Here is a 117,162-nt window from a genome sequence, read left to right as displayed (position 1 = left end):
GGGGCAATAGACTATTGGGGAAATAGACGTCTATTGCCCCTCTATTAGGGAACAATAGATGTCTATTAGGGGCAAAAAAACTTTCCGGTGAGATTTTCAGCAATTTCCGGTGGGCGGCGAAAGTTGGCCGGAATCCGACGACCGGTGACCGGATTCCGGCGGCCGGTGACCGGAATCCGGCGGCCGGTGACCGGATTCCGGCGGCCGGTGACGGGCTCCGGCGAAGTCTCATATAGTTTCTCTCTCTTCCATTTTCTCTCTCTCTCTCTAAGTAACAAAGGGGTGAGGGGTAAAATGGTATTAAAAAAAAATTAAAAACAAAAAAAAAATCTTAATGGGGTATTAGGGAAGACTCCCTTAGAGTGTATTGGGTAAGAGGGAATTAAAAAAACTTAATGGGGTGAGGGAGAAAAAAATCCCTAGAAATGGGGTAAATGGACAAAACCCCAAATTGGAATTTATGAAATATTTTCCTAAAAAATCCTATTTATACTAAAATGGAAACTTTTTCCGACGACCATAACTTTCTCGTACGAACTCTGATTTTCACATTCCACATATCCATGAACTCGTATCGACATGCTTTACGACTTTCGTGAAGGAATTTTTCAGAGAAACCCAACATATAAAAAGACAAACTTCGAGACCCCCCTAAAACTTTGTGTTTCGAATAAACGTTCGACAATAATTCAACTCCATTCCCGAACCACGAAGTCGTCCCAACAATCACTAAATAAATTCTGAAAAATCCTTGAAAAATAATAACGAATTTCTGGGGTATTACACATGGAGACTTACTTTGAGATGATCATATGTGCTGAGATTGAGAAGAGAAAGATAATTGCGTTTCTTCTTCAAGGTGAGGCACGAGTGTGGTGGAGCGGCACACAGAGGGTTGGAGATATGTCCACCTTGACTTGGGAGGGTTTAGTGGAACTCTTTCAGGATAAGTACTTTCCGGCTTCAGTGAGAGAGCAGTTGGAGATTGAGTTCATTGCTCTAGCTCAAGAGTCTATGAACGTCAGAGAGTATGAGGCACGGTTCTCACAATTATACCGGTTCGAAGCCTGAATTTTATTGAAATGAGGGAAGGAAAGGAAATGTGTAATTCTAGAGATATGAAATGAAAAGATTTGCCAAGATCAAATTGTGTGTGAATGAAGTGCTACATCTTTCTCTATTTATTGGCATTTTTCACATCAAACGTGATCAGTTGATAAGGACACGTGTCGACACCTAGTTCTACGTAATTTGATCCAAAATCTTAGATAAGATTACATTGACAATAACCGTTAGATTGAATAGTATGCAAATGATCTGGTTCGTTCAAAGTTGTCGGTGGTTGTTTCAATCTTTTCAAAAAAATTATCGGTGATTGCTTCACTCATTTCAAGAAAAATTGTCGGTAAATGTAGGTGGCTCATAATTTGTCCACCGAAAAGATCAAAAAAATAGTAAATTACAGTTTTGAAGCCCAAAACAATCCTGAAAGCCCGAAAAAACCCACACGTTGTGGCAAAGCAACGAGTTCTGTTCCTAACGTCCTTCCCTTTTTGAAAAGTTATAGCAATCACAATTCTGACACCGAATGCCAAATTTGCAGCAAACCGAATTTTCCCTTGACACAATCAAGTTACTCTTCGATCTTTGTTGTCATCCGTTCTACATCAATTATCCATAAATATCCATATATTATTACTATCTATTTACATTAAATTATTTAAATTTTACAATAAACAAATTAATAAAAAATTCAATAAACAGTAACTGACCGGTCAAGAAACAGAACGGATGGAAACACATGTCCAGTGACAGTGAACAGTGTCTTGACCGAGTGACTCAGTGACCGAGTGATCCTGACCCGACCCGAAACGACCCGAAACGACCCGTGACGCAAGAGTTCAGCTCAAAATTAACCCGCAATTTGTTGACACGTTGACACGAGGACTGTTAGGTTCGGTTACTCTCTTCCCAGAACAAAAACCCAAAATTCACAGCGTCCAAATTCTCTTTTTCTCAATCCCAATTCGTCTGTCCCAAAACTCCCAATGCTCACTTTACCAGGTAACTCTCTCGCTTCTTCTTCTCTATCATCTGATACTATAATCAGGATTATAAATTTTTTTATTCTGTAATCTTTCTTCTGATTCTCCAATTGGACCGAATTGTAGCTAGGATTTAATCGAGGTTTTTCAATTGTTTCTTAATTGTTTTTAGTTGCCATCGTTAACTGTTCTTGTGAATTTTTGAATGCTACTTTGTTCTTGCTGAGAATTGTGTTGATTCATTGTGCTGTTTGTTTCACAGTTGGGACATGAAAGACAAGAAATCCGCGTCCAAGCTTCAGCGAATTCTATTGACCTGTGCAGCTCAGGTCAGTCCATTTCCCTCCTTTTTTTTTGGCAATCATCGAGTCAATTGCAAGAAAATGTTGGCATACAAGGTGTGAATTGAGGGTTGAATTGTTAGTCTTAAGTTTATATGACAATTGTTACCTGTAATGTTATAATTTCGGGTTGAGAAATGCCTGACTTTAGATTTTTGATGCGCGGCGAAGTTTCTGCTTATGGTGAACTTAGAAGATTTGCTGAAACATAGAGTATGATCTATGTTTAAAATGTTGCAGTGTAGAATATGCATCTGAGTGGAGTATAAGGAGGAATGGTGCTGGTAATGGAATGTTATGTTTTCATGCTGAATAGATTTATTACTATCATGAGGGAGATGTTGCTGAAGGGGAGAACTGGGTTCCTGATTAAGTATGTCATAGATTTTAACGTCATGTTCATGTAAAAGAAGAGTATTCATGCGGAAAAGAAAAACTATATTACCTTCTAAAATTAATGTGTAACTTTTTTTGGGAAGTGACTTCCTCTATTTTGAATGACTTTGATGTTTTTATGATTTGAAATCAGAAATTTACCTTTAAAATCCATAGTATCTTAGTTCAATGCGTAAATTTTGGACATACTAAGATAAAAAGGAAAAAAAAGAAGAAAAAATATGAAAGCACAAAAGAAAATGGAGGAGCACAAGCAGAGAAAATTAGACTGTGGAAATCACTCACTTTTTTTTTTTGTTATATTATACAGACTGTACTCATGGTGCAGTAGCTTAAGTATATCTCTTCCTTGTAGGCAAGAGAATACGGAGGTTGTGTTGCAGCAAAGGTTCCGCAAGTTGAACGTGATATGTGCTTGAAGGAATTTCTTGCATTGAAGAGTTGCATGCAAAACGTGGTACCGATTCATACTTTATTAGTTTTGTTGAAGTCTTGGGGAGTTTTATTCTGTCATCTTCTAGCACAAATTGTATTTGACTCCTCATTCTGCTTGAAAATAGCTGCGAGGAAAAGCTTGAGTCTGGAGTGCGGTCTGCAGCTCTTGACGCAGTAGTTAGAAGGACACTGGTAGAAGTTTTCATGTACTTTTCAAAAGTATTATTCACTTTCATACCATTCCATTAAAATATTGATAAAGTCAATGACCCTGAGTTGGGATTATCTGCAGAAGTATTTGCAAATGAGCTGGGTTTAGGATTATGTGCAGCACTACTTGTGAAATCTTCCGTTACTATTTAAAAGTCTGAATACCGATTAATACTATGTCTGGAAAAGCATCAAGTTCACAGCTTAGTAGTGGTTTGAGTGGGTCTGGTGCTCTATCACATGTTTATATTCCATATCTTCCCCTAAGATGCAATGTACCTGGATCTAGGGGTTTATTTTACGATGATGGAAATAAGTTGCTGCTTTCCCCAACATCAGATCAGGTATGATTGTGGTTAAAGACTTACAGTTCATGAACCCTTTTGTTTTCATTTTTTTTTTCAAGAAAATGAGAAATATGTATTAATCTTTGTATAAAATACATAAAAGTTTGTAATTCCATTCCAATTGATCCTAATCTTTTTCTATTTTCCTTATCGTGCCTTTAATTTTATTTATTTATTTATTTTTTTTATAGGTCTTCTGTTGGAAAACTGTTCCTTTTGATCCTACGGTTGCTCCTACCTCTGATTCACTTACTGAAGGGCCCATCGTATCTATTCGATATTCCTTAGACTCGAAGTTTATAGCAGTCCAAAGATCTGATCAGGAGATACAATTTTGGGATAGAGGAAGTGGAGAAACATTTAGTCAGAGGTGCAAGTCTGAGTCGGAGAGTATACTGGGGTTCTTTTGGACAGATTGTCCCTTGTGTGATATTGTTTTTGTAAAGACCAGGTAACGAGATCCTGTTGAACATGTTTCATCACTTCATGTAAATATTATGATTACATTACTAGAAATCTGTATTTATTAGTGTGTTCAATATCTATTTGATGTTTGAGCGAAATTATGACTTCTCTTTTTTTTTGGGAAGCATATTGGGCAGGGGTCTCACACACAGACCCTGCATGGTTAGGAAAACTTTTATTCGTTGTGACCTCATGCCATGGACTTTAGGGCGGAAGGTGGGGTTGGGGCTGGGTGTTATCTCAAGCTTGGGATTAAATGGACAGGATATCGAGCATGTTAAAAACCTCTCTAGTGCAATCATCTTTAGGATAACTTTAAACACTTCATTTTTTTTCCTACCTTTTCTCTTTTATATTTTCTTTTGTGCCAAATAAGCTCACATTACTAATCTGGAGTTCAATCTCAGTGGGCTGGACTTATTTGCTTACAATTCGGAGTCAAAATCACTTCAATTGGTTGAGACAAGAAAATTGAATGTCAGTTGGTATGTTTATACACATGAAAGTCGCCTGGTTCTTCTTGCTTCTGGAATGCAGTGCAAAACCTTTACCGGTTTTCAGGTATGTGTACAGCTGTTCTCACGGTTAATCTTTTTCAAATACTTTAAGTTGCTCTTTTTCTTGGTGTTTTAAAAAAATGTGGAACTAATTCCTATTGTCTCCTGGGAAATTGATTTAAAAGGGTTTGGCATAGCCATCTTATGTTCTTGGAAGCATATGTTAAAGAACAGTAGAAGATTTTCCTCTTTTTTTTTTTCTTTTCTTTTCTTTTCACATATTGGATTTTAGATAGCTTCAGTTTTATATTTAAAAGTACTGCCCTTGTCTGCTCCACTTGTGGAAATCTTTGAGAAATACAAAAGCAATTCCCTAAATCTATTTTCCTTAAATATACACCAGATTATATCAAATCTCACACACTTTGTACTTTCTTTTAAGCTTTATATCTAATATAATATAATGTCTTGACGAATGACCAAGTCAATGAATAGTAGCTTCGTTGGAGGAAAAAGACAATACACAGTACTTGTATTCCTCCAAAGCATCTGGTATAATAATGAAACGCAAATACACAGTTTAAGGAATGGTGTCTCATACCGTTTTACCGCTTTCTAACTTACATCTACATGGCAGTTATTTATATATATTTTTTTGGTCTTTCTTAATCAGCACTCTTCAATTTGTAATATTCACTTAATTCAAGTCTATTGCTCTAGCTGTCTTATTTTAGTTTTCTCTGTGGACTTCTTGTCTGCTTCTTTGCATTGTGCTTTCTGTTTCTTCAATAAAAAGCTGTTTCTTCTTGAAAGAAAAGAAAAAAACCACGAGTGATCAAAGAGATGCTTTTTCGATTCTTTTTAGTTGACAGTATTTATAATTTATGTGCAAGCAATTATACATCATTATGAACTTTTAAGTCTCCATACATCATACAGTTGAGAAATGTTGCATATAGGTTTCATTTTTTTTCCTAGAGCAAAAGGTTTTATTCTTTCCCTCTTAGTGTATATTCTCTGGTGTTATACGACGTAATTGTTTTGTTGAACTTGGTTATTGATTTTGGTTGCTTGTAATGGCATCCTGTGCATTTTGTTAACATAGTCTGACACATTTACTACTTCTTGTCTTAGCTTTCATCTGCAGGGATTATTCGTTTGCCAAAGTTTGAGATGGCAATGGCTAAATCCGAGGCTAACAATAAGCCCGTCCTAGCTGCTGAAGATATTTTCATTGTCACTGTGTATGCTTTTATCATATTCTTTCCCTTGCTCTATTTTATTTTGCAAATTATAATCAAAATTTAGTCTGGCTTTCCTTTTTCAGCTATGGTAGAATATATTGCCTGCAAGTTGATAGGATTGCAATGCTCCTCCATTCTTATAGGTTTTACCGCGATGTGGTGGTACAACAGGTAACTTTTGTGTTCATTCTGACTTTAAAATCTTTCGGTTCACTGGTTTGAATTTTTTTTCAAACAATTGGTTGTAGCATGGTTTTGTTATAGTGAGCTGTATCTATATTGCACCTGATGACTGATGTACCTTAGATATTCCATGTATCCATTACACCTTAGACATTCATTTGTTGTTGCTTTTTGATAAGTATTTTGTATATATCCGTTTTATTGATATTTGGATTAAGGATGCTAGCAAGTGTAAATTACTAGAGGAATACTCCTGATGTGTATAGTTTTGAACTGATTAAGAGATGAATTGCAAGTGTAAACTAAAAGGGGGTTTCTTTTATATTATTTCCCATTAGTTGTCTTGTTTCTGCTACTCCGCAACTTGAGCTGGCCTTCTTGTCAATCTATTGCTTTCATTACAAGTGTTCTCATTTACTAAAACTCAAAAATGTCACACACCCTATGGTTCTGGAAGTGGGTAATTTGAGTGAGTTTTGGTGTAGCTTTTCTTTTGTTATAGCACTTCTGTTTTGACGTTTCCGTCCTGATGAGTAAACTGTTTTTAAAAGTGTTTTACTCTGAGGTTATTAATGTTCATGTTCTCGGTTATGATTGAGGACAGCTGTTCTTTTGATAGTATTACAGATAAATAAAGATCCCAAAAGCTCCCAGGTTGAAGGATTTGCAAAAGAAAAGAAAATTCTTTGTGACTGGATCTCATTGTTGGAACTCTTTTGATATAACTACTGTTAGGTCTGGATTGAGTGATATTTGTGAGAGATGGTTTCAGTGCATTTATGAGTAAACCTAGGTTCATATGATTTCTATTCAATTTTTATTTATAATACAAAGTGTATAATTCTTCTGCATAATTATGTCCTACATTGCAGGGTTCTTTGCCTATTTATTCAAGCAAGGTTGCTGTGAGTGTGGTTGATAATGTACTGCTTGTGCATCAAGTTGATGCGAAGGTTGTTATACTGTATGATATTTATGCTGATTCTCGAGCTCCCATATCTGCACCACTGCCTTTACTATTCAGGGGTTTCCCCAGGTCCAATTCTTCTTCGCTGCGATCAAATAGGGAAGATACTGAAAGTTCAGAAGTGAATATAAGTGATCATGAAGCAATCATCTATGGAGATGACTGGACATTTCTTGTACCTGACCTCATATTTTCTGTTTCTAATAAACTCTTATGGAAGATCCATTTAGATCTTGAGGCAAGTTTCCTTTCATTCTCTGCTGCATCATTTATTAACAAGAATGTTCTTCGTGCATTACATCTTAATAAGAAAGAAAAGAAACAAAGGAAAATTGTTTTTCTTGCACTAATCTCTCTCTCTGTGTTTATGCTTGCAGGCAATTTCTGCCAGTAGCTCAGAAGTACCATCAGTTCTAGAATTCTTGCAGCGGCGAAAGTTGGAGGCCAGTAAGGTAGAACTCTCTATTTGCTTCAGTATGATTATTATTTTACTTGATTCTTTTAGTATTTTTCTTTTTGCGGGCTCATTCATGATTACAAAACCAGTTTTTTAAAGTATATACTGTTACTGATGTCAAAAGGAAAGTTCTTTTGGTTTGAATTTTCAGTGGAATGGTATCATTTTCTTGTGGTGTCCTCTGGCCTTGTCTAATTATTTACTTATGATGATGCGTTATCCACTTCCTTTTCAGGCTAAGCAGTTGTGCTTGTCAATAGCACGCACTGTTATTCTAGAACGGAGACCTGTGTCCACAGTTGCTAGGGCAATAGATGTTTTAGTTTCCTCTTATTCTCACTCTATTAAGACAGGAAATTATCTTAAGGGAACCAAAGCTGGGAAGACATTACCTACTGGCATGCCACACACAACTGGTCCTAAGTTAATTGCTGATTCATCTGCCAGTAGAGTAGATGCAATTGGAAAATCCATCAAGTATGAATCTTCTGCTGGAGTGGACAGTGAATCGCCTAATAGATTTTTAACCTTTTCAAATTCGGACTCTGAGGAGGATGCTAGCTTCTTTGATAGTAAAATAGACAGAGGGAAGTTAACCGGTGCTGAAACTTCTGTATCTGAAGCTCGGTCTTCATTGGTTAACAACCCATTGGATGCTAATCTTTCTGAGCAGCAAGAGTCTCAACTTACCTCTCCAGCAATTTCACCTGATGAAATGTACAGTTTTGTGTTTGCTCCTGTAGAGGAAGAGATGGTTGGAGAACCTTCTTACTTGGTTGCTATCATTGTTGAGTTTCTTCGCAGGTATGCCATACTTTTATACCCTGTTATATGATTCTGGGCCTTGAATCGCGATACTGGGCCTGGGCAAAGAGTCTTGGCCTTATATGCATTGTTTGTTGGTCTAAACAGTTTTAATGAGTTCAGGGGTTAGGCTTTGTTCATGGAAAGGTGATTGATTTAAATTGAGGGGTAAAGCACCTAGAGTTTGATCAGCTGGCTAAGTGTTCCTACTAAGGCAGGTTAATTTTGTATTACAGTAAAATGGTGCAGAAAGGTGCAACTCTTTTTCATATGTATATTAAGTTTGTGATGGATAGTAGAGGACCCAAGAACAATTATCCTTTATTTCTTTGATATTTTATGGTGATTTTAGTGGATTATTGGGTGTAACTCAGTTGATCAGCGATATAATTAGTGATTTGATTTTGACTTTTCTCTAAAAAATGGTCATGGTGCCAACTATTTTGGCATACATGAATAGGGAATATTGAATTTGAAACCATAGTTTCTCTCCCCCTCTCGTTAATCTCAATGAGAGCATCAAATCCTTGTGAATCATGTTCATGTCAAGTTTTAACAGTTGCTGGCTTTGTAACCATGGGGAACAAGACCTTTTTTATTTTTTCTTTTCCAATCATAAGAGGGGAGGGGAGGGGAGGGGGGAGGAACAAGACTGGTTTGTGACGGCTAAGGAATTAAAGTCTTTATATCTGAAAAGAATAGGGAATGCTCACAGTTCTTTTCTTTATTTATTTGTTTTGCTGTTGCAGCGCTAATTTGGAAAAGGTTGAAGTCCGTCCTAATCTTTATGTCCTGACCATCCAATTGCTAGCGCGCAGTGAGCGATATGCAGAACTTGGGCTGTTTGTCTTAAACAAGGTGTCCGCATACATTTCTTTTATAATTACGTGCTTGGAATATTGTGCTGTTTTTGCTTGATTTGGTGTTGACAGTGAAAATTCTTTCATAGCAGATTCTTGAACCTTCTAAAGAAGTAGCGATGCAGCTCCTAGAGTCTGGCCGTCAGAATTCCCGGACAAGGAAGTTGGGTTTGGATATGCTAAGGCAGCTCTCTTTACATGAGGACTATGTACTGTTTCTAGTGCAAGAGGGATATTACCTTGAAGCATTACGGTATGCACGGAAGTATAAGGTAATTCCCACATTGGAATTTGAGGAAAAAATTTTCTTTTCTTCCTTTTTCCTTTTTTTTTAGATCTTTGCATCTTCTTCTTTTTTTCCTGGATCTTGCTGTGTTTCTCTTCCAACCACCCCTGATGCTTGATGTTATGACTGGTAAACCCTTTAAGTTGCTTTTAGTGATTGATGCTACAAAGTGTTCCTTTTTGTAGTAGTAAAAGCTGCCTTTCTTGAAAATATGGGAAGATGATTCTCATTATTGGTGCATCCTTTTCCATGCTGTATACCTGTTTCTTCTTTCTTCTTTTTATCAATTAGATTTCCCCCGCCAAATCAATTTCCTCACTAATTTTGCTGAAAGGAGAAGTTCTTCGTTTTCACACACGTTTTCAGAATTCTTGACTCTTTATCTTTAAAATATTCAGGTCAATACCGTCAGAGCTTCACTGTTTCTTGAGGCAGCATTTATCTCCAATGATTCGCAGCATTTAGCTGCTGTCCTTAGATTCTTTACAGACTTCATTCCTGGCTTCAGAGACACATCCGATCACAACACTTACTACCGCATTCTCAGTGAGATGAACTCATACATTGCTGCTTAAAGTTTGTCATAACAAGATGGTTAGGACGGTAGAATTGTGGTATATCAGGTAAAAGTTACTAAAATAAGGTGTACAAAATTACAACCGCAATTATCGAAAGGACTTACTGTTTTCTTTCTTTCTTTCACACAAGAATAGGAAATACGGGTGCGCATGCTTTTGATTGCTTGCTTTTCCGTTTTAATCAAACTGTTCAAGAACATGCAACATGTTGGATGGTCTTAAATATTTTTATTTTTAAGTCATTTAAGGTGGGCTTTGCCAAGACATTACTTGGCAACACACATGTTTGGTTGTGACTTACTGAGAGGTGTTCTACTTCTTATGTTTTCTTTCAAGCAAATTGCAATGTAACATGTGTCCACTTTCTGTACGCATAAGGAGCAAAGCACTTCTAGTACACAATACACCAGGGAGGGTGTCACTTTAGGAGTCACTGTTAAATTATTTCGGTTGGTAAATAACTAAACATTTGATCTTAACTAGCATTTGTGCTGTACTATAGTACTATAATACATAATGCGGTAGTCTAGACATTTTTGATTCATAATAGGGTAGACATTTTTGATTCATAATAGGGAACCATTAGCCCATCTCCCAACAGCAGAGATGTCTGAAACCCAGAAGTGCTACTATCGGGAACTAATTATTAGGGGCATAGTGTTTGTGTTTCTATAACGAGTTATCTTTGTGTACTAGATTTGATTAAAAGTTGGATCTTTTGGCCGGTTATAAGTTTTTGGGTAGGAAAGCTCTCCATCAAGGGCCCTAGTGTCCTACCACACTAGTTCATAATATTGGAGAGAAAAAGTCGAGCAGGTTTATGTGTGGAGGAAGTGGTGCTAAAGAAGATAAAAACTCAAGACCTATTCCTATATTGTATGTTTAGGACCACTAGATGAGAATGCCAGAGAGAGGAGAGCATTGCAATTGGTAATGAAACATGAATGATCAATTTTTAAGCCACGTACTATGGCCTACTAAATGCATGGACCTAAACTTCTCTCCCATCCGTATGTGGGGTTGCGCAAATAAGTATACCATTCACCAACAAATGCACAAACATGATGGGAAAGTCAAGTTCCCTAAGAAAGAGAGTTCTCCTGATATTATTTCAACACGTTCTCTTAATGATTATTGTAATGCAGTATATAAACACGATGATCTCTTTGTATTTCACAGTTTTATTAATAGGCAAGGCTTGAGGGTACCTTTATTGGTCATTTCTAAAAGACACAATTTTTTTATATTTTTTTAAAAGAAAAAATGAGTCTATATATTGAATGAAACCGAGAGGTACAATAAGTAGATGCAAAAAAGCAAAGCAAAGCAAGATGTATAGGCACATCTACATTTAAAAGTGACAAGAAAATGATCCATATACCAAAAATGCATCGAATAATGTATTGTGTAAGTAAATCGAGTAGTGGACATTATAGTGAAACCACAATTGTAATTAGGACACCTAACAAATTGAGTGCAAAAAGAGACTTTCCAACACCAATAAGAGATGATTCTGTTGAAGGTAGCCAAGGTGTCAAGAACTTGGCCATTAACAGACGTTGCGAACCTAAGTCTCAAATTGAAAACAGTAGTAGGCCAACCCAGATCCACCTTGAGACGATCACGCACCAGTGGGCGACACCAAAATCTCGTGATGAACGCGCCAGTAGGAGACATCTCCTTTGCCTATTTGGTTTGAAAAATGGAAATAAACCCTATAGCAAATAACACCCATTTGGGTCAGAGAGTAGAGAAAGTCTTGCGTGGGGTAGCCGCACCACCGTCCAATCAGTGTCCAGCAAGAGGGTATTTTGGATATTTCACTTTTAAAAAGTAGGGGTAGTTTTGAAATAAAGCGAAAAATTTCTGGTGTCTGGTACGCCTGACGTACGCAAGAATTTTTCTAGAGAGTAATATACTTATTGAAAGAAATACAATATCCTTAACTACTAGACTAGGAGGACCTTTTGATCATTACCCACACAAATATGATGCCCACCATCTTCAAGACACTCAATTCTGGTACGAGAAGCAAACATGAATCTGTACATCCTTCCATTGAAATAAATTACCAAAAATCCAGCCGAACCCTAGTTCCCAGCCCTATTGGACTGTCACATTCAATCCAAGTTGTTGCAGACATGCCCAACAACATCACCGTCCCAATACCTGTCGCAAAAGGAACCATGTTGATGCCTCATGACCATGCATAGTCACCAATATTCAACCTAAGGCTGCCATTTGGTTTGGTAATTATCAAGTCGACCGAATACCAACTGATATTTTAAGTTTGGTAAATCGACTTTTTGGTAGTAGAAACCGATAAAACAGAAATGAATATTACAAAAAAAAAAAAAAAGTTTGTTTGGTTCTGGTAAATTTTGAATCGATCGATTATCTAAATACTAGGTATATATACTCTAGTTTTCAACACATATACATGTATATTCAGAAATATAAACATAATCATTTTCATAACAGTATTAACATTATTACTGATACTAGATTAATTAACAGTACATGTATTTTAAGACTTGGTAAAAGATTATTATATAATTAGTTTTGTTGAAAATGACTAAAACTTGATGTCATACATAAGAGAGCTATAATCAAATAAGTAGATGAATACAAAGGTTTCGACAATTTATCAAATTAAAAAATCTAATATTGTTCATTTTAATTTATATTACAAAGAGATACTTATTATAAAGTTTGTAATACCGAAAACGAAATACTGAATTTGGTAGCTATGATTAAATACCAAAAATTTTGGTTGGTAATTGGTAGCTCCATTTTGAAAGCGAAAGCTTTGGTTTTAAAGCCGGTAAGACCTATAACCAATTCGAACTGATCGAGTGACAACTCTAATATACCACAGCCTACATGGAACTAACCACGATAAATTGTCAATAAAAGCCAGCATTGATCGTGATATACACTGAAGAACCCAGCAAAGTTGCCTCACTTAGCCAAAACCCATACAGACACAACTAGAGACCACATCGCCACCTAAGATATCAGACTCGCAACGAACCTGACTAAAGCATGTTCATCTCACTGTGACCTATCCCTGATCCATTGAAAAAGTAGATTGCATTCCTCGTCCACCATCATCAGTACAGAAACGCAACCCACTAGAGGTTGCACCAACATCATTGTTCACACGAATGATAGACATGAACAGAAGGCTAAAAGCTATTGGTGCTAGAGACAGCCAACGAACAGGTTCATCGATGCTGCCCTTTGAAAGACTAGAGAGAAATATGCCTTTTCTACTATCATATATCGGTGAACCATCACTAAGAAAACCTAGAGGCAACCACCCAGATTGAACTGGGAGGTGTTTCATTATTTTTAGGATCATGCATTTGCAATCAAGATTTTTTTTGTTTTGTTTTTTTCATTTTTGTATGGGCGGATGCTACAGGCAATGGCAGTATACTTTGTATACTACATTCCACATTGCCTTGGTGAGGGAATGTGGTGAATTGTTTTATAATTGCAGACTCACATAATCATATTATGACTGGTTTTCAGGTGGAAGCCCAAAAATAAATTCTTACTGGCGGGGTCTAAAGTCGACAATATCTCACTATGCAGATTGGACTATCACAACAAAAAAATCAAAAATTCACATTGCGATGTGTGTGTATACACCTATATGAAGTTATGAACAAATATCTTGTTGTAATCAAATTAAAAGTACAAAAATACTTCTCCTTTGTTCCTATAATAAAAAATATGTTGATGGCACTTCCTTTGTTCATTACATGTACCTAAGGGTCATCATTGGCCAAGGCTGCACAAAATCAATGGGCTTCGGCGGGCCGGACATGGCCACAACATTTTTGTTCATATTTTCAAGCCGGGGCGGGGAGGGCAGAGTTTTCTCTTAAAACTCAAAGCCCAGGCCCATCCATAGGCCCAGGGCCTTACGAGCTTTTTCTGGCCGGGCAAGTTTGAGCTATTTGGGTGGACAAGGCTGGGCCCATTTATATATATGTATATGAGATTTTGTCCATTTACCCCATTTTTAGGGATTTTTTTCCCACTTACCCCATTAAGTTTTTTTAATTCTCTCTTACCCAAAACACTCTAAGGAAGTCTTCCCTAATACCCCATTAAGTTTTTTGTTTTTTTGTTTTTTTGAGACCATTTTACCCTCACCCCTTTGTTACTTAGAGAGAGAGAGAGAGAAACCATAGGAGACGTCGCTGGAGCCCCATCACCGGTCGCCGGATTCCGGTCACCGATCGCCGGATTCCAGCCAACTTTCGCCGGATTCCAACCAACTTTCGCCGGATTCCACTCACCGGCCGCCGCCCACAGGACTTTTTTGAAAACCTCGCCGGAGGTCCCCAAAGAGGTCGTCAGAGATATCATAGGTCACCGGAAAAGTTTATTGCCCCCGTAATCTATTGCCCCCCAATAGACGTTTCTATCATTGAAATAGGAACTAATCTTCCTAAAATTAGACAAATAAAACTTTGATTAAAGAAAAAAAAACGAGGAGATTACATCAATTCAAAAAATCTATTGCCCCCCAATAGCCATTTATTGCCCCCCCCCCCCTCCCCGATAAAACTTTAATTTTTTCTTCCCCCATTTAAAAAAAAAAAAAATGATTTGGGCACCCAAGTCTTCTCCCTCTTCTCCCTTTCGCCGGTTGCAGACCTGGACTGTGAGACGTGAAGAGATGGATGCCTCAATTTCTCGATTCTGTACCGGGTGAGGATCGCCGACGATGCCGTGCTTGTAGATCGACCAGGTTTTTCTCAAAGGGCGTGAACTTCAACTCGACCTTAGTAGCGCAATTAGGCTTTCCGGTGGGTCCAATAATCTCATACCAGCATGAAATTTTCGAAGGCGATTTCAGCAGCGGGGATCAAGGCGATGCCGATAATCTTAGCGCTGAAGAGGTCTTTATCTTTAACCTGAAACTCAACCTTAGCGGCGGAGGCTCTTGGAGACGATGTCCATAACCGGCGTTGCCTCTATCCAGAACCGGCTCCAACGAAACCTGCTGGCCTCCGCCGTTTCTGTGTCTTCTGCACGACGACCCGAACCCGGACTTCTACAGCTTCAGCGACGTGGCGAGCTTGGTAAGAGCGGCGGTGGAATCTGCATTTGACGGCGGCGTTAAGAGAGAGAGAGAGAGAGAGGAGAGAGAGATTGATGGCATGGAAGTAATTCAGTAATTAAGTCGAGAGTAAAGTTGTCATTTTACTTTAAATGGGGTAAGAGGGAATGAAAATCTCTTGATGGGTTAAGTGGGATAATTTCCCCTTATTTTGGTGCTTTGGGTCAAGGACCCTATGTATATATATTTTTTTCTTTTCTTTTTTATATTCAAAGAAGTATAAAAAGCAATAATCTTTTGTGGTTAATGATAGAACAAGATGGAATACAAAATTAGAGAAAAATATGGTGTAATGCAATAATTGATCCATATGATCAACTAATAACTACATAAAAAATAATAATATTTCAAAAGAAAAATGTTGGCACCAGTCCTACATTTTGTCTCTGTGGACCGAGGATAAAGGGGGGGGGGGGGGGGGGGGCTCAGCACTCTCATGTTGATCCGAATGAATTATCCTTTCCACGGACGTAAATCTTTGCCTACTAAGCAAGGGGATAGCAAGTTCCAAATTCTGTCTCGATAAGACATGTATTTCTATTACTATGAAATTCATAAATCATAAATGAAGTAGTTAACTCTTCTTCTTTCTTTTATCACTTTGGAGCCGTGCGAGATGAAAGTCTCATGCACGGTTTTGAATGAGAGAAAGAAGTGAGGAATCCTCTTTTCGACTTGTAATAAAGTTGATCCCCTAAGGTATTGAGCAGCGGTGTAGCATCATATCCCAAAGATAGTAAGTCTCTTCCTTCTTATGAAGGAAGGTTCCATTTTTTTTTTTTCGGTTTATCATAACCTTTATTCGTTTTACCATTTACTCGTATAAATGCAGTAATTCGAGACAATAAAGTATACTTTATATTAATAGTAATATTGACTGGCCTTTCGGGCTGGGCTTATAAAGCATGGTCGGGCGGGCCTTAATGAGCATATATTGAGCCAGAATTGGGCTATGCACCCTGTCATGTCCCGAATTTTGAATAAAGAAAATCAAATCCGAAATGCGAAACTCAACAATAACTCACCCAAAATACTTAGAATTTTTTTTCATTTAATCTAAGCAACAAAACACACTGAGCCCACAAATGTCAATACCGACTCGTTCTCTAGAGTCACATATTGCATTACAAAGAGTTTACACAGTAATTTGAAAACAGCAAACTAATATGTAAACGTTCACAACGAGCATACTACAAACAACAGTAATAAGCAAAATATGTTCTAAACCTAACATTGCTACAACAATAAGTCGCAGTCTCAACCCTAGTTGTCCTGACCTGCAGTATCAACCTCTACACCATCGAATAGTGCACCGAATTGCAACAACAAACCTGGTAAGCTTTTTAAGCTTGTATGAGTAAACTCAAATGAAATAACTCAATCAACACATGCTTATAATTTTCTCTACTTAAGATTAAATTAAAATAACAACATTTAACTCCACAAAATCACCCTTTCAACTCAAGTAAAACAATCACAATAATGATTCATTTCAAAACTCGACATCCTTATCTCTTAAAGATAACACACATCACACCACAGTGACAAAATCATAATAATTGTAACTCACAATTTAAATATGAAAACCACTTCCCTCTTGGACAATAAAAGAAAGAATACATTCAAAACTCTTTTTTAAAAACGTGTACTCATGAGTCGCAATAACACACAGTTATCCCCATAATAGTACAATAGTAGATAGACTAGAGCTTTGACTAATCGTAACCATTCACTCGGCCAAAGGCATGATTCCCGATATACTTGCCCTCGGTCACTACTGTGACCCTCTGTCCTCAGACCCTCTATAGAGATTATACAAGACTCAAAAATGTTACACAACACTCAAAGTACTATTTCAAAACAATACAAATCAACATTCTCATAATATATTGTTTCCCGCAAAAAGTAGAGTCTCAAAACAATATCATGAATAAAATCACAAATATTGTCCTCACCACAATACCACACCACCATTGGTGAACTAGCTAGGGGCAAGAAGAGGCTTATGCGCCTACTCAAATTTTGTCTACAATGTACTTAATTGATGATCAATAAAGCTAGGAGACAAAATGTAAACATATGCCCCCACTTAGCCTAATAGTTTAATAATATCTATAATTGATATCTCATATAGATTAAAAATGTAAAACGTGCAACAACTTTTTATGGGATAATGTGCAATTAAATAAAAAAAAAACAGAAACATTTAATAAAAGAAAAAGGCATATGACTTCATAATAACTAAAATAATAATAGACTCTCAAACAGTAGATCACCGTGTCCTTGCAAAGTGGAGAGCAGAGCCCTAGGGTTTCTGAGCAGAGGGTGGCGGCGGCGTGGCAGTCTTCACCGGCGAGCCCGCGTCGTTGGTAGTGCGTGGCAGATCTCAGGGTCTGTTTTGGTGGTGGTCGAGGTTTTCGAAAGGATCCGCTTGTTCTAGGATTTTGGTGGACGGGTCTTGGTGCTGTGAATCAAGGCAGATCAGTCGTAGGTTCGTCGGACTGGTATCACCGTGCCTGGGGTTTGGGTGAAGGGCTAACACGGCGGCGTTGGACAATTGCTGGCGGGTTAGCAGATCGGATACTCATCTAGTCTGGGTGCAGTCGAGGTCGAGGTAATCGACAATCGGAGTTGGAGGTCTACCGATCGGTAGGCACTGGTGTGGTAGTGCAGTGATGCTTCTGAGGATGGCTGTCTGGGGTGGACGACCCCCAGACAGGGCGGAGACGGCAGCGGCGACAGGCTGGCGGCGACATGCTCAGGCCAACATCTCTGCTTGGGTTTGGGCCTCTGGGCCTGGGCCTGGATCAAATGGGCCTAATCTCTCTTGGGCCTGGTTCAGTAGGTTTGAGAAGTGGGCTTGGGTCATTGGGCCACTCCAACTTAGGCTGGTTGAGTCTGCTACAGTTGCTTTGGACAAGAAGAGCAAGACCAATCTGTTGCCGAGGTTGTTGGCTCCTGAAGAGGCTAAGGATGGTGCTGGCTCCAACCCTAAGGGGGAGGAGCTAGTATTTTCCTAAATCTCTGCTGTTAGACATCTGGTTACAAGCCTTGTAGAGTTAGAGTAATCTCTATGTGTTGTTCTAAGATGTTTCTAGTTGTTATTTGTACCACAATGGCGTGCTGGCAAATTAGACTAAATGAATGATTTTGCCTTAGAATAGCGAGGTTGTTCTTGCTCGTTGTAGGCTTGCTTTCCGGCGAGCGTCCCTTTAGACTCTAATGAGTTTAGTATTGGCTTAGATAGGTTCTCCGGATTTCACCGGATTCTTATGTAAGTGCATGTTAGACTCTGGCCTGTATTCATGGCTTTGATATCTAATAAAATCAAATCCTTTCAAAAAAAAAAAAACTAAAATAATAATAATATATGACCAACATGACAATGTGATTAAACCAGGCTCCCAAATCTCAAATTCTCAAAACATGTCCGATGTATTGTAGTGGTTTTTTGCTAAATACTTACTCAAATTGTTATGATATTGAATGTTTACAATTTGTGCTAAACAAAGATTTTTCTCTAATTTTAGTGTTAAAATTTTATTTTATCTATTTTTTACTACGTTCCCATATAAATAAATCCTGGGTCCGCCACAGCACAGCACACCACCAAGATATATATTTCACGTAAATATATATATATATATATCGTAGTCATCTTCTTAGGACTGATACTAATACCAACTATCGTTCACAAATCACAAAACCCGATAAAATCATTTTTATAACAAAATTTCTTTTAACTTATCTATGAACCTCATTGACGATCAAGTTCATATAATTCAAAACAAATATTTATTTTCAAAAATGATTTCACAATTTAGCACATAAATCCAAAACAATAAAGTAAGTATGTTCATTAATGAACCTCGTGAGATTTACTCATCTCAAAATCTCGCTGCTTCTTCTCTCACAGATGAGATAATGTACAGAACACACTCCATCACGCACTTAAGTAAATTGAAGTCTCAACTTAGTATACAACTAAAAACATAAGCGTTTACAGTTTGAATCATGCACTTGAACCAAAAACCGAAGATTTCGTCAATCAAGACAAAACTTCTTGCGGAACCTCCCAAGGTCTCTGGAACACTTCAAGGATCAATTTGTCAAAATTATATGACGATCCAACAGTCAGATCCTCATGAATTGAAAACCGAATAAACCGAAACTACGTTAAACCTAACATGCTTTAAATTATCACAACAAGACACAATAGTATATCAACATGCTCGTATTGACGAGTAGAAGACAACAGCTCCAAAAGTGGGCAGACGCGTCGCCACATCAGCTGTCAAACCAGCAAGATCCAACCGTTCAGAATGTAGAGTACAACAAGAGGAGCAACTTTTATACCTGGAGCTAAGGTTGAATTGGCCTGGATCGGCCTAGATTGCAACCAAAAGCTAAAAACTTCAAATCGAAATCGGAGCTCCACACTTCAAGTTGAGTTGCAAAGCTAGTATGGATGGAAAGAGTAAGAGGAGATCTTCGAAACTCGGGTGATTTTGAGCCTAGCAACCACCGTCGTGGGTAATCCTGGGTCCGCCACAGCACAGCACACCACCAAGATATATATTTCACGTAAATATATATATATATATCGTAGTCATCTTCTTAGGACTGATACTAATACCAACTATCGTTCACAAATCACAAAACCCGATAAAATCATTTTTATAACAAAATTTCTTTTAACTTATCTATGAACCTCATTGACGATCAAGTTCATATAATTCAAAACAAATATTTATTTTCAAAAATGATTTCACAATTTAGCACATAAATCCAAAACAATAAAGTAAGTATGTTCATTAATGAACCTCGTGAGATTTACTCATCTCAAAATCTCGCTGCTTCTTCTCTCACAGATGAGATAATGTACAGAACACACTCCATCACGCACTTAAGTAAATTGAAGTCTCAACTTAGTATACAACTAAAAACATAAGCGTTTACAGTTTGAATCATGCACTTGAACCAAAAACCGAAGATTTCGTCAATCAAGACAAAACTTCTTGCGGAACCTCCCAAGGTCTCTGGAACACTTCAAGGATCAATTTGTCAAAATTATATGACGATCCAACAGTCGGATCCTCATGAATTGAAAACCGAATAAACCGAAACTACGTTAAACCTAACATGCTTTAAATTATCACAACAAGACACAATAGTATATCAACATGCTCGTATTGACGAGTAGAAGACAACAGCTCCAAAAGTGGGCAGACGCGTCGCCACATCAGCTGTCAAACCAGCAAGATCCAACCGTTCAGAATGTAGAGTACAACAAGAGGAGCAACTTTTATACCTGGAGCTAAGGTTGAATTGGCCTGGATCGGCCTAGATTGCAACCAAAAGCTAAAAACTTCAAATCGAAATCGGAGCTCCACACTTCAAGTTGAGTTGCAAAGCTAGTATGGATGGAAAGAGTAAGAGGAGATCTTCGAAACTCGGGTGATTTCGAGCCTAGCAACCACCGTCGTGGGTTTCGGCCCTCGATCCGCCACTTACGATTTGAATTGACGGAAACCGGCTCGGTGAAGACGATGCGAGTCGGTCTATGGTGGTGGCGTGGCCAGAAGACGCCAGACAACAGACATACAGTTGATTTGGGTCAGGCGGGTTCGGGTCAGGTCTAGGGTTTCCGGTTTTGGAAACTTTCCAATTTCTGAATTTTTTTTCAGATTTTTTCTATATATAGGAAATTTCCAAAAATAGACGATTTTTCCATTGACCATAACTTTTCCACACGATCTCCAATTTTCGCGTGCCGCATGTGCACGAACTCGTATTGACGTGCTTTACGATTTCCTTGAAGGAAGTTTTCACAAAATCATAATGAATAAAAAGTCAACCTTTGAGCTCCCGAAAACAAAGCATTCCGAGCAATTATTCATCTGAAATAATTTTCATTTCACAATTAACATACGAACAAGGCACAAGAACAAGAATTTGTACCAATTGAGACTTTATTAATTTCAAGAAAATTACAAGAAATTGATAACGAAAATCCAGGTCATTACAAACCCTTCGCCTTAGCCCTGTCTTATGCCCAATTGGCCGGGCTGATTCCGGCCACAACTTGGGCCGGGCTTTTGCTCATTTTACTGGGCGAGCGCTCATGAAGTTTTCGACACGCGGGCTAAATGATGACCCCTACATGTACCATAATATATTTGTTAGTTTGTGATTGTCTTATGCCCAATTGGCCGGGCTGATTCCGGCCACAACTCGGGCCGGGCTTTTGCTCATTTTACTGGGCGAGCGCTCATGAAGTTTTCGACACGCGGGCTAAATGATGACCCCTACATGTACCATAATCTTTTGGTCAATCGAGAAAAGATTTTCTTGTCGAATGCAATATTTGATGTTTTGACTCTACAATCACAAACTAACAAATATATTTTGCAAGTAGAATCATGTTACTCGACAAAAACTGAAGGAGAATACATATATATATATATATATATTGTAATCGGTACGGGAGTTTTTTTTTTTTTTTTTTTGAATTACATATCAGAAAAATTGTAGTATTGCACACACTTGTGTGTTGCCTTCAAACCCAAAAAAATAAAAATAAATAAAACTTGTGTGCTGCCTCGCATGGTTTCATGAATTAATGATTTCAGTTTCATGACACTCAGCTAGCTTCTATATCATTCTGCTTTGCTTGAATAAATACTTGATTAAAACGGTGGTTAAAATGAAAACTTAAAAAGGAAAAGATGGTCGAAGTATGTCAACATCTTAATTTAAAGACGTGGACCAATTTTCCAGTGATTGAAGTAAATAGGGGGAACATTATTCATGTGATCGTCGTTAACTTGCAACTACCAAATTCAGATGTCGAGGCTGTGACAAATCAATGTCAAACTCATACAACATAGAAATGTGAATTTATAGTCTATCTCTCATTGTTATGAATTTATGATGAGTCATGTTTTCAAACAACCAAACACATTGATAAATATGTATGTCTGTGTATTTAAGTGACGTAAAATTTTGAATCCAAATGTCTTGATAAGTCGTAAGTTCATGTGGGCTATCTGCAACCAATTCTTAAGTTGAGGTCAATTTGGTTACCAAATTCAAGGGTGATAATCAAGCATGTCGTCATCGAGTTCCTGTCAATCAATTTGATGGTGAGTATTCGTTAGTTCTAATGCGATTTGTTTAGATGATGTGTATTACTTCATGGTACACGATTGTATTCATAAATTTTGTGACATTGATGAACCAAAAATCCGAGACTAGAATCCATAACTACAAATCAAACTAGCTTCTTATACATGCTCATAAAATGAAAAATAGAACTAGATATACATAAATGTTTGTCAAAACCAAATGAAGAAATACATGTTTTTTTGAACAATAACTAAACATGCATGGTTTTATTTTAAAATATAATAATTTTTATTTTATTTATGAAAAGACGAGAATATATTAAGAATTAAAATTATAAAAGATGTCCTACACTTTTTGAGCTATGACAGAATTGTGAATAAAATATATAATTTAAGCTATTAGTATTGAGTTGTTTGACTAGCTAACAGTCTCTTTTCTGATGTGCGTAGCGTGCCAGCACCTTGGGGTGCGAATCGTCTGGGGCTGGCTATCCTAGATCTGACTTCTCTTCAAGCTTGTGGACGAGGAGAGCACCAACCTCGTCACAAGGTTCTTTCCTATGCCTTACAGATAAGGACTTTGGGTGTGATCTTCTGCGTCACAGTATCGATACTCAACGTTGTAGGTTGAGCAGAGCAATCACTGGGAAGGAGGAGAAAGCATGAAAGTTGCTAAAGCGTCACTTTAGCTTCGCTGGATGTTTGCTAAGGCGTAACCCTAGCTTCGCTGCGTCAAGGCGTCACCTTGACTATCGCTAGTTTCAACTAGGTTAAAGGTTGCTCCGGGGACGGCTTGATAATCTGTGCGATTAGTTGATTGAGGGGTTGTGTGTAGTTTCCCTTAAAACTTGGCATATCTACTTAGGGTTTTGGTAGTTCCTTGCTGTAGAATGTTTAATTGAATGATAGATTCCTAATTGGTCTTCGCTATTTGAATTGCATAAGGGCTCGTTTTCCTTATGAATTCTGGCTTGGGCGAAGATGTAACCCAACACCATAGTAGACTTATTTTTGGGCCACAGGTATCGCCCCGATAATACTGAATACTCCTAAGGATCCAACCAAAATTACTTTTGGGCTCAAACAGCAGTAAAAGCACCTAGAATTGAGAATAAATTGCTGAACTCAAGACCCTTATACTACTGTTACCACTTTACTCATCTTAAACCTCTAAGGTCATAGACCTAGGAGGTTTCTTTCTTGGATAACCAGTTTGACTTGGTCCAGTTGTTTCCAAGAATAAAGACTAATGCTTGAACTGTTTAGGTGGGAATTAGCTGAGGAGCTGAACGTTATGACCGAGCCACTAAGGCTGACTGAGGCTTTGCTATCCGCTAAACACTGCAAGAAAATACAATGCCATTAAGAGAAAGACCAGGATGATCCGGTCTTTGCTCCTCTGATGCTCAAGTTAGATCTCATTTTGGCGGGAAAGAGAGGAGAGTAGAGCTCGAGAAAAGATTACCTCGCAAATGAGGAGTGAGCCCCTATTTTAGACACCAGTGGCAGACCTAGAAAATTAGTTATGCAGGGGGCGAATTTAAACCATAATAGCTAATGAAAATTGAAAATCCTTGTCCACCATTTTCCGAAAAACAATTTATGCATAAAACATATGAAAATAAGGAGAAATTTTTACGATATTAGATTAAACATGCATGAAATCATCAAAATCATGACACTTGTGGGGGCAAAAGCTGCATAATACACTTTCAAATGCATAAAATTGTCCAGAGCTTCTATATATATATCAGTGTGTATATGATGATGTAGCGTGGGCGGCAGCCCCCACTAGCCCTATGCTAGGTCCGCCAGTGTTAGACACCAATGATCAATGAGATTCGGTGCTAGCTGTTGCACTGACTCTCGCTCAGAGGATCGTTCCTGCACACGGGTACGACCACACGCTGATTTTCTAGAAGCTAATAGCTAGCGAGCACACATAAGAAGAGAGATGCACGCTAGGATCACTCGCTTTGTATTAGCATAGTTCTCATGCTCAGTACGTGGACATGCTTACATGTACCATAAGCCCAAGAGCATAGTATTTTCCAATGACAAGGATTGATGCTGGTAATTAAGCCCAAAATCAATGTTTCCTCTTAGGGCAAGAATTGACGTGCAGTGGTTAGAACCTTGGCCACCGGCATCATCGAAACCATCAATGAAACACCTTGGTTAAGTTATTCATGGCCAAATTATTCATTCCAACAACTTTGAAACCTTTTTCTATGAAACCTGCCAAGTTCAGATAACTATCAAGATGTTGTTCTAGCCTCAAAACACCTAGAACACACCACATCAAACAATCTTTCACCACCAAAGCCACCATAAAACACCCAAGCCAAGGCATAGACCACCAAAACCATGAAGCCGGGCCATAAAACAAGAAGAAGAAAAAATGACTAATCCTCATTTCCATGACAACCACTATCACCAATGAATTAATCAGATCAAATAGGACAATGGAATCGAACACAAAACATAGACTCAAAAGACTCCAAGACAGATCCAAAGTAGTTGAGAAACATATCTCTCTCTCTAAAAAAAAAAAACACTGGAGAAGACACGGATAAGTCCTCCATGCTAACCCTACACTACACCAATTTTTCAATCAGACGACACATATCAGACGACAGCAAACATTTTAACTGTCGTCTGAAATAATCAGACGACAGCAAGAAATATTCTGTCGTCTAAGTTTTCGAATCCAACAACAGTTTTTTCTTGGCTCTTGTGCAAAATCATTTCAGACAATGGTTGATTTTTTTGATGTTGTCTGAATGAGTCGATTCAGACAACAGTTATTACGTGATGTTGTCCAAGGTTCATTTATACAATGGTTGATTTTTGCTGTTGTCTGATTATTTTCAGTCACACAACTGTTATTAGGTGTCTGTTGTTTGATATCTTGTAAGCCAATGGCTACTGAAAGATGTTGTCTGATTTAAGTGGTTCAGACAATGGTTTTTAATTTGTCTATTGTCACATGAGTTTCAGACAATGCACCTTATTTGATGTCGTTTGAGTTTTTTTTTTTTTTTTTTTTTTTTTTTTTTTTTTTTTCCGATACAATCAATAGCTGACTTTAGTTAGGGTTTGACTTATACTTTAACACTTAACACTTTCCTCCATTCCATCGAGCAAAATACCCACTCCGGCCTCCAGCTGAAAATCACCTTCTCTCTCTCATCCCTCGGTCCTGCCCTCAGCCCTCCCTCAGTCCCACTCTCAGCCCCGCCCTCAGCCCGCTCTCAGACCACGAACCCGTCTCTACTAAGCAGTTTGAAGGCAGATCCTCTCAAACTTAGCTGGAGTTCGTCATATTTAGAGTAAGGATTGCACAGAGGACCAAAGCCCCAAAACTCCGACCATAGATCGGAACTCAGAGAGCTCCGCCATCCCTACAAAACTAGGCACACCTCCTTGCTTCACCGCCATCACGCCAAAACCTCTGCCACGCCAAAACCTCCGCCATCCATGAGGAGCTCCAGCGCCGCCATCGCACCGATGTTGCGTGTGCCTCGCAGCACCACCAGCCCAGCGACCACGCGAACGACCTTCATCAATGGTAGAGCCTCCGGTATGCTCGCTACTTGCGTCATTCAACCCATCGATATCATCAAGACTGTAATTTTTGTGAGATTTGGATGCCATCGTTTTGTAATATTTCGTTCGTGGTTTCTAGAGGAAGTACAGTCGAAACAGAGAGAGCGAGAAAGAGACCGAGAGAGAGAAAGAGACCGAGAGAGAGTGGTGATTTCATTTTGCTGCGAGGGGAAAGAAGATCTGTGTCGAATCTGTCTGCAAGATTCAGATCGGTGGAGAGAAAGCGTTTTGTATCGAAGGTATTGTTTCCCAGATTTCTATGTTTTTTTCGTTTTTGTTGGGGTTTTTGTTTTCTCTTTTGATTCATGTTATTGACTCTGGGTTTCGGAAATTGGGAATTGAGTTTTATTGTGTTGAGTTTGATTAGCTTTTACGGTTAGGGTTACTGAATTGGGGTTTTTTTTTTGTGATTGAATTTGATTCTGTAATTTCAGAGTTTTGATTCAGAGTTTGTTATGTTTATGCTTAATTGAAGAGTTGGCTAAGATTTAGTATCTGCCGAGGCCTTTAAGTATTGTAATAGCAATATAATTTTTTTTCCAAATGTGGTTCAGTGGTGTGTTCAAATGGTAGAGGAAGAAGAGGAGTAATAGATATGAGTTTGGTTTGGAGAGTAGGGATTGCAGGTTCGGAAATTTGTGTTTTTTGCTGTTGTGTTCTTCTTCTTTTAGTTTTGTTTGTGCTGGGGTTAGAGATATAGGTATTTGAGTGGAATGGTTTTATCAACTAGATAAATTAATCCTCTTTGCTCTGTTTATATGTTTGTGAAGTAAAATGGGTTGAAAGGAAATCCATATTTTCTGGTTGAAGTTGCCTTTTTTTATGATCTGTACTGGACTATGTATTGGAATTACTGTTAACTGAGGCAAATATATATTGTTGGTAGTAATTTCTGTAATTTTTGGTGATTTTTTTTTTCGTGACAGGATTTGCTTAGTTTTGAACTTTGTATGTGGTAATATCTGGGGACTGGGATCTCTTTCATTGCATGTTATGGGGTCTTGGTTTGAATTGAAATTCGTTTTTCGTTTAAGTTTTTATTGTTGAGTGCCATTAAGGCTTCTGTAATTCCAACTGGTTGTTTTCGAGTTTGGAAATTTACCCAAAGACACTTTGAAGTTTGGGGCATAGAGCATAATCACTCTACCTCTCTAAGAAAAAAAAAATTTCTTTCAGGTTCGAAAGGTTAAGCATCATGTTTTTTTTTTTAACTCAATCTTATTTGGTGGTACATTCAAGTGGTATGGTGCTTGTTCTGCTGGAAGGATCTGTTATATGATGTTTTGAACTGAAATTTGATTATCTTATACTGTGAGAAATTGATGAGTGGTAGTTAATGTGGGTTGGAGTACTTGACTTATGGGTCTTTGTTATTCAGGGAAATGCTTCCTCTGGCATGGGTGTTGCTGAGGACTGCCGCAACACATTCTTGGAACTGCAGAGAAAGAAGGCCTTTCGCTATGTGATTTTTAAGATTGATGAGAAGAAGAAAGAGGTTGTGGTAGAAAAGACTGGAGGCCCAGCTGAAAGTTATGATGATTTCACTGGTTCGTTGCCTGAAAATGATTGCCGATATGCAATCAGAGAATTGCCAGAAGAGCAAGATCTTCTTCATTGCATGGTTTGTTTCTTTTGGTTATTATGTTTGACTGAAGTGATGGTGTGTTTGACTGAATTTTTCTCTTGGGCACTATGTTTTATTGAAGATGATGGCATGCTTTGACTTTTTATTATCAGAAAAGATCAGCCAGAGGATGAAAATTCTTCAGGATTTGGTTCCTGGATGTAATAAGGTATTTATGTTATCTCTACTTGGTTTTAGGTCAGTCAAATTACTTAGCACATGTAGGTAGTATTTCCTACAGAATGAAGTATAGGGAATTGAAGATGAATTTGGTATCTTTGGTACTACTTCTGATTACTAGACAACTTTAAAAACATCTCAGTAAATTATCTAGGCCAGGGCTCTGTATTCTGAGTTTAATTTTGTTTCACTTAGTATGTTTCCTTACATATCCTGGTGTACTTTTTTTCTGAGAAGGTTATTGGGAAAGCACTTGTTGTTGATGAGATTATTAATTACATCCAGTCACTGCAGCGCCAAGTCGAGGTATCTATCCCCATCAGGCTCTATCTATTGCTAACTGGTACATGGTTTTGCTTTAAACTGTTAAACCTGAATCTCTCTGTTAATTTGGATTCTTTAGTTCCTTTCGTTGAACCTTGAAGCAGTCAATTCAAGGGTGAACATGAATCCCGCCATTGAAGCGTTTCCTTCAAAAGATGTAAGTCTACTGCACCTTAATACTTACATAGAGGCCACTGACTTGTGAAGTTTGAAACCATTTTCTGTCTGGAAATGTAGATCATCACCATGTTGGTTCGCACTATAATTCTCAAAAATGCTTTCCTTTCTATTAACACCTTGACATTTACCCATCTCTATATCCTCGAACCTTCTAGTCTTATTTGGTGGACGTGACATGTTGAGTAATCTTGTTACTGTGAATATTTTTACGTTCTATATGCTGTAAAATTTTCTTACCTTAAAGGTGTTTTTCCTGGTGCACAGCAATTTGATGCAGCTGCGTTGTTATTTGGACCACACACACCAAGGGAGTATGTGACGGGCTCGCAAGCCGAATGGCTGCATATGCAGGTTGGTGGTAGCTTTGAAAGAACAACATAAACTCGGAATATAAACTCTTCAAGTCCCAATTGGTTCGGAATGTGCTTAATTAGTTTTGCATCTGGTGTAATAGAAATCTATTTTCTGAATGTACTAATGTAGTGTGAACCTGGTAGTATATCATATTAGCAGTTACAAGACGGCTGCCAGTGGATTCTCTACTAAGCTCACTCAACAGCGAAAGTAAAGGTTGTTGTTGATGCGAAAGTAAAGGTTGTTGTTGATGCAACTTCTGCTGGCATCTTCATTGTCATCATAAGGTGTGTTCTTCAAGACTTGGTTGGTTTCAACATTTTACTAAATTTTGTTAGAAAACTAGTTCTGTTGATGTAATGACTTTGTTGGATATATGGATGAATGTATTGGATTTTAACATAAATGAATGTGTTTTGGATGTGATGTCATTTTGAATGTCTATCATACCGTTCAATCCAGCTAAAAACTATTGTCCAATAATTGATCATCACAAAATGCCTAACAAAAACTGTTGTATGAGCCATCTAACTATAATACGATAAGGACTAAAAGAACGAGAAAGTCATTGTCCAGCAAAACAACAAACAACAGTTTTTTTGGAGAAATCTATAGTATCAGTAATGGATGGACAATGGGATTTGCAAGTACATATTGTCTGACTAAGCCTTCAGACAACAGCAAGCATATAAGCCCCTGTTGTCTGGCATAGCCTTCAGACAACAGCAAGCATATAAGCCCCTGTTGTGTGGCACAACATTCAGACAACAGTAAGTATATAAGCCGCTGTTGTTTTTCTTGGTGTTCAGACAACAAACAGCATAGTAGTCGCTGTTGTAGTAAACTTTATCAGACGACAGTTTTTTGGTATTGTCTGATCCATGTATCAGACGGCATTGAGATAGACAACAGCAAAGTCTATAATCAGACGACAGTGAAAAACTGTTTCACTGTCGTCTGATTGAAAAATTGGTGTAGTGCTAACCAAGTATGTAGGATCTAAAGTAAGAGGTAAGTACATTGTCAAAGATCCTAGTGGGGAGGGGGGGGGGGGGGGGAGGAGAGAGAGAGGACTTTATTTATTTTTGACTAAATTTGTACTTGTATAAGATAACAGGCAAGAAAGTCCCGAACACCTATCAAGCAAATGTAACTCATTACGAATCTAGTTGAACTCGCTTTTTTAGCGAACTTACAAATAAAGAACAATTTTGTGCCTTCTAGGGAAAAAATTATCGACTAGCCCTCCGTTCGCCTAATTGTGATACCAACAGAACGTCACTTCCTAGCAAACAAATATGAGCAACTTCTTATTCATAAGCCATTTAGAATGTTCCAATCAAAATTTGAGATAATTACCAACTACACCAGAAGAATCATGACCCGAACTTATATAGGCTGGTTGTTGAAGACCATTGGTCATCCTAAATGCCAAAGTAGGTCCAACTCTCGGGCCAGGCCTTCCCAAGATGCTAAGTAATGAGTGAGCATGACAAGCCAATCTCCTTACTAGCCTAAATCACAATTGATCTAGGCCCAACTCAGTCTTGAAACTTGGCCCAAAATACTAACTCCAAGCCTAAGCCATCGTCGTCGCTTCCACTACCGCTGCTGCTGCAACTAGACAAGTTGAAGAATCCCAGCTTTTAAGCCCGGGTAACAAGATCATGACCACAATACATTCATGCGGTCTGGTTCTCCACCACAACCATATCGAATTCGGTGGTTGCTAGCCCAGACAAACCATTTGATCCATCTGATCCACCAAGAATCAACCTAGAGGACCAATTAGACCACCAGCCAAAGGCCACTCGCTCTAGATCCAAATTGAATCATTAAAAGGCATTCATAACTGCGATTTACAATTATAAACATGAACGGTTCATGTTGAACAGATTCAGTTCATCTATTGATTTAATTTAGTTCGATACCTTAACAACGTCCATCAATTTGAATGAAAATTTACAGGAGTGATTTATATATTATGACCTAAAAACTGAATCGTTGAGGTGCTGAAATGCAATCAAAAAGTGGGTCTCACAAGGTATCCCTTAAAATGGCAAAAAAAAAAAAAAAAAATCCCTTAATGAAAGGGCTACATCTATACTATTATTAGAGCAAGTCCACCGGTTCCTCTTTAACCGGGCAAAGCATGGATTTGCTGAGGTGGTGACCGGGCAAGAAAAAAAACTCTCTTCCACCAACAGAAGCTTGACCGGGCAAATGATGAACTTTCTTGACTTCAGTCAAGAAAAAAGGCAAGAGGATGACATTTTCCTTGCCCAGCCTTTTCCTTGCCCAGCCAAGGCCTGTGCCAGCTCGGCCCACACCCAAACGTGGGTGACGTCTGCGGAGAGAGAAGAGGTGAGGCGACCTCGGGGGCAGCAGCAAGGAGAAACTGAAGCAGCAACAGCAAGCATACCCGCCTGGGGTTGCTTCGATCTCGGCCTGGGGGCAGCGTCTGGGCGGGCTGACGCGACGGAGCGGCCGGACGAGGTGAGGCGACCTCGGGGGGGGGGGGGGGGGCGGGTCCTTGGCCGGAGGACGGAGAAAAATCTAGGTCGAGTCGGACGAAACCCGCCAGGTCTGGTGCAGCTGCAAGAGAGAGAACCGGAGGGGGGGGGGGGAAATGAAAAAAAAGAAAAATTTTCGTCCTTTGAAACAAAATAGAATTTGTTTTTTTTTTTGCTATTTATAGAAAATTTTCAGATTTCAAAAATTCATAATAAATTCATACGAACTCCGAATATTGAGTTCCATGTATGCACGAGATCGTATCGACGACTCTACAACTTTTATGAAGGAAGTTTTCCCAAATTCCTAATGTATAAAAGTCAATTTTCACGACCCTAAATAACGTAAAAGTGGATGAACAGTAAAAGTGTGTGAACAGTGAAAGATGAACAGTTTTGACCGGTCAAGAAAAAAACGGGTGTAAACCCATGTCCAGTGATAGTGAATAGTAACTTGACTGGTCGAATTCTTGACTTCTCGACTTTGCCTTTTCTTGACTACGGGTGAACTTGCTCTTAAGAGCAGAGAGCTTGCTCTCCAAAACTGAAATTTTTTACCAATTTAACCTTTATTTATTAAAAAACTATGAATTATAATGAATCAATAGGGATAATATGATAAATTATATAATAGAAAACAAAAGAATAAAAAAAAGCAGAAAATACGGTAGTTGTACGAGAAATTTCTCCACTATCTTAATATCTTTAACTTCTCTCCACACACATAGTGAGTGGGCCCTGCTAGTATATATATATACACACACAGTCACACACATTACATACACACACACACTTTCTGTTGTCGAGAAAAGCCTTTACTGAGAAATATCAATTGGGATGAAATTCAAATGATTGGTTTTCAATTAGGATGAGGATGTCCTACTTACATTTCAGGTAATCATGGGAGCTCTCAAACCAATCAAGATGGATCCTTCCTTCACATGTACGTCCTCCTTTTAGCTTAATGTTATGGTGCATTTTTATCTGATAAAGGAGTCGAGTCATGTTGAAGAATTGAGCAATGTCGTACTTGTAGTTAAAGTTATACATCTCTAGCATTACCTACCATAAACGGATAAACCCTAGACCCCAGATAGACCGAAACCTTAGCGTTTTCGTTCGTGGGTACAGCGGACTCCAATTATTGGATTATGGATTTTCGCTCTGCATGAGTGATCGAGTTTTGCTACAGATGGGCAACTAGTTGAAGAAGTAGAGTGTGTGTGTGTGTATATTGTCGATTAAGTTGCCCTGGAAAAAATGAGGCACATTCCTGGGTTTTACCTCATTTACAGATTGATTGCACTGTCAACCCTTATTATTTATCAATTGACATGTAATTTCACCTCACTTTTTATCTTCATTGATTTGATTGGAAGTGTCATTGTCTCACTAGCTAAGCCTTGTCTAGCTAGATTAATCAACATCAGAGAGGACGTAGATGGGATGTAGGGTTCTGATTTATGAAGTTAATTCCTAAAAATCAGTGCTCCAGCCTACCGAATCATATATATTTTTAGCCAAAGAAACACGCATATATGACATAATTAGGACATATCAATTTACAAATAAGAAGGGAAAGTGACCAAGGATATCACATAATGAAGAGATGCCCCCACAAGTTGTTAATGCAACATCTGAAAAGATGCCCTTTCGGTGGTCCAAACCCCCCTCCCATCTAGTTTCAGAGACAACAATGATATCATACCCATCAAGCTTTTAATTGAAGGAGAGTTCAAATGAGCCATCCTTATAATGACAGTTATGGTTCTTACAAGTTGAAAAGGAAAAGAAAAAGGAAAAAGAATTAAAGCCCACCATCCATCATATTCATGGTCTTAGCCAGACTTAGTTCCAATGCATGTTATATACATTTTGTTATATATGTGTATGATATATTTGTTTTTGTTTTACAATATCCTTCAAATTTAAAGTGGGGCTTCTGAAATCATGTTCTGATTGCCACTTGCACTGGTTTTTTGGCCCCTTAAATTTTTGCAACCACATTCCTGGCATCTGTTTCTTCTGCATTTCAATTTGAAACATCTCTCTTTCCAAAACATTAAATTTGGTTTTGGTTTGAAGCTTAGAATGTGAAGTCACATGTGATGAAGAAAGCAAACAGGAATGTTTTGTTCCCCTTCCCTTTTCCATTTGCACTTCATCGTCATTATCCAGCAGCTGCTAGCTCGAATCCTCTGGACTCGACTGCATAAATTTTTGATCAACAACTAATTAATAATCATGCAAACACGTACATGTTTCTTAGAGATGCATTTATATGACATGGAACATATGTAAACATGACTTATAAATGATTGAGTACAGTACATGATAATCTACCAAAACCTGTGCTTATCCAAAGACAGAAGTATGAGTTAGAGACATAGAGTTACAGACTTACAGTTGAACAGCGAATACAAAAAAGTACATGGTACTTGAAGTTAAAAAGTCCTCCAGTCAAATTCTAAAGTACAGCCAACTTATACAATGCAACAATACTAATAAGGGTGCGGCTATTGCCACCATATTAACTACTTTGTGCACCCATTATGCAGGTTTTTGTTCTCCTTCTAATTGCTTCCATTAAAGCTCGGAGCTTGAATTGCCTCCTTTTGTTGTCAAATTTTGTTGTGCTTTTCTTAGTTATCTATGACTACTTTGGGTTTTGTTGATAAAGATGTTTTACTTGAAAGTTGGAACCAAATTGTTGATTTAGAGTGGTGAACTCACTTGGTAATATTGAAGGAAAATGAGTTTCTTTAATTATGAGTCGTGATGGAAATTTCTGCTAGGAAATGTGCATTAAGGCTGTTTGATATAATGCTTCTATGAATGAGTTGATACAACTGAAGGTTGTTTTTTTTTTTTTTTTGAGGCATACAACTAAAGGTTGTTGTTTGCTCTCAGTTTGAGTTTTTTAGATGCCCAGTTGAATATTTCAATGAAATAGTGTTGGAAAGTTTAAGCTTTAATTTTCGATACTTTCTCCAATACCTGAGTGAATGTATCAGGTGAAAATTAGCTCAGCTAGGTAAAGTCGTAAAGAGCTAGGTAGAGTTTGGGCCCTTTGGTCTTATGGTCCCTGTAACCGCGGTTTCTTGGGGTTTTGGTTCATGTCCCCCCCAATGTAAGCTTTGTTGTTTAAATGGTTATTTTCTTTTCTAAAAAAATATATATTTAGGATCGACTGTTTTGTTATAAATTTGTAAGAGCATTTACTTACGGTTTAATTCTCTGAACTAAGATCTAAACGTGAAGGATTATTATTATTATCATCATCATCATCATCATCATCATCATCATTACTATTTAACAAATTCCTAATTAATAATTTTCGTATTTATTATCTCAAACTTTCTTGTTGTCGGCAGGATTTCCTAAAAGTTTCATATGAATATGAACCCTTTTTTTTCAATATATGAACCCTTTCTTGATCTGAATTGACCGAAATGGTCTCGAATACCATTAAAACCTACACAGACATCATAGATGACATAATGAAAAATTTGTTGAATGTAAGCATCAAAGTTGAAGAATGACAAAGACAAAAATAACCGAGTGTCGCATCCAAACAAGCCTTGCTTAAAGGGACACATGACCTCTCTACGTATCTGTCTATCCATTTGGTCCATACATACATACATGGCAAGACATAGGTTGCAGAAGGATGGAGAATTGAAAGATGGAGAGGAGCGAAGTGGGGATGAGGCCCAAGACATATGAGTTCTCAGGCGACGTCGCATTCCAGCCACCTAATGGGAAAGAGAGATAAGGAACAAGAAGATAGTGACCTTTCTCTCTTAGTGTCACAACAGACAATCAACAACGCGGTTAGCTGCTGCTGTAGAGATACAGAAAAAGAGAGACATCCTTATTTACTATTTAAAAGAGAACTAGGGTTTTTCTCAGGATGGTGACCCATTTGTTGGTGTCTTTCATGGTCATCACATGTAGTTCGTTTGGTTCCCTGCTAATTATATCATTGCCTCAAGGGATACATGGGAAAACTTTTTGTTGGACTTGCATTAGTATATATGGGAATGAGCACTGTGGCTGAGTGGTTCATCTAAAGAATAATGGAATGGACAGTCTCAAAGTTAAAATGTAAAGGATGTTTCTTTTATCTTCACATTTCACTTGACCCCGACCCCATAATAAGAGATTGAACCCAAGACCACTACCGCTAGTACTCAAACTCGGGACATTGGGACTAGGAATGTAAATCCTAGAACGGGAAACTAAAAATTAGAGATCAAAGTTGTAATCCCTGAACTTGGGACAATTAATGGGACTAGGACTACTGGTTCTCGAACTTGGGACTCAAGACCCGGGACACATATCCCAAACTCAAGTCCCGCCAGGCATACCCTTTGACTCGGATTACGGACTTGAAAACAAAGATGGGAAAAAAAGTTTATCGGGTACTCACTATCTATCAATCATTTATTTAATTTTCACTCTCCTTGTAGGAAACGATGAGATTGACAAGAGTTGGATGATCGTGGATTTCCAGGGAATTAGTTAACTTAGGTTTGGGTTCTTAACGGTATTTATGTCAATTAATATAGGGAGTGTATTCCATGCACCGTATGGGTACTTGCAATATGAATGGATGTAATTTTTTTGATATTAACGGTATTTATAGCCAAAACTGAAACAACATTTCCCTCTCATTGTAGTTAACGTACTAAAAAAAATGTGTTATCTAAATTAAATTCAGCTCTGGTCTTTTTCAAAGTCCAAAATGACAAGCTTCTAATAGAAGGGTTTCACCAAACTGCAATCTATCAAACTAATAAAGGCGTCTCTCCTTTAGAGTTATGAGACGTCGCCATGCGACGTTGCCACTTCATGAGGCAAAGGAAAAGGCAAAGGCCTAGCTAGCTTAGCTCGGGTTCGCATCAGATCGATAATACATATCAAATTTTACTTGCTTTATAATTGCAGGGTCCAATATATCCGTCCATACGTATGTACAAGTAGCTAGTGGTGCAGTTGCATTTAACCCAATTAACATGGTCCCCTACCCAAAGTCTTGTATGACTATGACTTTAATGGCAAAGACGAAGCTTATGTGAATGAAGGGTTGCTGTTACTGGCCATTTTATCGTTGTTAGGGTTAGGACTTGAGAGAGAAGAAGATCACATTGGCATGGCATGCATGTTAAAACTAGGGGATAAAAGGAGGGTCCACCTTGAGATGGGTGCAAATATATACATGCTAATCTATCGTGCAGGTTGCAGGTACCTTCATTCCATATATTCGAACAAACAAAAATAAACCAAAACCATAGAAATATATCATATATGTGAGCCAAAGAAAGAAACAAGGGAAGATAGATAGTGATTTGTCATGGGATTGAAAAGCGAGGTAGAATAATGAAGGAAGAGAGAGGCAGTTGGAGTTGGGGCTACGGGAAATAATTGCAAAGCGAGTCAAGCACGCTGCATGCACGAATATGATAGCAGAGGCAACTGGGTTTTTGCCAGAGAGAGAGAGTACTGTCAATAAAAAATTATCAGGTCAGGAAATTACTATTTCTGAGTAAAACTCTGTAATCCAGTCACAGACATTCATCGGAACCCCCCTTAAAACCCTATATATAACAACAACGAAGTAAGGTCACCCACCCTCTTTGAGTCAGTTCAAAAAGAAAAACAGGTACGTCTTATGTGATATTGCTGAACGTACTGGGTAAAACAAAAAGATAGGAGTTATTGAAGAAAGCGAGCTTAATTAGAGAAAAAAAAGTATACTGAAACTTTCAACACCAGTAACCAAATTTATAAAAGAATTAACCAATTAATTTACCTATGCCCTGAAACTCATCGCCTATAATTTGTACTCCTCAACTTGCCCTTTTTTTTTCTCCAATGGGAAACAAGAAACTTCATAGATTAATTCACTGTAGGAACATTAAGAGGTTTGTAGGTGGTTGGTTATAAACCTTACCCAATCAAGGCCAGTTAAAAAAATTACCCCCAATCATCTCTATGTATATAACATTAGTTCGGCATCTTAATCATCTAATCATGTTTTCATGCAAACTTTATCAATGTTTTATATGTTTATAGTTATTAGATGATTAAATAATTTTTACTTTGGCTAATTATGAATTGTCAGAGATCAGTTTGTGATGTACCTAAAGATAGTGCTTTGTTAACTAATTTGCAGCAGCTTAGTAAGAGTTTCCTCACATGCTTTAAGAACTTAAACATACCATCTGGTGATCAGAATTGTCCATTTTTAGGTCTTTGGTCATCTAAAAGTTGACTTTACTAAAAAATAAATAAAAAATAACTGCAATTCGTTTAATCATTTGATTTCATCACTATAAAAGAAAGTTAATCATTTTAGCTAGCTTGTCCAAAATCTTCCAAATTTGAATTATATAATGAATCACAGTCTCTTTCATACAACTAAAAATCGGAACCGTCCACCATATATAATTACATGCTTTGCTTTTGTGTAATCGATCTGCTAAATACCATTGTTCATAGGACCACTTTTTACAGAATCCCTGCAACAGATATAAAACAGCCAACAAAGCTATAAAGAACCAACACCAACTACTAGTACGCACCCTGGTCCTGGAGAGAGAGAGAGAGAGAGAGTTACCAACAAAGCTACGAGGGTACGTAGGGTCAATTCTTTCTCTTGCAGACTTTTACAAAGCAAGCTTACTAAGGAGGTGCCATGGTGACTGATGGGTACACGTACATGCAAATGAGAGGAAGAGACAGATCGCACAGAAACAAAGAAAAGAAAAGTGCCTTCTGAAACTTTGGTATACTAAACTGTTCTTGGACTGCATTATAAGCAGCAGATAAAGCTGATTATTAACTTTTATTCGGCAAACATTATCGGATAATATATAATGGACTTGGATCTACTTTTCGTTTACAGCAAAATTTGTCAGCAAAGCAGGCTGATAATCTAAATCCTAGTTACTTGGGTTAACGAGCGCAATATTTTTTTAAGAAAAATGACCCAAACAGTGTCCTACCTGTTTGCCATTCTAAACTTTCGTACCTCAGCTTCCAAAACTATCAGAGTGGTATCTGAGGTTTTCACCCCGACCCAATTGAACAATTCTTAGGTTCACCCCTAGGGTGAATGAGCAAATTCACCATCTCTTGCGATTAATGCATAATAACTTTATAATTTTCTAATCCAACCATTCATGTTGTATAACGTAATATAAATATTAGCTCTGTAAAAAATCAATCAAATTGAAGACCTTTTAGTTATTCATTACTATGAAATACATGGACTGTTCATTAAAGTAGTAGTAAGTGTTGTTAGAACCATCCATTTGTTTGATTCAATTAGATAATTAAACGATTTCCGATTCGATTGATTTTTTACAGAGATGATCTTTAAAGGATAATTTAAGATATGGACCGTTGAGTTATAAATTTATTAAGTAAAAATATATATGTTAATCGACAATGTGGGTGAATATGCTCATTCACCCTAGGGGTGAACCTAAGAATTGTTCAACCCAATTTTAGTATATGGAGCCGTTAGCTCCGTTACGGTGCCATCCAAAATTCAAATGTGCAAGGACAATCTTGACAGAACCCGACCCAAGTTTCACCCCGAAACCCGGCCTCGAGCCTGCGGGGTCCACGTTAGGTGAAATCCTACCGAAAAATCGGCAGAACCTCCCCTAAAATGGACTACCCAAGAGTTTACAAAACCTGGACATGCTTTAAACTAACTCACACTCATAGATACATTCCAATATTTACATTCCAAGCGTATATATTACATTCAGGAAGTACGAATTCCACGTTAACCTCCATAAGATAACATATTCTCAAGCATTAATACTCTCTAAATTTAAAAGGGTTATCAGAGCAATTCTACATAACTAAGCCGATATCATACAAGGTAGGTTAAGTAATAACCTACGAACAAAACGGAAGCGCTGATTTCCAAGCCTCTAGTTCCTGGACGCGATCTCGGCCAATCTGAAATGGTGAGTCTCGCAGCTAACCCTGCTGCCTGCCCGTGTCCTCCTCGCTTGAGGGATCAGTACGTCCTGCAACAACAACCAAATTCAAGTAGAAATGTCCGGAAAAAAAATCAAACAAGAACCCAAGAATTCGACAGTTACTGTTCACAGTCTCAAACACCTTCAAATCTTCCTCCACCGATCAAAACGAGATAACTAGGTAGAGAAGGAGGAGAGGATCACGCCATGCCAAGCGGTTCGTCCTGGGGTGGCCGGACGGCGACGAAATCGCCGGAAAACCAGAAATGACGCAAAGGAGAAGAAAGGAGGAGGGGAAGGTCGGGTATGTCCTTCCGTGGGCTGCTTTTGACTTCTCTCTCCTCTATCCCAAAATAAAAACTTATTTAAAAACCTTTACCAAGAATAGTAGTTTCCATTTTGGTAATAACTTTCCCGTAGAAAATCCGATTTAAACAAACTACGTGTCCACGAACTCGATTTTTCGTATACTACGGCATTCTCAAGGAAATTTCCTAATTTACCGGACTAAAGAAAAAGTTACTCTTCGATCAATAATGGTAAAATGTAACTAGTAAAAATTCCAAGGTACGGGGCATTACAATCTCCCTTCCTTATAAAATTTCGTCCTCGAAATTGTACCTGTCAAGGAAATAGATGTGGATACTGTCGCCTCATATGCTCCTCCGGTTCCCATGTGGCTTCCTCAATGAGATGATTCCTCCACAGTACCTTAACCAAAGGTATAACCTTATTTCGGAGTACTTGCTCACGGCGATCAAGAATCTGCACTGGTTCTTCTTCATATGATAAATCTTCTCTAAGTGTAATGGGTTGAGCTGGTAATACATGAGAAGGATCAGCTATGTACTTGCGAAGCATGGATACGTGGAAGACATCATGTAATCTAGATAGTTGTGGGGGTAAGGCCAAGCGATAAGCAACAAGACCAATTCGTTCCACAATTTCATAGGGACCAATATACCTTGGACTAAGTTTCCCACGTTTACCAAACCTTACCACACCCTTCCAAGGAGATAACTTCAAAAATACCCAATCACCAATTTGAAATTCAAGATGCTTCCTGCGGTTATCAGCGTAGCTCTTATATCTGCTTTGAGCCGTCTTGAGCCTCTCTCTAATCACCTTAATTTTATCTGTTGTGATTTCAATAATTTCAGGACCAATAAGTTGTCTTTCTCCTACTTCATCCCAACACAAGGGAGTCCTACACTGTTTCCCATATAAAGCTTCGTAGGGAGCCATACCAATACTCGAGTGATAACTATTGTTATAAGCAAACTCCATCAAAGCCAAGTGCTTATCCCAACTTCCTTTAAATTGTAGAGCACACGCCCTCAGCATGTCTTCCAAAGTCTGTATAGTTCGCTCAGATTGCCCATCAGTTTGAGGGTGGAAAGCAGTGCTAAATTGTAGTTCTGTTCCCATAAACTTGTGAACCTTCCTCCAAAACTTTGATGTGAAGCGGGCATCGCGATCGGAAACAATGGACTCGGGCACACCATGAAGCCTCACAATCTCATCCACATATAATCTTGCCAGCTTGTCTACACTAAAAGTTTCTTTAACCGCCAGAAAATGAGCTGATTTGGTGAGTCGATCCACAATCACCCAAATACCATCATTACCATCCTGGGTACGAGGTAACTTATACAGAAAGTCCATGGTGAGATGTTCCCATTTCCATTTCGGAATTGGCAAAGGTTGTAACAAACCCGACGGCTTCTGCCTTTCTGCCTTCACTTGTTGGCACACAAAGCATTTACTCACAAAGGCTGCAATTTCTCTTTTCATGTTTGGCCACCAATAGTATTCCTTGAGAGTCCGGTACATTTTTGTACCACCAGGATGCAAAGCATATGCGGAATTATGAGCTTCATTAAGTATTTCTTGTTTAAGTGCTTCATCGTTAGGAACACAAAGTCTTTTTCCAAATACTAAAGTCACATCTCTTCGAATAGAGAAATCAGGTTGCCAACCGCCACGAACACCTTCTTTAATCCCCTCAATTCTTGGGTCAAGAGGTTGTGCTTCCCGTACTTTATCAATGAACACTGGTCTCACATGAAAACTAGCCACCAAAGCGCCAACCTCATCCACCGATAACACAACCCCAGTAGACCTCAACTCTGACAATAGCGGTACACGAGTGGCCCTTAAATATGACAAAGTCACAGAGGGGTTTCTACTGAGTGCATCCGCCACCACATTCGCCTTACCGGGGTGGTACTCAATGGTACAATCATAGTCTTCGATCAATTCCATCCATCTTCGTTGTCTTAAATTTAAATTTGGCTGTGTAAACACATACTTGAGGCTTTTATGGTCTGTGAAAATCTGACACTTAGCTCCATACAGATAATGCCTCCACAACTTAAGAGCAAACAAAATAGCTGCCAACTCTAAATCATGTGTCGGATAATTCAACTCATGCGGTTTCAACTGTCTAGAAGCATAAGCAATCACGTTACCATGCTGCATTAAGACACAACCCAAACCTAGTCTAGAGGCATCACTGTAAATTACATACTCCCCACTATCATCTGGCAAGGCTAGAATTGGAGCACGAGTCAAACGATTCTTGAGTTCTTGAAAGCTCCGCTCACAATTTTCAGACCAAATAAATCTGACACCCTTCCTAGTTAACTTGGTAAGAGGAGCGGCGATTCTAGAAAAATTTTGCACAAAACATCGATAATAACCAGCAAGACCCAAGAAACTACGAATTTCCGTCACACTGGTAGGTCTTTCCCAATTCAACACCGCCTCAACTTTTTGTGGATCAACGCTAATACCTGCAGCTGAAATAACATGACCCAAGAATGTCACATGGTCGAGCCAAAACTCACACTTACTAAATTTAGCATACAATTGATTTATCCTTAGGGTCTCCAACACAATACTCAAATGTTCAGCATGTAACTCCTCATTCTTAGAGTACACCAAAATGTCGTCAATGAACACAATTACAAAGCGGTCAAGGTACGGGCGAAACACCCTGTTCATGAGGTCCATAAAAGCAGCAGGTGCATTTGTCAACCCAAAAGGCATAACAAGGAACTCATAATGACCATAACGTGATCGAAAAGCAGTTTTGGCTACATCCTCCTCCTTAATCTGTAACTGATGATATCCAGACCTCAAATCAATCTTTGAGAATACTTTAGCACCCCTCAACTGGTCAAACAAATCATCAATGCGGGGCAAGGGATATTTATTCCTTATAGTCACCCTATTTAGTTTCCGATAATCAATACAAAGCCTTAAGGTACCATCTTTCTTCTTCACAAACAACACAGGTGCACCCCAGGGGGATACACTAGGTCGTATAAACCCTTTATCAGTTAACTCCTGCAACTGTATATACAACTCCTTCAATTCCGCCGGTGCCATTCTATAAGGTGCTTGAGAGATGGGTGTTGTACCAGGAAGTAAATCAATGGTAAAGTCTATCTCTCGCACCGGGGGCAAACCAGGCAATTCATCTGGAAATACATCTGGATAATTACCAACAATCGGAATCTGGCTAAGGTCCATAACTTCTGCATTTGTATTCACCACATGTGCCAAATAAGCTTGGCAACCCTTACTCAACATCTTCTTAGCAGTTAAAGCTGAGATTATGCAAGATGGGAGAACCTCCCGTTCACCATAAAAGGTGACATTTGGCTTACCCGGACTCCGAAACAACACCGTACTACAAAAAAATCCACTAAGGCATGATGCATCCGAAGAAAATCCATCCCCAGGATTACATCAAACTCCACTAACTCAAATGGAATCAAATCCGCCTCTAAACAAACTCCTTCTACAAACACTCCACAAAAACGATATACCCATTCAATTCTATGCATTTCTCCTGATGGTAAAACAACATGCCATTCTCCAAGAAGGAGAGATGAAGGCACATTAGCAAAGAAAGAAAACCTCCTAGACATAAAGGAATGAGAGGCTCCAGGATCAATTAAAATGAAAGCCGGTTGGCCAAAAACAATTAACGTACCCATAATGACGTTCGGTGCAGTGCGACCCTCCTGCTGGGTCATAGCATGAAGACGGGCCTGGGTCACTGGACGCCCTCTCTGTCCTCGACCCGGCTGAGTGCTGCTCCTGCCTGACAAACTGCCACGAGAACCTGAACTAGCAGCACCCACAGTGGTCTGTCCCACAGTCTGATCAGATGTAGTAAGGACTCCCTGGGTCAACTGAGGGCAATCCCTCCTGTAGTGGCCCCACTGGCCACACTGGTAACAAGTCCCCACACCTGCCTGACACTGGCCCGTATGGTGCCAAGTATCACACAAGGGATAGTCTCTCTGAACCGGCTGTTTACTAAAAACTCCACTGGAACCAGCAGTGCCACCTCTGGTCTGCCTTCTACCAAACTGTCCAGACCTCCTAAAGCGTCCCCTGAAGTGCTGACGATAGCTAGAGTCTGAACTACTCGGTCTACTACTCGGTCTACTGCCTGATGATGATGCAGAACCCGAACTAGATGCAATTCTCTTAGATGGCCCCTGACTGGGACCGCCACTCTCCAAAGGTCGGGAACCATCTAGGTATCTGGCCTCACATCTCATAGCAGCCTCCACAGCTAATTCAAAAGTCGGGTAATCGTGAGGCGCCAACCAATCTCGATAAATAGGTAGGAGACCATTAATAAACTAATCAACCTTCAATTTTTCTGTCGCCACCAACTCAGGGGCATACCGAGATAAAGCAATGAAACGCTCCTGATACTGCAACACAGTCATCTTTTCAGTTTGCTCCAACTGCATGAAACTGAGTCGTAGACGGCGCTGGGATGCCTGATTAAAATACCGATTCGAGAACTCCGTCTTAAACTCTTCCCATGTCATGGTAGTTGGGTCAAAACCCATATTCCTGGTACTCTGCCACCACAGCCATGCATCCCCGTCTAAGAGATCAATAGCCAGAGGAACCCTCCTAGTAGCTGGACAACCCAAGGACTCGAATACTCTCTCCATACGAGTAATCCAATCTCCTGCTATGGACTCCGTAGGAGCACTGGAAAAAGTATACGCCCCATGGCGTCTGGCTCGCTCCACTGTATAGTCAGTACTAGGATTAGGGAGTGCCGCTGCAAAACGCTCAAACAACCGCTCCACAGTCCGTAGCAACCCACGAGGGACCTGCTCATCATCACCCTCACCAGCGGGTGAAGGGTCCCTACCAGCATGAGATCTGCGTCCGCCTCTCATTCCACTTGAAATTTCCCATAATTTAGTTACACCAAGGTATTTACACCAACAACAATCATCTTACACACTTGATATGTACTTCAGCACCGAAGAGTATATGATGAGGAACCGCTGCAGTCGGGCCATCACTCGGAAGGTACTGAATACAATCAAGTATGTAAGAAGACTATAACAAGATATCGGCCACAGAATCTAATAACCTAGTGCTCTGATACCAACTGACAGAACCCGACCCAAGTTTCACCCCGAAACCCGGCCTCGAGCCTGCGGGGTCCACGTTAAGTGAAATCCTACCGAAAAATCGGCAGAACCTCCCCTAAAATGGACTACCCAAGAGTTTACAAAACCTGGACATGCTTTAAACTAACTCACACTCATAGATACATTCCAATCGTATATATTACATTCAGGAAGTACGAATTCCACGTTAACCTCCATAAGATAACATATTCTCAAGCATTAATACTCTCTAAATTTAAAAGGGTTATCAGAGCAATTCTACATAACTAAGCCGATATCATACAAGGTAGGTTAAGTAATAACCTACGAACAAAACGGAAGCGCTGATTTCCAAGCCTCTAGTTCCTGGACGCGATCTCGGCCAATCTGAAATGGTGAGTCTCGCAGCTAACCCTGCTGCCTGCCCGTGTCCTCCTCGCTTGAGGGATCAGTACGTCCTGCAACAACAACCAAATTCAAGTAGAAATGTCCGGAAAAAAAATCAAACAAGAACCCAAGAATTCGACAGTTACTGTTCACAGTCTCAAACACCTTCAAATCTTCCTCCACCGATCAAAACGAGATAACTAGGTAGAGAAGGAGGAGAGGATCACGCCATGCCAAGCGGTTCGTCCTGGGGTGGCCGGACGGCGACGAAATCGCCGGAAAACCAGAAATGACGCAAAGGAGAAGAAAGGAGGAAGGGAAGGTCGGGTATGTCCTTCCGTGGGCTGCTTTTGACTTCTCTCTCCTCTATCCCAAAATAAAAACTTATTTAAAAACCTTTACCAAGAATAGTAGTTTCCATTTTGGTAATAACTTTCCCGTAGAAAATCCGATTTAAACAAACTACGTGTCCACGAACTCAATTTTTCGTATACTACGGCATTCTCAAGGAAATTTCCTAATTTACCGGACTAAAGAAAAAGTTACTCTTCGATCAATAATGGTAAAATGTAACTAGTAAAAATTCCAAGGTACGGGGCATTACAAATCTCGTCTATTCAGCCTTCTCTCTCTCTCTCTCTCTCTCTCCCCCCCCCCTCTTGTTCATCATATACAGATGCAAGAACAAAGAGAAATCTCATCATTTACTCCCACATTAAAGAAAAAAAAAAGGTTCCAATTCTCTCTGTTTCAATACCAAAACAAACAAAGATCAATTTCAATTTTCATCTTTATATAAATCATCAGATTATAAGAAAACAAGAACATAAATGTCCTCACAATGTCGATCAAAATTGAAATCCAAGTGTTCAATAATGGTCTGGTTTATTAAATTTTGAACAAATTCTGCAGCATTGTTCTCTGATATCATATGCAACCCACAACCTCTCACTTTTAAATCTGGTATCTTTGTTGAAACTGAAGCTTGAAGTATTGGTTTATCAAACAACCCACCAATTGCCCACCTCGTGGTTCATAGCAACAAAGTCCATATGAACCAAACCTGAAGTCTAGGAAGCTCTAAAAAACTAGTGAATTTTCACGCCCAAAATTGGTGTGAAATTCACAGATAGTCGCCTCTGATTCCAACTATTGTCGAATTTTTCTTTCTCAAGGATTTCGAAAACAACAAGTAAAGCAAGTTCAATCCACGAACCGTTACTATCAGATAGCGGGACTGCCCAGCTCGTTCTTTTTTTCTTCTTTCCTTCCTACCTTCTTCTTCTTCTTCATCACATCCAAACTGACTGGGTGCCATAGTCGATTAAGGTTCCTAATCTCAATGTGAAATACTAAACCTTTTCTCTCTCCCACAAGTGCCATAGCCGATTAAGGTTCCTAATCTCAAACTGCAACAACAACATAATCACCATATTTAAACATCAAAATACGGATCAATCCAATAAAAAATATACACAATTGAAACCAAACTCAGAAAAGCAGGGGAAGATTATAAAAACAAGAAACTTGGGCAAAAATTGGGGTTGGAGCTCTGGGGTTGTACCATGGAGGAAACATTCAAGGTTTGATTGCATTGACCCTTCGTAAATCACTTGAGAATCCAACCAGAGTTGAATAAAGGAACAAAAAGAAGAGGAGGATAGAAGAGCGAAAGGGAGAGATTGTGCACCTGGCGATGTTCCCAATTCCAAAAGAAGACGTGATCGGAGGCATCGGCGGTGACGAGCCATGGATGCGTGGGATGCAACTGAATCTTGACGATTGGCCGTCCGTCGGCTGAAAAGCTCTTAATCACAACATTGATAGGAATGGATCGGAATCAATTTCTCAATGGGCTCAAATCAGCAATGCATTATGCCCTAAACGGAGCGATGGGTGGAGAGAGAATAGACGAGCTTCAAGGAGTGTTTTGCACCCTGAAAATTGATCCAAAGCTCAAAAAGAACAAAATAGAGAGAGTAGACGAAGAAACCGTAGGGAAAAAGAAAAAAATAATAATAAATAAAGGGTAAATTGGTCATTTTATGGTCAAAACATGCCAGCTGGCAGCCTCTGTAACGGAGCTAACGGCTCCAGATACTAAAATTGGGTCGGGGTGAGAACCTCAGATACCAATATGATAGTTTTGGAAGCTGAGGTACGAAAGTTTAGAATGACAAAAAGGTGGGACACTGTTTGGGTCATTTTTCCTATTTTTTATATTTATATCGATTCAAACTTGTTTCGAGTCTAACTGTTGTATCGTGAGTTCTGTACTAGTCTCTTACCAACCACGCAAATTTATTACATCCATAGACAATTTGATATATTAATTTCCCCTTAAAAAAAATTATTGACAAATTTTATATATGGCACTCATTTTAGAAAGTTGTGCAACCGATCGATATATCCGCAATTCGCTACTATGTTTTTCCCCAGCTACTAAGGTGAAGGATAAACCTAAAAACGAATTAATTAGCTAAAGGACTAGGTCGTTTATTTCAGTTCCAAGCAAAGAGAGGGCTAGAGCTAGCTAATTCTTACAAGCTAATGTGTTGAGAATTACTTCCTACACCTTCTTTTGGAGTAAATCAGTAAATGACTCCAAAAACTTAAATGAGTCTAGCTTAGTATACCATAGCTATATTAATCTACATAATTTTACCTTTTCTGTTGAATATTCTAATAAGATCATTCCATCTCAAAGTGTGGAGGTCAGAAAACCTCTACGTAGAGATTTGTATAAATATTTATCAGAGAAGCATGGCAAGTTTTGGAATGCACCGATGTGCAAGTTGTACCGAATGACGTGGCCAATTGTTGGCCACTCGTTTAGTCAGCTGAATTGTTTACTAGCAAAAGACCGACTAACGAAGTTTGAATTGGTTCGTCAAACTACTCTTGCTTTCTCTTCTCTGTATCCGGGTTTTTGAGTGAAAATTGTAGCATCAAACGAACAAAAAGAGAGAAAGTCCAAGAAATACATGAAATAATAATTCATATCTCAATACCGTTTGGAAAATTTCATCATCTAGCTTTACATATATTATTTGCCTCTTCATTTGCATTCTGCTTCCTAGTTTGGTTGACATTTTTGTGCTATATTTTTACATTAAGAAACAAAATAATGGAAGGAATAGAGAGAGAGAGAGAGAGAGAGTGTGTGTGATAGAGGGAGAGTTCAATGAGCAGAATGATTGATAATTACCTTTCAGTATTCTTTTTATTTTAAACAGTTGATAATACAAACATTTTTTAGTAGAATGAGATCAACTTTTAATAGTTCAGCAAGTAGTACAATAATGACTGGCCTCTAAGTAGCCGTCAGAAACACAGTCTCATATCGGCCACCAAAACACAGTATCGCCATCACAGGAAGTAACAACTGTTGGTAGGTCCACGGAATCAGCGTATGGCTGCATTCGTGCGATCACAACCCAAGCATGCGCGCAGTGAACTTTTCACTGGGTGACAATTGGCGCGGACCCCAGCGCACACCACTGCCTATATAAAGGAGTCTCACCTCAAGCTCTGGGTAATCATTCATTCCTCTTACAAACTTAGCTTTTGCTTATCTATGTTTGACTTAAGCATCGGAAGAGATAAGTTCGAAACCTTCTGGACTTCCTCCTAACGACTTCTGTTGTTGTAGGTTTGGCAAGAGAGATTGAGAGCAAGTCAAGAAGTGATTCCGCTCAACTATTTTCCTCATCTGGATTCCGCTAACAACCTAAACGTAGGTAGTACACACTAAGTTAGATCTAAAACCTATCTCTTCTCTCTCCATTTCGAAACTTTTCAAATTTCACTCAAGAACATCAAGAACAAAAACCCAGAAACCCAGCAACCCAAACACTTCGAAACCCATAAAATCAAAAACTCGGGCACTCCAAATATTCATCACCTACACCTATGTTCCTCAGCCAATTTTAAAGCTACATATTCATTCACAAACAGGCATATAAAAAACCAACAGGCACTATTTGAGCAACAATCATGCAGTCTCAGAAGTTCAAGAACAACCACAAAAACAGCCATCAAAGTCTACTTAAGCACATATTTCCAACCGAAAGGATCAAGATCATTACTTGTTAACAGTGTGAATTCAAGAAATCTAGGCGTAATCCCTTCAAATACGGCAAATCTTCCAATCAGGAACAAGGTGATTGAAGCTCTGCTAACAGTGTGTAAAAATGAAATGGCTAAAAGTGTATCCCTAGGCCAAAGAGCCCACTTTTATAAAGCTTGGTGATGAAATCAAGACCGTTGATACTGAAACAAGGCCTGAGACCATCCCATATATGTGTCCCTCAACAAAACAATTACACTGCACGATCCCCAACGCGAAACCCTTCGCTTTATCATGCCTTGCACCACCCATGTTCGACAAATGAAATCATGCCACGTGTCAAAACTCTAATCACGATCATCACTGATCATTAATGAGCCAGACGGTTTAGACGGTCCACTGTTAAGCAATCAACACTCAATAAAGCAAGGGACAGATTGACAAAGCACAATGCCACCATTGATCCGGTGTATCAATCCCCGACACTTGGGCAACCTTATCAAGGTCGTTACCTGACGCCTACTGCTTCCACGCAGCTTCCCCCTTATCAAACAATATGTTCCTGACGAGGACTTTTCTCAACCGGAGAGTGGGAAACTACTCGGCGGGCCTAATGGGAGGCCCATCCAAAAGGATGAAGCATGTGTCCGGCCAATATACATCGAAATGACACAGCACACGCTTGACAGGCATAGACGTGTTATAATAGCAGAAACTCCCCAATTAAGACAAGTTCTCTTACTTGGGGACTTTGGGAACTTGTTGGTGGGTCCATGGAATCAACGTATGGCTGCATTCATGCAATCACAACCCAAACATAAGCGCAGTGAACTTTCCACTGGGTGATAGCTGGCTCGGACCCCAGCGCACACCACTGCCTATATAAAGGGGTCTCACCTCAAGCTCCAGGTAATCATTCATTCGTACTCCAACACTCTCACAAACTTAGCTTTCGCTTATCCATGTCTTACTTAAGCATTGGAGGAGAGAAGTCCGGAACCTTCCGGACTTCCTCCTAACAACTTCTATTGTTGTAGGTTTGGCAAGAGAGATCGAGAGCAAGTCAAGGAGTGATTCCGCTTAACTATTTTCCCCATCCAGATTCACATACAAACAACGACATCAAAGAAAAATAGGCAGTAGCCTATGAGCAAGGTGCACCGTCGAAATATGTTGTTGCCACAAAGAATCAGACGAGAGAGAGGTGAAAGGATACCCTATCCTTTGCCATCAAAAGTACAAGATCGCCGCCAGCCAGAGTTAGCCGCCATCGAGAAACCTCTCAATCGAGAGTGAGAGTCAAAGAAGAAAACATTAGCGTTACCTAAAATAAAGAAACGTACGTTAGAACAGATAGGTCACTGTAATATGTTGGTAAGTTATAATTCCAAAATTGTAAAAGTCATGAGTTCGATTCTCACTGGCATATGTAAGGGTGGGGTGGGCTAAGTTTTTTTTTTTTTTAATAATAAAAAAAAGAACAGATAGAAAAGCAACAAATCTTAAGAAAGCCAAAATTGTTGGTAATACAAACCTAATTGGTACTTTAGAGTCGAATGATTAAATGCATATGATGGACTTGTCAATATCAATATCAATCAACATCAGCTTAGATTAGAAGTTTCTATTCCTTCAATGTCTCTGGCCAGAGTCAATTTAAGTTTTTACTAGTAGCTAGAATGATAAGTACTGCTTGATTAATTATAATATCAGATTGATACCGAATGCTACATTTGCATGTGTTATATTTGCGGGATAGAAGAAGAAATTAGCTGCACTAATAACTAGAAAGCTATTGGTGTGCAAACAATATGATAAATTTCTGATTACTTCAGCTTACACATTTGGTGAAGACTCACCTCGGGTATCATTCAATAAGGGTTTTGTTCTATTCATATCTTATAATTAATTTGCTATATATCATAGCTTGTAGGGAGAAATCATATAGTATGTTGAATATACCAATCAGGTATTAGTTCATCTCTTTCGTGTCTATGTATGTGGACATCCTTACTCAACTACTAAGCAACTTGCTAAGCTGCATCTTTTGGGGACATAAAAATTGGTTAGATGATATTTCGTATTTTAGGTGTCGATCTATTTAAATGATCATCATTCTAAGAATTTAGCCAACACTTGCGAAATAGAAATTAGGGATGATAATTTATTACATACAAAAGGGATGATAATTTATTCAATATTACATTGTGGGGTTCTAGTTGGACCTCCAAATTTGCTAGGACCTCCAAATTTGCTATATTGGACCTCTAATTTACTGTTTTAAATACTTAAATAGCAGTGCACCTCCTTAATTTTACCAAAATATCCTTGAATAATTAAATTTATTCTTCAACAATCTTTTGTTCTATTTTTTAATTTTTTATTATCTCTATTAATTCAACTAAGAGAAGAAGAAGCATAATGAATTGACCAAATTGTAGATTTGGACTGGTCAAGTAAGTCAAGTTTCAGGTATTAATGCTGCTCGTGAGTCTTCCGAGTATTAACGCTCGAACTTGAAGAAGAGCCTTTCCTAAAAGCGAGATTCTTTGATGTTGGTTCCCCCGGTTCTATGAATCAATCCAACATTTTGGAGTGTCGTAAGTCATGGAGAATTGAAGATATAAGCTTTGAAGAAAAAGTTTGCAATAGAGATTTTATGGGGCTTCCTAACTTTCACTTTCGGTAGTTTTTTGCTTGGTTATTTGGTCAGACGTCTTTTGACTTTCTTACTAGAGGGGTTAGCCGGTTAGGTTCATGTCTCCCCCCATCTAGTTAGTCTTTTTTTTTCTTCTTTTTTTTTAAATAAATTTGGGGGGAATTTTCCTCTCTCATTCAAAAAAAAAAAAGCTTTGAAGAAAAAGTTAAGGGAAGCAGCAGAACAAACTAATGAGAAATTACAAGTATTTAATAAGGAGTAGTTTTGCTTACAAGTATAAAGGCCAAACTTATCTAATTCCATCTTCAAAACATGGGACTTTAATAGAAAACAATAACAATTTAAAAATTTCTACAAATGTATCATCTCGCATCCAAGCATGGGAGATTGAAGGGAGAACATACTTTGAAAGTAAAAAGAAAAACGTTGGTAGTTTGTCGAGAAGAGTTTTTTTTTTTTTTTCCTCTTTCTCTCTATATCCTTATATGTCTTTTTATATGAGTTGACAAAGTCCAATAACTATTGAAAAATGATGGAGGTCCATATAGTAAATTTGGAGGTCCAACTAGAACCACCCTATTACATTTTGTTTTGTTTGCTCCCACGCAACTAAGTCACTTATCAAACATTATTACATTATTCGTTGGAAGTCTACCACATGTTTTGTATTGTTCAGTACGTTTTCTCGAACGAGAAGGTCTTACGTACGGCACCCGCACCACGTGGCAGTGGGGCGGGCCAATCAGTGCCCAAGCAGGGGGTATTTTGGGTATTGCATATTAAAAATCAGGGGCAGTTTCGGAAAAGAGAGAAAAGTTTGAGAATTTTGATTGGAGGGCCGCACGGCCCCACCACGTGGCAGCCCCTACCCAAGACTTTTTCTTCTCGAACACTATGGTTGATTTGTTGTTGTATTCGTTCAGTAAACTGTTATTGAATTCTACAAGACTATTTAATAGAGGATCGACTATCGAACATCTGTCGAAAAAGTGGATGATGATTGGTTTAGTGTTTTTTTTTTTTTTTAAGTTGTAAGGAAAACTTACACCAAAAGGGATTATGAATAAGGTGAAAGAGTAAGTAGAATTAACAAACTGACAATAACTGCACACATTAGAACAATTGAAATTTATGTTTGAGAGATCTAGATCAAATACAATTGTCCAATATTAGTTTATATATTGACTGAAATCCTTTCTCAATTTGCAAGGCGGCATTTTGAGGTGGACTGATTAGTTTTGAGGTGGAGTTGCAGATGATCAATTAATTTTCAAGGTGGAGTTACGCATGAGAATTGACATATATAGTATTAGATGATCGTGTTTAGGAGATGATGGACAGTTGATTAGGATAGGTTCAACGTAAAGTTAGAGAAGAGCTAATTAGGAATTTAGAAAATTGTTTTAATTTGATGAAATTGCCAGCTTTATACCTAAATTAGTACATAAATGAACTACAAGAGAATTTCTTAATCAAGTTAAATAGAGCTAAGCCTTCTATTAACCCACATGATCGGGCCTAGCTAGCTAGGCTGGTTAACTAATTAAGTGGTTCCTGGTTTAAATCTCTATTCCCCAATTAGGTAATGGAATTAAAATAAATTAGGAAGTACTTGGTAGTCAATCCCATCTAGTTAGCTTTCTTTATATTCCTTGCTCTATAGCTACAGCCTTACCCTATTTAGTGCCCTAGCTCTTTGAACCTCTTGATTAATTACTTATTTCAGTTTAATAGTTTCCTTATGAAATTAATGCATCTCAAACTTATGCACCCATCATTTCCATCTTATATGGACTTCCCCATCATCATAACTCTTACACTACCATCATTAATTAATTATTGTTTCATTAAATACATTCATCTTTATCATCAAATTAGGATATAAGCATAATTGTTGGATAGATGAGTACTTGTGACCTTCCTTATTGGATCACAAAAGGGATTAGATTCTAAATTATGAAAAGTTAAGGGATGTAATAACAAACTTTCCTAGTTTCCCTAGCAAAATAAAAAATAAGTGAAAGGAAGCAAGCAAAGGTGGTACTTTCAGAAGCCGAAGCTAAGCTAGCTAGTCTCAAACTTTGTGTTGTGTGGCATTGTCAGGCCTTCACTCTCAGATGGGTCATAGCCTCCCCAATTGTCCATGAATCACAGTCCTACTTCTCAGTTCTCACCCCTTTTATAGGTCCCACTCCATCCCCTTCTTCCTCATCAACCCCCCACATATCTGACTACTCCTCCTCTCCCTTCCCATTCTCTCCAATTCTCTCCTTCATTTCCTCACTCGTCACTCCTTTTTTCTTATTGCACCGCCCCTCCCCCCACAAAAGAACAGAGAAAAAAAAAAAAAAAAAAAAAAAACAGTGCTAGCTACTGCTAGCTTTACTCATCTCTAATTTCATGGAGAAGATTGAGAGGGAAACCCAAGACTTCATGAACGTGGAATCCTTCTCTCAGCTGCCCTTTATCCGGCCAGCTCCTCCGGTCAACAAAGAAAAGGGCATTAGGCTCTTTGGCATCGAATTCGGGGCCGGCGTCGACACCAACCACGAGTCGGAATCGGTCGACAACAATGTGAGTGAGAACGGGAAAGAAGATGAGGGCAACAAGCACACCAACACCAACAACACAAACATAAGCAACAGCAACAGCGAAAATGGCAGCGAGAGCAGCCGCAGATTCGAGTGCCATTACTGCTGCAGAAACTTCCCGACCAGCCAAGCCCTCGGCGGCCACCAAAACGCACACAAAAGAGAGCGGCAGCACGCCAAACGCGAGCATCTCCAGTCGGCTATGGTGCATGGAGGGCTGGTCTCCCACGACGCTGCACACGTGTACGGCTTGATGAATTACAGCCGCCTTGGCTCTGCTCATCATCACCATCATCATCCCACCTATCCGTCCTGGAACACTAACTACAGTTCTAGTACTACTACTACCAGTCCTAGGTTCTACGGAAGCCCCGGTGGATCATACGGCACTCAATCTGCTCCCATAAACGGGAGTCCTTTGGGCTTGTGGCGGATCCCATCTGCTAACCCTAGTTTCAATCGTGACCGTTCGTTGATGAACCCGCTGGTGACGCCGTTGTTCGCCGGAGAAGAACTGAAGCCGGTTGTTGTAGGTGGGTCTGGTAATTCTCAAAGCCGGTACATGTATGAATCGAGTGTGCAGCAAGACCATGTGAGTCTGGATCTTCATCTGTAATAATTAAATATTCAATCCATCCATCTTAGGGACAAAGGATTTGAGATTTCTCTCATCATGTTGAGAATTAATTTAATTATATATATATATATATCTTAATCTTCTGGAAGTAATGCAGACGATGAGGCCATCAACCGTTAGGAAATCTTGGTAATTAATCAAATATAATCTTTTGGTATTATGATTCATCAGTATGTATATGTTGAAATTCATTGATCTGTTTAAATTTTTACCAACATGCGATGGTGTATATGTAATTCCAGTCATCTTCATGGTTCCTTGTTATTACCTGCAACTCTGCAAGTTTGAATCCAAATTACAATCGTTTCTAGCTTTCATTAATAAGCAGCACTGAATTAAACTTAACCGACTACGTTAGGAATTTTGGGCATTCGATGAAATATTGATTTATTTATGTGCAAAATTAAGTGCCTTTTTTTTTATGGTGATCGAAGTTTTCTTTTCGGTTTCATGATGTTTTGAAAGAACAAAAGAAAAAATAGAAGCAGCAAAGTATGGTGTTCACACAGCAATATGTCTTCACTTCTAGTCTGTTCTAATCTGGTTTTACACACGTGTGGGGAATATATGGTATCAGTTAGGGACTTAGGGGTGCATGAACTTTCGAAGATACACACGTGTGCATACATCCATAGTTTTTGTCTAGACAGGTGGGGTGTTGAGAGAGGTGCAATTTGATTCAGTGCAACTCTTCATCACAGATGATAAGGTCTGATGACTACTGTCTTCTGCTAGCCAGCTTCTGCCTCATCATAATGCCAGAAAGAAAATGATATGTCCATAGAATTAGTTTATTTTTTCCTCACTTATTTTCAGTGCAATTGTGAGAGAGAGAAGGTTCTATCTCTATGTATGTGAGCCTATCAAACTTTTAAGCCATGTCTTGTTTCTACTTAATGCATAATTGAGGCAGAACAGAAGTTTTACTCTTTTCTTTTTTTTCATTTGTGGTTCTTTACTACCCAATTTAACAGATTGAAAAGCAAGAGTTCAAATTCGAAAGATATAAAGTGATAAACATACTTGATGGAGCTAGGTAGTGATATACTAAGTTGATGAGGGTCTACAACTAGGAATCCAATATGGGGTCACTTCTGTGTGCCTTGTTAGAAAACACATTTTTCATCATTCAAAGATGAATAGGAGCAAAACTTTCATGGCTTTAAAATGGCAAAGACAAGCCTTAGGAAAAGCATGTGTCCCCCTTTGCTGTATAAGAGTCAGACTTGAAGGAACATATGATTGAAGATGGTAGTTACACTCCCATCTTTATTTTCCCTCCTTTAATTGTATCTTTGCTTTTATGTTAGATGAAAGAGAGAAAGATGTTAGGTGGGTTAGTTTTAGGTGTGAAATATACGGAGTTTTTCTTGATGGGTACTAAAGAATGAAAGGGCATGCATGCATTTTTCTCTTTTAACAATAATTCAGTTAGTGTGTGTAGTAAAAGTACTGATGGGATTTTATTAATCAGATCTGTTATAGCATGTGACAACACAACTTGGGTCAGAAATTTGGCTAGCTTTGATGTATTGGACTTAACTCAATGAATCTCAAACAACCTACAGAACTCATGATCATAAATATGCATGTCCTGCTATAATAGTGTTCACTACTTTGATGTCGGGATTTGTGTTTTGTCTCAATCTCTTGCAAAACATTATGGAGAAAATTGTACTGTGGAACACTTGTCTGCTCATTTGTTTCTATTGTATCTGTTTTACTTTTAAAACCATGATATGGATAAATATTACAGCACTTGAATTTGTAATATATATACGACTCAGATTACAAGTTCGACAATGCCAAAGATAAAAATCCGTTTGCATTACTAAAACAAATTAATTTATAGAAAGAGCGAGAAATCTGAAATCTAAAACGCAATGCTGGGGTTTGAGTCCCAAAAGCTTAGTAATTAAGGTGGTGATGACTGATGACTGATGACACAATACATTACCTTAGTTCGTGATCTCTGTGAGCATGGCTTTGCCTGTGGACCAAGCAAGTTGAATCTACATACATCTTGCTTAATCACTGGGCAATATAATTATGCCCCAATTAGAGTTAAAGTTTCCATTCGTTGTCCTGATAATTGCTTCTCCAACTTATTTGAACCATTTTCCGAAGATGCACATTATTAGTTTAAATCATAACTATCACATTACACCAATTTTACAGGGATCCACTTTTGTGCACCGTGTGATTTGCACTTTAAAGAAGTTTTCCATAATTGGATAGGGGCTCTTTTATGTGCAAGACAAGAAATAGATCATTCATTAGCATGTGAACAAAAAATGGTTTTGCAGAACAGATGCATTATATATTATATGAAGATATCTCAGAGCCATTTTCAGTAACCCTAACATTGGTTGCAGCAATGCAATCTATAATAGATACGCAAAGATCCAAATTACATAAGCTAGTCATCACAGAAAAAATAATTGGCAATGAGCTGTTCCATTTTAAATTCCATGTCAGTTAGGTGGAGATTTTGTCTCGAAACCAAATTGAGAAAACTCTTTTAAGAACTACCTTTCTAATAATATCATTCTGCCCATTCTTGGTTTTGCTTTCATGAAATTAATCATTGTGTTAAAATGCCAAAAGAAAATATGTATTGCTAAGTAACTTTATTTTTTTTTTCTTTAATCAAAAAACATAATCATAATATTAAATTTCAGTAAGCGGTACAAAAATGACACACCCATAGAGGTCGTCAGAATAGTCGTTTCACAGAGTACACTAAAAAAACCTATTCTGAAACAGAATAAGCACCCAGCATACCCTCCAGTACAACCACCTTTTGAAGTTACGCTCATTTATTAAAGAAAGAATCTAGAAGTCCGAAGTAAAATAAAAGAGTCAATAGAGCAACTAGTTTTTTTGCGACTTGAAAACTTTAATTAGTCCTAAGAGCAAAAGGTGACAACTCACCCTCAAATCCCCCATCTGAAGCAACCCCAGGCCCTAATAGCCCTTAGGACCTAACCCAACGCATCACAGAGGCCGACAACCCAGGTGGAAGCGTAGATGGCTCAACTGGTGAAAAGTGATGAGGCCACTCCACGGTCACCACCTCCACGCTCTAGGCCACCAATGCAGACGTCTCGTGCCGTCATCCTTTACCACCTCACCGTCATCGTTGGAGCCGCCGCCGCAAGAGAGTGAAGAAGGGCTCACCGACTCAAGCCCCTCATCACGATGGACGCTAACAGCTAATCCACCACCGTGCAAGAGCTCCCAGCCAATTCTCAATCCTCCTTATCATTGACCATTAAAATAACAAGAAGATGAAGCCTGAGGTTATCAGGTTAGAGGTACCACACACACCCACTTGCAAAAGACTTTCAATTAAGGATTGGAAAGTGCTCCATGTAACGCCTCGATTTTCACCTCACCAAATCGACCACGTTATAGTGCTGGATATTTTTAGGATCACTATCTAGCTAAGTAAACTTAACTGGTGTCCTAAACATATGTAAGGAAGGTTAATAAATAAGTTAACAAATTATTTTTAAAGAAATTAAATTTGAAATGAGACGGAAACGTTGAGAAAAAATTATAAGGTAATTTTCAGTGCCATCACAAATAAGTCGAAAACCTTTCAACGAAAAAATAGACACAATATAAATACCTAAGACTAATCCAAGAGTCCAGAAATCTTGAATCCTTTCTACCCATTCTCTGACATGCGAACCCTTAAAGGTGACCCAATTTCTCTTTCCGATTCCGGCCACCTCTGGTCAGCGGACCGATGACACTGGGCTTGGTTCTCTTTGGTTCAAAAGATGAGCTGTGACGGCGGGATGAGGCTCAAAAGCATTGAGCTTATTGGCGACTTTTCAGATACAAGACTGAAACAAACTAAATTACATTTGAAAGCAATAAAAAACTGAAACATGAAAAACATGATAAATAAGTTGGAAAAAATTCTAATGAGGACCTTATAATAAAGACCAAGTGAGGATTTTTGAATGAACGGTTAGATGACATGCATGTTGAAATTATAAAATATCAACTAAAGTTTAAAACACGCATCCAACCGTTCATTCAAAATCTTTACATGGTCTTTATTATAAAGTCTTCATTAGAAACTCACCCTAAATAAATCATATGTAAAGTAATTTCATCAGGACCCCCAGCTCATTTTAGTATTGTCCCGTTCACGTGCACAATACTTGTATCCAAAACTGTTATAGGGTGAGTTTTCGTCTTCACTACTCAGTAGGGCATGCAACCTCGGCTGGTTTAAAAACATGTAAAAATGTATATATTTTTTTGGCCAATATTTGAAAACTATGTATATAGGTAAAAAATAAAGATCAAATCATAAATCTTAAGTTTTGTTTCGAAAAAATTTATGCGAGCCCAAAAAACACAAATCTGATGACCAGTCACTATGCCAACTACACCCTTACCAAGATTAACATCATAACCAGCAAAGAGTAGCGAGAGTGTCCATATACACAGTATCACCTAGAAGTGGTGTCACAAGGTCACACCTGACCCCACCACCCTAAAAGACCAGTGAAGCCACCAAACCAATTCAGCAAACCTCCGATCTGGCAAAGGTCAAGTTGAACCTGAATTCCACCACCAAACACCGGATGCCGCACACGGAACAAATCCACCACTCCCCTCACCACAGCGACCAAAGGGATTGTGCCCCCAGTCAACCAGGTCAAAATCGATCCCAAAAATACCACACTGCCGCCATCACCGAGCATGACACACACAATAAGGAAGAGAAAGTCAAGGCTAGTTATGGCGATAACCATTCGGTTTGGGAGTTTGGGAATTTTGTTGAGGATGGGAGGCCAACGAGTAAACCCTAACAGAGCAGCTAGATAAGATTTTTTTTTTATTTACAACCATTGATGATTCGAAGGATTTGCCTACGAAAATTCTTTTAGATAAATTATTTCCCTTTCTTTTGATGAACGTAGGATCAAAAGATTTCACTCCTACCCCCATGGGGACTCGAACCCATGACTTCGTCATTAGATAGTGGGTGCTCTAACCACTGAGCTAACACCACTTCGTCAGTAACATCATAGTTTATATTGTCATAAACTGTACTTATAATGAAGGATTAAATACTGTTTACTCCCTATACTTATAGGGTTTCATCGTTTCAGCCTCTGACCTTCGAATTTCACCTAAAAAGTCCCTGAACTCTCAATTTGCTCCCAATTGGTCCCTGCCGTCAAAATTTTCAGTTAAAGTTGCTGAAAATGTCTATTATGCCCTCACTTACTTTGTTTTTTTAAATTTATTTTTCTCTCTCTTTTATTTCTTTTTTTCATTTCACCTCTTGAAGGTCTGTGGATTGGAACCATCTTGATGAGGAGATGAACATAAGGAGGCGAGAGAGCCAGAAGAAGAAGAAGAGGTAAAAAGAAAAAATTTAAAAAATAAAAAAAGAGAGGAAGAGAAATTTTTTTTTTTAAGTAAATGAGGGTATAATAGACTTTTTAGGGGAAGATAACGGAGTTTTTGACGGATGCTTAACGGCAGGGACCAATTGGGAGGAAATTGGAAGTTCAGGGAGTTTTTAGATGAAATTCGAAGGTCAGGGACTGAAACGATGAAACCCTATAAGTATAGGGAGTAAGCATTGGGTATGAGAAATCTAGGTCTCAATAGTGTATTGCTCTGATATATATGTCAGAAAGTATAAGGGAATAATGTGTTCATTCTATTCATCTCTCAAAGAGGTTTATATAGTATTACATCCATGCACTCAAAGGAAAGTAATCAATCCTAATATAAGTCAACTATAGCACTAATGCTAATTGATACAAAATAAATCTAGGGATTTTGTCCATTTACCCTAATTCTAGGGATTTTTTCCCCACTTACCCCATTAAGTTTTTTTAATTCCCTCTTACCCATAAAGACTCTAATAAAGTCTTCCCTAATACCCTTTTTTTTTTTTTTTGTGTTTTGTTTATTTTTTAGACTATTTTACCCTCACCCCTTTGTTACATAGAGAGAGAAGTCATAGGAGACTTTGTTGGAGTCCCGTCACTGGCCACGGGATTCCGGTCACCAGCCGCCACCCACCGGACTTCTCTAAAAACCTCGTCGGAGGTCCCCAAAGAGACAAAGAGGTCATCAGAGATCTCAAGGTCGCCGGAAAGGTTTATTGCCCACAAATATACGTCTATTCCCCCCTAATAGACATCTATTGCGGGGCAATAGAGGTTTATGCAACCTCGTTGGAAGTCACCAAAGAAGTTGTCGTAGATCTCATATGGCGCCGGAGAGGTTTATTGCCCCCTGAATAAACCTGTATTGCCCCTATAGATCTTTCGGTTGTCGAAATGGGAACTAATCTCCCTAAAATTAGACAAATAAACTTTAATTAAAGAAAAAAAATGAGGAGATTACATCAATTTAAAACATTTATTAACCCCCCCCCCCCCCCCCCCAATAATATTTTTTTCTTTTTTCTTTGCTTCTGGGCCTTCTGCCCCCATTTTACCCAAAAAAAAAGGAAAAAAAATTCAGATTTCATATAAGCTTCATACCTACCAATAAAATCATAATCAAAACAATTTATATCTACAAACAATTGCATCTAGTGCCCTAAACCATGAAATTCGGATTTTAAATGTAGAAAAACACGAAATTTCAACGAAATTAAAGACGATTCAGATCTCAATCAAATTGAAAACACATAATAGAATAGGCGCGAATAATTCAATGCGTTGGAGCAAAAAAAAAAAAAAAAAAGGTAGTAGATCGTATAGTATCGGAGAGAAAATGGACATTCGGGCTTGACAGACTAGTGTTGACCGGGAGGGGTGCGTTTGGCGACGATGTGGCTGACGAAGATGATGAACTCTTTGGCGCTAGACCTCTAGAAGTAGCCGAAGTGGGAGGTATCGGAGGCGTTGGCCAATATGACCAGGTCGGATCCTTCTGGTTTGCATTGACGACCAGCAAGGCCGTGATCTTCGTCGCGACGAAGGTGGTAATCTGTACCGAATTGTGACTCACAAACGACTATTCCGATCGCGTTCCGGCGATTCAGGACCTCGACTCGTTCACGAAGAGCTTAGAGGAAGAGATTTTTGGCGATGGAGGACGAGCTTCGATCTATGATCGTCCAGCTCGACGGCGGCCAGCACGTCGCCAATCGGAGATGGAGGTGGACTCGGTTCATGGAGGCAAGGGAGAGAGTCTGAGAGTGAGAGAGACAGAGAGAGTTTGAGAGTGAGAGAGACAGAGAGAGAGTGAAAGTGGCACTGGCATAATTTCTAGATAATCCGAGTCTAAAAGCGACTTTTCGCTTTCAAATTGGGTGAATGGAAATACTAATAAGTTAGTGGGGTGAGTGTGAGTGTTTTAATTAAAATTGGTACATTGGGTCAAGATCCCATAAATCTAATTGATACACAAATTAAATCATTAAATCATAATAAAATTAATTGATATAGCTCATGTAAGCACATTTTACTCTTTGAAACCGTACTTCTAATATTTATTGTCTATGGTAAATATATATAAGCCTCTAAATGAGATTCGGAAACACATAGCAAGTTGGTCTGGACTTGCAAGCATCAGAAGGGCAAAAATAAGAATAAAGCATTAATGAAGTACTTCCTTTGAAAAAAAAAAAAACAACACAAATAAAAAACATCAATTGATAGCATGTTTGTTACAACTTGATAACAAAAAAACAACGCAAATAAAAAACATCAATTGATAGCATGTTTGTTACAACTTGGTAAAAAAAATACACATTCACAAATTTTCCAGCTCAGTGATGTTGAAGGCATTAGGACATCCCGATATTTCTTTCTGCATTAAAATTTAATGAATTACCTTAACTAAAATATAAACAAGTGCATTCAAAATATCGAAGCATAGATGTGTGTGAAATGTGAAGATAGCAAATGAGAAACTAAGCAAATTTTTGAAGAAAGAATTCAAAGGTAAAATCTGTCCGAAATTACTTTATTTTATCTAAGGTGAAGTCTTTTTTCTACCAACGAAATACGGTACCTGCGCGCCAAACTTCAGTAGTCAAGAATGATTGTTTTACTAATTTTTTTAATCTAAACTGTAAAATAGACAAAAAAAAATAAAACCATTGTTCAAAATTTATTGATAGTTAGTATAAGATGAAGCAGAAGATAATAATATACAGATTCGAAAACTGGAAAACAAAATTAATTGATGAATAGTTAAACATGGAGTCCGAAATTCTTTTTTTTTTTTTGACAAGAGGAGTCCGAAATTCTAGACACCGCTACAAAAAAAAAAAAACATCTAAGGAATTGTGATAATATGATCAATATCCCATATGCTTTGTAATTGTAAACTTCAAAGAAGAAATTGTGCAAATAAAATTGAAGGAGACGAGGGGTGCCTCGTTTTACATGAAGAGGAAAAAAAAAAAAGGCACCGAAGTGACAGAGTTAACGACGTCAGTCCGTCCAACTATGAATAGGGTCCACAAGTAAATGCAAAATCTAAGGGGGCATGTGATGAGGAAGATGATGTTAGAAGGCATAATAAAGACATTGGAACAGAGAAGTGAAAGAGTACAGACATTATAAGCAAGGACCACTTCCACTTCCTTCCCTTCCCTTCCCTCTTTCTAAATCTGCTTCTCTCTCAGGTTTAGGCTCGTGCTAAGGCCTCAGGCTCAGGCTAAGGCTCAGACTTGGCTCTCCTGTATTTGTCATCAGATTTAGAGAGATAGCGAGCAGTAGAATTTTAAAAAACATCAGCCCACACCTCTATAAAGTTTGTAAACGAGGTAGACAGTTTATACGGCACTTTAACCCTACCCTCCCTTTTTTAGTTTCTACTTTTTTCCTGCCACAAATTATACTTTTGGTCCCCTTAGTTTAAGTCGTTTAGGTTAGTTTTACTTGCAGCTTCCTTCTTTTGCACCTTACTTTCAGCATCGAGAACCACCTCAACTACTGCCCATTTTCCGGCTGGATGTTTTGGCGACATTGACAGAAATAATGTCAACAATAAATATTTCCGTGACTTCTCATCAAGTGTCGATTCCAAAGGTTGAAGTGTCATGCTAAGGAACCTGAGGCTGAAATTACAAAGGTTGAAGAGGCTACTCCTATGGTTGAGGTGTTGACTCCAGATGAGGGGGTGGAGGGAATCTGATTTCTTTTTCATGAAGATTAGTTGGTCTGTTGACTATTTAACTACTTCAGAGTTTCTAGGTTTTTATTTTGAATAAAAATGCATATTTTAAAAGATTGACGTACTTGAGGTATTGTTGGTTCTTATTTCACCTTTAAACTAGGATATTTGGATACTCTGTAAATGACACTTTCTGACGACCATTTAGTACTACTTAATTAAATGAATTGAGATGACTTTTTGGATAAAAAAAAAGTGTCGATTTTTAGATATACAAATGATTATTAGTTCCTCATAATTATTATATTATTTTGGTAACATCCTAACAGTACTGGTTTCTCAAGTGAAACATGTACAGAAGCAAATATTCTATGCGTCCTCTTTGGGTCGTCAGCAGAGCCGCTTCTTCCTCCTTAACTGCCAAATCAATATCTCATCCTCGATGTTGCTAGGTCTAAATCTTTTCTTCAAGTTTAAATCACTACAGTGAAATAATAGGCTTGAGTTATGGATAAAAACCCCTATTCGACTCTTCTGGACTTCAACTCAGATAGATAACTTAGTTGTATAGTAGTGGTAAAGATTAGCATTTGCAATAAATGTCAGACAGGGTTTTAGAGCAAGTGGTCAGATCAGCCCATTAGTACTGTTTTGTGCCCACTCTATATTTATCGTTTTCTTTTTCGAAACTTTCCTACCAAGAAATTCTGCCATCCTGTTGCAAACAAGCTACTGAGGTAACTCTAGAATGCATTAATATATCAACACATTAACTGTAATTTTCTTGAGGCAGCTCAGCTCTGCGCAGTAATACATAAGCTTCATGTAGTCGTAGATTCACATTGTGGAGCTGTCTATCATTGCATGAAGTAAATCTACCATTACATAAAATAGATCTACCATCAATGCATCGATACAAACAGGTACATTACCAAAACTCATTGGTATACAGCTCTAGAATTTGACACTAGTGTTGCCTCTTTTAAATCAAACAGTAGAAAAAAGGCATTGATTCTAGCTAGATCAATCTCATTACCAAAACTCGCACTCTGTAAGATCATTGCAAGAATTGAACAACCACCATAGGGAACAGTTAGTTTTCAGTCCATTACAAATTTCTAGGATACTGATACCTAGCTAAACCTAACACCAGGCACCACCGCACCAGCAACTCTGTTTTTGGTTACAGCCTGATCACCTGGCTAACCTCCCTCAGTCAATAATTCATCCTACCGCACAAAAGCTATCAACTGCCTACTGTACCAGTAAGTAATCCTCGTCATACATTTTTGAGGCCCCCCATTGTTGAAGTAGCTCGATCTACTCATGCCTGCTTCCAGGTTTTAACTCTTCTGCTTTATGTTTTATGATGCCCACTGATCAGAGCTGAACATTGTCTGCAAGGACAACATATGTAAATTTGTGGCTTGAATAGGACTACTTTATGATGCCTCAACAACTTCAAAGGTGGGCCTGCTTTGCTACATATAGGAACTTCTAATCTGCAATTCAGAACTGTATTTGAACAAAATCCTCAGAACCATAACTCACTTGCGCTCCATTTGGATGCTCTTGACTTCGAAGAAAAGGATTTGCAGTTGACAAGAAGCCTAAATATGTGAAAAGAACTATAGTTTTCTAGATAGAAATCCAAATAAGAACAATATATGCAGGCTTCACATGAAACTCATTTGTTTTCTTCTCTCTTCTATTTCAAAACTTGACTTACACCAGTTGTAATAGTCTATACAATCTATTTAAGACTCATAATGTCAACTAAATCCCTCGGTTTGGAACCATTCCTACTAAATCAGCTATCATGCAAAGTCACAATCAACAATAATTAACACAAGATAGATCGTCTCTCAGATCTACAGTTGATTTCCTCTGCTAATAGCCAATTGTGGTCCTTGCCTATATATTTTTTCTTTTCTTTTCTGTTGTTATAAATTGACCTTGAATTCCTACATCACATTACACTGTCACTGTCACAATTAATGGGTATCGCACACTAGCAATTCTTCATGATGAGATTATGTCGTGTGAGTACAATTTCTCCAGTCAATTTTCACATTATCAGACAAAATAATGAAAACTGTAAAATAGGGTAAAATCATCTGGAGATACTATTATTATTGATCAAAATAATGTTATTTAAAAAGATCTATTGGAACAAGTGCAGAAGAATAGTAACCATATATAACATCAGTTACAAAATTGTAGTAGCTTTAATATGTGCACCTGCAAGAAATCATCCGAGTCTTTCTTGCTGAGAGCGGGAAGTATGAGTCTCTTCAATATGTCGAGTAAGAAGCGAAATCCCGTAATGTGAGGCACTCGAGGTGGCATAATACGAAGTCACCGTGAGTTGAGCAAACTTTGGAAGTGCATAACCTACAAAACTCCATATTAACAGCAAGTTCAACAAATATGCTCCCACAACTGAAGACTAAATCCTCATTGGATACAAAACCCAGAAAGCAACTGGCACACACTCCAGGGTCATCCAATCAAATCAAATATGAGGCCGGATAAAAATTGCAAATTCAGTTTGTAACGAACCAGTCCTGAAAGTCTTTATTGGGTCTAAAGCATCCTAACTGGCCCAAATCCTTATCAAACTACAATTCAGTATTCCACCATAAAAATACATATATGTAACAAACAAATTCTCCAAAGTACCCAACCAGGGATCTGCAAACATGAAATAAATGAGGGATGAGCAAAAACAAGCTCAGTGAGTGACTCAAATCACAAGATTTATTTTAAATCCAACAAACTACCACCGAAAGCTCAAAAATTAATGCTGGGAATGTCCCCGTAAAGCGGTTAACTAAATATCAAATGGGAATGTCACCGCAAACCTATTTATTAAATACATATGGGAATGTCACTGCCATACCCATTAGCTAAATCGGGTGACCGTGCCGCTAATCATGGTCACTCTCATAAACTCATAATAGTCACTAAACATGGTCACATCATAATAGTAATCTGCACATTGTGAGCACCCACAACGACAAATTGAATCCTAAAGAAGAATCTGTACCACCACAAACTCACCGAAATCAGATCACTACTCATGCACTCAATTTTCATACTGACTACTTTAATAACCAAAATCACAGTACTTCAAACTCATACTATTAATTCAAATATGGTCACATGGTGTTATTAAAATAAAATCAACAAGGAAAAATATAATGAAAACACAATTTCATAATATAAAAGCCAGTCACCTCAGGTCTTTAAGCAGATTCAAAACAAAACAATTTTGTAAAACTAGAGAAGCTCAGTTAGTCCCTTCACCACCTGTCTAGAGATCTTCCTCTTAAACCTTGTTACAGTACCCAACTTCAAGCAAACCTTCTTTGTCAGATCTCACATTAGAACAGAGCCAACCAAAAACCAAGTTCTTCTTTTTAATCTCATCACTCTCCTGACCAGTACAACCAAACCGAAATTGGAACCACCATTGACCAAAGCTAGTTGATAGTTCAAATCACAACACCAACACTAAACAAATCTATTGACCATCACAACCATCTCTGTGTTAGAAGCAAGCTCCTTTTTCTTGTTTCTGACCTTCTCTCTATTAGAAGCAAGCCCCTCCCAAAGAAAACCCCGTCTTCATTTTTTTCTTTCCTCTTCCTGTTTCTTCTTTCTTTCTTTTTTTCCTTCTCTTCCTCTCATCTTCCCTCTGTTCTCTTTTCTTCTTTCTAAACAAATCCGATATGCTATATTACATAGTTACAATTAATTAAGCAAATCATTGAATACTGTACTTTAAGGCCCTAAAGCCGACTCTAAGTGATTAAGTTCTGATGGGTGGCTTAGTCAGTGACAAGTTCCCCATTAAAAATCATAGAAAGAAGAAGACTTGCATACCCCAATACAAGATGAACTTCAAACCATTTAGCTTTCCCATGTCTTAGAGCTAAAAAAGTATGGCCATGAAATTATTTGAACAAAGATGGCCCTACTAATGGCCCCTGACGTGTAATAAGAAGAGGATCAATGGACCATATATCGTTCTAAAGCCCATAACCAAATGGTCCATTGTCAAAATTTTATCACAAGAACCTTTTGAGACAGAAGGCTAATTTCAGTGGTTTTATACTGTCAGGAAGTAATTTTAGCATGCAATCACAAAGCCAAGAATTTATCTTAGTGGTTTGAATATATAAGATTATAACAACTTATTTAACATTAGACAATAAAAAGACTGGTTTACAAAATGTAACAATTAATTCACACAATTGAAAATTACACGATGCAAAGACAAATTTCACGGTAAATAAAAAGCTCTCATGTTGCTATCCTGGTATGGTTATAAGGAGTGTGTAGCAACTCCATACAGTATTTTAAATAATAATTAACATTCAATCACAGCACACCAATACATTGGTGACAGGTTTTGTTCTTGATCTATATTTATAAGAACTTATAGCAGCCTGTCACTAATCATCACCAGTTTCAAAAGGCAAGGGAAGTAGCTGAGGTAGAAGCTAAAGGTTCAATCTTTAAACCATTCTATGGTATAAAACTGAATGGAAATCTCAGTGGGGTCAATTGTACCATGAGCACGCCATATGTTAAGCATAATAGCATGGGAAAATGTAATCCATGATATCTATATGCCTAAGTAACAATGAACATTAAGAAAGGACTCTTGCAATTCAGTCTTTATTATGCATCTTTACTGCAGAAACTTCAATTATAGCAGAAGGTAATGCTGACACTACTAATAGTTACAAAATAGAAAGAGAATTCTGATGGTGAGCAGTAAAATATAGCGTGGCATCCATACGATGTAAAGCCCGCAGTCATGCATCCGGCACAAAATATATCATCATAGATTCACTGAATAACTCATAAATAGGGAAAACTAGATCCTTTTGTTCCTTTTATTCCAAGGTGCCTAAGTTAAGATATGAGTGCGCAAACTGCACTGAACCTAAAAAGATTGAAAACGATATTCAACTCAGATATGGAGGAAAAGATATTACATGTCCATTAGTCTAAAAAAAAACATTGGTACAATCAATTAAGTCAAGTAGCTAATCAGTGCATGGTTGCTAAACGGCAACAATTTGACTAAGAAAAAAAGACCAATAGCAGAGGGAAATGTGAAGAGCATTTATAACAATCCAAAACTAATTCAGAGTACTTTAACCCATAGAGAAAGGGCAAGGTTCATACCTCCAAATGCAGCACTGGCACCCGAAAAGAGTAGCAGAGGAGGAAGCTGCAATTAAAGTAAAGCAAAGTTAAAAATAAAAAAAAACCTGTTTGTTAGACTCGTTCACATACTAATGTAACACTCTCATGGTGAATCAAAATATGTCAGTGTGCATTGTAGGTTATGGAAACTGGGATGCCAAAAGAAAAGAAGCATATGAGATCTACCCCAACTAAGAAAGGAAGCCACTTTGGTCCTTTTAAGCGATTCTGAAGGTACGGGATCCCTACAATCAAGTAGCACTAAGAAAACTGGAAATATAAGCACATAGTTTTTGAAGACAAAGGACAAATCTATACCTGTATTGAAACCATGAATTGCACTAAGCATTCCACCAATACCTGAGCCAGCCTACACAAACAGTAAGTATTAAAAAGGTTCGATTATCAGCAGAAAGTAGTTAGCTATATAACCAAGTTTTGGTAGGATGGTCACAACTCATAAATATTAACTTCGAACCCCATACTCCATACATATAGACTAGAAACCCCAAAACACAACTGCTTTTCGGTTCTACTTCTATGTGATGATTGTTCATGTATTTGGCGAATGGGTGCATTGTTACAGGAATAGATACAGTATACATATAATATTAGAGCACTCCGGTATACATATAATATTAGAGGACTCCATAGCTAGTACCAAGTATACAATTACAAGTTGGGAGCATAGTTAAGATCTTGGAGTTCATTACTTGAGTGATGTCAATCTTTAATGTTCAGAACTCAATGCTGTACATCAGTTAAAAAGTGTTTTAATCCATCTCCTATATCAAACCCATGAAAATTCATAATCAAAAGCAATTGCCAATTGCTCGTTTGAAAGAAAAAAAAAAATATAGTGAACTGACTCTACACAAGTTGATACAAACTAGTAGATAAAAAGAAAGAAACTTACAACAGCAGTGGCGTCATGAAGAACAGGAGTGATAGTCCATTCACCCTTTCCCTGGAGATTAACACACAAAAAACTCAGTTTCGATCAACATCATCAGAGAATCAAATCGTTAAACAAGTAATCTGGGTTCTCCGACGGTACCGAATCATGGTCAAGGAGAGAGAGACAGCGCGGGCAGCGAGGGGTGCCGAGGCCTGGTTTCATGGTAGGATCATGATGCAGATTCCCACTCCTTAGCTTCTGTTCATACACCTCTCTCGTCCCCATTCTCACTCATGAACAAACCCCAAAAGCAACTGCAGAGGGTTTTTTGAGGGTTATCAACCATACGATACGACAGAACCTTGAGCTTAAAAATCAAAGACCCAAAATCAAAATGAAAACCAGAGACACCAAACGAGTACCCAATGAAAGAAACAAGGAACTGACAAGTTCATGTAGAGGAACACATACCTCAAATTCGAGAATATTTTCGAATGAAGATCTTTGTCTCTAACCGAACCAACCAAAGAAATTTGAGAAGCCACTTCTCTTATAACAGAGGAAAAATTTACTCGACTACGGGAATCGACTTAATCGACGGCATTGGGCCTTACTGCTGTCTCCAAGAAAATGGGCTTTGTGGACTTGTCCGGAAGGGGAATAAGTTTTTCTTTTTTCTTTTTATTATTACTAGCCTTCCTGCACGCGCCCGCGCTCGCGCGTGCGTATTGTCATTTCTCTCTTGCTACGCATGTTTAAAATGTTACTCATAAGTGCAATATAACTGTGTTGCATATTACCTCACTTTTAGTGAAAAACATAAAACTTTGTACAAAAATATGCATTGGTATATACAATTTTTAATGCTTGGAATCCAGTAGGAGGATATGTCATCCCGCCTTTAAGTCTAATTATTATTGGAAATGGTTAACCACCACATAATAAAAACATACTTAAAGGAAAAGAAACGGAGCTTAAGAGCACATACTGTGCATGCTTCTTTTTGTTCCACTCTTTCAAAATAAGTTTACTGAGATAAGAAGTGTTCATTTTTATTGATTTTTTTCATGCACCAACCACATGAAAATATGGAAACACATCTCCTAAAGCTTCTGTCTCAACCATTCCTACAAATAGAAAAAATTACACAAAGTTACAGATTGTAATATAAAAAAATTCAATCAAATATGTATGTTTCTAATCAATAAAAATGTTGATGTACCTATGAAGACGATCGATCATTTGTGTTTGAATGAAGCAAAACTTCTTTAAATACGACATTCTTCGTAAATACACCATCTTCACCAACTATAGATCCTTTTTTAACCAGAACTTTTGTGGTTGACTCTGATACTCCTCTCGACAATGCAACATATAATTGTCCATGACTAAAAATATGATCTGGTAGGTAAACACCTACATGTGGGATAGTCTGACCTTGAGATTTGTTTATGGTCAAAGAGAAGCTCAGTTTGACTGGAAATTGCTTTCTTGTTAGTTGAAATGGTAGCCCAGCATTTTCTGCACTTTTCAAAGGAATTCTAGGTAGAAAAACTCTAGTCCCAGCAAACTGTCCTGTTAGTATCTCAGCATCAATCAGATTTTGGAACGAACCACGACACAACAATCTAGTACCGTTACACAATCCCAATTTAGGGTCAATATTCCTTAAAAGCATGATTGGAGCACCTACTTTCAAAGTTAACTTGTGGGGTGGCAGCCCACCTGCGGTTATTGAGTTCAGAAACTCTGGTTGGTACAAATTTCTCATGTCATCTTCAACAGAGTCGAATGAGTACAATGTAATTTCTTCACCTGGAAACATATTGATTATCTTTTCATTCAACACGTCCACATCATCGTTTATAGGAGTAATCAATGCTCTGTCCACCATGTATCTTGCATCATTTACATGATCACCCAAATTGGGGAAAACTTCATCAATAATTTGATTGATAGATTGGTCACTTTCCCATGGAACCACCATGCATTCTGGTAATCTCATCATTTCGTCGTTAATGACTTGTTCACTCTCATCGCCAACACGAAGTAGAAATTCTGCAAATTGGTGGTCATTTATGGATCTCATATTCTGTCTCAATCTCAATATCTTTGTTTGTGCCCAAAATGTTGCTTTCACAATGGAGGCTTGAATGAGTTCAGACTTTGTTCCTTTCGGAATAACAGGGAGAACTTGATACGCTCAAAGCAAGCGCATAATTTAACCCTGAAAAGATCGTTAGTAGTATAAGCAAATAGGGATCGTTCTATTCCGGGGATTGAGGGTACACCTGTCATTGTCAAACAATTAAACAATTAAAATTAAAACAAAGTATAATATTCACAAATGTATTCACAAAATATAAACATTTTACACGAAAAGGGGGGATTTTGTTTTTGGTTTTTTCGAAAATGAAACTAAGTTAACAAAAACAATTAAAATGCAAAAACATAAAAATACGAATGGAATGAAGGAACAAAGATCAAAACCGAAACTTATGATTAAAATTGATTCAAACCCTAATATTGTTCATCTAAGTCATGAGAAAGGAGTTGATCATGTGAAACATTCGAAAGCAAATGAATTCCCATTTTTTACTTTTCAATGCTAATTAACCTAAGCGAAAGCACCTAGATTAATCCTATCAAACATGCAATCAAACCCTAGAAAGCTAGTCAATCATGTCATGTTTAACGCATTACACATAGAGAAAGGCTATCAACTCAAGTGTACAACTTAGTATGGAAAAGTCCACCTAATTGCAATTCTCTTTAATTAAATTCGATCTTTGTACAAAACCTTTACTACTTTGATTCAAGTTTACACAAAACGAAAAGTCGATTTCACGTTCTTAAACCTAGCACCATTCATATCGAAACCCTAAGTGTTTGCAACCACATAAGATTAAAATACAAAAGTTATCTATAACGCAAATTTAATTAAACAAACCCACATAAGCAACTCTCGAATCACAATATATGAATCTGAAAATTCTCAATTAATCATAAAAATTCCAGAAATAATACTTTGTTCAAACATATATGTCAACTAGTTCATAACCAACGAAATTCAAAGCAAAGGTTACAAAGGAGAATAGGATTACACCGTGGATGAAGATGAGATGGATGATTCACGTTGTGGATTCTTGAAACTCGAAAGCAAGCTTCAAGGATGGCTATGGATGGAAGTGCTCACGGCTTCTCTTCTTCTTCTTTGGCCTTGCTTGAACTCGTGGAGATGACTAAACTTGAAACTAGAGGATGGAAAGGAAAATGGAAAGGAAATGGAGAGACAAAGAAAATGGAATGGATGAAGGAATGTCTTTCTTCTTTGTTGTAGCCTCTATTTATAGGCTACCAAGCAAAACTATTTGGATTTAAACAAATGATGATATGTTAGGTTTGAGCATTTAAACATTAATGGAATTTATTAGGTTTGAATATTTAAACACTAATGGAATTTGTTAGGTTTGAGTCACTTTCTACTCATTTTTCCTTCAATTAATTCTCCACCAAGACTTCAGATTTTGCCCGTGACTTCTTCATATGAAATGATCCATCATGAGTGTAGATCATTCTGTAAAATTTTCAGAATTTATCTCCATGTGTTTGGGCCGGAATTTCTGCTGGACTCCTTACAGGTCCAGTTTTCCAGTTTTGCTTCTGCAGAACATTGGGCTGACTGTTTGAAGGCCTTCCACTTCTTTTTGGCTCTTGCACTCTTCATAAGAAATGTTTCTTAGGATGTCTAGAATGGATCTGGAAGGTTTCAGCTCATTTGAAGTTCATTTGGTCAGGTGGTCGCTCCTTCTTCCTTGCTTGGCTTGGTTTCTCCTAGCCGGAGTAGGAAAATGTGTAAAGTTGACCTTTTTAGTGCATTTCCATTTTTCTCCATCATTTTATGGACCTAACACTTATTTCATCATCATCTACTCCAATGTACCTAAAAATAAAAATTGAATTAAAAATCGATTCGTTAAGGAATTAACTAAGCAAAATGTGAGGAATTAACTATTAAAATATCACATTAAAATGCTTCTATCAGAACTTGACGAAAATCTCCCCCAAAAATCATTTTCTTTCCACCAAACGGTAATTCGACATCCATTATGTCTCGAAATGTTCGATCAAGTGCTTCAAACACATGTCGATGCGTCATAGGTGCCTCATCCCAAATAATTGCAGTGGAATCTTGTACCAGTCGTGCTAGAGCAGACTGTTTACTTATGGAACACATGGATGATGCATCTACATTGAGTGGAATCTTGAATCTAGAGTGAGCTGTCCTCCCGCCGGGCAATAAATTTGCAGCAATTCCAGATGATGCTGTGGCTAAGACTATATGATTCATTCTTCTCAACTTTGCTAGCAATGCACGATATAAGTATGTCTTCCCAGTACCTCCAGGACCATCGATAAAAAATAATGCACTTTCTCTTCCCTCAACTGCGGCCATTATAGTGTTGAATGCAATCATTTGGTCGTTGTTAAGGTGGTCAATTGCATCAATATCTTCTTGCGGGATATTTATAGAAATTTCGTCTTCAATACATCTCGGTATTCCTAGACTATCTTCTGGCTCACTTGTCATTTCAGGCAGATCAAATTCTCCAGTGCCCTTATTAAATTGTTCTAGCATTCTGTTTAGATCTCGAAGTAACCTGTTTCTGACAAAAATATCTACAATATCACTTGAAGAAGAATAATCTTCAATCATGAAAGGATAAAATTCATCCCACAATCTTCGAACACCAGTTGGTTGACTATACACCAAAATTGTGACGAATAATCTTCTCAAAGCTGATGGCATTCTAATTGCAGAGGTCTCTAATAGACATTGTTGGATGCTATTGTCATCTTCTAGCAAACCTCGTTTCTCTACCGCTTCCTTAAAAGTAGTTTGCAGAACTCCATTAATAGTAAGCAAATCACGAAATGATCTCGGTCCTCTTATATGATTGAGAAGGACACGTAGGTAAAATTTCTCACCTTCGGAGGGTGAAACACTGTATATTCTTCCAATTACCTTGTAGTTGTTCCTTCTTTTCACCCAAGCTTTGTGCTTACTATCCCACCTATAGTATTGAGGGAATTCTCGATACAGATATCGTCTTGCTTCCGGATCCATACGGTTCATGGTGAAATATTCAGTAAGCATAGACTTCTGTGCATGCTCATCTGCTAGAATGTCTTCTACAGTCTCATTTGCATTGAATCTGATTTGTTGCATGTTTGGAAGATGTATTTGTAATCTGTCGACTGTTGGATATATTCTGTTCATTACAAATTTAAATATCCTCCATAAAGCCTCTGGTGCACAAACCCACCTTGCATCGACAAATTGTCTTATTTCATCGAACTCCGGGTCAGATTGCACTTGAACTGCAACTCTATCAGGACCTTTGTAGACATACTTATATAAGTATTTGACACTCTTTATGCTTCCACATATTTCAACATTGATGTGACAATCATACCGTAGCAACAACCACGGGTTATAAGGAACAACCCAACTATTATCCACCATTGTTTCTCCAGATCTACGTAGAGGGACTGGTAAGCGACTTGCTCGTCTTCGATATATAGGATATGCATCGTTTCCTTGCACAGTGAAATTTGCAAATGATTTTGGATAACTTTTATTGCATCTCCCATTTTTCATACCTGAAGACTGTTGGTTTAAGGTTCCACATGGACCGTGAATCATATGTTTCAACACCAAATCATAAAGTTGAGGCTCTTCATCTTTATCTGGTATTTCTGCTCTAACAATGCGGTCATAATCTTCAGGGTTATTAAGCTTATCATTTTCATCCAACATGATCAGCATGTGTACATGTGGTAGGCCCCGTTTCTGAAATTCAACGACGAAAGCATGAGCAATAACTCTTCCCAATACCCCTTTGGTGATGATGTCTTCTTTTAGTTGCTCAAGTTTTGAACGAAATACCCTGACCTCTAAATCTGGACGATCTTGTGATGTTTGTCCAGGGAGTAGCTCACTTTTAATTTCTTCCCAATTCGGGTTACATGTCATAGTGATAAACAAATCTGGTCTGCCATACTTTTGAACCAAAGCCATCGCATCTTGGTACCGTTGGTACATATCACGTGGACTTCCAACAAATGATGATGGCAGAATTGTCCTATGACCGACGTTACCTAAGAAAATGTGAATCTATATTAAATATTTCTACAATTGAAAAACTTACATATCTGATATATAGGTGAAAGTAAAATATTAATTCTTACCTGCATTGTTTTCCCCTGCAATAAAAGAGTCTTGAAGTCCTTGATAAAATTCTTTCCTAATTGTATCTTGGTTACTGCGAAGCCATCTGAGTTTTTGTGATTCAATTTTCACGTAATTATCTACAACATACTGTTGTAAGAGCCGTCCGCCTCGAAGTAGAGGATTTTCATCACCTGGGCGCATCTGCACAATCATTTTTTTTTATTTAGCAGGTGTTTAAGTATGATTTTTTTTTTCATTTAATGTAATAGGAACTAAAGTTGAAAAAAATTGTACTAACCTGTAACATATATGCATAATAGTCGCAACATGACATAGGTCTTCCATTCTCATCATGACTATTAATATCCCACCCATATGTTCCATAAGGTAATAACAAAGGATACTGCATGGGGTCGTAATATCCGACCGAGTCTTTAACATTCCAGAGTCTTCCACTAATTGTTTGGACAACTAAATCTCTTCCATTCGGATTGATGTCGCCCCCTCCTACTATAATAGCAGCAACTTGTGATGCAGATGGTAAACAATACTGACGTTGATTAGAAGGCTGCTCTCTTATGATGAGCCTGCAATTGGGCAAGTCTTGGCGCTGTCCGAGGCTTCGAAATTGATGGACAAATGGATTATAGTGATTCAATATCTGTTGTATCTTTTCAACCAGTGCCCTGTCTAAAACTACACTTTCAGACAATCGATTGTCAAGTTCATGCTCGGTGTCATATATGTAAGCTTGTAGATATCGTGGTCTCGCCCCTTCACTTGGTAAAAGTCCACCAATCTTATGATATATAGAACCCTGTGCACGAAAAGTATAAATTCCACGACCTTGAAGATTAATGGATTCATCAACATGCACACCCATTGAAGTGAACGCAAACACATTATTATAGGCTTGGATATTTTGTCTGAATTTTCTACCCGCATCTGTTTGGTCAGAAAAGAGCTGGATCATCTCTGGCAGAGAGGGTATTAGAGGCAGAACAATATTTCCTTTCGAACAACACAAATTGAAGGTCTCTCGATGAAATAACCGTGCATTGCAGTATGGACATGTTCTTAGTGCAGGCAATCGACAAAATGGGACACCCCATCCCTCATTAAAATCTCTAGCGCAGTTGTAATTTACTACTGCTCTCCTTGTACGCCGCACTGGGTCAACACTGCTGCTGCGCTGATCCTGTTGGTTATTCTCTAGCTCAGTGTTGTTGTTCTGATCCTCATGATTATTCATCATATGCTCGTTGTTATTGTGGTCCTCATCGTGATTATTCATTGTGACATTAGGCATCTCTATTTATAAGTGAAAATATACAATTTTAGCAAAAAAACCTAATAAAAATTCACTTATGTGAATGGGTTGGATATAAATATTTGGTAAGCTTACCGTAAGGCATAGAATTCTGAATAACCACATTGCTCGGTCGAGACGTAGTCGAACGGGCTAATTGTCTTATGTGGGTCAAGCGCACCCTTGTAGCATCTTGGTCATGGTTTTGGGAATAGGATGAAACTCTTGAACTTATGCTCTCGTTGTCGGAGTGTACTATTAACATAATAATAAGCAATTGTCAATTATTTTAATTCCAACTATTAAGTTTAGAATTTTTGTTTCATGTTATTAATACACATATCCATACATCGTGTAACTGTAAAGTCTAGCGATGTAGCTTGTAAGTATTAAGAGAAAAAAATAAAAATAAAAACTCGTAACAGTGGCATAGTTAAGCAATACAAAAGTACCTGGAGCTAGCCTATTCCTATTACTTGGGCCCGCCTCTTGTCCATGGTCACTTACATTTTCCACGGCTAGTCGCTTTCCCCGAGCATGAGCTCGCCGCCGCGCCAAATAGGCTTCATGTTGTGTAGAACTCATCGATTGTCGCCATTCTTGATGGCTAGCACGTGCACGCTCTCTATGATCCATTTGTGTCGTGTCTGTTCCTATAAAAATATAATAAAATATTAATATTTTTCCAAATGTGTTGCTCTGTTCATCTCTCTTTCTATACTTTTCAGTGGAATATAACAAAAAGATCTTTAGCAAAAAGGGTTGAAAGTAAATTATTAATTTTCATATTATGTTATTTTCTTTAGTTTTTTTTTTTTATGACATGTTATTTTCTTTAGTTTGAATTGTGCTGATACCTGACATTTTTATTTTTATTTTGTATTATAATAGTTTTTTTTTTTTTTTCGATCTTAGTTTGAAAATAGAAAAGTTTCTAATTGCTAATTTCAGAAAACAAATTCAATTTCAGTCTCCCTACTAAGTTTAACCCATTGTTGGGTCTGGTGGAGAAAACTGCTATATAGTTTGGTATACGTGTACTATCCATGCAAACTACTATCAATTGGTAATATACCTTAATTGTTCTTTTCTAGCCATCTCTATTTACAACTCATAGACAAAAGATATGATTCACTGATTTATAAAGAATTGCATTACTGATGAAATTAATCATATCATCACAGGTTGCAATGAAAATGTCTTTTTCAAACTCATGCTTACTTGCGGCGAATGAAATGATAAATCATTCTGAACAACATATTTAGATATATGGTTACTCTACCCACGACCAAAGACAATCTACTGGTCCATTGTCATCAACACCTTACTTGCTTTTAAACAATTAAATGATCGAGTGGTAACGGTGTGTTACGGTAACACCGCATCAAAACATAGCTACAGCTCCTCTAGTAATTTTATGCTAGTTTCAGTATTAGCCATTTAGGCCAGTACGTACTTGAAGCATCCACAGTCTGGGTTGCCCCTGATTCGTCTCTGTGAACCTGACTCGGTCTAGTATGTGAACCTGAGTCAGACATAGTGGTATGTGAACCCAACAGGACCTGATTTAACCGTCGAGTTGCCCAGTCTTTTGGTGTTTACTGCATGAAAAGACGTACACTATAATAAATGCTTAATCAAATAGAAAAATCGACACATGACAAAAATGGAGCAAAGGATCTTAATAATATTAGGATTCTAAAAATGACCTGGGGCATAATTAAATAATTGAGATACCTTGAATATAGATGAACAGGTCCTTCTGTATTAGTTTTGCTTGCTGGTCATGATTTTATCTGTAGTGTCCAAGCTGCCATTCATATATATATGTTGCAAGTGAAGTGAATGCTGAAGCATCAGAAAAAGAGAACAAAATACAAACATATAAATGGATCCACAAACACCAAAACAAAGATCAAAAGCAAACCTTGAATATAGATCAATAGGTTATAGGTCCTTAGCGATCTGCTTTCAGTTTTGCTTGCTGACCATGATTTTATATCTACTGTCCAATCTGGCATGCATACATACATGCTGCAAGTAACCCATGATTATCGAAGCATCAGAAAAACGAAAGGAAAAAAAAAAAAAAACAGAAATATATATATGGAGTGACAAACCCTAAAGCAAAGCATACCTTGAATATGGATCAACAGGTCCTTATCGATCTGCTTTCAGTTCTACCCCTATGAGTTGTCTTTCCTCACAAACCAAAAGTAAATATATTTAAAAGAAGAATTTTAATACACAGAAGGCATGAACTTATAAACACGGTTAGTACAATAACAACACCCAACATCTATTAGAGATTCACCAAACAAATGGATATGATATTACAGATTATAAGATTCATATGGTGTTGCATGATTTTGGTAATTGTAATTGCTATATGAGAATTCAGCAATAAAAAGAACACAGTTTGCATGCCATCTGACCATAAGTGAGCACAGTTGTCTAGACAACTTCCCTTCTTAGTGGTCTATCTTACTAAATCCAACAAAAAACCTAAGCCAAAGAGCCTAATTAAAAAAACCAATAAAAAAAAAACAAACAAACAGGAAGAAAGAAGAAGAATGGGAGCTTGATTCATCACCATGTCAGTTTATGCTCTTCCTTTTTGTCTTCAATTTCTTGGTTCCTTCGTCTCTCTAATCTGCAGAAGCAATTAGTTCGTACGTATATAGTGAACATAACATTTATTTTATTTTAGTGATAACAACAAAATTGAGAAAGAAAAATTAGAAAGATGGACAGACTCTAGAAATCAGGTAATAACCTCAAAGTCTTGTTCAATATGATAGGTGACCAAAGTATTAACATTTCTCAGCAATTCTCAGAAGAAGAAGGAAAAAAAAAAGTCTTCAAATCACAACCAAAAAATCCCACTCAAAAACACAGAGGAAAAAAAAAACAATTGATGCACACACCAATTGTCATATATGTTTTGAACAAACGTACTTGACTTGAAATTTTAACGGAAAAGTTTTGCCAAATGTGCAGAGAGGATACAAAGAGGTTACTTTCAGCATATTTGTTACTTGCTGCCCATCCTATAACTATATTTCCAAGCAATTTACGCGTTCAAGAGAAATAAAGGTCATCAATGAGTTTCACTTAGACAGCCTAAAGCAAGAGAAGTAAAAATGTGATTAGGGGGCAGATTAAAGGAAAACCTAAATTCCGAGCAGGTAATTTCCTTTGGGAAAAGATTGAAAAAGATTAAAAAATAAATAAATTATGGAATGATACAAAACTTCAAACATCATTATAGCTAAAAAGAATTCGCACACAGATCAGCATATTAATCTTGGAGTGATTATAGAATTACCTTGTCATTCACTTTCGTTTTATGAGACACCATCAACTGGAGAGAAGCATAAGCAAGATCTGTGATTTATAAAACATGTGATTCAGAAGGCATCCACATAATTTATTGATGAAGACAAAAAAGAAAAAAGGAAAAAGGGATGCTCACATCAGTTTTATCAAACAAATACTACCTCTTAGAACCCAAATAACTGGACAATTCGGCAGGGACCAAACCTATCCTCCTGGGTTCAAATCCTTGATGGCAGAACATACTTTGATATTATAATTCAAACCCGTGGATTGGATTACAGAAAACCCGAAAAGCATGACAAATTGAATCTGAAAATCAATGAAAAACGAAATTTGAAAATTACCCAATGGGAATTATCAAGTCTGCAAGAGTGGATTCGTCTTCTACTTGAGCAAAACAAAACCCAAAATCTGAAATGACCCAATGGCAATTAGCAAGTCTGCAAACCGTCACCCGATTTGTTTCTTTCTCTTTCTCCTCCTCCTGGCTTTGATTGTGCTCTGCTCTTCTTTCTTTCTGTGTTTCCTATTTTCGTATGAACTGTAAATTGGAAGAGGGATGAGTCCTGATGCATCCATTTGTACACCGATTTTCTCCCACGTCGTCTTGTGCATCCGTTTGTGTTGAGATCGTGGCCCGGCAGTTCTTCTCTAGTCTGGAGATCGTGCGCGACTGCGTCTTTGTTCTCTCTCTCTCTCTCTCCCCTCTCTTTTGCCGCAGAATTGTTGGGATTTTTTTTTCCTTCTCTTCTCTGCCGAGGATTCTGCTGCTTCCCTTTATTTTATTGTCAAGATTACCATCATACCCTTTGGACAGTATTTATAATTTTTTAGAGTTTTAATAAACCGTGGGTATTACAGGTAGTTCAAAAATTTAACCATTCTGGTAGAGAATTGGCTTAATTAATAAAGATTCAGGGAAGGGGATAACTCCTACCTCTAAAATTGATATTTAGACCTCCCCACTTAATAGACCTCCAACTTTTTTTATGATCAAAGGGTTTCACTCCTGCCGTCATGATGACTCGAACCCATGACTTCGTACATAGGTAGTGGGTGCTCTAACCACTGAGCTAACACCACTTCGTCAATAGACCTCCAACTTACTTTTACAAATAACCAATATGCTATCTACACCTCCCTAATTTTCCCATAATACCCATCATCCAATAATATCAATAAAACTCTTTTTTTTAGAGTGTTCTATTCATATACCTCCATCAATTTTTGAACATTTCACAATATTATTTTACTCTTGATACAACTAAGCTGGGAAAAAAAAAAAACTTTCAATTGATAGCCCCCCCCCCCCCCCCCCTTTCTTATTGTTGTACTATGTAGGCATATGCATCTTTAGAGACCAAGAGCAGTTCATTTCTTCAACTTCCTAAGATTCCCTCGTTTCATATATTTGCTCGATGGGAACAGTATGCTCCAATGGATGAGTATGATTTTAAGAGAAAGTGGTTTGTTGGTGTTTTGGTTAGAGAATATTGCATATCCGAAATTGACTCGAGGAACTGCAAAGTAAGGAACTGGTCTGTTGATTTCTCCGCTGCTTGGTAAGGATGAAGACCATAACAAAAACAAAAGGGAAAAAAATGGCATGAGGATAAGTTGACTTCATACCTCTAAAAGGGAAAAAAAAAAAAATTCTCTCTCTTTTATGTCTTTATTGGTAATTTGACATGAGTTGACAAAGTCAACTATCACTTGAAAAAAAAAATGATGTCCAAATGCCAATTTTAGAGGTATGAATAGAAGCTCCCTTGAGTGAAATTGTGTGTTGGAGCACATATAATATATCTTATCTTATATAATTAAGCCAATTCTTGAGGGAATTGTTAAATTTTATTATTAGTCATTTTGCACTTGGATAATATAATATTTTAATAATTTAAGCGTTCGTATGGTATCTAAGAAAATGATAGGGTGACAATAACCGCACCCTTCAAGTATCATAAGAGAATTTTACCCATCTTTTATTTTTCATTTGATGGAGTCAAAACGGAGTGTCGTTCACCCACTTGTAAAATGAGCTTTTTACCAATAACTACAAATAATCACATATATTTACCAAGAGCAGGCTCCGTGTTCCGGAAGCCCGTGCGGCCAAAAGTATTAGCGGGCTGTTAGCCCATTGAAACCTGATGAGAGAAAGAGTACTCAAAGTTTAAAGAAATTACGCAACATGCCATTAACACCAATATTAGCCATTTCTCCCAAAATCAAAACCATCCCAAAATCAAAATCCTCTCTAGATCTGAGAAGCTCACCGACGAAGCTAGGCGGTGAAGCGCCCCGAGAAGTGACACAGCAAAGCTAGGAGGAGAAGCAAGGCGGCGAAGTGATCGGAGAAGCGAGGCGGAGAAGCTAGGCGGAGAAGCGAGGCAGCAAAGCGATCGGAGAAGCAAGGCGGCGCAGCAAGACAGTGAAGCTAGGCGGCGAAGTGATCGGAGAAGCGAGGGGGAGAAGCGACGCGGTGAAGCTAGGCGGATAAGCGAGGCAGCGAAGAGATCGGAGAAGCGATGCGGCGAAGTGATCGGAGAAGCGAGGGGGAGAAGCGACGCGGTGAAGCTAGGCGGATAAGCGAGGCAGCGAAGAGATCGGAGAAGCGATGCGGCGAAGCAAGACGGTGAAGCTAGACAGAGAAGATATTTTTTGGTTTTGGCCTGCAAATCTACCGGCAAAGAACGCGGCGAAGCTTGCAAATCCACCAAAAAGCGAGGTCAGTATCAATTAAGATGAGTCGCTAGGCAGCGAAACTTGATGTTATGTGACTGATGATGAATTGTATGAGCTTATTGAGAGTCAGTACCATTAAAATGCTTGCAATATGTGCAATCTATGATTATTAAGAGTCAGTAGCATTAAAATGCTGCAATATGTGAGATCTATGATTTTATGAACCCTCTAAAGATCATTACTTTAGTTTCTGAGGGTCAGTAGCTTTATTTTCTGAGATTTGCTTGTTCTGATGGAAAATGATGAGTTTTGTGACTCAATAGTACAAAATGAATTGTATGAGCTTTAGTTTCTGAGGGTCAGTAGCCTTAGTTTCTGAGATTTGCTTGTTCTGATGGAAAATGATGAGTTTTGTGACTCAATAGTGCAAAATGAATTGTATGAGCTTTAGTTTCTGAGGGTCAGCAGCCTTAGATTCATGATTTTCACTAACTCTATGTTTATTGTCCTCAAACTTGTGTTAGAAGAATAGTTATTGGTTCTGCTTTTCATAATTGAGTGTTTAGAATTGGTATGATGATGTTGCTGGAGCTTTGTAGAATAGAGAGGCTGATTATTCTATTTTTTTGTGATTTTCATAATTGACATGCTCTGTTGGAGAATGTTGTTGTAAGTCAGTATGGTGTTACTTAGATAGGTCTTAAAATGTTTGGATACATAATGGTGCCGAATTATATCGAGTTTATGTTCCATAATGATTACTTTATGCAATGATGACATATGTGTCTTTCTGTATGTGATGGTTGATTAAGAGGTTTGAGATTGTGAATGGTGTAACTGAAGTTAGAAAACCATGTGTATTGTTATTGAGGGTCAGTATCCTATTGAGGGTCAGTAACCCTATGTGTATTGCAACTTCATTTGATGTTTATTTATGAGGATCAATAGGTTCAGCTTTATGAGTGCATTCGCTTGATTGCATGAGGTATTGAACTTAATTCTATTATCGGTTCAGTTGAGCTTGCATTTTTAGACAGGTTTCTTAGCTTTACTTTATGGGAAGGTCATTGTAATTATGTCTACTTATAGGCTCTGTGGATATTTGACCTTATTATTGCAGTCAGTATTGCTCTGTGGATATTTTCTTAATCAAATTGAGGGTCAATAAAGTATTAAGGGTCAGTACACTACTGAGGGTTAGCAAACTACTAAGGGTCAGTACTCATATATTTGCATTTATCATAATACACAGATTAATCGCAATGGCAAAAGAGGATGGTTGCTGCAATAGACCAAGAGGACGTACCGATTGGAACAAAGAAGATATAGGGAAAGCTAAAGAAAATGCCGTTTTGGGAATATACATTATGCTCTATTAGATGAGTGTTTAAAGTTATGTGACTTTAGGTTGACTATTGTTAATCATGATCAAATTTTGAGCTTGTATATCCCATTTTTCTATTTACTTCTAATATCAGTTTTCTCAGCTCAAACTGGAAACACTTAGTTAATAGTTACTGATGATCAATCTCTATTTCATGTCATAATGGGTGGGAAGAGATTGATTTATGGGATAGAGAAAACTGGGCTTGCTGACACATTCAACAAATTGAACATATGTAGATGCAGAATGACTTATTAGCCACCAAATTGAACTCTAGAGAGAAACAATACAATCAAAGAAAAGAACAAAGATAAGAATGAAGTATTCTTCAGAATGATATTGAAGGTCAGTAGCGTTAAATCACACTAACTCTGCAAAGGTCAATTTGGTAATTTACACGTTAACATAAACCAATTTAAAATAGAAGAAAAATGCCGCATGGGCCTGCTACAGTACCGCAAGGATATGAAAAAAAACAGGTCTGCGCATGGGAAAAGTTGGGTTGAGTTTGTAGTTTATGGTAATTTGCTATAAAATGAGAAACTATTTCGAATCCAAATGAAAAAAGAGAAACGACCAAGACGTAAAAAAATCCGAAAGTAACCTATGGAAGGGAAAGTACGAAGAAGAGTTGTGTACTTGTGTTCCAAAATACCAAAGACATCAAGAAAAAACCAAAAAAGGGCGGCGGTATTCACGTGGTTTCAAAGCTAACCTCTCCGGCATTGCTGCAGCTGAACGAGGCTTCTACCTCCATATCTCTCATCTTTCTCTCTCAGTTCCACGGCGCCTTTGAGTTCTCACCTGGCTGTTTCTCTTTCAAACCGTTTGACCGGCGCTAGATGGAAATCTGATCCCCATCTGAGAAGAAGAAGAAGGCCACTGTTGACAGGTGGGTAACTATGCTGACAACAACAGGAAACACATAGAAGAAAAAGACCTTCCATCCAGCGTTCGGGTTGAATCAGAACACCGGGCGTTGGATTTGTATAGGTAGAAAAGTCTTCTTATCTTAAAACTCAGATCCAATTGTGTCTTTCTTTCCCGAGTTTTATCGTTTTTGCCCTTTTTGAAGATTTATATCATCCAAGTTTAATTGAACCATAAGGGTTGGTAATTGTTTTTTTTTTTTTATTTGAATTAGGTGATTTCGTTACTTCAAATCACGGAGAGGTATCACCTTTCAATGACAAAGGACAAGACTCAAGGTATGTTGCAGCTATGAGAAATTCCATTTGCTTCTGTTATTTTCATGCGTTTTCATCTACTATTCCTTGAATGATTGCTGTAAGAAACTAGGGATATTTGCTACCTGCTTATTTTTTTCATTTAGGGATACATCTTTAAATTTGGATTTGGGCTGCACATTAGTTGCGTATTGTAAGTCGGTAATCTATAGCCTGCAGTGTATTGGTGTTGGTATATCCAGAGTAATCTATAGGTACAATATCATTTTGCATTACAATAACTCAGGGAGGAGGTTTCCATACATTAGAAGGTCTGAGAAATACAGAAGCATCTATGTTCCATGCTTAATGCTCTTAGGGAAATGGCCTATTTTGCACATAGTCAACTTCCTTCCCTGGTATTGTGTCCGGATAACCTTTATAAGGGGTCCCTGCTTGACTTTCAGCTCAAATGGTCAGGCTGCTTTTAATTGGCCCCAGTGCGAGAAGGTCTTAAGACTTTCCCGTCCATTGTTGACCTTCCATCTTATATGAGGTTAACTATGTCGATATACTACTAAGGTCACCAATTGTCAGTGATATCGCATATGAAGTAGTGTTAAAGCTTTCTAGATGTACTGCTCCAGTTTCCTGTAATTGGGATCTGACACTGCTACTGATTTGCACTTAGTTGTGACCAAAGAAGTTCGTCTTCTGTTGGATGTGATTCCATCTGTTGGTCAATGAGAAGTTGATGAAGGAATATCTTTGAGTCTATATGAGATTAATAATTAATGGCCTCTTTTGTATCTTAAATTGGGACTCTCTTCTCTGAAAGTTTCCCTACTTTCCCACATGACATATTCAGTTACGTGGCCCCTTCTCTTTTGCTTATCTTTCTATGATGGATTGCTAAGATAATGGAGTATTTTCTCTTGGGCTCTAAGAAGGCAGGATTTTGTAATAAGGCGCACATTTTCATGTTCGTTTTTGAACATAACTGCCCATGACCTATCCCTAGGCTTCATGATAATGGCAGAGATTCACATTGTTTTTCCATTATTTTTGTTTTATGGTTATTAGTTATTCTTTCATTATTTACTTTGCAGGTTATTCATTACGATCTTTGCACTATTCAAGATTATCAAGCATCTATTGGACATCTGTTGAGTTGGCCCTGGGTCTACAACCTAATGAAGGGGATACAGTGTTCATGCAAGCCATATTCATGTTAGACTGGCCTGTTTAACTGGTGAAATTCACTTCCACCAGTCAGTGTCATCTTCAGAATGTTGAGGTTGCTACAAGCATTTGGGTTGGTTTACATCTACCAGAAAAGGTTTGGGTCACTATTTAGTTTTCTAAATGTGGACTGTTTGCACACATATTCTTTTTCCCTTGTTGCTTATTGAACTGCAATGCAGCCAGTTTGGCAAACTTTTTATTTTTATTTTTTACTTTTTTTATGGCAAGCTCTTGGTTTTCTGACAGAAAGATTTCAGTTCAACACTTCAACCTATTACAGCTTCACTTATCCTCATATTGTTATGAATCATTTAGATGCTTAGTTGCTTCACCTTGTGTGCTCATATCTAAAAGGTTATCTCTTTTCAAAAAATATTTCAAGGATAATATAATATGTTTACATTTTAGAAAAAAAATGTAATATATTTTAGTTTTGTGCTTGTTCATTCTGTGTCTGCCTTTCAGAACAAATTGCACCACCTTGATATTTTTTGTATTAAATGCGTAACAGAAACAACCGTTGGATAAATATTGCACATTTTATGTCTTGATCAAGTAGAATAGATGGTGCCATGTTTGTTTGGGAGCTTAATCATACAGAAAATGCAACGCAGTCTTGGATATTGCTAAAATGATAAATGGGTTTGGATTTGGTTGGTCTGCTCACGTGATATCTATATGTATTAGTGTCAATCTATTCGCATAACATATGATTAACAATCTGTATTATTTGTTCATCACATAAAGGAATTTTTGATATCACTGAGAGCTTAGGTAATACCTAAATGAGAATGTCAGTTATCAAACGATAGATAGTTTTGGATTTGCCTGATCTGTTACAACATTCCATTTTACTCTTTTGAGTGTTTAGTGGAAATATCCTGATGATGTTGATATCAAAGAAATGAAAAGTTTATAATATGGAAATAGTCTATCTGGTGCCACATCTGCCACTGTTGCTTCCTACTGCACATTTTTAGTTTGGGTACTAATCACTCTACATACCTGTTATATGTTTTTTCCTTGGAATTTCAGGATAAGTATTTTACTTTATTATATCATTCATTTTTAGTTTATAAGTATTGAGTGGAAATATCCTTGATAAAATTCAAAGAAATGCGAAAAGTTGATGATACGGAAGAAAGTCTATCTGGTGCCACATCTGAAATTGTTGCTTCGTCCTGCACATATGTAGTTTGGATGCTAAATATTGGTCAGCGTTACCACAGAGAAAAATTGAGTCTTTATTTTCCTTATTTGCTTTGCAAATAGAAAATCGATCCCACTGAACTACGGGTTTTATAAAAACATTGATATTCTTTATTTTCCCTGTTTTCTATGAGATCAGATAGTTGATTCCACTTGCAAGGTACTGCTTGTATAGAATTATTGGGAGTCCTTATCTTCCTAAATATATTCTGGCTTTGCTAATGGATATTTGATCCGAATCCAGGTATTAGCTCCATTTGGGAATCAGTACTTGGAATATGCACTTCCTGATGAAAGTGCTCACATCGAAAAGCATCTGTGTGTGACGATATTTGACATCAATGTGAGGACATTATGGTGTAACTATGGTAACCACTGCTGGTAGTATTTTCTTTTCCCTGCCTTGTTTGACTTTTTCCCCGATTCACTTGTAGTAATTACTATGGTGACAAGATGTCCACTTCTGGTTATTTGGAGCAGGTGCTGCCTGCTATTTTAGATGGTAAGTACACTTTCTTTTGTGGATGTGTGGTAGCCTTGCTTTGAATTCCAAGCGTCTTTGTGAATAATTAGACATAAGGGATTGTAGTGGGGATTTTGGCAGCTCATTCTTGAGGGGAGGGAAACCTATTTTAAGTGGAGATGGTTGCCTACCATATATAGTGTTCCCATAATTGTCTCCATCAGATGGGTTCTTTTTTATTTTCAGGTCTTTACCTTTGCTCTTACCTGCTTTAGAGGACTGTTCCTTTAATGATAATTGACAGATTCATCTAAGATCTAAGGAATCATTGGGCGATCTCTCATTTAGGGTAATTTCACCTCAATCTTCCAGTTACCTTTCTTGGAGTTCTGTTTTTTGAAATAATCTGTAGTTTTGGTGTTACCTGGTTGCTGGCAGTGATGATGAAGGTGCCAGTACTGAATCACATGTTCACATTGGCAGGATATCATTGAAATCTTGGAATGGATAAGTGTCATGGAGTTCTTACTTTGATATACTTGGTTCAAACTGATGCCAGCCTATCAGGTTGGCAGGTAATGGGTATTTCCACTAATCTGTACTCTAAATACCTCTTTCGCCTCTCAAAGGCAGCAGCTTCAAGCATTGATTGAGCTTGCTAGGAAACTCTGTGAAAGAGTGCTTCCTTTGATCATCCCATTTGGGATGAAGAACTCTTGCAACATTTATCCTCTGAAGGTAGCAGGTTTCTGGGCGAGCACTGATTGAGCTCGTTGGGGAACTTGTTGAAAGAGTGCTTCCATTATCTTCCCAATTGGGATGAAGTACTCTGATACCAGCAGAAGTTGAGTTTGGAGTAACTTATGACCTTAATAATAAAAATTCAACCTGTTTGACAATGATACTAATGCATTCCAACTTTCTTGTGACTGACAGTTGTATGCATTTGTCTTAGTGAAGTAATGTTAAGTGCTGCTAAAGTCATCTTTCATGGATGAGCTCATCCAGATCATTCAAACTGCTCTTTCTTTTTTATGTGTTTCTGATTTTCCATGTCTTTTTCTTGACCCTTTTTACTATTTATAGAATCTTCACCTTATTTTTCTTTACAGCTACTGAGGTTCGCGAGTCTGTGCATAGCCTTCAGCATTCTCTACAAGGTGCTTTTCTGGTTTGTTGTTTTTGACCATTCTTTCTAGATTGGTTGTTGTTTGATAAAATTTTATTGGGATGACGCAATGTTGAATGCTGAAACTTCTAATACTGAACTTGCTGGCCTCAAAAGTAATTGTATGGTCTCCCCTCGGTTATCTCTCCTGCTTGCTCTCATTTCATCCTTATTGGTTCAAATATTAGTTGCTGCGCTATCTCTTTTAGTGTCAGGATTACTGCTGTTTTGTCTCACATCTTTCCCAAGCTGTTCCGCTTCCACTTATATATGTTTGACCTTCTCAATATTGCTTTGTTGAATGCTGGGTCTGAATTCTGCTTGTTTACTAGATTTATTATATATATATCAAGTGCTTTCATTGCACATGCTGCTCTTGGAGCTGTACTTGAGGTTGTTGGGTATGGTCTTGAACTATGTTTTTCCTGCTTTACTTTCTGCAGTGGGTGTTGATCAGAATGTATTCTGCTGAGGTGTTTAATTCATGTTTGTAGCCTCGAGTGTTGTATACTTAACGAAAAACTTTTTGCCCACAATCTGAGTAGGGTTTTGTTTAAATGTGTCCTGTTGGCTGCAGTCTTATCTAATTTTAATGTTAACTGGCGGCTGGATATTATAAAAATCTATTCAAACTGAAGTATTTGAATTTTTTCATAAATGTTAGGATTTTTCAACTTTTGGAGGCTGCAGCGGATATTGTGGTCTTAGTCATGTAAAATGAAGAAGTTTTCTATTATGAAAATGGACTTCTTGAAGCTGTCAGCAATAGTCAGGTATTTATGTGCTCACTCTCTATGGTATCTCATTATTTATAGTTACTATTTTCTGAATAATTTCACTACTTTTTCAGATTTTGACACAATGCGGGCATAGACCAAAGTTAATAAGGAAGTTTCTCGGATGATCCAGCTGGTTAATGCGACAAGCATTTATTGATACCCTAAACCGGATTAGTTTTGGTATAAATTTGTATCCACTAATTGACTTGCCATTATTATTTTTAAAAATAGTTGAAGCATCTGGAGTTTTCTTTAGTTGGAATCATGATAATCAGTTTTCTTTCTTTAATATGTTTTTTTTTTTTTTGAAGGCTCTTTAATATGTTGTAACATTTAGCATATATCTCTAGATTTCATCATTTTTACTTTTTTTTTTTTTTTGGTAGTAGAATAATTTTTGTACTTTTACTACATGAGGTACAGTCCTTTTAAAATTAAATTGGAATACGTATACAGACATACCAAACGCCATTTCGTTAGGTTGTAAAGGATTGGAAATAACTGCTAGAAATTACTTTAATACCCTTAGGGTGGCAGTACACTAGTCTCTGTTCTCAAACCATTTTAGCCGACTGAAGAAGAATACCCAGAACCGAAAATGGAGAATGCAGGTAACGGCGCTCAATTTGGACCAGGTGGCGGCGCAAATGGTGATGCAAATGTAGTAGATGACCCACCACAGGTCCCCGAAGGTGGTGCAGCGAACGGCAATGGAATTGGGGCTGGTCCCATAAATGGTCCACAAGGCGAGCAAGCAGCGAACGGCAATGGAATTGGGGCTGGTCCCATAAATGGTCCACAAGTTATTGTAGAAGACGAACCCGAGGGTGATCAGGTAATGGCTATGGTTCCGAATCAGTTTGTATTGAATAACTTGGAAATAGCCAGGCTGATTGCTATAATTAGAGCAGGGGGTGCCATGATTAGCCACCATGCGGATCAATTAACTGCTATAGGTCTGACTATTGGAAATAATGCAAACATTTTGGCTGAAAACCACATGGTAGAGGTCATCAACCAAACGGTTAATCAAATTATAGGCAACTTTGAACATACGGGATGGGTTGTCGAGAGCATTTTTGTAATCACACCCCAAATTAACAACACTGCCATCCATCTTGCCCAAGTTAACGCAGCCAATGCTGCTTTTAATGCTGCCTTTATTCCTGCGATTGTCAACATTAATGCTAATGTTCCTGCCGATAATGCTGCTCATGCCCAAGGGAATGTGGTTGTTGGACAACAAGATGTCAATGACATGCAGAATGTGGAGGGGCAAAATCAGCTTGCGGAACAGAATCAGCAGGAAATTGGGGAGGCTGAGCAACAGGTGAATAATAACAATAACCTGGAACAGATGATAGGGGATGGAATTGCTGTGATTGCTCAGGCAGCAGCTACTGTTGTAAATGAGGCTGCTCAAATTGCCCATATAGGCCTTTCTCTGGATATCATTGCTGACCTTATGGCTGGTAACCGCACATTTATCTACACTGCAGTTGCTCATACCGTGGAACAAATGGTGCAAGGAAATGCAATTGCTCAGCGAATGATAGATGTATCTGATCAGATCATCCATGTTGCAGTGACAACAGCTGGGGTAAATGCTCTAGTCCAAGGGGTGGCAGAAAATCAAGAGAACGTAGAGGGTGAGGGGCCATTACATGAAAATGATGCGGTTGAGGAACATATGCCTGGTGAGAATGAAGCAATTATGCAGGCTGAAGGGCAAGCAAATGTGCAAGTTCAAGGCCAGGCTGAAGGGCAAGCATATGTGCAAGTTCAAGGCATGGACATACTACACCCAGAGCAAGGACTCCCTGATGCACCAGTTGAAGGGTAACACAAACTCCTTTATTGCAAATGAATTCTTTTGAATCTTCTAAAAATTGGGGAGCAACACCGGAACATTTTTCATTTACTGGACATACTGCATACAATGTGACATGAAACATTATTAATTATTTTGCTCCTTTTATAGTTATGGGCCTGATGAGGAGGATCATGCTGACTGAATATTGTGGCTCTCATGGCTGGGATGAAACAAGGACGCTTGCAGATCAGGAGGGCCGGTTATTCCAACACTACGCCTACAGAACAATGCACAACTATTATCTCTGCAGCTGACGTGTACGTAAGCCAGTTTTGACTTCATGGGGATTGCTAATCTTTTGTTTGATAGTTCATAGTTGTAATTGGCTTTTGGTATTTGAAAATCTACACATGATTTAACAGGAATGAGTTGACCTCAGGTATATTTTCTATTATGCATAGTTGTGTGTACCTCAGTCAGTCGAGTCTAAGCCTTTCCAAACTTCAGAGGGGACAGCTTCCAGCATCAGCTGAAGCTTTTCCATTTAAGGATAACTTTTATTACAAAATTTCTAACACATTTAGTTGTTGGTGACAGTGCTATGTAAATCATGACACCCTTACAGCAAATGCTGTAAGGGAGTTGACCTGCACATAAATGAGTCTAATCAAGAGATAAATACCTACACTAACAACCTATATATGTCTGTATATACAAATGAGTATACCTTGTGCTAAAAACTCAGTTGCAGCAATCAGGAAAAGAACCCAGTTTTCTCTTTTTAGCTCTTCTGATGATTAGTATACAAAACCAAGCTTCCTGCAGCCATTACAGTAGCAGAAGAAGTTTTCCCCATTAGTCTTTTGGCTTTGTGACCTGATACTAGAATTAAAACCTTTAGTTGATGGATAATTGTCAACGAACAATTATTGAGAGACCAATGTCAAGAAAACTGAGATAATTAGATCAGGTGACAGAACAAAGCAAAATAAAGTTGTTTGAAGTTAAAACTAGTGAAACCATTTATAGTCAACAAGCGGAACAAAGGAAAAACAGGAGGACCAATCATCTTGCTTAATGGTTGAATTAAATGCTCTCAAGTTAGCTACTGCAGTTATGGAGGCTGAATTTTTTATAGGTTTTATTCTACAAGCTTATGTAGAGTCTTCTGAGATTCACGTGTCTTGTCAAGTACATCAGTTTCAGTTTAGTAGTTTAATGGGTCTTTTAAGCATCAGGTTTCAAAGTGGGAAAGCCTCCTCTTTATTTGGGCCATGCAAAGGTTGGCTTGTACCTGGCTTTTCTATCTAAAAGAGATGGTTGGGGTGGATTTCAGGAAGCAGGATATGAGACTTATGTGATTACATCCGACCAAAATTTGGCATATTAGCACTCTTTATGCCACCCAATGTAACTTAAACTCCACATGCTTCCACATTCTACATCTCGTAAACTAGCACAAATCTATTATACTACCCAAGCGAACTTCTTTGTCATTATTCTACAGAAAATCTAAAACTTCTACATGTTTAAAATTAAGAACAGTACCAATCTATTCTTAAATAACATATGTCAATTTCAACACATATCATGTGTAGAAGCGCCTAGTTTAAAGCATAGAATCTATAAGATATGGAATATAAACCCCTTTGCATCTAATTGCATTAGGATAACCTATTTTATTGCATCTTAAATCCTATTTATAATCAAGAAATATAAACTCCTGTAGAGGAACTGACTTGAGTTTGGTTCAGGGGACTAGGGGGCTCAATAGTACTTTGAGCTTAATCTACGAGGGTCTATTGGCACCAACTCTGCATGGCAAGAGAATTTGTCTAATGCATGAAAGAATATGCATGTTGCAAAGAATATAGTCCCATTTCATCATGTGTCAGTAAATCCCTTCTAAGAGTTTGTAAACATACTTTCCAGCTTGTGAACAAGTTATACAGTTACTAACCACGTGAAATTCCATATCAACGGATAAAAGATTATATCATGCTACACCATAAAGTAGTCAAACTGCATAGGCAATATCATGTCATAGGTTTTCATACTCATCCCTTCATCAGTCCAGGTTACTGACTCCAGAGTAAAACATGTAAACAACATACCACAACATCCACTTATAATCCAGGTTTATGACCGTAGAGCAAAACAAAAAATATGAAAAAAGAAAGTAAAAAACAGAAGACAGTACCCCGTGTCTCGAAACTTGAGGCCGAACTTTGAGAACATGAATTGGAAAAAACACTTCATCCCTCCATCTGGAGCAGATTAAAGACTCATAATAGTTCCACCCTTCAGAGGAAGTTCAAGTTCTTGACAGTCAAATTGGTGACGGGTTGTCAAATTCAGCTGTAATTCCTGAATGAAATGTCTAACTCACTCGAAGCATAGCACTCTCCTAAAGCTCAAATCAACAACTAGAAATGGTTGACCATGCTCTACTCGAAGCATAGTTCCACCCTTCAGAGGAAGTTCAAGTTCTTGACAGTTAAATTGGTGACGAGTTGTCAAATTCAGCTGTAATTCCTGAATGAAATGTCTAACTCACTCGAAGCATAGCACTCTCCTAAAGCTCAAATCCACAACTAGAAATGGTCGACTATGCTCTACTCTATGGTCAGGTTCCCTTTTTCTGATTAAAGAAGAAGGTGAGGTCACTTGTTTTTGTAAGGTACCAAGCAGCATACACAAAGACTATTGCATAAAACTATCCAAAATTTATAGTTATAGAAGAACTGATTATTGAAATTCCCTTCTTCGTTGATTAAAATCAAGACAAAAACCAATATACCAGATGCTTAACATCACAACAAAACTAATAAAATAACAATAGCAGTCGATAGACAAACCTAAGAAACCCTGTTCACTATAGGTGGTAGCTGTACAAAACCAAATTACAAGCCAACCAAATGATCTACTGTATCCTCTAGATTGCGTGTGTGTCAGGTTCCCTTCTTTTGGTTATAAAAGACAATCGAGTCTACGGTACTGATTAGCATAGAACAAAGATTGCAAAGATTAAAACATTTATAACCTTTATCCTCATCCGAGAACTGAATATTGAAATATATTCACTGTTTATCAGAAGGCAGACAAACTACCAAACTGGATCCTTAATAACCAATGAAATACTAGATAGGCATGCTACTTTACATCTCAGTTTTAGGATTCCTATTACTCTGGCTAGAAAGACTGAAAATTTAAGCAAACACAAACACCCAAGCAGACAAAAACCCTATACCCCTTACAGGTTACAGCCAAGCAGCTGTAACTTAGATTCTGTTGTTTGTCTGTCTTTGCTCTTCTTCTTTCCGATTAATCTATTGGGACTACTTGCCCAGTATCTGTTTGTATGTTAATCTATTGGGACTCCTGCCCTCTTTTGTTTCTGTTTCTTCACATAAACAAAAAATAATTGCCAAGTTCACATTAAAAGTGGTACCTGTAGAACTAAGGATATGAACTCAAGATACGGAGGCCTCTGGGCTTCTACTTTCACACCAAGTCCTATCCTCCCTACCGACGAGCCTTTCTGAGGTGGAAATCTCTGCACAGATTGGAGCCTGGAGATAGATTAAAAAAGAAAAAAAAAATTCCATCAATTAAAACTAACAACAGATTAGCATAAAACCGACCAGCGCATGGGTTGCTAAAGGGCCCAGAATCCGGATACCTACAGCGGTCAGTTCGAGTTCCAACCATTAGAGCCAGTCGCAAGCTTTTCTTCTGTGAAAAATCCCCGGACAGTCCGAAGAGAGACGACTTTATCTTCTTGGTGATCTTCTGGATCTGATGAGAGAGAAATGGACGAGACAAAAAGGAAGGTGCAAGTGCAAGCAAGGTTAGTGGACAATAGTTTCCATCGAAATCTCATTAGTTTTTACTTGCTGTACTTTCTGTTGGAGTTTCATTCGACTAACCCTAGTACTGTGTTCGCTGGTACTTGCGTTGTGGTTGAGTTTCTTTCTCTTTTGTCTTCTTCAATATATTAACTAGCCGGTTTGACCAAAAAAAAAAAAGAAAAAAGGAAAACTAGCCGGTTCGGTGCCCCTTTTGTAAAAGAAGATCAAGTTTTCTTTATGGCTTTCTTTATTTATAAAAATAAAAATAAAATAAACTTTAATCAAAACTATAATGAATACAAATCATATGGTTGAAGAAATTCAAGGTTTAGTTCAAATTAGATCCAACTATTTCAATTTCAGCTCGGCCTCCATATTTAAACAAATGATCGATCTAGTCGATCAAAATGGGCCAAAATTATAGTACTAGGATCAACTATTGAATATGCTCCTATATTTATGGGAGAGTTTCTCGGATAGAACCCTATCAGAAACTAATAGGGAAGCCAAGGGGCGTTGCCTTGTGTGCTCATATCTAAACCCTAGCTCCGAGAAACATACTGGTTCTAGCAATCTTCTTGGACACCATAAACATTGGTAGCCCTAGAACAGGGCGTTGCCACTGCTGCTGAACAATCTGATGGCAATCCTCATACTTCAACCACATCGATTCAAACTTAAACCTGTGATATCTCTTCTGCGGAACAACCGGAACCGCACTGATACAAAGCAAAATCGGAATATGATCTGACTTGCTAGGCGGCAAATGGACCACCCGGGAATGGCCGAAACTATCTGACCACTCAGCCGTAGCAACCACCCTATCCAACCTAACCTTCGTCTCCGAATCACTCCAAGTAAACGGGCATCCATAATACCCAAGGTCCACCAGTTCCGCATAACCCAACGCCTCTCGGAAACCTCGCATTTGACTTTCTGATCGTGATCTGCCATCCAGCTTCTCCGAAGCCAACAAGATCTCATTAAAATCTCCCAGCACAACCCAAGGTAAACTATCATCATCACTCAAAGTCCGGAGAAGAGCCCAGGATTCATGACGATCAGCTGCACCTGGATTGCCGTAAAATCCCATGAAACGCCACCGCAAGAAGCCGTCTCCTTCATCAACCACTGCATCGATAAAACGGGCCGTAGAAGGCTGCCGTATCTTGATCTTAACGTCATCATTCCAGAATAAACCCAGTCCCCCAGCCTGCCCAACGCTCATCACGCCTTATGCATGATCAAACCCTAGGTTACGCTGTAGTCTGTTGAACTCCTCTCTTTCTCTGATTTTTGTTTCAATTAGAAACACCAGTTTCGGCTTATGCTGTGAGATTAAAATCTTCAGAGCACGCCTAGTGGAAGGATTACAAATCCCTCGACAATTCCAGAACAACACGTTCATGGCCATTAGACTGTGTTTAGATCCAAGAAACCCTAGGTTTCTGATCGCAACCCTAGCTCCGAGAAACTAGGTCAATTTTTGTACTAATAGAGTTTTGTGTTACACAAAACTTGACCTAATAATTTTATTAAATGACGTGCCTGTATCATATCAACATAAGGTCTGATGCAGTCATGTAGAGTATCCAAAAAGAAGTCTAAGAGTAATTTTATATACACATGACTAAATATTTGATACACATCCCTATATTTTCACATTCAAAATTAAGTTTTAAAATTAATGAAATGACCATAAAGAACATTTATACTAGTGAAACAAAAACATAATTAGGAATTTAGATCTCTTCTCTTCTCTAGGACTTTTTTTCTTTGGGTGGTTCTAATTTGACCTCCAAATTTGTTATTTGGACCTCCTATACTTAGTATACCTCAAATTTACTTTTTAGAATACTTGAAAAGCTAAGTAGACCTTCTTACTTTTACCAAAACAACTTTGAACATGAGATACAATAATCTGTTACTCTACCTTTTATCTGCATCTTCAACCACGAGAAGAAGAATGAATCAAAATCACATGATATTACTCTCTTATGAGTGAGTCTCTCCTCCACCAAAATTAATCAGAGGGTTGGTTCTCAATCTTGACATGTTGCTGGAATCCCCTTGAATTTGCTAAAAGAATGATTTCGAGGGTTTTGGGGTTGGAAGATTGAGTAATAACTATATCATAATATTCAATGAATTTAGTTTAAGGAAATTCCAAATCAAATTGTTTTGAATTTACTTTTGTATTAAATGATGAGTCATCTATAGAAATTATTACTTTTACTTAATTGCTTTAGGTAAATTATAAAACTATATAGACAATATAAGGAAATTCCGGGAAAAAAAAAAAAACAATTTAATTGAATGTTATACTTGAGGGAGGTAAGAAATTTTTTTTATTTTTTTATTTTTCTGTCTTTGTCCTTATTTGTATTTTCATATAACTTGACAAAGTTTATTAATAATTGAAAAAAGTTAGAGTTGATATTTGGAGGTCCAAGTAGAATCACTTTTTTATTTATTTATTTGCTAGAAGTAAATGCAAACTCCATCACCCAAGAATGCAGAAAAAAAGATTAATGGGAAACGCTAGCAAAGCCGCTCTGCTAGGGGTGGGAGTTTGCCTCCTCTGGCCTGGTTTCTCAAGAATTGTCCCCCATCCTCGATTGGGATTGGATGAAGTGTTTTCGTTGTATGGTGTTGCCAAGCAACAGGGGCTGTTGTGTGGTCAGGGGATCGGAATCTGTGGGTTGCGATCGGGCTCTGGCCTAGGATTGAAGGTGTCGTCGGACATTGGCCTGATTAGAACTTTGGTTGAGCGTTTGAGACCCAATTTGAAGGTGCGGCGTCCGGTGGTGTGCAGGTTGGTGTGACAGATTGGAACGTTTGTGGCTTGTCAATTCGATCTCTGGGAGGATTGATGGAGGCGGAAAGCAGCGGTGGTACAGAGCTGCCACGACAGGCGCGGCTTAAAGATGGGGGTACAGATCCGTCCGATGCAGGTGACGATGCTTGGCTTCAAGTTGATGGGCCGGTGGCATTGCTGGCTGCGGGTGGCGTCGAGTAGGTGAGGCTGGGATGACCTTTCTCTGACGTAAGGCAGTGGAGCAGAGGTCGAGGCCGAGGCAAGGGATGGGATGGGTGCCAAAAGAGGTTTTGGGTGCCCAAGGCAGGATTTTGTGGGCCTGGGCTTCTTCTCTGTTGGACTGCTCAAGTACGGTGTTGGGTTGGGCCTTTATTCTTGGGGCTTTGCAACTAGTGTATGGGCTCATTGCTGTTAGGGTTCGTATCTGGGAACCGGGAGACGTTTTATAGGGCCCAAATTTTTCTGCATTTTGGACCGGCTTTTTTGGTTACTTAGGTAAGAGATTGCTCTCTTTTCGGCGTATTTTTATGCGTGGATTAGGCAAGATCGGTCACACTACCACCGGCTACCTTGATAGAAGGTTACCCTCTATTTGACGTTTATATCTACGTGGAAGTATGGTCGACCATACTATTGGTACCGTTTTACTTAGCCTGGATTCTGTTTGTGGCTTCATCAAACGCTTTATTGCATCCCTTAATACCCTTGTTAGGTTTTATTTCCTATGCCTTGTTGCATCTAGTATTGTTCTTGTTATTTTATATTTTGATGTAGTTTCTACATTTATAAGTTGTAAGTTTTCTTATAACTAGTATTAATAAAGTGGCTGACTAAAAAAAAAAAAACTCCATCACCCAAATTTTTGACTGCAAACATGATTTCTAAATTACTCGTTTGACGACTCTCAATATCTTTGCTTGGCTTTGCTACAATTTTCTTTCTCTTGTCAATGAAAGTGGTTGGAAGTTATTTAAGTGTATGAAGTTCTAATTAACTGACACAAAGTAGTATTCATGATCTGGGTTTATTGGTTCCTTTTTTTTGTTTTTTGGGCAAAGACATGGGTTTATTGGTTCAGCAATGGATTCTTTTTGGTTTGGCATTGGGTACGAAAGAAAACTTGCATTCTGCTATGAAAGAAAGCTTGCTATTGATATTGAACTATTAATCAATTATTGAATAATTCAGGTTGGTTTTTTCGTTAATAGTTGATTCTAACCCCCAAAAAAAAAAAATTACTGCATAACAAAGCCACCAAACACGAAGATAGAATTGAAGAAGAGTGCGGCTATTGCCACCCCACTAACTATTTTGTTCACCCTATATGTTTCAGATTTATTAAAATACTAAAATATCATAATATGAAATTACAGTAAAATTTCCCCAAGTCTAATTCTATGGAAAACTTCCGCTTCACCCAAAAAAAAAAAAAAAGTTCCCAACAAGTCCATTTAACCCAAAAACAGGGCGAAATTATCATTTTAAATTTAACTTCTCTCTCCAACTCTCTCTGGAGGGTAACTCGACCTGAACAAACTCGGCGCCTGAAGTGGATAGGCATCATACGACAACGGGGAGAGTCCTCCTACCGGATAAGCCGTCACGGGCTCACCCTTCTTTGACACCTCCAACACCAGCGCATCAACCTTGTAGCCGAACTCACTTGGGTTTCCCGGAGGGTTGTCGGACCTGGTAGGAGATGAATTTCATATTCTTATGGTCGGCGGGGTCAAAGAGCTCCTTGACGAGGACGCGGACGGTGCCGACGTCCTTGTCGCTAAGGATGTGCTCGCAGATGAGCTTGACTTTAAGGGAGAGGCGGTGACGGAGCTTGTTCCTCCATAATCTAGTAGAGCGGGAATGGTTATTTAGGATTTATGATCATTCTTTTGTCAAGCTCGTGAAGGGCTTCTTCTTCTTCTTCTTCTTAATTATGTATTAACAAACTTAAACAACATAATTCAAAGGAGAGTCATGTTAAGCATTTTGATATATCATATAAAAAAATGCACATCGAGCTTGACAAAAGAATTAGGGTGCGGTTGCCACCATATAATTTTGGAGAAATGATCATTTACCCAATTTCAGCTTAAAAATTGCCTACTTGCTCCACTAACAGTTTTTTAACCCCATTTATCCAAAACACTCTAAGGGATTATTTCCCTAATACCCAATTAATTTTTTTTTTATTCTTTTTATTTATTTTTGGGACACTTTTGCCCTCTCCTTCTTTGTCACTTAGAGAGAGAAGTGATAGGAGACCTTGCCGGACTCCGGTGACTAGTGGCCGGCAGCGGACTCCGGCGATCGATGACCGGAATCCAGCGACCGGTTACCGGAATCCCGAATCCGGGTACCGGACCGGTGACCGGATTCCGGCGTCTGATTTTATTACCCCCCAATAATACCCAGTAATCATATTATTGCCCCCCAATAAACATATTATTGCTTCCCAATAAACTTGTATTGGGGATCAATAATTAGTGAAAAATGAAGTTATTTTGAATTTTGAAAGCTTTCGGAGGTTTATCCAAATAAATAATTTTATTATTGCCCTCCAATAATCTTATTATTGCCCCAATAAACATTTTATTGCCCCTCAATAATCTGATTATTGCCCTCCAATAATCATATTTTTGCCCTCCAATAATCATATGTTTGCCCTCAAGTGAATGACATAAACTCTCAAAACCAAAATGAATACACTACAGACACAATTGATCAATTTATATGTTCAATTGTACACGTTTACTTTTTTTTTTTTTTTCCTTCCTCATTCTCGGAACTCAAAGTATACAAAAAAAAAAAAAAAAAATTCTCTGGGCACCCATCAGCGTGTGAGGCAAGCTGGTTTTTTCGCCGGTGCTTCCCCGCGGCGGTTTGGGGGTCGCTTTGTTTCGGGTTTTCACGACAGCGTTGGCTTCCTTGATCTGCTGCCTGTGCTCGCTAGGTTCTTGCCTCCGAAAATGGCTGTACTTGCAGATCGATCAAATCCTCCTCGAAATTCTGGCCAAGCTGCCGGAGCAGGATGGGAAGCCGAGCTCGCTGGTCTGCAAGCGGTGGCTGAGCCTCCAGGGCCGGCTTGTGAGGTCCGTGAAGGTGAAAGACTGGAGCTTTGTGGAATCGGGTCGGGTTATTTCAAGGTTTCCGATCTTGACCCAGGTTGATTTGGTACTCGGTTCACTGATCTCGGACAGGAATTCCCGGCTTGAGAGAGAGAGAGAGAGAGAGAGAGAAATCGGTGAGGGGGAAGAGAGAAAGAATAGATCGAAGAGGGGAGGGGGGAGAGAGAGAGATGATTGTAATTTAATAATTAAAATAAGGTTAAAACTGTCAATAGTTGTTAGATTGGGTAAATTGGGTTAAAAAACTCTTAGTGGAGTAAGTGGGTAATTTTTAGCCTAAAATCGGGTAAGTGGTCACGGCCCCTATAATTTTCTTTGTTCACCCTACTTGCTCATTGCACCCTATATTTTAATTTTAATTATTAGATTTACTTATCTAACCCATTTCTCTTTCCAGGAATATCCTCCATCATATGACATATCAAATTAAAAAAGAAATTTTGTTTAACAAAAATTTCTCATTTAATTTATATCAATTAGAAAAACATATTAAAATATATTAAAGTTTCCTAATAAAATCATAATTTGATTTATTTCCAATTTTTTTAATTTTTCCATTCAATTTCGATGTTAGTTTATTTCAATCCATATCAGAAAAAATTTATTTCGATCCATATCAAAAAATTAGTAAGTGCTACTATGAGCAATGAAGAATAGATTGATTTTTTTTTTCATGTTTTAAATTTTCACTTTCGATGTTCATAAAGGTATTGCAAAGATTTTGATGAAGTTTACATTAATAGTTTTGTGAATTGAATAACAAATTAACGATGATGAAGACGCAACAAAAAGACAAAAAAAAAAAAATGTTGTAGAGAAACTGAAATTGAGAGAAATTTGCTGTATGTTCTCATTGATAACAGGGGCCTCTTTATATAGAGGATTACAATGCATAGAGTCTGAATCATACAAGGAAAGATAATCTCTAGATTCTTCTAATTAAACCCTATTACCACTAGGTCAAGTAACCTAGAGTTTGGGCCAAACACAAATTAGGGTTTACTTGAACACTCCCCCTTGTGTTGCCCAAACGCGGTGCTTCTCTCGTTGCCTCGTTAAAAACCTTGCCGAGTAACAAAAACCCAGTGGGACAAAAATAACCTCGGTCGAAGGGGAAAAAGAGCACAACACACCCTTCACGTTTCGAACATGTAGACATCTCCCCCTGATGTCTGCGCCTCCCCCTGATGACTACAATCATGAGAGTTCAGATAATTTCCGCAAGCCAATTCTTGCCACATGTTTCTCGAACGTGGATTTGGGCAATGACTTAGTAAACAAGTCTGCCACATTGTCCTCAGATCGAACCTGGTTCACTTTGATCTTGAGGAGCTTCTGTTGTTGCTGATTGTAGAAGAATTTGGGCGATATATGCTTGGTGTTGTCGCCTTTGATGTAGCCTTGCTTCATTTGTTCAATGCAAGCAGCATTATCCTCATAATTGCTTGTTGGCTCATCTGTGGTAGACTTCAAACCACAATTGCTTCGAACATGCGTGACTATGGATCGAAGCCATATACATTCACGAACTGCTTCGTGAAGAGCAATAATCTCTGCATGATTCGAAGAGGTAACGACTAAGGTCTGCTTTGTAGACCTCCAAGATATCGCGGTCTTTCCCATGGTGAAAACATAACCAATTTGGGAGCGACCTTTGTGTGGGTCAGAGAGGTACCTAGCATCAGCAAAACCTTCCAAAACACTTATATCGTTTTGGGATGGGGAGAGGGAACGCAGTCCACCATGTGTGGCGTCCCTGGCACTTGATGGGTCCGAATCCATCTTCTCTCTGTAGGGATAGAACAAGCCCATATCGATCGTACCACTTAGGTATCGAAAGATATCTTTAACACCAGTCCAATGGCGTCGTGTAGGCGCAGAGCTATATCTAGCTAGCAAGTTCACAGCGAATGAGATATCCGGTCTTGTGCATTGTGCTAAGTACAATAATGCGCCTATTGCACTTAGGTAGGGCACTTCTGCCTCTAGCACTTCTTCATCGTCATCTTTTGGATGAAATTGATCCTTCCTTGTATCAAGACTACGGACGACCATTGGGGTGCTTGAAGGCTTAATCTTGTCAGTGTTGAAACGCCTAAGCATCTTTTGGGTATAAGCTGATTGATGAATCAGGATACCATCTCTACGGTGCTCAAGTTCTAAACCGAGACAAAACCGTGTTTTCCCAAGATCTTTCATCTCAAACTCGGATTTCAAGTGTTCAGCGGTTTCCCTTAACTCTTTAAGGGTGCCAATTATGTTCATGTCATCGACATAAACCGCTACTATTGCAAATCCGGAACTTGTCCTTTTTATGAACACACATGGGCATAGTTCATTGTTGACATATCCCTTTCCAATCAAGTAGTCACTTAGACGGTTATACCACATCCGTCCGGATTGTTTCAATCCATATAGTGAGCGTTTCAATCTAATCGCAAACGCGCTCCGTGGTTTAGAGCCACTTGATTTGGGTAACTGAATTCCGTCTGGAATCTTCATGTATATCTCTGTATCTAGATCCCCATATAGATACGCAGTAACCACATCCATAAGCTACATGTTCAGTTTTTCGGAAACTACCAAACTGACAAGGTAGCGGAACGTTATGACGTCCATTATGGGAGAATAGGTCTCCTCGTAGTCGATTCCAGGGCGTTGTGAGAAACCTTGCGCCACAAGGCGAGCTTTGTACCTTACAATCTCGTTTTTCTCATTACGCTTTCTAACGAATACACATTTGTGACCAACTGGTTTGGTGTTGGGCGGTATTGGCACAACTGGTCCGAATACCTTTCTTTTCGCTAGAGAATCAAGTTCTGCCTGGATCGCATCTTTCCATTTTGGCCAATCAGCTCTACGTTGGCATTCATCAACGGAGCGTGGTTCGATGTCATCGGTATCAATAATCTCACGCGCCACTGAATACGCGAATACATCATCAATGATGATGAAGTTTCTTTCCCACGTCCCATGTACACTAGTGTAATTAACAGAGATCTCTACGTTCTCAGGGATAGGTTCTGACATTGAGGCGTCCCCCAATGATGTCTCTTGGACATAACCATAATCCGGAACATTCTCATGGGACGGATTTTGAGTATCGATGATCAAAGGATTTGTTTGTGCCTCATTCGCTCTCTTTCTAGGGCGAGTATCCTTCGAACCAATCGGTCTACCGCGCTTTCTTGCGGGACCTGCGGCCATAGATGCCACATCATTGCCATGTTAGGCAATGGCGCCATCTCCTGGTGTCACAGGAGAGGCGTGATGTCCAGTATTTGGGACATCGATCCTTGCAGGCACGTTTGCAGCAGGTATGTGTGATCTTGTCACTTTGGCAACATCAGAAAACGCATCAGGCAGAGTGTCTGCTACGTTCTGGAGCTCGATTATTCTTCGCACTTCAAGTTCGGACTGTGCGGTATGGGGATCGAGATGAGACATAGTGGGGACAGACCACGACAATTCCTGTCGTTCCTGTTGAACATATGTGTTCTTATCTCCCCCTAACGATGGGAAGACTGTCTCATCAAAGTGACAATCCGCAAATCTAGCGGTAAAGAGATCGCCTGTCAAGGGTTCAAGGTAGCGGACGATCGTTGTGAACCCATCTTAGTACGTTGTGGCTGCATAATAGGCACATAAATGGCACACCCAAAAATGCGTAAGTGCGAGATATCAGGCTCGTACCCAGTCACTAGCTGTAACGCAGAGTAAGATTGGGTTGCAGTGGGTCGTAGACGAATTAGCGTCGCTGCATGCAATATTGCATATCCCCAAGCAGAAACAGGAAGATTGGTGCGCATAACCAATGTCCATGCTATCATCTGTAGTCGTTTGATAGCAGCTTCTGCGAGACCATTTTGGGTATGAACATGGGGAACTGGATGCTCTACATCAATCCCCAGTGACATGCAATAGTCATCGAATGTTTTCAATGTAAACTCCCCAGCATTATCAAGTCGAATTGACTTAATAGGATGGTCAAGGTAGTGAGCCCGTAGACGAATAATCTGGGCGAGGAGTTTAGCATAAGCAACATTTCGAGTGGACAACAGCGCGACATGTGACCAGCTTGTCGACGCATCAACCAAGACCATAAAGTATTTAAAAGGTCCGCATGGTGGTTGAATTGGTCCACAGATATCCCCTTGGATTCTCTGTAAGAACGGAATGAGTATTTTGGGATCCTTTGCGTAGGACGGTCTCGGTCCTAATTTCCCGAATGAACAAGCTTTGCAGAAAGAGCGAGGGGCTTTAGAAGCAACCAAGGAGGATTTTGGTGGGGCCTGAGTGTCTGTAGTGCTATTAGAAGCAAAATGTGTGACTACATCTCCCATCATGGCATTCGAGCCATGGGAATTTCTGTTTATGGCGTCATGGCCATTGGGAGGAACAACCATGGCGTCATGCTCATGGTTGGCGCCATTGATGGCGTCATCACATGGGACTTGGGCGGTCCTATGGCGCCCCAAGACGGCTGCAGCGCCAGATGCTGCAATTGTTGCGGTCTTGCTAAGTCCTGGAATCAATTTTCGATTCTTGCTTCTTCTCACTCTGAAGAATGGATGTCCGTGTGAAGTCTTTAGTATACGGAGCATCATATCACGACCATGATGTCCTAGTCGGTCATGCCAAAGCCAATATGTGTCTGAATCCAAGAGATCTTCTCTTATGACATTATTGGATTCAATAGGTCGAATTGTAGTGACATAAAGTCCACTAGATTGACACATAAGCTTCTCTAAGATGCGCTTTCTTCCGCAATCATTAGAGGTAATGCAAAGGAATTCTATTCCGTTCTCACTATGCGTTTCCGCATGGAATCCGTTGGCTCTAATATCTTTAAAGCTCAATAAGGTTCGGTTTGCCTTAGGAGAGTAGAGAGCTTCAGTGACTTTAATCAAGGTGCCATTAGGCAAAAGGAATTGGGCCATTCCATGTCCTTGAACTAAACCTGATGGCCCAGCCATCGTAGTCACAGATGAATATGTAGGCAACATCTCCAAGAATAATTGCTTATGTCGTAGAATGGTGTGCGTAGTCGCACTATCCGCAAGACATTGAAGTTCATCCATTCCTTGAAAAGTTGTCGGAAATCTTGACCGGAAAAGTTGGCCAGAAAAGGTGGCCGGAAAAGTGGCCGGAAAAAGGTTGACCGGCGTTGACCGGAGGGTTGACTGACGTTGACCGGAGGTGCTGACGTGGCAGCTAGTTGCTGACGTGGCACTCTGACGCTAACGTGGGCTGCTGACTGGATGCTGACGTGGCAGGGGTCTGACGTCAGTGGGCTTTGGGCCTGGTTCTTTGCTTTTGGGCCGAGGTCAGCCTCTTGGGCTTTGGGCTGCACCTCAGTTTCTGGGCCTAGAGCTGCGTCTGGTCTGGGCTGACGTCTGCTGGGTTGACTTTTCTTCTGGGTTGGTGTTCAGGCGGCGGTTCAGAGCAATGGGTCTTCAGGTGACCGGTTCAGGTACTTATAGGAAGGTTCGGGTGATGAGGTTTCCGGTTCCGGGGATCTGGGGTCGAGGAGCTTCTGATGGTGGAGTATCGTTGTCAGAGGCTGAGTGAAAGGCTTTGAGTCGGGCAGGAAAACGTTCGTCACTTCCGGAGGCCAGTTCGGTGTTGTTCCAGCCGGTTCTGGGGGCAGCGCCGCCGGTTCTGGGCTTCTGGAGGTAAGAGCTTCAAGGTGGGCGGCGGAGGTTTCTGGGATTTGAGGGCTACGAATATTAGGTTTCAGGGTTAGGGCTTCGTGCTGATAACGTGTTGTAGAGAAACTGAAATTGAGAGAAATTTGCTGTATGTTCTCATTGATAACAGGGGCCTCTTTATATAGAGGATTACAATGCATAGAGTCTGAATCATACAAGGAAAGATAATCTCTAGATTCTTCTAATTAAACCCTATTACCACTAGGTCAAGTAACCTAGAGTTTGGGTCAAACACAAATTAGGGTTTACTTGAACAAAATTCAATTTATTGAAATTTGGGTGGAGAAGATGAAGATTAATGTAATCAAATGAGAATTAAGTAGTTTTGTATTTAATTAATTAGTTATATATTTAGTTTTCCTTACAGATTTGAATTTTAGAAAATTAGTGTACTTATTAGTCATTTTACATTTGGGTAATATAGTCTTTCAATAATTCAACTATTTGTAGGGTGAACAAAGAAAATAGTAGGGTGGGCACCCAAGAATTATCATGAATCCTAATAATCTTAAGAAGTGCAAACTTCCTCAACTCAGCCAACCTTAAACCCCATGGTCAAACAAGTAGCCAATTCGCTTCATGGTCATCTCCCTCTATTGCTCCATGGTGTGGTTATAGTCCGGTGATAAAAATACTTAGCCGCGCGCCGACCTCTTTCAGATTAAGAGCTTGCTTTGCCTCATCATCCCGAACAATGAGTCCCGCTCATTCAGATTGTGGAGCAACAAGCTCACCACCTCCCCCTTGATGTCAAGCTTGTCTGCAATCGCATCCTCGGCGACAAGGACATCGGCGCAGTCCACGTGCCTATCAAGGAGCTCTTCAAGTCCGCAGATCCCAAGAATATAAAATTCATCTCCTATCAGATTCGATGGCTGTCCGGGAAACCCAAGGACGAGGTCATTTTCTCCTATAAGTTCGGCAACAGGTAGATGCATTGGTGCAGGAGGCGTCAATGAAGGGTGAGCCAGTGTCGATTTATCCGGTAGGGAACATCCATGTTGTCGTATGACACCTATTTGCTTCTGGCACCGAGTTCGTTCAGGTCGGATTACCCTCTCTAAATTGAATTTGAGTGGCTGTAATGTGGTTTCATAATTGAGCATATTATAAATGGTAATTTTGCCCTGTTTTTAGGTTAAATGAGCTTGTTGGTACCTTTTTTTTTTTTTTTTTTTGGGTGATAGGGAAAGTTTTCCATAGAATTAGACTTATGGGTCAAGGCCCCTTTTTTAAGATAAAAAATGCTATTTAAAAAAATAAAAAATAAAAAAAAAGCCTATTACGACAATGAGAAATTCTTACTTAAGGACAGTTCTATTACGTGGCTATAGAGCTGCCAATGAGATAAAATGTACTGTCTAAAAAATTGATTCACCTAACATTATTTTTCTTTATTATTATTTTCTTTTGAAATAACATTACTTTTTCTTTTTCTTTTTAAAACCCCACCAGAGACCAAAGACTTACCACCCCACCAAACACACACACCCTTGATATAACATTACTGTATTTGAAAGCCTTTGGAGCTTATCTTCTTTGGTAGTCCGCTTCCTATTCTAACACTAACACGCTTTAGAATGTTTTCTCTGGCCCTATTAAATACTAGATTACGGCTTCTTTTCAATGATAAGCCGGTAGCACACCTTGGCAACCTTGCATCCATATGTATACTCGTTTAATAAGTACGTATATTGGTTTCTCTGCTTTGTTTTTTCTATATATCTGTCAGCATTTTTTTTTTCCGATAAGCTATATTTCTGAACATTGCTCTCTTAAGTGCATATGGTTTCTGACTCTCGATCATTTGGCTGTGATGATCGACTACGTACTGTTACTGTACGTGTTGATATATTATTAGGTCTCTTCTTGGTTGATTGCCTTGCTATACATAAAAAGTACTTTGTAATTCCTATCTGCAGTTTTCTATGTCTTCAATTAGTAGCCTCCGATTACCAAAAAAGAACTCGTAGCCTCCAGTTTTCTAACTACATTCGTATTGAAAGAAACTAATGAAGATGCAGCTTTGCTGAAGTTCTTTTGGGCTTTTTGTTTGAATCTTGTTGATGTTTTTCAGCAAAAGTGTTCATTTAGCGGTAACCATGAATTATGTGGTCACCCGATTTAATAACAAGAGTTAAAAACACTTCAAATTCTTGCATTTGATTTAAACCCTTGATATTAAATGTGATCAAAAAATTCTTGGTCACTTAGTGACCAGATGCATACCACTCTGTTTTTTAGATACCTCCAAAAGAGAATAAAGTCTTAGTATTTCTTTGAATATGAATATGGTTTACAATCTTATGTACAAACTTTATTTGTATTCAATCTGTTAAGAGGTTCTTCAAATAGTTCGATCCACTGCGAGTCTTTTCTTACATCTCAAAATCGAACTTAAATAACAGTTTAATTCATTAAGTGAGGGGATCTACCATTAGTCCTTTATCCCAGCTGATGGATATTGTAAGTTTTTTCTTTTAATCTGTTTTACTTACGGTTATTGAAATCTCTTGGCTACAATTCAATTAGAGTCAGTTTTAGTTTTTCGTACTAATTTCAGTATGTTTTTGCCATTGTAACTCAACTAGCAATACCCTAATTGTACAATTGAATTAAATTTCTTTGCGTTCTAATTCAAGAGATTTATATATTTTGTGTATACCGATGAAAAGATTTCAATGCCATTGATAGGGAAAAGATGAGGTCAAGTTCATTAAGTACTATATAACTCTGCTCATGAACTCTCGTTAAAACAAGACTAAACATACTAGTAGAATTTCGTCAATTTCAATTTCCCACATAACTGTAGTGAAAACAAGTTTTATTTATCAATCTATAGTATATACTGTTTCACTAAATTTGATGATTAAAACTCACTTTCTGTCACACACAGCAGATGATGTCTTGCAACGAAAGAAATAAAAGGAGATTAGAACTTCCCTTTGATTCCATTGTTGAGATTTTGAGTTGGCTGCCAGTCAAGTCTTTGCTAAGGTTCAAGTGCGTGTGCAAGCGATGGTGTTCCTTGATTCAAGATTACAATTTCATTCTCAAAAATATGGATCGGACAAGTACAATGCTGCTCTTTTATCCTTGCAAATCCCATGATGAAAATTTTGAGTTTGTTTCAAGTTGTGCAGGCTTGTGTATGGAGAAGAGTGCTAGTAAGAGTGCTAGTAATTCGACAGTTTTTCGTATCAGAAACCCCGCGACTCACCAAGTGCTTTACTTGCCCGATCCACCTCCATATACTTCATCAGTAGACTTTGCTTTTAACTCATTCACTGGTGAGTGTAAAGTTCTATGTTTTTATTGGGAAAAGCTATATTTAAATGTCCCCGCTGCATTTGGATTCAAAGTTATAACCATTGGAAAAGATGAGCAGTGGAGACCCTTAGAGCTCCCCGACCAAAATAAGCTACGCAAAAAAAGGGTGTTTAGAGGATGTTACTCTAAGGTTGAAGGGGTTTGTCATTTGCTTCAAATTATTAGGTTTACTGAAGAAGAAGAAGATATGTACCTAGAAGTTCAATCTTTAGATCTATGGAGTGAACATTTTACAACGAATACTCTTCCCCAGGGAGTTTCCTTAGACTGGAATCAAGTTAGTGTTGTTCGTTGGAATAACTGCTTATCAGTCGGTTATATGAAAGAGGAATCCCTTGACCTCTTGGTGTTACAAGACTATAAGGAGCGAAAATGGAGTCCAAACATGATCATCATTCCCGTCAAAGGGCCAAAAAAGAACGACGGTCGTCCAAAATTTGCGAAGGAAATAACAAAAATTCCTTCTACCGAATTTGATTTGCATATCAATGATGAAGGGGACTATAGACTTTCATCTGTCAGGAAAGAGGAGATGAGAGAGACTGGGGAGATATTACATAAGCCAAGCCTGATAAGTTTTAAGGGAATAATGATGCCAGAAAATGGTTATTACCCTAAGAATGAAGGTAAATAGAGCAGTTACAATTTTACTTGTCATCATACATGGATACGAATTAGCTTGTCTACAAAATTACATTTATCCGTTCATCTTGGCCTTTTGGTTTTCTTTTTGTTTTTGTTTTTTGATCGATCTGTTCATCTTGTAGAACCTTGTTATAAGTTTAGTTATGTCTGTAAAGAAGCTTTTACCCTCTCTGTTCTACATTACTGGTACTAGCTGTAAATACATTTGATCTTTTGCTTACATTCATATAGCCCTATGCATATTATTCATATAAAAAACCAAAGGCTGTCCACCTACCACACTTCACTAACTACACATGATCGAGGAAGAATATTCTTGTCCAGAGAGAATTTAAAAAAAAAAAAAAAACAGATTAATTAAGCGGCAAGAACAAGTTGATCAATAATGGAACACAAACACATTATATTCAACAACAGCATCTCCGGTTGTTGCATTGAACCTGAGAGTCTTGACCTGAACATATCCCCTAGAAAACCGAAAAACTCCACTTCCACCGATTATAGGCATCTCTCTTACAGCTTCAACCACAGGGTTTCGTCCCACAACAGTAAGACTGCTGCCATTAAACTTCCCTTCGGTGAAAGCCAAGTTCATGGTCACCATCAAAGCATTTTCACTTTGTGAGGCAGATGCATAAAACCCTTGTGCCCTTCCCACAACTTTGGAGCTCCTTTTGGGGCCGATAGTTAACGCATCATCGATCATAGCTACAGAGCCAAACAGCGTCGGAGATTTGCTAGACGTGGGTGCTCGGGCAACCCAGATGGAAGTTGGGTTGGGACCGCTGGCGATATCGTGGAAGTAGAAGTGGAGGTGGCTTAGCTTCTCTTGCTTGATCCCAAGTGTCAATGGAGATGTGTTTTCTGAGAAGATTGAGGATTTTGCGGTGGCATGGATTGTGAAGAAGCAAATGGTGAGGGAAATGAGGGAAGTAGAATCGAGTAGTGGGAGGGTTTTGGACTTTTTGGTCATGGTGTGAGAAATGAAGTGGGTTTGTTGAGTATTGGCAATATTTGGCATAATATATAAAGTTATAAATTAACGAAAGGAGGTGTGAAGTAAAGTGGAAGGAAGCTGGTGGATGCATCGTCATCGTGACATAATAGTAGCGACAGCTGATCGCACAGGTCCGGCCAACTACTATTTAGTTGATTTTTAGTGAAAATTTATTAGAGTACACGGTTAATTTTCTTTTGGGTGTTTCTAAATATACCCAACAAATTTCTTAATAGACCCAACAATTAGTTATATAAATTAATAATTATTACTTGTTTATTATGAAATTACAAAAAAGGACACATTTGAAAGGAAGAAAAACTATTTCTATACCCAGCGAGATAAACCTTCTCTTCTCTCTCACACTGCTACAGCAGTGAAAGGAAGAAAAACTATTTCGTAACGGTCAACTGACGCTTTGGCCCGGGATTCGTTAAAAGAAGCATCGCCACCAGATGCCTCACTATTCTTGTTACTACAGGTGCCTTTGCCACAACAGTAAGATATTCTACCAAATTATTTGAGAATCAAATTAAATTAAACCCATGATTCTCACTTCACCTCCAGTCTGAAGATCAGTAAAGGAAAGGTGGGATATAACCGTCAAAATCACAAAACAACAACAACAACACCACCACTTGCAGGCTTGCAGCAAAAAGAAGATAACAATCTCCCATCTGTTTCGCAAGATTCTGCGTCCCGTTATATATGAAAAATTAGAATGGCTGGAAAAGAAAGTGTCTAACAGCGTCAGCAAGCGAAACCATCAGTGAACTTTTTTTTTCGATCAAAATGAAAATTTGATTTAATAAAGCAACTCGATCATACAATTTAAACCAATACATCAAGAAATCAATGTCAAATGCAGAAACTCTTCTTCAGTTCGACTCCACAGTGACCCACAATCAAAACAACTTTACCTTTGTGAGACTCTACAGATTTTCCACTGCTGGGTGCGCACAAAGTTTTTTTGTCTTCATTTTATAATAGTGTATATTATTGTAATTTCATAGTAAAAGATAATAACAAATTATTCATATAATTTACTGCTGGGTCTACTAAGAGATTTGTTAGGTACATTTAGAAAGACCCTTTTCTTTTTTGTTTCAGGTTAAACTAGGGCTGTCACTCGGTCGGTTCGAATCAGTTATATATATTACCAACTTTAAAACCAAAGCTTTCGGTTTCAAAATTGAGTTACCAAGTACCAACCAAAATTTTCAGTTTTTAATCATATCTACCAAATTCAGTATTTTGATTTTCAGTATTACCAACTTTAGGACAACTAATTCTTTGAAATAAAAATTAGAATGAACAAAACTATGTTTTTCAATTTTATAGTCGTAAATTTTGTATCCATATACTAATTATAGCTTTCTTTTGTATAAATGACATCAAGTTTTAGCAATTTTCAATCAAACTAGGTTATTTAACAATCTGTGACTAGGTTACTTAAAATACATGTACTATTAATGTAGTATATGTAGTAAAGTTCATACTATTATGAAAACTTTTATGTTTATTTCTTAATATACATGTATATGTATTGAAAATCATAGTATATAAAGCTAATATAAGATAATCGGTAGATTCGGTATTTACCAAAACCAAACCAACTTTTTCGGTAATTTTTTATTTCGGTTTTATCGGTCTCGGTTAATAAAAAGTCGGTTTACCAAACTTAAAATATCGGTTGGTATTCGGTCGGTTTGGTAATTACCAAACCAAGTGACAGCCCTAGGTTAAACTATGATCTTTCGATATTTGATAATGTTTCACTTGTTTCATAACTAAAATTACAAGATTGCTGACCATATAAGGGCATCTATAACTCTTTAGTCAAAAGTCATAGCTATTTCATGAATTTGACACCCCTAGTGTTATTACTATTCATTCAGATTTTGCATCTCCAATTCCATTTAGTCAAAAGTCATAACATAATCTCAATGGACTATGGAACCTACCTCCTCTCCCTTCTTCTCCATTTTGGCTTTCGTTCTACAAAACCTAGTCAAAATGGCTAAGCTTTTGACTCCGGGGTCATTTTGACACCCTTTTCTATTGAGTTGGAGATGCTGGACTTGAATTGGGAAAACCAAAATGACTTTTGACATAGGGTTGGAGATGCCATAATAAGCGGTGAGAGGGGGTTGAGAATTAGATTAGGAGTAATATTAGGTTGGATAATAGTTCAAATCCTCTCCAATATAACAAACAATTGTAATTCATTCAAAAAAAAAAAAAAACAATTGTAATACGATTATTATTAACACTTTCGTAAATCATTTGGCACTCTTATCCTCATTTGTTGATAAAAATGCACCTAATTATTGAATGATAGCATACTGATGATGGAATTTTTTTCATCTTAAGAAAGTAGATATAGTATTTTTTTTTTTTTTTTTTTAAGAAAAGAAAAAAAGTTAGATGTATAATTTTGTTAATTAACACTTTCGCAGAGTTGCTATTCCTCGTGTAGTTTCGCTTTGGGTCTTTCTAAATGTACCCAGCAAATATCTATATAGACCCAGCAAAATGATAGAATTTTTAGTTGCACCCAGCATCTTTTCCAATAATACCCTTTCTGATTGCAACCAGCAAAACTCACACCCAGCAAAACCCACATCTCTATGTGGAGTAGAAACTCGAAACCCTCTGTTGATATACAATAGTACATGAATGTATATAATAATTATAGTAATAACAATAATAATACCTAAAGCTACAAATGGTGAGTATATATGAAGCATGAATATGATTGAATTTGATGCCTTCATTATCTGGTGCCCATGCTGGTGCTCAAATACTTCTTAAATAAGAAATCTAGAGAGATCCACTTTATGGCCAACTTTCCAACATTTTTTCTCTGTTCTGAATATAATTAGACATAATTATTGATTTGTAGTATGGCCCGAGGTCCTTAACACCATGATTGCCCCACTCAAAGACAAAAAGGAAAATTTGTTCTCAACCTTCTCACTTCTCAGTCAGAAGTAGATGAAGGTATACTAGAGGATGGGGTGGGAAAAACAAGCTTCTAAACCATTTATAGATGCAGATTAGCCTCTAAGTGGTCCATTTCCTGGAGGTCCGATCCTCATGATCCATTTGCATTGAAGAGCTTTAAAAGAACTGCTGGGTACAAAAGCTTTTTGGTTTCTTTTGTTATTATCTTTATTTATCATGACTATTATTGTCATTTTATATGAGGATATGACTGTCTTTTCATACAAATAGAAATTTGCTGGGTACATTTAGAAAGACCCGCTTTGCTTTTGCGAGTGTTTAATTAGAATGCACAAGAATGCTTCTTGAGTACTAATAGGATCCGGATCCTCTCCTTGGCTCACCTTCATCCTTGTTTCTCCTTGACTTTCCGTGTCAGCCGTCCTTTCAAATCTAATGGTAGAAACGAGTCAGCAAATGACAATTAATTGCACAAAAATAAACTTATTCAACCTGACGACAGTTTTCTCCGTTATCTCTTCTTTCTATCCTTTGCCTTCTCCATTCTCTCTGTTCCACCATCTAAAAGACTTCCAGATCTGTTTCATCTCTATCCAATCCATATCCTTTCAATATCCAGGCAAGGAGAACCTCCTCTTCTTCTTTATTCTTTTTCTCTTGTCGGACTTTTTTCTTTCTTTGAAATTTCTCTATTCCACAATCCACCATTAATTATGGATTTTCATA

The 117,162-nt window shown here is 38.3% G+C and overlaps 7 protein-coding genes and 1 long non-coding RNA gene across 30 annotated transcripts; 4 read left to right on the top strand and 4 right to left on the bottom strand.

Moving 5' to 3' along the window:
• The first annotated feature begins 1,939 nt into the window (after window positions 1-1,939).
• Window positions 1,940-10,398, top strand: LOC133720546 (uncharacterized). 11 transcript variants are annotated; one of them, XM_062146907.1, is made up of 15 exons: window positions 1,940-2,064; window positions 2,308-2,374; window positions 3,138-3,236; window positions 3,343-3,409; window positions 3,513-3,771; window positions 3,966-4,225; window positions 4,647-4,800; window positions 5,871-5,980; window positions 6,064-6,151; window positions 7,036-7,368; window positions 7,508-7,582; window positions 7,823-8,391; window positions 9,141-9,249; window positions 9,341-9,523; window positions 9,936-10,398. In XM_062146907.1, the coding sequence occupies exons 5-15, from the start codon at window positions 3,604-3,606 to the stop codon at window positions 10,110-10,112; spliced, it is 2,226 nt and encodes a 741-aa protein (XP_062002891.1). In that variant the 5' UTR covers window positions 1,940-2,064; window positions 2,308-2,374; window positions 3,138-3,236; window positions 3,343-3,409; window positions 3,513-3,603; the 3' UTR covers window positions 10,113-10,398. The 11 variants fall into 11 exon arrangements, with proteins under 11 accessions (XP_062002891.1, XP_062002887.1, XP_062002892.1 ...); XM_062146903.1 differs by having other exon boundaries at window positions 3,510-3,771; XM_062146908.1 differs by having other exon boundaries at window positions 3,343-3,423.
• Window positions 10,399-25,846: 15,448 nt separating this feature from the next.
• On the top strand, window positions 25,847-29,084 carry LOC133723838 (transcription factor bHLH77-like). Its single transcript, XM_062150703.1, has 7 exons — window positions 25,847-26,010; window positions 26,072-26,230; window positions 27,370-27,538; window positions 27,729-27,784; window positions 28,033-28,101; window positions 28,199-28,276; window positions 28,564-29,084. Exons 1-7 carry the CDS (start codon window positions 25,951-25,953, stop codon window positions 28,678-28,680), a joined length of 708 nt encoding a protein of 235 aa, XP_062006687.1. The 5' UTR covers window positions 25,847-25,950; the 3' UTR covers window positions 28,681-29,084.
• Window positions 29,085-53,790: 24,706 nt separating this feature from the next.
• LOC133721617 (zinc finger protein 8-like) lies at window positions 53,791-55,881 on the top strand. Its single transcript, XM_062148280.1, has one exon. It carries the CDS (start codon window positions 54,126-54,128, stop codon window positions 54,930-54,932), a length of 807 nt encoding a protein of 268 aa, XP_062004264.1. The 5' UTR covers window positions 53,791-54,125; the 3' UTR covers window positions 54,933-55,881.
• An 8,996-nt stretch (window positions 55,882-64,877) lies between these two features.
• On the bottom strand, window positions 64,878-70,788 carry LOC133721124 (uncharacterized). 8 transcript variants are annotated; one of them, XM_062147653.1, is made up of 7 exons: window positions 70,357-70,592; window positions 70,216-70,266; window positions 69,618-69,669; window positions 69,486-69,544; window positions 69,279-69,324; window positions 66,318-66,470; window positions 64,878-65,591 (listed from the first exon to the last, which is right to left on the bottom strand). In XM_062147653.1, the coding sequence occupies exons 1-6, from the start codon at window positions 70,480-70,482 to the stop codon at window positions 66,328-66,330; spliced, it is 477 nt and encodes a 158-aa protein (XP_062003637.1). In that variant the 5' UTR covers window positions 70,483-70,592; the 3' UTR covers window positions 64,878-65,591; window positions 66,318-66,327. The 8 variants fall into 8 exon arrangements, with proteins under 8 accessions (XP_062003637.1, XP_062003638.1, XP_062003636.1 ...); XM_062147654.1 differs by having other exon boundaries at window positions 64,878-65,578; XM_062147652.1 differs by having other exon boundaries at window positions 64,878-65,473.
• A 474-nt stretch (window positions 70,789-71,262) lies between these two features.
• Window positions 71,263-72,286, bottom strand: LOC133723029 (uncharacterized). The gene is made up of 2 exons (XM_062149865.1): window positions 71,635-72,286; window positions 71,263-71,324 (listed from the first exon to the last, which is right to left on the bottom strand). Exons 1-2 carry the CDS (start codon window positions 72,284-72,286, stop codon window positions 71,263-71,265), a joined length of 714 nt encoding a protein of 237 aa, XP_062005849.1.
• Window positions 72,287-74,224: 1,938 nt separating this feature from the next.
• On the bottom strand, window positions 74,225-81,817 carry LOC133723028 (uncharacterized). The gene is made up of 12 exons (XM_062149864.1): window positions 81,425-81,817; window positions 81,242-81,305; window positions 81,070-81,128; window positions 79,879-80,394; window positions 79,669-79,775; window positions 79,479-79,551; window positions 79,198-79,342; window positions 78,194-78,394; window positions 77,838-77,996; window positions 76,731-77,743; window positions 76,450-76,633; window positions 74,225-76,359 (listed from the first exon to the last, which is right to left on the bottom strand). The coding sequence occupies exons 7-12, from the start codon at window positions 79,277-79,279 to the stop codon at window positions 74,225-74,227; spliced, it is 3,774 nt and encodes a 1,257-aa protein (XP_062005848.1). The 5' UTR covers window positions 79,280-79,342; window positions 79,479-79,551; window positions 79,669-79,775; window positions 79,879-80,394; window positions 81,070-81,128; window positions 81,242-81,305; window positions 81,425-81,817.
• A 3,911-nt stretch (window positions 81,818-85,728) lies between these two features.
• LOC133720383 (uncharacterized) lies at window positions 85,729-91,468 on the top strand. 6 transcript variants are annotated; one of them, XR_009851826.1, is made up of 10 exons: window positions 85,730-86,142; window positions 86,294-86,357; window positions 87,425-87,654; window positions 89,014-89,112; window positions 89,204-89,271; window positions 89,479-89,581; window positions 89,671-89,807; window positions 90,345-90,392; window positions 91,065-91,173; window positions 91,251-91,468. It is a non-coding gene; the product is annotated as an uncharacterized LOC133720383 (long non-coding RNA). The 6 variants fall into 6 exon arrangements; XR_009851825.1 differs by having other exon boundaries at window positions 89,671-89,814; XR_009851827.1 differs by having other exon boundaries at window positions 85,731-86,142; window positions 89,716-89,807.
• A 21,361-nt stretch (window positions 91,469-112,829) lies between these two features.
• Window positions 112,830-113,466, bottom strand: LOC133721913 (dirigent protein 21-like). Its single transcript, XM_062148689.1, has one exon. The coding sequence runs from the start codon at window positions 113,443-113,445 to the stop codon at window positions 112,852-112,854; it is 594 nt and encodes a 197-aa protein (XP_062004673.1). The 5' UTR covers window positions 113,446-113,466; the 3' UTR covers window positions 112,830-112,851.
• Between the last annotated feature and the right edge of the window lie 3,696 nt (window positions 113,467-117,162).

Source organism: Rosa rugosa, chromosome 7 (assembly GCF_958449725.1).
Source record: "Rosa rugosa chromosome 7, drRosRugo1.1, whole genome shotgun sequence".
NCBI classification, from domain to species: Eukaryota; Viridiplantae; Streptophyta; class Magnoliopsida; order Rosales; family Rosaceae; genus Rosa; species Rosa rugosa.
This window is presented reverse-complemented; position numbering and strand designations above follow the sequence as displayed.

Coding starts and splice junctions, on each gene's coding strand:
- LOC133723028 (XM_062149864.1), bottom strand. CDS start 79,279: ATGTCTGACTCAGGTTCACATACTAGACCGAGTCAGGTTCACAGAGAC. Junction 76,634..76,730: donor ATTATGCATATATGTTACAG/GTTAGTACAATT, acceptor ATGATTGTGCAG/ATGCGCCCAGGTGATGAAAA. Junction 76,360..76,449: donor TGCAGGGGAAAACAATGCAG/GTAAGAATTAAT, acceptor ACATTTTCTTAG/GTAACGTCGGTCATAGGACA.
- LOC133720546 (XM_062146907.1), top strand. CDS start 3,604: ATGTCTGGAAAAGCATCAAGTTCACAGCTTAGTAGTGGTTTGAGTGGG. Junction 3,772..3,965: donor TTTCCCCAACATCAGATCAG/GTATGATTGTGG, acceptor TTTTTTTTATAG/GTCTTCTGTTGGAAAACTGT. Junction 7,583..7,822: donor GAAAGTTGGAGGCCAGTAAG/GTAGAACTCTCT, acceptor CTTCCTTTTCAG/GCTAAGCAGTTGTGCTTGTC.
- LOC133721913 (XM_062148689.1), bottom strand. CDS start 113,445: ATGACCAAAAAGTCCAAAACCCTCCCACTACTCGATTCTACTTCCCTC.
- LOC133723029 (XM_062149865.1), bottom strand. CDS start 72,286: ATGAGATCCATAAATGACCACCAATTTGCAGAATTTCTACTTCGTGTT. Junction 71,325..71,634: donor GACCATAAACAAATCTCAAG/GTCAGACTATCC, acceptor TTCTATTTGTAG/GAATGGTTGAGACAGAAGCT.
- LOC133721124 (XM_062147651.1), bottom strand. CDS start 70,482: ATGGGGACGAGAGAGGTGTATGAACAGAAGCTAAGGAGTGGGAATCTG. Junction 69,545..69,617: donor AATTCATGGTTTCAATACAG/GTATAGATTTGT, acceptor ACTTGATTGTAG/GGATCCCGTACCTTCAGAAT. Junction 66,471..69,278: donor TGCCAGTGCTGCATTTGGAG/GTATGAACCTTG, acceptor GGAGTTTTGTAG/GTTATGCACTTCCAAAGTTT.
- LOC133721617 (XM_062148280.1), top strand. CDS start 54,126: ATGGAGAAGATTGAGAGGGAAACCCAAGACTTCATGAACGTGGAATCC.
- LOC133723838 (XM_062150703.1), top strand. CDS start 25,951: ATGGTAGAGCCTCCGGTATGCTCGCTACTTGCGTCATTCAACCCATCG. Junction 27,785..28,032: donor TGGTTCCTGGATGTAATAAG/GTATTTATGTTA, acceptor TTTTCTGAGAAG/GTTATTGGGAAAGCACTTGT. Junction 28,102..28,198: donor CACTGCAGCGCCAAGTCGAG/GTATCTATCCCC, acceptor TGGATTCTTTAG/TTCCTTTCGTTGAACCTTGA.